This window comes from Meriones unguiculatus, chromosome 2, assembly GCF_030254825.1.
Source record: "Meriones unguiculatus strain TT.TT164.6M chromosome 2, Bangor_MerUng_6.1, whole genome shotgun sequence".
Classification (NCBI taxonomy): Eukaryota; Metazoa; Chordata; class Mammalia; order Rodentia; family Muridae; genus Meriones; species Meriones unguiculatus.
This window is the reverse complement of record NC_083350.1, coordinates 185,623,384-185,738,599: the sequence shown is the minus strand read 5'-3', so window position 1 is coordinate 185,738,599 and position 115,216 is coordinate 185,623,384. Positions and strand designations below refer to the sequence as shown.

At 39.7% G+C, this 115,216-nt stretch overlaps 1 long non-coding RNA gene across 4 annotated transcripts; it reads right to left on the bottom strand.

Annotated features, from left to right (window-relative positions):
• Nucleotides 1–24,192: 24,192 nt before the first annotated feature.
• On the bottom strand, nucleotides 24,193–113,036 carry LOC132652486 (uncharacterized). Of its 4 annotated transcripts, none has more exons than XR_009590128.1 (6): nucleotides 112,586–113,036; nucleotides 46,722–46,816; nucleotides 35,495–35,607; nucleotides 34,168–34,296; nucleotides 26,215–26,311; nucleotides 24,193–25,401 (listed from the first exon to the last, which is right to left on the bottom strand). It is a non-coding gene; the product is annotated as an uncharacterized LOC132652486 (long non-coding RNA). The 4 variants fall into 4 exon arrangements; XR_009590129.1 differs by having other exon boundaries at nucleotides 24,193–25,390; XR_009590126.1 differs by lacking the exons at nucleotides 34,168–34,296; nucleotides 35,495–35,607.
• Nucleotides 113,037–115,216: the final 2,180 nt, after the last annotated feature.

The window sequence follows — 115,216 nt, the reverse complement described above, 5'->3', positions numbered from 1 at the left end:
CTATTCTGATACTGTTCCATTGCATTTGAACATCTATGTCATTTGGTCCATGGCACTTTTCTGTAATGCTAGCTTTGTGAGGACAAAGATATCATGTCTTATGTACCTTTTATGCACCAACATTTACTGGTTATCCAATCAATAAATATTTGTTGATATAAACTTATTAAATTTAGTTTGAATAAACTTTCTTTTGATCACAGCAATTATCCTGAGCTTGACCACCTAAACTTAAAGGCCCTAACTCAAAGGACTGTCAAAGAGAAACATGAATTATCGTAAGAAAACTAACTTTAGTTTAATAATAGCAGAAGGGAATGCACAGAGATGAGTAAGCTACAAGGACAGGGAGTTTGCAAAAGGAGTGCTGAGGTCAGAGGCAGCAGCAGTCTGTGGGCTTGTTATCACAGTTACATCTGCTAAACTTTCCAAGGGAGATCCTCTTATTGTGGAGTGTGTGAAAGACCTCCACGTCTCTCTTCATGCCCAAATCATACTTTTTATCATTGCATTTGCATCAGAGAACACAGTTACTCCCTGTACCTAATAAAAGCTAAAGATATAAATCAGATGTGGGTTCTGTAGATGTAAGAGGTTCATGACATCCACTGTGAAGACATCTGGAAACCTCATTTAAGTGCATTCTAATGGACCCCAGAGGACCAGGTTCATGCAGTGTGACAGTGCTAAAGTAGTGCTGAAGTCACTGTTACTTGAGTTAAAATTCACAAAACTTGATGAGCAAAGAGGCCTCTATTTTCACTTTACAGCGACAGCTTCTGGAGCCATCTCTGTGGCTCTGAGAAGAGAGCATTCTTCCTAGGCTACCATTCATAGAACAACGATATAAACAGAGATGAAATGTGCAGAAAAGCAGACAGAATTTCCTCTGAGACTGATAACCCAGCCATATCAAGCAGCTTCCTATTACTATAACAAAGTACCTGACACAACCAATATATTAAGAAAAATGACTTAGTTTAGCTCTTCTTTATGGAGGTTTCAGCCTGCGATCAGGCAGTCAGTCTCATTTCTTTTGGTATTTGTCATAGAGAAAAGATCAAGGCAGATGGGATCTTGAGCAAAAGCACGAGCCTGAAGGCAGGAAGTAACTTCAAGGGTGTTCATTGTCTTCCGGTAACATCGGCCAGAGACCAAGCCTTAACTAGGGGTCCCTCAGTGGACCTCTATGCCCAGACTACAGGATGAGCTCTGATTCACCCGTGCATAGAGGGATCTGAAGAGTGATACTGAAGACCACTCCTTGCTGCTCACACCCTCGTCTGTGTGACCAGCATCACACGCAAAAGCCTGAAGGTAGGAAAGTGTTCAGTGTGTTCCATAGACCTAAAGGAAGGAAATGCAGATGTATGGCAAGTTAAATAAAGTAAATAAGGCTGAGTCACAAAAAGGTAAATAACAGAGATAATTTGGCTTTCCGTAGGCCACGTATGAATGGAATTAGAATTATTTGCTATATAGTGTGTAACAATGGAATTAGAATTGTTTGCTATATAATGAATATACAATTGTTTTAAGTGCCCCGAGAAGGCTTTTATCTGGGAAAAGTTGGGGCAAAAACCTACTAATTTTTAGAGTAAGTGTCCGCATAGAGGGGAGTGGCTTGTGTGGGGGGGTCTGCAGTGGTGGGGGTGTGAGGTTTCTTTAAGGATATAGCCACTGGTAGATGACCCAGGATCTCATCAATACTTTCATATCCATGAGTGTATGGGCTCTACACCTGAACTCCTTCAGTTTTACAATTTTAGAATCAACCAAAAAAGAGAGGATGAAGAATTTGGGATGACGTGGCAGTGAGTCTTCAAGGAAAGGGAGGTGAATATGACAAAAACACACTGTAAACATATATGACATCAAATAACTAATAAAAATATTACATATATAAAATACAGAGGCTAGCAATACACAGGAGGAGGAAATTTCATTGAATTTACAAAATAATGCTTGGAAGTTCCTTCAACCTTGTATTAGTCTTCTATACCACTTACAAAAATAATCTCTGCACATAGGAACTCTCAATATTGTGTCCTGTGCACTCATTTCTGTGGACTGAGCACCAGGCCCAGCAGGCATGTGGTAGCTCAGGGTCACTACTGAGGTTTCAGACACTAGGGAAATGTGGCTGAGGTTTTCTGAAGTCCATAGGACTTGATTTGGATCTGTAGACAAGACTTCTCAGTTGTCCTCAGTTTTGGGTAAAGCCCTTAAAACTCTAACTTCTCCTCTCCTGAGTCTGTGTGGGCGTGATATCTGCCTTCCCCCAGAGCTGCTGAGGGCAGATACAGAGGACAGGCGAAGGAATGAGAGTGACTGCAGCAGAGGCATTAGTTAATCCATCCTGAGCATGTCAGCCCTTCTGTCTATCAGAGACCAGCCAGAAACAACAGGGAGCAGGGAGGACACAGGCATACCTGGAGTGTGGAGGGGACCACCTTCTGCTGCCATCTTGAAGGCCAATTGACCTACTTCTATTTTATGCCTGTGTGAGTGTGTGTGTGTGCTCACGTGTGTGTGAATCTGTGTATGTATGTGTGTGCTCGCACACATGTGAGAGTGTGTATAATGCCTCTAGAACATTAGTTATCTCCTTAATGCTTCCACAACCTTTATAATATTCAAATCCTCATTCACTATGTTTTGATTTTCTCTGGTATCTTAAGTTTTCTTCAGTTATTAATCATTCTACTTCAATCTTACATGTCTTTTCTGAGACGTTATCTTATCTGTTTCTGTTTTTACTTAATAAGTCCTGGGATTTATGGTTTACCAATCACTGGGCCTTATAAACATTTAACAAATTCTAACTTTTCTCATAAGAAAATGGTGAGAATTTCTCACCTCCCCTGAGGGAGGAGTAGCTTTGCTAGGCCAAAGAGGAAGATAATGCAGCCAGTCCTGATGAGACCTGATCAGTTAGGGTGAGATGAAGGGGGAGGAGGACCTCCCCTATCTGTGTACTTGGGGAAGGGCATGGGAAGAGAGGAGGGAGGAAGGGTGGGATTGGGAGGGGTTTCGGGAGGGGGGAGGGCTACAGCTGGGATACAAAGTGAATAAACTGTAATTAATAAAAAGTAATTTAAAAATTACAGAAAAATTTCTTATATTAGAAATCTTATAATAAATTCCTAATATAGTCAGCATCGGTGTTTCCATTTGCAGGTGAGAAAAAATGAAGCGGTGAGAATTTAGGCAACTTGTTCAAGGTTGTGTAAGATTGGCATCTGTGGACCTGACACTGGATTTTCTCACATCACCAGTCAGCTCCTCGCTGTCACTTTACACACCTCACAGATGCCCCATGTCTTCTCAGGTCACACATTACCCTTCATTATTAATGGCCACTGAAACTGCATGACATAGTATGAACATTAACCTAACAAAACTAAACTAAATGTGGCGAAACACTTGGAAGCGGAGATTGATTCAGGGTGGATCTGGGGGCATTGCCTGCCCTGTTGCTAGCATGACTTTGTGCCGTATTTTCTCCATCGGTCATACCTCTGCAGAGTTCCATGAGCTTTCTGTGTTTGCACATAACTTAGAGAAAAGGCTGGCATTTGAGGATGTACGTGAATAATTGTATTCTCCATGCGTTGAATTGTTTTCTTCCTGTTTAATTTGTCACCCTGTACTATGGGGAAGGTGTCCTTTCTGTAAGGAATTAATTATTGAGGGTCTGGGTGAAAGACTTCATTTTTATATTTTGTTCCACTAATTTGTTGCATTGTCAGGCCCAGTTTCATGTTGCAGCCTAATGCTGTCCTGGAATTCACTATGTAGTTCAAACTGGTTTAAAACTCATGACCTTCTGTATTCATCTTTTAGAGTGTTGAGATTATATGCTAGCCCAATGCACAGGTGATATTTTTTTTTTAATTTTGATTTTGCATCTGCATTTTTAAGAGTGCCAGGTATCTTAGTTCCTTTTCCAGGGGCTTGAGAAAATAGCTCAAAAAAAGGCAACCTAAAGGAGAAAGGGTTTAGCCTGGCACTGTGGTGCATGCTTATAATCCCAGCACTTTGGAAGGCAGAGGCAGGCAGATCTCTGTGAATTTGAGGCCAGCCTGGACTACAGAGGGCAGCCAAGGCTAAACAGAGAAACTCTGTGAAAATCCAAGAGAATAAGAAGAAGCATAAGAAAAAAAGGGGGGGAGGAGAGGGAAGAAGAGGAAGCAGAAACAGAGGAAGATGAAGAAGAAGAAAAGGAAGAAGAAGAAGGAGGAGGAGGAGGAGGAGGAGGAAGAAGAGGAGAAGAAGAAGAAGAAGAAGAAGAAGAAGAAGAAGAAGAAGAAGAAGAAGAAGAAGGAGAAGAAGGAGAAGAAGGAGAAGAAGGAGAAGAAGGAGAAGAAGGAGAAGAAGGAGAAGAAGGAGAAGAAGGAGAAGAAGGAGAAGAAGAAGAAAGGGTTTACATTGGCTCACAGTTCAAGGCAGAAACTTTTTGCATCTGGTAGCATCACATTTAGTTGGGAACAATGATGTTGTTGAGAGAATAATGATGTTGATTGCTCTTCAGCTCCTTTTCTCCATTTGTACAGTCCAGTATCTTGGTCAGGAAATGACCTACAGAGAGCAGGTCTTTCCAGATCCAATAAATTAGTCAAGACAGTCCTCCATAGACATGTTCACAGCACACGGGAGATTCTAGATTCTGCCCAGTTGACAGTTAACACTAACATCACAGCATGACACACCCCTTTAATATGTTTGCTGTTAGTGGTATTAGTTAGGTTTCCAAAGTCATTGCAATTGTCTTTAATATCTTGTATTGATAACATTTCAGAGGGATAATATAAAGGCTGAATAAGAAAACATGTCATAAATTTCTGTGAAAGTGGCATTCAGATTTTCTTGTTGATTAGAACGGAAGAAATGCTATGGGATGGGCACCAGGAATGGGCAGAAGTTGCCAACCTTCAAAAGTGTCTCTGTGCAGTTTCTCAGGCATAGTGAAAGGCAGCAAGACAGGTTGCCAGAAATGCAGGCCAAGCCAGGAGCACGTGGGAGTCCTGTAGCCAACCTCTAACAAAGAGGGAGAATAGCATTAATGAAAGGCCACAATGCATACCTTCTTCTTCAAACAGCTAATGGAACAAAATGCCGCCCCAACACCTGAAATGATGAGCAGTTTCTATGGAAACCTCAGTCTGTTTTCATTCTGAAGGCGTTTGAGTAAATGTGAACAGATGAAAGCATTAGGCCTGCTGCTTGTTTGTGGGGTGGGGATGGTATTCGAAAGGCCTGATCTTAGCTTCATCATCTACTACAGCAGTGTCAGCTCTGCCTGTCTCTGTCTCTCTCGTTCTTTCCTTCTATTCCTCTCTGTCTCTCCCTCTCTCCTTCCCTCCCTCCCTCTCTCTTAATTTAAAGTAGCCAACAATGGCATTTTCATTATCTAAGAAAATAATTCTGGTACCTCTGATTTGTCTTTTATCTCTGATTTGTCACTTACATTTCTGTTGTGCTCTGATTTGCAGGTGTGTGTTTCCCACAGGTGAAATAGACCTTGCAAGTCTCACATGCTTTTGGCCTCCATTTCCTGTGCAAATATATTATTCAGAAGGATAAATGTGATAAAGGTGGGCTCACACAAAGAGAGGACATATGAAGGGGGAAAACAATCTAAGGTGGAACTTTCTATGCTCATATGAGAGCTGTCTATCAGTAACATGAGAGGAATTTGATTTTTTTGATGTCTTTATCTTTTCTAAGTATAATGATTCTTCCTTAATCTTGAATATTTTCACTGATCCGGCAAATACTGAGAAATTTTGTTCTTTATTAACTTTTATAGTCACAAATAAAGGGACATAATGTTTGGGCATTTAGAATAGAAAAAGAAATAATGAGGTGGTGGGAATGACAGTCCTGTGATTTAGTCCTGGAATCTGGGGAGAGAGAATGTGACATTAAATTGCCTGTGTGCTGTTTTAGAAGGTCTGATGGTATGTGCAGACACACACATTTTGGTGGGAAAGATAAAATCATTATTCTGGCTCCCAATCTAAGTAGGTTCAATAGCTTCAGGAAACACACAGCTTCTGACCCACCAGCATGAGTCTCTGAATCCTGCCTGCTTTCAGGGAATGGTTGTGATGTGATTAAACAAAGTCAGGAAAGAGAGGAATGTGGTTCCGAACCTAAGACTTTTATAATCCCTGGGAAACAGGAGCTGGGAACAGCAGAGCACCTAAAAGCCCCCTGTGGAGGTCTGTGCTTGTCAGATGATCATTTCCCTGGAAGACAAAGAACATCTCAGGCAACCTGGCAGTGCGTGGGCCAGCAGAGGCATCCTGGCATCTGATTCCTAGGTTCTTTAAGAAATTAAGTTTTAAGACTAACATGTATTCTATCTATCTATCTATCTATCTGTCTGTCTGTCTGTCTGTCTGTCTGTCTGTCCGTCTGTCTATCATCTATCAATCTATCTATCTATCTATCTATTATTATTATTATTATTATGATTGCCCGCTCTTTGATTACTTGCTCCTGGCAATGCGGCCTTCCCAGGACACAGAGGGAGAGGATCTGAGCAGTCCTGATGAGACTTGATAAACTATGGGCAGATGGTAAGAAAGGAGAACTCCACCTTTCAGTGGACTAGGGGAAGGGGATAAGAGAAAAGAGGAAGGGAGGGTGGAACTAGGAGGAGTTGAGGGAGAGGGCTTCAATCGGGATATATAATGAATAAATTATAAAAAAATTAAAAAGAACTAAAACCTCAGCTACTGTTCACCTGCTCCATGAAGTCAGCCAATGTAATTTCTTGCTGATAGGTTTACCCTTCTGAGATAAACGAATTGATGAGAAAACTGTCATTGACTGAGAGCTTTGACCTCTATTGATTCTTGTCTCCTTAAGTCATGAATATGGCTTACAACTTGATAAATAAAAAAATTAACAGCCTTTGCATATTAATAACAGGATTGTGTTAAAAGAGTTTTCACATAGTATCTGGCCAGGTCTGTACATTGTGTGACCATTTCCTCAGAAATGTCTCCTAGATATAAGGAGGATATTGGAGAATAAGTTGTTGCAATTTTAAGGTGTTGGGGGATAGCACAATGTTGAAATATTTTGAGGTACGGGATCACACAACACAAACTTGATGTTGCCTTATATCTCATCCATCTATCATGGCCTCTCAGAACATGTGCAACTGTTTTAATTTTATCACCTTAATGCTACAGATATGAAGAAAAATCATATGGCATGTATTTACATTACCTAATGGATTACTTTTAAACAATATTGATGAATTCACATTGTTTTGCTGTGTGAAAATTTATATCTCTATTGTTTGTTAAAGTATTAGAATTCTGTGGGTATATGTTACAAATTAATTTGTTGATGATTCATGAACTCAAAGATTAAACTGGCCCAAGATACTTAACTGACTTGAGTGATCATTTGTGTGCTACTTCTTGTCTGACCACATGAGGGCAGCATAGTATAGCCTAACAGCACGGGTGGGGGAGTAAAATCTGATATAAAAGCCATGCAAAAATCATGAATATAAAATTAAACCTAGAGGACTCAATAATGGTCTTTTTATCCTAACTTTCTCTTTTCAGCTGAAGGAAATGAGGTCCACGGAGACCAATTAACAAGTCCCTTCGTACAGCTGATGTCTTTGAAGGTAGACTGAAGAACCATTTGACATTAAGAGTGGCCATAATAATTACATTAACTAAGCACCTAGATATTTAAAGAGGGTTCTTATTATATGCTGATAGTATGTGCGAAAACATTTTGGCTGAAATGGAATCTTTCTAATAAGGAATTAACCTCAGAAATGTTCCTTCCCGGAGAACTAGACAAAGAGAAGGATAGAGCCACCTTTCCGAAAGACTTCAGAGTATACTTGAAGGCAGAAGCATGATGCTTGTGATTCTTAGGATGTTCATGAGCATTTTCTTCAGCACCGTGCTCCTGTGAGTGCTCCCAGCGTGGCAGCACTGTCTCCGAGGAACAGCAGAGCTCAGGAGCAGGGCGTGGCAGCTGTGGACCCTTCTCAGTTTTACTTCCTCTCACCCACAGCTTGCTGTGTAACACACAAACGCATGCTCATACAGTGAGAACAGTGGGAAGGCTGCTCTCCCCCGTGGCCTCGTGGCTGGAAGGCCAGGGGAAGGGAGCTCTTCCGTCTGTCTCAGAAACCGCCGCTTTTCCAAATTTCTCAGGTAAATTAAAGATGGACTGGAAAATGTAGCTAGATAGAAAATCCTTCCTACTCAGCTGAGATCCTGCCACCGCTGTCTCCCATCTTCCCAGCTCTTTCCTTCACTGCTGCCACTATTACCACGGCGTCACTCAACAGCCTTCTACAAAGGACCTTGCCAAGCTAGAGAGGGTGTGGGTATCTGATCAAACCTTATCCCAGATGCTTCTGTAAGGCTAGGTGCCTCCAGATGAGGTGCTTGCAGTGACAGAATGGATAAAGACATTTGCTGTTCATAAGTGGAGAGGCGGGGCTGGCATCAGTCAGTGGTCAGTCTGAATAATAACAGGTTGCTCTCTTCGGGCATCGGATTTCTCTCCGCATGGCTGCCTCTCACATCAGACACTGGCTTTCCCTGCCCTCTGACACAAATGGACACATCGGCCTCGTGGTTGCTGGAAAGGGGGCTTGATCTTCGAGCTTCCTGCTTCCTAACTACCCCTGCACACCTTTCGACCTACCATCTTCCATAACTGTATGAAAAAATCTCCTTAATAAGTGTCTTTGTGTATGAATTGTTGGTTGTCTTTTTTGAAGTGCTCTAGTAATGGAAACTCATTTTTTTTTCTTTAACACATTTTAGTTAAATACAGAGAGCAATTTTACAGTAATTTATAAGTTGATATTATGTATTAATTCAATGAACAATGTGTGAAGGGAGAGTCATTTGATCTCACGCTGACACTGACTTGAGTCACCGGGATCTCACTGTGCTTGTCACTTAGTAGTCATTTAACAGGCATGTGCTGAAGGCATGAACACACAGATTCTATATTATTTAAAATTTATTATTATTATAATTTATTACAATTTATTCAATTTGTATCCTAGCTATGGCCCCCTCCCTCTTTCCCTATCCCTTCCTTAGACCACTGATAGGGTTGGATCTTCTCCCCTTCTATTTGACCCTAGCCTATCAGGACTGGCTGCATCGTCTTCTCCTGGCAAGGCTGTACCACCCCAGGGGGAGATGATGAGAGAGCCTGCCATTGAGTTCATGCCAGAGACAGTCCCTGTTCCCCTTGCTAGGGACCACACTAAGACTATGGGCTACATCTGAGCCGGGATTTTAGGAAGAACCTAGGGAAGATGTTCAATCCTCATTCAGAAGGGCAAATGCGATAGACACCGGAAGCAGGAAAAGACCAGGAACAGGACAGGAGCCTATCACAGAGGGCCTCTGAAAGACTCTACTGATCGAGGTATCAAAGCAGAGGGTGAGACTCATAGCCAAACTTTAGGCAGAATGCATGGAATCTTATGAAAGAATGGGGAGATAGAAGACCTGGAGGGGACAGGAGCTCCACAAGGAGACAAGCAGAGCCAAAAAACTGAGCCCTGGAGACCCTGAAGAGAATAATACCCCAACCAAGGACAATGCGTGGAGGAGGCCTAAAACCCTGGCTCAGATTCTATCAATTTTATTGTGAAAGAATTTTCATTTCTATCAGAGCACCAACCCCTTTTTCTTAGCTTCTTGTATGGGAATATTAAAGTATTACCTTATTGCAAAGACAGTGCTTAGCATTTTGTTGCTAGGATACCACTCGTTTCAGCCACAAAACTATGCACCTTGTAATTTCCTATGAAAGGACAATGTGAACCTGGAAAGCCTTGAGTGTGTAAAGTGAGTGTGTAAAGAGCAAATGAAGTCCTGAGTGAAAGTGTTTAGTTTGACATGGGCATGTCAGGGTCAAGGACAAATGTCTCAGACTCATGAATAACCGATAAAACCTTCCACATAAGAGTGAAGTTCAGAAGTGGCAAAGTGTTACACTTGCTTTAAAAGTCTATTTTATTTGGGGTTCCTTTAAACCTCTCCCTTCCAACCCCCCAACTCTAGGTAAGAGAGGTTAGTGGGGAGAGGGGGCACAGGACTGTTTAATTCTCTGGCTGTTTAGAGTCGATGGGTTATTTTGGGGCCATTTCAGTCAACAGCAAAAGCAGCAAGCAGTCTCCTCCAAGCCACTGTGCCACAAAGCGTCTCTCCAAACTGCCACACACACTTCTTCTACAGGCCTCTTCTGTGTGTATCCCTCAGAGTCCTAGACCACACCCCTCTATGTGCTCCATAAGGCAGGCCATTAGTAGCTGGCAAAGTCCACGCCCAGCAGGAGACAATTATGAGCTGTGGACAAACTAAAGCCCAAACTAAAATCCCACACTTGGGATTAAAATAAAAACAGAATCACAAAACATAACTGAGTTTTAAAAGAAGCCAGAATTTCCATTACACCAAAGCCATATTCTGGTCTGAGTGCAGATATTGGCAGTATGTGCAAAAACCAAGGAACTTCAGTTTCCTCCTGCTGCTTGCTTACAGCCTGAGACTGGCTATGCAGACATGTCCTGCCCAGACTAGACAACTCCACTGCCCTGTGCCTGGTGTAATAAGTGAGCTGAGGTTCTGAGTTTCTGCAGAGTTGGTGCGTTCCTTGTGGTACACACACTCCTCCTGACCTCACATTTTCTTTGTCCATGTCTGTTATTTATCATCTCCAATCAGGTCACAGTACCAAACCACACAAGATGTGGAAGGACACAGCAGAACCCATGAGTGTTTAGCTTATGGTGAGAAGTCTTCTTTTGTTTGTTTGTTTGTTTGTTTGAGACAGTGTTTCTCTGTGCAGCCCTGGCTGTCCTGGAATCAATTTGTAGACCAGGCTGGCCTGGAACTCACAGAGATCTGCCTGCCTCTGTGTCCCAAGTGCTGGGATTACAGGCGTGCATCAATGCACCCAGCTCCAGGTGAGGAGTCTTAATAAAAGTTCTAATGTTTACTCAGTATGTTAACTCACGTTTTTTTTTGTTGTTGTTTAAGTCACTCTATTAACATATATAAGTACTTGGACAATCTAGCTTTCTATATGGCACTGCTCAAAGAAAGGAAGCCCACAAGAATGACTTATATTCCAAGTGTGCATGTTGAGCAGAGAGATAATCTTTTTTATTATATGAAAAACTGACTATTTTGGGTAGCCTGCATAAACTATTCCTGAACACCATGATCATCTTCATCCAAACTTCTCAGTGACCTCACACTAGCATCCCCCTTTCCAATCCCCCAAGTGAGTCTTCTGGGTACCATAGTCTCCTTTCCTCACTTAGCATCTCCCTTCCTCACCCAGCCTTTTCCTTCCTGTGAATGTGGAAGGAAGGGCGTATGCTCATTCACAAAGAGATCCAGTGTCTTCTACTATACAACATTGCTGACTTGTTTTACTCTTTTGATCTTTTTCTGATGTCTTCCCAAACCTTCCTTTCTCAAGGACAACACACACACACACACACTAGCTGCTATTCTCTTCATAAAACTTTACAGCAAAGCTACCTGTTCTTTTTAATTGCTTTGGCTCACTTATCTGTGTCCCTACTATATGTAGAATATATGGACCACATCAGGAACCTCATTATGGCATAAACTTGTCAGTACAGTTGGCTAGCATATTTTGTGGAATGTCCAATGCTTTGTCCATAGTAAAGAATCAAGGACTGTCAATTACAATAAAAACTTAAATTTATTTCATGAGAGTTGAAATCATACTCAGACCTAAACCTCTAGTGTAGGACAAAATGTTAAAGCAGAACATCGGATATTGCTTTTTAATTGTCTTCTTTTGGAAACAAGGTTGTATAAAGCTTCTAAACTCTAAAATGTATATAAATTGTGATTAATTTGAATGAAAGTGTTTGTATGTCTTGAATTAAAATTTAAAATAAAAATCTGGGATGGTGTTGCTAGCATTTAGGACCAACCAACCAAGAGTCCACAAAGCTTCAAAGCCCAAAGCTCATGCTTGCGATTGCTTGAATGAGGTTACCAGGAGATCAAAAGCAGGGCATGGATTATGTGTTCAGAATCTATAAATCTTAGTGACAGAGGTCAGGATGAAAGCATGAACTATCTTGCCCTACTGTACTTCATCAGCATGCTTTTACTCAAGTAGGTTTTCTGTTTATTTGTTTAAAATAAAATATAATATATAAAACCTAATGAGGTTTTAAATCTATTAAATAGTCTAAATTCATTGCACAGTTACATTGATTTGTAATTTCTATATCTGAGGAATTATTTAATGATTTTTAACACAGACTCACAATTCAAGCCTGCTGCCAAGCTCTAATGACGACCCTGTGGTCTAATCTATGGTGGGTGACTGAATATTTGAAGTACCTAGCACTGCTTGAATAAATAACAAGAAAGATTTGATTAGATTGAATGTGCAGAGAAGAGAGCGAAATAAAAAAGAAAATGTTCGGCAAGTCATTACCAAAACACTAAGGCAAATGAAAGTCAAGACAGTGTGCAGTACTCAACAGGGAGGTATCTGCGACAAAACTGGAGGAATGACAGGGCAGAGATTCAGCTGCTCCTGGCCTGAGCACGCATGATGTGCAAACCTGTGTTTGTGCCATCGCACCACACACTGGGCTCTTGTGTCATCTTCTACTTGCACGACTGGCTCAGTTGTGTTACTCGGCATCAATCTTTACTTCTCTCCTGTACCTCCATAAATTCTCTATAGGCGATATTTTTTGACCTCACTGACTTTGGGCATTTGTCTCCTGATTGACAGCCAGTTGATGCATTATTCTGTTGATGAAACAATAAGTAGAAATGATGTACTGTGTGTTCCAAGGTGAAGCCTGTAACGCATGTCAAATCAAATCTGGTTATGTTCTTGGAACCTGTGCCATTTGTCATGAGAAAGGCATACCTTAAGGAGCACCCTTTAGCCTGGCCACTGTGATAAAGACCTGAAGTAGCTTAGTCTAGTGCAGGAGAACCTAGGTAAGTGCTGAGGGCATCAGCTAATTCACAGATCACTCACCAACCTAAGCATGAAGAAATGATTGTTTCTGTACTCCATTGAAATTTGACAGGAGTGTTTGTTACATAGCATTACTGTAACAGAAACCCAATTAATGTGTAGAAAATGTCACAGTGATCCTATTAAGTGAAAAGCACTGTTAAAATCATAGCAAATTTATTAAGGAGAAAAAAGTGACAGAAAAATACTTGCCAAAGTTGAAGATAATATCAAAATACTTAAATCAAAATAATAACGTCTGGCTGGAGTACAACTTGGTTTTAAAACCCCCATCTAGCATATTTAGAGCCCTGATTTTGGTTTCTATGATGAAAAGGACAAGATTTATCCAGGTCAATGTCTATGAACAAGTAGTTGGACAGAAGCTGCTCTGGCCTTTGAAGTGTTACATATCATTTCTTCATGCCAGAAAGTGCTTCTGGTGGAAGCCTCTATAAAGAGAGAGTGGTACCTGCCCAGTGGATCATCCCAGTGAGCTTGTGGAAGAGCTTAAACCAACCGTGTGTCATGTTTACAGTGGCACATGCAATTGTTGATTCTTCTAGTGTGCAAGGCCTGTCATTATTTCCCTATATTATTACAGAATAATGTTGTGTTATCAATTGTGCATTCAGTTCTTCCTTATCATAGTGTCCATTCCAAACAAGGGGAGGACTGTGGCAACCTCTCCTCTCTACAGCATGTGTGCTGCAGATTGAAGCACTCTCTGCTCTTTTGCCTAGTTTCATAGGGCTACCAATGCATTGAGTGTGCTGATGTGCTTCTTTGCATTTTCCTCCTCCATTTTCAGTACTAAAGAGAATGGTGCTCTCTTTAAAGTTACTGGCAGGCCATTTCAGAAGTGTTCCTGAAGAGTGAATATTCAGTAATTGTTGCTAATTGCCTCTGCTCTCCACATCGCTACCGCAGACCTGGCAAGAGACTCTTTGTTCCAATGAATCCCATCTTTGTTTTCGGGTGCTAATCACTCATTTGGAAGAATGAGCATTGCTGTCTGAGTCGAGCAGTAGATATGCATCACACAGTGAGGGAAAGTTCTAGTTGGTACCTGCATCGTCATACACACACACACAAGATCTGAATTAAAGGCCAAATTATTTCTCTCTCCAAATATTCAGAAAATCCAAATCTGAGACATTTTCATGTGATAAGCTGAAAATAATCATGACCACATTAATAACTCTTATTTCTATCATGTCGCTTAACTAGCACAAAAAATTTTCGGTAATGTTAAAAATAAATCAATTAAATAAACATAAACATATTTTCAAAGATAATTTGGGATGTAAACACTTTTAACACTATGCTTTGAAGTATTGGTTTTGAGACTATGAAGTTAAATCATTTTATATTCAGTATCACCAAGATGTAGGTCTAGAGTGGTAGATGTATAAAGAAGAGCCTATGTGTTTGGATGAGATATAATAATTGCTTAATAGGATCATCTTCACCTCTACAGTGACATTTTCCTCACATTAAAGATAACTGTGTATTCAAAGATCAGGTAAGAGACACCACACTTCCAATATCTAAATGAAATGAATGTATGATTTCCTACACTGAACAAGCAGCTCCAACAAGGGGGGGAGCATTTGTCTGTCATAACCACTTGATTTACTGCTAACTGCCATTTTTAGTCTTTGTTCAGCAAGATTCCATAGCATCTGCCAACAAAATAGTAAAAAAAAAAAAAAATCAACAGATTCCTAGATATTTGCTATTTTTTTTCTATTTTTCTGTCTTTAATAGGCCAGTACAACCGAACTACAACAAGATTTTGTTTGTATTAAATTGAAGTGATAAATAAAGTTAATTTATCCAAATATTTGTCAAAAACAGCCCTATAACAAGCAGTGGCTCCTTTGGTCTGTCAGTGACTCTGGAGGTGATGATCCCTGGGATGTCTCGTGGAAAAGGCAGTGTTTCAGATTCTAAGTTCACCGGTGATTAACGTTTCCAAAGAAAACTAACAGGTACAGAGAAAGCATGTTTGAACCATTTACAGAGGACAGGAGAGACTGTGTAATATAGTTCTCCGTGATATTTGTATGTCCACACACAATTCCCATGCCTTCCAGAGTCTGTGTGGAGAGCCCATGTGTCTGTCATGGCTCTCTTCAAGGCCGAGGTGGGGTCAAGTTCCCTCAAAGTCTCTAGCTGTCTACATGCCAGGGAAGGGCTTAGTCACGAGGGAGAGGTAGCTGGCCCCAGCACAGTAAGTGCTGTTAAGTGTCCAATTGGCAGCCAACTGCAACTGAGCCGAAGGATTTGTAGGACCTAAGAATTATCAGTTGGTCAGTTAAGATGGCCTGGACCTCAGGTAGCCTGCAGGAACCTGAGACACTTTGAATGATTCTTCCTCAGGTTCTCATGACCTTGAACCTCAAGCACTGATCAGAGAGGATCCCAAAGAAAAGCTGACAGCAGGAAGAGTAGATGAAACCCTCTTTAATCCCTCTATATGAGATTTTGGAGAAAGCCTGCTCTATTACTAAGGCTCAGTCAGATGGGAGTTGCATTGTAAATAAATAAAACTACCTACAGACAAGCATCTGTGCTTTGGAAACTTATTCAACTTTGTTGTTTGATAGGATTTTTGTTCTCTTTCTTCATACTACAATGTTATGACCAAACATGGATGAGGATTTTCCCTTTGACTGTATGTATAGTGGCTGTCTGTATTCATGTCTTAAAACTAACAATAGCATCAAGCCACATTCTAAAGAGCACCATGAATCATTGTGGCCAGACATCCTCAGAACCAGACCCATGAAAATAGTAGCCCTGTGCCTGGGGACTGTCTGGAGGAGGAGTGGGAGGAGAAATTTTAGCCTGCAGGGAAGGCAGAGCTGAGTCATCCCAGCCCCAGAAGAGATTGAGGCACTAAGGCACTAACACTGGCAACGACCAGGGAAAATACAGAGTCTGAACAAGAGGTTGTGTGCAAAACTGAGTGAAAAGGGAAGCCTAGCACTGGGAGGCTTTTGAATTCTGGTTCACCAGCACTGCTGCCTGTCTGCCTCCTGCTTTCCACACAAGGCAGATGCAGGCCAGAGGAAGATGAGGAAATGACAAGCAATCCTGGTCATGAGGGTGTAACAAGAATTAATATCTTCCTGAACATTATGGGAATCTCCAAAGGCAGCTTTACCTACCCTACCTCAGGGCCCTGGGGCAAGGTCTCAGCTGAACTACCGAGGGCGGGAGTTATGGGAGACTGGAGGGTTCAGATGGAGCAACACCCTCCCTGGTATCCACACAGAGAATTCTGAGGAGGACCTCCTACCTGTGCTCATGCTGGTGACAGATGGAGGAGCAGCAGTGACTCCCATGTTCCGAGCATAGCAGGGGACTCTTTTGCACAAGGACATGTGTCCCTGTCCCCTGTCTGTCTGCAGGTCACTGTCAAGTAAGGGCGCAAGGCTTGGGAATGTGGAGGAGACAAGGACTGAGAGCCCTACGCCTTTCATTAGATCATTTCACAGGCATATTAAGCACTGGCAGGAGGAACAGACTGAATTAGGTATGAGACTGCAATTTTAGCTTGCACTGGGATTGAATTTTAATGACAATAAATATTCATGCGTTATGAGCTCTTGCAAGATGACATCCAGTGGTCGGAGAAGAGTATGCAAATGAATGTATCTGAAAATGGTGACTGGAAAAACATAAAATCATTTTGTTTTGTAGTAGCAATATCATAATATATATAGTGAGCAGTATGAAGCTTGATAAAAGCAATATAAACTAATCATAAAGGAAAGCATAAAGTAAACTTGCACTTCCTAATAGGTACATATTAATAGGTAATTTGTCTGGCCTGAGATCTAGTCACACTTAACTCTTTTAATCAATAGGACATTTTTCCCCCTTGTTTATACAGCCTGCGGCACCCAACGGATGTTAAATAAATAACTAATCAACAGCTAATAAGTGATGGATGTGGGAAAACTTCCATGTCCAAGCCAGTTCTTATCTCACTGGGATTCCACTGCCACCAACTGAGGTGGTCAGTCAGACATGCCTCACTCTGAGTGTTTGCTTTGTTTATTGTAACTCAACTGATGCGAAGGCATCCATTCAGTATGGTGATTCTAGACAGACGTGTCAGACGTCTATGATGATTCTTCGCCAGTTCGAACTCTGACTACTTTGAAAATTAAAAAAGATGGTGCAGCCCTGGCTTTTCTGTGTCTCTCCTTTGTTTGGGTGACATGCTTGGGTACCATGGAGACTGTGTCTGCTGACTGATGTTAGCGCACCATGACAAACATTGCGGGTCTTGCTATGCCCAAGATGAAGAGTTGTGTTTGCATTGGGTGGCATCCTGCCATCTGGGCCCACTCAGGCCTTCTTTCTTGACACATGTTCACCAAGTGACTCACTTCCTGTTTGTGAGCTTCTGTTCAGATTTTCCAATGCCACTAGCTTACTTCCACTTGGAGGAGTAAGTGACAAGAGAAGAAAGAGGCAGAATTCAGGATCAAACAGAGAAAGTGATCTTCAATTTTTTTTTTAATTTCTTTTAATCCTGTAGACAGCAGCAGAGCTCTGAAGACAAGCATTGGCTGGGAGCTTTGTTAAGATTTTCTCATCGTTAGCATTCCAGGATCCCAAACCACATGTTATACTTTTTCATGCTTACCTATGTCATTTTCTGATACTATACCTCCAGCCTCCTAAATGTTGAGTCAGTGAGTTCTGAGAATCAATACTTGATCTGTGCTCAGCATTCAGTCGAATCTTCCTGGTCTATTCGTGATTGCCCTGGGTCTTCTTAAAACATAAACTATGACACGCTTGTTTTTGATGTCTCCTGTATATTCTAGACCTTACTATTTACCAGTGAGGCACATGTTTTCTTTCCTAAATGCTACAGCTATCCCGTAGATTAACATCAGAGGACTTATCTGAGTCTTAACTTTTATACTTTTTAGACTTCTTTCTTATGTCCTATATATAATGGCTAAAATGGCTTAGGAGCCAGGTAGTATTTTGTGCTTGTAATTTCAACATCAAGAAGGCTGAGGTAGGAAGATTATCACTGCTGTGAGTATTTGGAAAGCCTGGAATACACGGTGGATTTCAGGAGAGCTTAGACTGCACACTGAGGCCTTTCTAAAAGACGACAAACAAAGAAACAGAAAATGTAAAATAACTTGAGCTTGATTGCTACACTGCCCAGCAGGCGTGAGCACAGGGTGCGCGTTACTCTCTTATCTGCACACTGGAATGTGTTTCTTAACTGAGGAGAAAAAGGTGTTAGAACACAAGGAGGTGTATGCAGAGACTATTAATAATGGTGTAGAAATTGAGAGGTTTATTTCAAGCACATTTTGTTCCCAAGGCCCATTAAAAGGGGAAAAATGTAAACAGAATATCCAGTTCCACTTGAAACTTTAAGGCACGGACTAACGGAGACCAAGTTCATGAGTGTGCTTATTGGTTTTGATGGCCAGCTTAATGTTAACCAATTCTGTTGAGGTCTGGAGGTGAAGCTTCTTATATAAGTTCTGCTGTTGTTTCCCATACAACATTTGGATGTCTTGGATGTCTTAAAAAAAAAGACATTTTATGTCTTCATAAAACATCCAAATGGCAATGCAGACGTTATTTTATTGACAAAGATGATGATAATGTTTTCTGATGAATTTATTAGTCAGAGGTCATCCAAAGAGTTAGCTCAGAATATTTAGCTTCCATATGCTATATGAATGTTTAGATCTAACAAAGGAAAAGTAAGTCATGGTTGGTAATAAATAATATATATGGTGATAACATGCATAAAAGCCAAACTGAAGAAACTTTTTAGGTTTTACACTTACATTTCAGCACAGGTAGCTAATACTGTGATGTGTAGTAATAAAAAAAGTATAAAGCCTGCACCCAGATTATCTTGACTGACAGCGCTGCTTGGCTAAGGGGCCATTTGGTATGGTTTCTGATTTGCTTCCTAAAGAAGAAGGATGGCCAGAGGTCTACAGACAATGGCTGTCATTGGTTTAGTTGCTTGAAGATGGTAGTTACTCATTGCAGAGCGCTGGCTGTGTGGAAGCTACGTAGGCACACATACTCTGCCTTCACGTCACCGGTTAAGTGGGCCCATGAGCAGGCTCATTACCATATGCTTGCTCTTTAGAGGCAGAAGGACAGATGCCGCCTCCCGGATTCATTTTTTTAAATGATGTTGTCTCTCAGTTTCTTTAGTATTCCTCTGAGCCGTCTCTGCAAAGCAATGTATCTATTGCACTGGATGGTTGTTTGAGAAGCTCAGTGGGTGCAAACTCTTTGAACTGAACTTTTCTCTTTAGCGGAATGAGAACACCTGAAAGCCCGTCTCCCATTTTCTTTCATCGACACGAACTCAGTGTGACAGTCCGTACCCGGAGAACGACAAGTCTCCATGTGAACTAGAGTTGGCCAGCCATTCATATGCTCTCCCAGCCCTGAACCTACAAGACAGTTTCTAACTTCTATTTTGTTTGCAGCCTGCTGTGCCAGGAAAACTCACATCTACAGTGACTGCCTTTGTCCTGTGTGGAATCCACATCTACTTACTAGACAGACAACCCATTATTTAGTATTTATTATTTTGAAAGACATTCCAAGAGCTCACACCATCAAAAATATTGTCTTCTTTTCACCTCAATATTCACTCATTTGTAAATTTATAGCTTGCCAGGTGTTTACTATAGCCACCAAAATCAGATATTTATCCATATATATATATATATATATATATATATATATATAAATCATGCATACAAGTATCGGTACAGACTTAGCTGTGCTACATAATGAACATTTGAGACTTGCCTTAGATCAAGATCAATGGAGGACATTGCTTTTTCTAAGATGTTTTTCTGGATGCTTTCAGAAAAACCGTTCCAAAATTAAATCCATCAGTGTGAAATACTATTTATACTACCAATATAAACCATAAAACTCTGACCATGTTTGGGTAACATTTTTGAAAGTAGTGACTGAATGAAACATCGTTGATAGCTTGAAATTTGGTGTCTTCCTTCCCAGTTCAAGTGAAGTTCTGTACCCTGGGAAAAATCGTCTTTGATCTCTCCATGCTTCAGCACCTGACATTTGGGAGTACATTGAGTGGTCTGATTTACTAAAGCAATGGAGCTTTTGTTTTAAAACTAGCTTCTGGTTTGATTGCTCCTAAGAAAATCCAGTTAAGTTCATTAAAAGAAAATGACATTGTGACCTAATGTATAAGATGGTTTGAAGATGGATTCTTCCCTATATTGTCTTGATTTTTTGCATCACATGGCCAGTTGCACAATCTGACATACGTGGCTCTCTGGAGATGTAAGAAACTGGGAGGGCCCAGGAAAGAAGAGAGTCTCAAAGGACTCTGTCAATCTAAGAGAATGTGACACGTCTCAGGATAGTTAAGAATCTGATATGCACAAATGTGGTGGAGGTAGGAAGTAGGCAAGATGCCACCCACCAATGTTCCAATGGTTTGGCTTTTCTCTTAGAATCAAATTCAAACTTGTTCCTTTACCACAGGCCCACAGCAGTGATTTTTCTGTTTGGCCAAATGTCAGAATCTAATGCCTGCCTTTCAGAATCAGATATTCAAGCTTCACTCTGGGGGCTTTTTGCTTTCTCATCCAAAGGTGATCCCCTTGTAGAGCTGAGCCGCCATGTTGAGAGGTTTTTCTTTATAGTCTCACTCTCCAGTGTTTCATTTAGCTTCTTCCACCTGCCCCTGTCCACTCCACTGCCCTTCTCCGCCCACTGCCCTTCTCCGCCCACTCTCCTTCCCCTGCCCAACCTCCTTCCTCTGCCCCTGTGAATTTGGTCTCCCCAAGCAGGTAACTTGACAGCATCCATTCCTGGGTAATTTTCTGCAGAAGGACCCAGTGTTTGCTTCTGACACAGTACTTTCAGGGCCTCAGGTATATTGGGTAACACATGCTTTGTGACCAATGATAACTCAGTTAAAGCTCCTTGTAAGCCTTTGGGTGGTCCTCATTTTACAGAAGGAACCCAAGGCATAAAACAACAGTAACGTACACACATGGCTGGCAGGGCTGGCGTTTGAGCTGATGTCATTGGTCCTCATTACCGTGAAGCCCAATGTTGCCAGCTTTCTCTTTTGTTTGTTTCCTCTTTCACACCTTGATGCCTCTAATATTATGCCTTTATCCAATATTATCTCTTCAGATTAGAAAAACTACTACAACCATGATCCTCTTGGCTCCCCTTCTTCCGAAATCATCATGTTTCCTCACGTTTGAGTAGATATGAAGTGTTTTCTTTAACAGCATAATTACATTTATTTGTCACTGTGTTTCCAGTACTATAATATATCAGAAAGAAAGTTGCAGTAAACATCCTTTAAAGGGAAAACATCAATTTCTCATGTGATAACCATACAAGGGGGTGATGAGACTGCTTAGGGCATTGTTCTTTTCTGATGCAGGTCTGTCATAAAAACTCATGCTTTGAAATGTTGAAGGGAAAGCACAGAGGTTAAAGAATATTTGGGTTTATGCACCCAGTAGACCCCATGGGTTATTAAGCCATGTTTGCTGCACCTTTGTGTGTGTGTGTGTGTGTGTGTGTGTGTGTGTGTGTGTGTGTGTGTGTGGCAGAATATTGACAGTCCTTGTTTCCCTTCTCTCAGATACTTCAGGGCATCCTGGCTGCATATGGAGCATCACAGAGGTCCTGAGCCACTGAACTAAGGACTGATGAGGTCTGAGTGCCAGAGCTCTGCCACAGGAGGTACTGATTGAAGCCGTTGAAGGCCTAATAGCACAGCTCTTCCTCTGTGAGATGAAAACAAGGTGGTGAGTTCCTCTGCCTTAGACACACAAGAAGACAACATTGTGTCCTAAGTCACACAAGAAGGGCATTCTCATCACTGTAGTCCTATCTTGAGACATGGATATTGAATGGCTTAAGAGATAAGAATATGGAGTCAGAGTCAATGGGCTGGTGGTGGTTTTCAAGTTCGCACATCAAACTTGTCAGAACGCTGAACATGTGATCAGTCTCAGGTCTCTTCTTTGTTTCCATTTTGTCCCACCTGGGTAAAAATAATTGATATTTTGCAAAATATCAGAAATAAGATGCATTAATATCTATCCCAATGTCCCTCATCAGTAAGAATGAAATAGTAAGTCATGCTCTTACAGCAGTTTGAGATGCACAAAGCATGTGTCCTAATGCACAGTTGCAGCACTTAGCCAATACTGGCTCACTGCCAGTAAGTGCTAGCCAGAAACCAAATACCATACCAGGAAGGCAGAACCAAGGCAGAATGAGGGCATGAGAACCTGACTGAACCTTGACCCAAGTCAATTTTGAAAGTGTTTTATAATGTTGGCCTCAAAGATGCCACCAAGTTCACAAGTTCTTGGGTCCTTTGGAAAAAGCATTCCTGGGTAACTGTAAAGAGTGGACATGATGGAACTGATGACCACTGCAATGGAGACCCTGGAGTCATGAGTTCCTTTTGTAATAAATTACGATTAGAGCCTGCCTAGCAAGAAGGGAAGGACATTAGGCACTTAGCTGTCACCAGGGTGCATGTGACTATTTGACTTCAATCTTTGACATGCTTATGTTCTTAAATTTCATGACTATTTTAGCCAATAACAAGTACTGGATCTGATTCCACTGGTGGGCATGCCTCGATACCCTAGATTCTTGTATGACACAAAACAACTTCATCACGGGCTAAGGCAAGGGTGAGAGCTTTGTGTTTTATTTTCTCCCAAATCTAGCTCCCATGGTTAAAATTCTAAAGTCCAACAACTACTGGATCTCATTCGAGCAAAATCTGTTTGATCGATAGGTCCAGCTGTGACCATGGTGCAGCTTGAATTTTCTGATGGCTTTAAAGTGTTGGCTGTGCAGCTGTCATGTGGATCTCCATAATGGGCTAGCATTAACACGCCAAAGCTATTTTATAGTTCTGTCTAAATCCAGGAGAGAGGTGGCATTCTTAAGGAAAACCTCAGTGGACAATTTTTTACATATCTGAGGGGTGCTCCAGTCAGTACTAACAGTTCTGTCTCTTACATTCCCATGTTAGCAAGAGAGCAGTTGTGGCTGGAGTTATCCCAAGACAGTTTTTCCCCCTAGGTGAAGGGCTGTTTAAGTGTTGAGATCTCACTGTGCTCCTGTCTGCATAATGTTGCTTATGATGGCTGAGGACACAGAATGGGCTTCTTGCTTTGTTCATTTCCATTTTCAGTTTATCAGAGAGACTCAAGAGTGGAGAATGTAAATTTTAGTATATTTATTTATCTTATATTATGTGGCTAATATCCACCTATGAGTGAGTATATACCATGTGCGTCTTTCTGGGTCTGGGTTACCTCACTCAAGATGATCTTTTCTAGTTCTCATTATTTGCCTGCAAATTTCATGATTTCCTTGTTTTTAATTGCTGAGTAGTATTCTATTATCTAAAAGTACCACAATTTTTCTATCCATTCTTCAGTTGAGGGACATCTAGGTTGTTTCCAGCTTCTGGCTATTATGAATAGATCTGCTACGAACATGGCTGAACGAATGTCCTTGTTGTATACGTGAGCATAGTTTGGATATATGTCCAGGAGTGATATAGCTGGATCTCAAGGTAGCACTATTCCTAATTGTCTGAGAAAGAGCCAGATTGATTTCCAAAGTGGTTGTACAAGTTTACATTCCCACCAGCAATGGAGGAGGGTTCCCCTTTCTCCAAATCCTCTCCAGCTCGTGTTGTCACTTGAGTTTTTGATCTTAGCCATTCTGATGAGTATAAGGTGAAATCTCAGGGTTGTTTTGATTCAACCAGTCTTGATGAGACCTGATAGGCTAGGGTCAGATGGAAGGGGAGGAGGACTTCCCCTGTCAGTGGACTAGGGAAGGGGCATAGGGGGAGAAGAGGAAGGGAGGGTGGGACTGGGAGGAGACAAGAGGGGTGGGATTGGGAGGACACAAGAGAGGGGGCTACAGCCAGGATACAAATTGAATAAATTGTAAAAAATGATAATAATAATAAAAAAGGAATATATATATAAATGAAAATCAATAAAATCTCTCTAGATGTAAAAAAAAGAAAAAGAGTGAGAGAAAGTAGAGAATGAGTTCAGAATTTTTTTTTATTCTCACCAAGGCAGAAAGAATAAATGGGGAAGACAAAGGAAGTTCTGCAAGCAGGAAACCTCACTTTTTAAAGCAAGGCAGTATAGAGGCCTGAGGCAGCAGGTTCCCATTTTGTTTCTGATCTGTCCATGATTACAGGATCGCACTGTAATTGGAATCAGTCCTACCTTCCATGTGATACACTTTCTCATTCATCCATAGACAGTAATGTCTATAACAACATAAGCAAGAAAGAGCTGGGTATGCAGATAATCAGGAAATGAATAACAATGTTTTCTTGCATGGTGACACTGAATGATGTTTACAGCCTTTTCATGAAGCAAAGACATGCTCATTCCCTAAGTCTGCAGAAAAAAATCTAAATGTAAGCTGGGTACCCGATGTCCAATCTTGAGTAAGTAGACCGCTTATTTGCATTCAAGGTCACTTTTCCTTGAAAGTATCTGTTTTCACATCTTAAGAGAGTGCAAAAATTTGGTTCATGCTGTTTCTCATGGAATTTATAAACTGTGGCTCTGTGTGTGTGTGTGTGTGTGTGTGTGTGTGTGTGGTTAGTGATATCTTTTTTCTTTTTCTTTTCATAGGATATTTCTAGTTAATTTCAAAGAATTCTCAGTAAATGCTTATTGGGGTTTTCAGTAACGTTGCAGAAGATAATTAATTGACATGTGGAAGGCTTGCTAATGTGTTTATTACAATATGCATTAAGACAGGAGTCTATCCCACATGAGGTAAAAATTCCTTGCAGCTGTTAACGTTACTTATCCACATAAAATAACTTGACCTCTGTTTGCTTTTACCTGAACTACATTTTTCAAGTTAAACTTCCTTCTGAGCGATGGTTTCCACTGCTCACATTTAGCATTGACCATCAATGTTCTGCATTCCCTTAGTTCAAAGAGGAAAACTCACTCTGGTACTTCTCAGCCCTAAAGATGAAAGGTTGAAATTTGCTCCTGTTCTCTGTTGGTCGTCACCAGGAATCAGTCCTGCTGTAGAGCAGCTCATGCTGTTTTTCTGAGATCTCTGAATAAAATAGGGATGAATGGTTATGGCTGCAGAGACAACACCCGTGGGCCTGTGAGGAAGCTCAGCTGGAATCTCAGCATTTGGAATCATAGTGAGAGGAAGGAGAGTGAGGATGTGTACCTTCAAAACTACCGTTGTCTTCACTTTATTTCATTATTCATGTCTTCAGGGCATCTCACAAAGAGAAGAAAATAACAGAAATTATAAATGTCGTTGTTCCATTTTTAGAATAAGCATCCAAGTTCAGCTCAACCATTACAGATCACACATTTCTGGCTAATCTAATAACAATCATACACAATGTACATTTTAATGTTATTTGTCAAAGAAAGATCTTATTATGTGCCCGGCGTGGCCCCCAACCCTGGTCCTCCTGCTACAGCCTTATGAGTTACTAGGGTTATAGGTGTGTGCTGCTACACCTGGATGATATAAAAGGGAGCCTTATCTGTTTCATACCCAAAGTATTGTAAATATATTTGAGGCATTTACCAGCAGTATAGCCTTCACTAGACTACCCAGCCCCTAGCCTATAAGCCAATCCAGTAACACTAATAAATGCAATCTATTGATTAGATCCTCTCAGAGAATCTTGCCTAATACGAAAAGGCTACAGAAGGACCTTGAAACCATTAGTTAATTTCCAAAAGGGAAAGAAAAGTGATTCATAGGGAAATTATTTGATGATCTATTGAGTGTATACTAAAAATGGCAAAAGACTATAATGTGTAGGCCCAAGAGGTCAGATTCCAAAAGAGCATGTTGACATTTTGTGACTCTGTTCCTTTTCTCAAATACCTGTAGCCCTTTCTTACGGGAGAAAATATTTCTCTACATAAATGGACCTTGGGCAAATCACGTTGTCAAGCTTTTCACCTTAACAACCTCACTTCCTGTATCAGTTTTCTGCATTAGTTATCTTTCTCATATTATGACAAGATATCTGACAAAGACAAGCAAAGGATGGAAGGGCTGGCATTGTCTCACATTTCCAAGGTACCATCCACTGTGGAGGAGGCACGTGGAGAGCTGCAGATGCTGTGGAGTCCAGAGCCAGAAGGTGCTGGTTACATTATATCTGTGGCTAGGAAGACCAGAGGGATAAAGAATCCACAATTAGATTTATCTTTCTCGATTTAAAAAAAACAAACAAAAAACATTCAGTCCTGGGTAACTGTCCATAGGATAATGGCACCCACTTTCAGAGTGACCCTCCTTTTCTACAGCCATCCTCAGACATACGCATAAAGTGTGCCTCCTAGATAATTCTAAGTACTGTTGACAATCAAAACTAACCATTCCACTTGGCTATCACTTATTCCTAGACTCAGTCTGTTGATGCACTTTTCTTTTTTAAACAGTCTTCTGTTTTGCTCAGTGTATTTATATGTGAAATCAGAGACCTATGAAGTACAGGAAGCTGCCACCACATTCATTCACTTCTTTTTATGCAAAATGTAAGTGATTCATAAAAAACTGTAGAAAATAATTGAGTAGTGTAATTGTCCTGTACACTTCTTTACTGTGCAATATTTAAATTGGGTTAAATATAACCATGTTCTCAAATATTCATGCTAAATCTTTCAAAACTATCAATGTTGTGTGATCACCCCATAGCAACAGCCCACAGGAACTTCTTACTCTTGCCTAACCGTGAACTACTACCTAACTCCTCACTGCTTTGCAAAGAACCCAGTGGCTTCCACTTCATTTACAAATTTATTGAGTTCAAGGTGTTTATCTGTTTCTGACTTATTTCATTAAACATAATGGTATCCTGGTACAAATGATAAGATTTCATTTATCTTAATTGCTGGGCAGTATTCCACTGTGCACACGTACTACATTTTCTTTATCATTCATTGGGCTCCAGGCATTTGTGTTATTTCTGTTAATTATTAACTGTGGACAACACTAACATCATCATACACATGCATGGTTCCCTTCCGCACACCGATTTTATTTGCTTCCAATAAGTTTTCTCTGTAATATATTGGTTTATTATATGCTAGTTTTATTTATAATTTTTGTTTTGTTTTGTTTTTTATGTCTATTTTTTGCAGAGCACCTTACTGATGTCCGTGATGGCAATACTGTAATGCGCATTAACAGCAGCAGTGTGCAAATATTCCTTCTTTATCCTCCATTCCGTCACTGGTTGTTATCTATGATCATTTGGGCACCGTTTTCTCTCTGGGGTCAGATGATACCTCCCTGTGGTTTTGATTTTTATTGTCGTGCTGATTAGTTCTGGTTTTTATCTATCTGTTGACCATTTACTATTTTCTTTTGAGAAATTTGACCTATTTTAAGTTGTCACCGGATGGTCTATGGGCATTTTGGTCAAGAGAGACTAAGAGAGTGGTGTCTGGACAGATGGCTTTGCAGTTAAGAGCATGCACTGTTCTTGCGTGCTCCCAGAATCCACGTCAGGAGGCTCCCAGGTCCCCGTGGCTCTAGCTCCAGTGTATTGTACATCTTCTTCTGGTTGCTGTGTGCATATACATACATGTACATACACACACACATATAGATAAAAGTAAATCTGGAATAAGAGAATGGACCACAGTTCTGCAGCCATTGCTGTAGTCTAACTCAGAGACAGAGATAGTTTGGCCAGTTTGAAAGTTTAGTCAGAGACAGACTTTCACAGAAGCGAGTGTTTTATACAGAATTAGAAGGATGATGCCAGGCTCAGAGCCAGTCAGGAAAAAGGACCTCCAGATAAACATAGGTAAGAACTATAAGAACTATTGTGGCAAGTTGGGGTGTAAGACCCAGAGTTATTGATTTAAGGGAAGGTGAGAGATCACCTTATAAACTCTAAACTGTTGAAATGTACCCAATGCCATTTCAAATGATGGCTCAACACAGAAAGAAAGTGGAGTATGGGGTAGAAGGAAAGGAAGGCAAACAGAGGGGCAATAATCTCGTTTTCTTTTTCTATTTTTTAAAAAAAATTTATTTAAATATTTCTCCAATTTATTCATTATATATCCTGATTGTAGCCTCCCTCTCTCAACTTCTCCCAGACCCACCCTCCCTCTCCCTTTCCCCTTATCCCCTTCCCTAGTCCACTGAAAGGGGGGAGTTTTTCATTATAGCCATCTGCTCACAGCTTATCAAGTCTCATCAGGACTGCTTGGATCCTCTTCCTCTGTAGACTGGCAAGACCACATCACCAGGGGCGAGTGATCAAAGAACAGACGATGTAGTTCATAACAGAGGCAGAAAAACAACCTATTTTCATTTTGCATTAACGTAAATCCTTATGAAAGGAATGAACACTCATGTACTAAAGGGCCAGAAGAGTTCCGGTGGATGTGGAGACAGGATTTGAGAGCTTTGCAGACTCAGAATAATTAAGTGTAAAGGGAAGCTAGCTTTTGAAAGCGTATTCAGACACATGCAGGAAATACCTTCTACCTTATGTAAACATTTGTTTATATAAGCACTCTCAAAAAGGTAGATTTAAGCAGTAATAAATTAGTCCCACCCGACTCTATGTCTAGATGATGCATGGGTGCTGGAGGAGACCCGGCAGTGGCAGCCACATTTTTACTTCATTTTCATGATGTATTTGTGCTCAACCACAGGAGGAAGTGGGCCAGGGTTCCTAAACACCAAGTGTACTGTGCTTGCTCATCTACTTTTATTGCATGCTTAATTCAGAATTAATTGGTGATTATTTATTTATTTTTATTGGGCTGTAGTACAATAGTAACAATGGTTAATAAACGTGATAAATGACCTTCATGTGTAAACACTTGACATGTGTCATCATCCATGTCACATAGCAACAGGTCAAATTACTACCTGCATTCTGCAGGTCAACCAACAGAGGCTCTACCATATTGAAGGGACAATTAAGGATGTGAATCTGTGACACTGCTAAACCGGGAGGAAAATGTATTTCTGTTAGTGGACAGTTCTTTGGATGGTGTTCGTAAATGAAGAGCTACCCAGCCTTCCCCGATGTTAAGAGGTCTTTGCATTAGGCTCCCAGGTAAAAAAAAAAAAAATAGAGAATTTAAGGTGACTCTACCAGTTTTTTGAGTATTTGTTTCCTGCTCATGTAACTAATGTTGTAAGAACCTCAAATAATAAATGCCAATTACAAAAGGTTTTATTTTCCCAAGGGTTAATTTGCTCTCATTTGTAACAGGCATTTGTGACTTCATTCTGTGAGCCTGACTCATGCCGGCTGTGCACTTGCTTAAAAGCTAGCCGAGTTCCCGTACACAGAAGACTTTGCGGACCGATGCTTCATTACTTTCAGATTAGTTGATCAACAACCTACAGCAAAACATTAAATTTGGTTCCTGGGAAGTTGTTCAGGCTAATAGGTTTCAAAGGCCGTTGTTCAATTTATCTGCCTATTAGAAGAAGTCATTAAGGAGAAGTAAACAGCTTTTAGAAATAACGAGTTTTTCATTTACTGGTGGGAGTACTTTTCTTTAAGAAGGCACCATGAATCACATACTTAAAGCACTAATTAAAAATGCCTTCCTTTGATTTACCGTATTTTCTCCAACTATATTAAATAATAGTCAGTCATGGGGCTGGTGTAGAAAGATCAAAGAGCCTCGTGCTCACATTTGTCAGTGAGGAATTCATAATGCATCTACTCTGCACCCATTCTTGTGCATGGGAGGCAGGGGGTGGGGGAGGCAATCCATTTAATCATCAGAGTGAGAAAAATACATTTTCCATTAGCAGAAAAATCTACTTAAAAAATACAGATGCTAAGTCAAATACAGAAGTGATACTCTGCATATATGAATATGTTAAAATGATTGGCCTGCTCTTTGATCACCCTCCCCTGAAAGGGGAGCAGCCTTACCAGGCCACAGAAGATGACAATGCAGCCACTCCTGATGAGATCTGATAGACTAAGATCAGAAGGAAGGAGAGGAGGACCTCCCCTACCAGTGGACTTGGGGAGGGGCATGCGTGAAGAAGGGGGTGGGAGGGTAGGATTAGGAGGGGAGGAGAGAGGAGTTTATGGAGGGATACAAAGTGAATAAAGTGTAATTACTAAAAGTTAAAAAAATAAAAATAAATATATACAACCTAACAAAATAAATATATACAAGTATACTTGTATTTATATTGTCTTTTAATTAACTGTTGGAAGTTCGTTTCTCTTTAGACCATTGAGTTTCAAGGTGAACTGACAAGCTCCAGTTTTTGCTTGTGTTTTGTTATTTATTTTAATAGATATAGCAGATTATCCTTTCTGCTATTGGCTTGCTCTAGAACTAGATTATGAATCTATTTGAGTCTCAACTTTCCCAAACTGTAAACCAACAGAGTTGAAGCTCATTCATTCATGTTCCATGATGTTCAGATCCCATTTTGAGACATACTATCAGTAGTCTGTGAGGTATAATCCTGACCTTATGTTAATTCTCGGTTTGGTCTTCACTGATACCAATGAAGAAATATAACTTTGCAGGTGTTGTAGCATACTCCAATAATCCATGCACTTAGGAGGCAGAAACAGGAAAATTTCTGTGAGTTCAAGCTCTCTAGAGAGAGAGTTCCAAGCCAGGTAGTAATGCATAGTGACACTCTCCTAATACATTAAAAATAAAAGAAAGTAAAAATAATATAAAAAGAAATATAACTGGAGGAATAAGTAAATTATCGTCCAGTTACAATTTACTTGAAAACAGTACATACTATTAGCACAGTTGCTAAGTCCATAGCTAGTTTCCTGCTGATGGGTGTGTTGGTAAAAGAAACTATGGCAACATGCCACATACGGGAGGAGTAAGGAGTTGGGTACATAGAACAGCATGACACTTATTCAGAAATCATTTTTTCTTTACTGTCATCTCAAAAGTTACAAAGTTGTTGCAACCGTTCGGGCTTTGGGGAACAAGGCTAGCCCCATTTGGAAATTTAGCTGCATAACTCAAGCTCCGTGAACCTAATTTACGTAATTTATAAAATGAGTCCTACAGTGTCTTGCTCACGGTGTTATATGATGGCTAAGTAAAGTGGGATCGTTCATCCAGGAGACTGAGTACCTGCTGATTTCCCCACTAACAGAATACAGTGAGAAGATGGTGAGGCTCTGTTCCAGGACCCCCCGGGTAGGAGAGTATAAAAATGGTGGCCTCTCTTACGCTTGTAGTTGTCCAACATCTATACAAAGTTTAGTGAGAGTGGTTTGATCTCTTTTGTGTAACACTGGGAGACACAATATAGTCTCCAAGCCCCAGTTGCTTGAGGGGACATGAATATCAACGTCCCCTTACGTTCTATCAGATAAAGGCATGGCCTGCAGCATGGGGGAATGTGGCAGGAAGGAGGCTGCTTTTCCTGGAGAGGACTGTGGGCAGCAGCCTGTCTTTATTCTTTGTAGCTTCCTTCCTGCGGGAAGCTGAGTACCTAGTCTGCTGTACAACTATCTGTTAGGGTGTGTGGCTTTTCCATGGCTTACGGCAACAGGGTCAGCTAATCACAGACTAAGAACTTCCAAACTGAGTTGAAATAAACCTTTTCTTTTATATGACAATTGGTGTCAGGTGTTTGATTTCATGGTGGAGACAGTGCTGTGCCACACTAACTGGGCATTCTTTGGACTTTCTCTGGGTCACAAGACTCAGTTGCCTCTGTCCTTTGAAGGCACTGAAACTTCTTCTGTAGATGTCTAGCAATCAGGTTTCTTCTTCCAACTGGAGATTCGAAAGAGTTTACAGAACTCTCATACAATACTGTAGAATTGCCAGTCTACTTAATTACTGCATAGTTTTATAGTGGCTGCCTAATTTACATAAATCAAGATGATATTCATACTTTTCTTTAGGAATAACAAAAATCATGAGTTAGTGTTGGAGGATCTGCAAGGCTTTGCCCATGGGATCAAGGTTCTCTGTACTTGTGTGGTGGGAGAGGCCATTTTCTGCATTCAACATTCTTAAAGCTTGTCCTTGCTGACGCATTTACCCAATTCATTTAAAATTGTCTGTCAGGAGCACACAGTTCACAGGGAGTTTTCTTTCACCGTCTTGGACTGTCTAATCCCAACTTCAGAATTCTTTACTTCTCTTCTTCCTCTCCCCTGGTTATTCTTCTTCATTTACAAGGAAACAGACACTGGTGAGTCTTGGGGTCTGAGGGCAGCTAAGTTCCATTTATTCACGGTGGGGGAATCACATAGCACTTGATGATACCCTGAGCCACATGGCAGTGAAGCTGAAATGTTTTCGATGAAATATTTCAATATTGAGGCTCAGTTTTGCAATGTCACCTGCTGGAGCTAATTATTAGCATAACATCTCATCTTTTGATAACAAGTGAGGAAATTTCCATACATTAAAAATGCATTTACATCATCCTAAGTGAAGTATTCCAGAAGCAGAGCACACGTGGTGTATGCTCACTTATAAGTGGATATTAGACATATAATGTAGGATAAGCATATTAAAATCTGTATACCCAAAGAAGCTAAGCAAGAAGGAGGACCCTGGTTAAGATGATCAGTCCTCACCCAGAAAGGCAAACAGGATAGACATTGGAAGAGGGAAAAAATAGGTAATAGGACAGGAGCCTACCACAGTGGGCCATTGAAAGACCCTACCCCACAAGATATCAAAGCAGATGCTGAGACTCATAGCCAAAGTTTGGGTAGAGTGCAGGGAATCTTAAGAAAGAAGGAAGAGATAGGAAGACATGGAGGGGACAGGAGCTCACAAAGAGAGCAACAGAACTAAGAAATCTGGGCCCAGGAGGCTTTTCTGAGACTCATACTCCAACCATGGACCGTGAATGGAGATAACTAGAACCCCTGCACAGATGTAGCCCATGGCAGCTAATTGTCCATGTGGGTTCCCTAGTAATGGGAACAGGGAATGTCTCTGACATGAACTTAATGCTGGCTCTATCATCAGCTCCCCCTTACAGGGGAGCAGCCTTAACAGGCCACAGTGGAAGACAATGCAGCCAGTCCTGATGAGACCTGATAGGCTAGGGTCAGAGGGAAGGGGAAAAGGAGTGCCCCTATTGGTGGACTTGAGGGTGGACATGGGAGGAAATGAGGGAGAGAGGGTGGGCTTGAGAGGGCATGAGGGAGGGGACTACAGCAGAGATACAAAGTGATTAAACTGTAATTTATAAAAAAACAAATTTTTAAAAATACAAAATTCATTTACAAAAGTGGCCTTAATTTGCTTCCATTTAAACAATATTTTTGATACTAGGAATCAGAACAAAGCTCTAGTGTATACTGCCTTCACAGCAACACAGAAGAAGCTCAGTTATCATCGGTGTTCATTATGTAATAATTCTATGCTCCTGTTCATATGAAAGTTAGTTGACTGACTTAATGGAGATACTCTATTACATAAGTTCACTGTGGAATTATATACAGAATGCATTTAGTTCCTTGATACTCATTTTGGTATCAGTATTTTTCCTAAATTAATAATTGCTTTTGGAATCGACCTTTTTTGCCAAAATTTGTTGATTCATAGACAATTATATTTTAAAAAACACAAAGATTATATGAATGCTTTGCTCAGTTTTCTCCAAGAGTAAAAAATCCTTAATGCGGTGTCACAATCAAGAAACTGAAAGTGATGATCTAGAATTTCCCCGTATTCTCAAGGATTCCGCTAGGGATTCATCTACAGACACTCTCATCTTTCTCCTCCTCAGTTCTCTGCTGGATATAAGTCTCTGTAACAAACAAACAAGATATTCAACTTATGTAGGAAGTAATGCATTTGACCACATTCTTAGACCACGTTGTCTAGGACTTGCTAAACACAGTAGCTTTGGGTTTGGGTGTCTACAGATAATGTAACTGGGCAGGAGCACATGTAGAGAAAATGAGCCACCTCATGACCAAAACTCAGAGGAAGTGAAGCCTCAGCATCTGCCTCAGGGCATCTTACAGGATGTAACCTATCCTGTGCCACTAGGTCCCACCTCCTAAATATTCAGCATTTGTTGTTTCCAAGAGTTTATGTTTCTTCTAAGGTATCAGGAAAGGGCTGAGAATGAAGCACAGCAACAGTATTTTCCAAAATATGTGAAGTGTTGGCTTCCTCCAAAGCACTGCAAAGAAAACATAGTGAAAGTAAAGAAAAAGAAAAGGACTAGCAGCAGTGAAGAGTCTCCACAAAGAACAACAAAAGCCAATTACGAGAGAAGATATGGAATACAGAGAAATCAAAGGCCTAATTTCAGATGTCGGTTTATAATTTCCAAAGCAGGATCCAGTGATTCTGGTACCCTCCCCACAGGAGGTGCTCCTTCAGTGTTCTGGAAGGCTTAGCTTTGAGCATCTCTCCAGGGCCCGAGGACCAGAAATGTGCACTTGAAATGTGTGCTCCCTCCACCTTCACATGCCCAAGTGGTTCTGTTAAAGATACACAATAAGTGTTCTAGAACATCATCTGTTTCCGTAGTAGCTGAAAATCCTTCTTCAAATAGAGGTAAATCTAGAAATTATGTGCTACAGCCCTATGAACAGTCAAGGGAGTCCTATGTCTTTGTAACTATAAAAGCTGGCAGAATTGGCAGTTTTTTTCCAGGTCCTTCTTCCTGATCCTTTTTCTGGCTCTCATACTTTGTTATTGGCAGCACACCTTTATTTTTTCAGGAAGAACACTTATTTATGTTTTCATTTATTTCCGTTCCTTGTATTTCAGCTTGCTAACAGGAACTTGAAGCCTTACTTGTTTCTTAAGTGCTTAACTCCAGGTTCTGTATTATTTGTTAACAAAAGAATGACTTGGAGCCCATATGATGACTCACATAACCTGTTATCATCACTATTGCTGATTATTGATATGAGAGCCTTGTGTGAACAATGCAATAGTGAGTTTTACAGGATATGTTTATAATAAGCATTTCATATATTCCTAAATTTTTTCATTCAATTTATTTAATTGGAATAGAGAATTATACCAAGCGTGTATACAGATCTATATACTGAAAAATAAAATTAGAGTAACACAACTGAAGCCAAAACTTGCATTAGCATTAAAGTGTAGAAAGACGGTGGCTACTATTTAAGGGCATTGGTAAAGCATGGGATGAGGCTACAAAGGTACCCTGGAGTGTTTTTGCAGATGGGAAGAAGGCAGTGGTTCCTTGAGGATGTTTGTGGAGAAGGCTGTGTCATTTTGTCACATAATATCTTAAGGGCACTCTTTGCCAACATCATGAGTTATGTCATGATGTCAAGCATTCGATAGTCTTCTAAACACCTTGCACAATTAAGGATTGCCCCATTCCTTCTGCTCCTCACCTCCATTGTGAAGCTGCAGGAAGCTGGAAATGCTTCTGGCCACAGATCCTCCCGGCTCTGACTGAATCATTCAGACATGTACAGTACAAATGTTTTTTTGAAGTTGTTTCCCGCTGTGAAGAATGAAATTGCACAGTCCATATTGTGTCTTCATCAGATCTACCTTGTACTTTGTAGGCCAATCACAAGAGAGCAGAACCAGATACTGCATTAAATTTACGCTGTACCGGTCTTGATTGCCTTTGGGAGACAAGGACCCCCTGAGTTTTGTCTCTTGAAGAAGAATTTTGACACATTAGTAGTGAGTTTTCAGTGAAGCTGGAAAAGCTGAAGGAAATTGGAGCTGTGGCCTGACCCCATTTTCAGAAAGCACGACAGGTGCTGAACTGATCTCCTGACAACAAGAATAAAAAATTGAGCAGGAATAAATGATGCTAATTAAATATATAATGATTCTGTGGAAAGTTAATGAAAATGTCTGTTTCAATAGAACAAACAAACAAACAAAAACCTGCTGGTTTCTCCCTCAGGTGAGACAGTGGATAGATGCTAGCCCAACTCCTACAGTACACGTATTGTTACTATGGAAGAGCTAATTTATGGTCTTCCTTCCATGTTAAGTTATTCACATACAAGGACATAGCTGCATGCACCATTTTTAAATAAAGGAAAACCCAATAAAGGGAGAAGAGACATTATAACAAGCCCCATATCAGCAATTCATGCTGAGAATGTTAAATGTAGAGGAACTTCCCTGTGCCCAGGATCAAGGATAGTTTTCTGGATCAGGTATGTCTGAAGAAACTTGTATTTGTTGAAAGTTACTCAAAGCTGGTCCAGAACAGCTAAATATTGTCAGAATTTTAAAAGTTTATCTCTCTTTTTCAATTGAAATTCAGAATATTAATATAAATGACATTTAACCCTCCCAGTTTAACTTCCAGCATGCAAAATTCCTTTTTTAGTGTTCAGCCATGCAATGAGTGATAATTGTGACACCAGGATCATGAAGGATCCATGGAATGCTCCACACAAATGTATAAAAAGCCATAACTTACAGCTCTGCAAACTTGTCATACTGGCAACAAAAGCCATTCTGGTTTTTTGTTTGTTTGTTTGTTTTTGAGTTGTTGTTGTTTAAAGACATCACGTGAAGATGCAATCCTGAGCAAGCTGGCAGAATGCACTTAGCATCCCGCACCTGCACAGCTTGGCTGTTATGAGGACCATTCCCAGGGAAAAGTTGCTTCATAAATGAGGTGAATCGTTTTTTAGCCATCCCATATCTTATTCCTTTTTGACAGTCAGGATGTTTTCTTTTTTCCTTTTTCAGCTGGTAACCATTAATATGTATTTGTTAGAATAAATAACTCCATTCATCCATTAGCCCCATTCTTCTATTGTATATTTGGAATTTTTCATTCCAGTTAAAAGGTGAAATAATATTGTGGTCGCGCTCCGCACTGTTTGTCCCTCCTTCCTTTCCCCTCCCGCTCAATAAATGCGAAATCTGAAGAAAAGCATATCTGGCATGAATCTCCGAGGCAAGGCTGCAGTGTGTCTTATTTTGTTCTATGTTTTAAACATGAACCCCGCATAGAGGGAAAGGTTCTCAGGTCATGCTGAATGCCGGCACTGAGTTTCCCAGTGCTCAATTCCATCCAGTCTAGTGGTCTGTCCTCCTTTTGGTATGTTTCCATATGTTAAGGTATTGAAAAAGAAGGTTACCTTCCTGTGCCTTCATTTTTCATGTGGTTGATGTCTGCGAGGTTCTAATGCTAAAACATAGTTTCAAACAGCTTTGATGTTGAGAGGGTTTTGCCATTTTTTAAATGTGAGAACATCTTAAGGCTTTCTATCTGTAGTTTGGCAGACAGTGAAAATACCCTTTATTTGAAATACAGTATGTTTAAATTATTTTGTGTGCATTATTTTATTGCCCCTTAAACTTATTTAGACTATTTTGTGGTCCCTTTATATAGGCAAGTAAATTGAATTTCAAAAAAAAAAATAATAATCAAGCGCATGAAGCCACCTTCCACTCAATAGTGAAGAGAGATCTCAGAGCTCCATGTCTGTGGCCGTTGGCTATTGGCTCCTGAACTCCAGTGCTACCTGGATTCATTGATGGCACCTGGAATATGCTCTGACAACCGTAATCACTTCGGACTTTTTAAAGATAAGAAGGCCATAGGGTCAGTCAAATTCTCCCCCTTCCCTCCCTCAATCTCTACCTTCCTTCCTCCTTCCCCCTCTCTCTCCCATACTTTTCTTTTTTACCTTTCCATATCTCTTTCCTTCTCTCTCCTTCCCTTTCATCCTCTTCTTTCTGGTCCTTCTCCCTTTCCTTACACTTCTCTTTATTCAAACAGCGAACAGCCATTGACATGTTGTTCTTTCTTATATCTTTTATGTATTTCTCATATGTGAAGATATATATGCTTCATATTTAAAGTAAAAACGAAGACCTTATAAATGATCTCTTTGCTTCACCATCATATTTGAAATTTATTTCAGATTATTACACTGAAGATTGGTTCATAAGACTCTACCAATTGTAACTTCTAAATAGGCAAAGCAGTTTTACCACAGGTCTTTTATGATTCAGTCAAGATTTAATATTTGTGGTTTTTGACACAGAGGTAATAGTTGGCATACATAAAAGTTTGGAAAAACTAGAAATAATGGTATTTCAGATTAATGGGTTTTTCTTATTTTCTGAATAGAAACTGTAATCTTCAAGTTGTCTAACTGGGATTCCTTTGTTACCTCACAGAGGATCATAGAATGCCCTGCTGTCCGGAGCATTACAAAGCTTTGTATGATTGTTTACTGTCTCAATGGTCGTAGGAACTATCCAATGACACAAAGAAGAATTCTATAGATGAATGAGTAGTAGACTTGGCCTCTGGTCAGATTAGGGTGTTTGCAATGAGATTATCTCTGAGAAAGCAGGCTGTGCAGGGCAGACCCCAGCTCTGAGATGTGCAGTAATGGTGTTTACTGTGATGGACTGTCGGTTTGATGTAAAATGGCAAAGATCACCATCTGGGACACATCTTTTGGTTAATAGAGCATTATATTCTATCTCTCCCATCAGGCTGTCATTTACATTTGATGATGACAATTAAACCGTTACTAATTTTTATGACATTAATGCAAACACATTTTTCTCTAGGTATTTGTTGCATCCAAAAAGAATATAAACGTTTAAACTATAAGGCAACTTCCATCATGCTCTTAAATGGTTCATGTTTTAAGTCCAAACAACTTTAACCAGTAACTAAAATCATTGTCTTCTCCCAATCACCCCTGCTTTAACAAAACAAACAAATAAACAAATTCCTGATTTTACTCAGGCTATTGAATAAACATGTGTCTGGTGTTGTAGACACAGGGAGCCTGTTAAGGGTAGTACATGAAATGTGAGAACATCTATACTTACTTGCAATAACACTAGAGCTTTCCATAAAATGTCATGACAGGGCAAAACACTGGGGATAGTAGATATGAATGGCTGTCAACAGCCTCCTATCAAACAGGATGTCTACCAAGCCTGCTATCTAAGATCTCCTTAGGAAAGATCAGTTTTCTTTTAATGAAAGGAAAAATACCCGAACTGTTTGAGTGATGAACTTTTGTTTGAGGGAAATATACAAGTATGGCTTCTAATTACATTGGTGTGTGTCTCCTGTTGTAATGAGACCTGTGCTATATCTTCTGAGTAAACACACACACACACACACACACACCCTCCACCTTAAAAAAATAAAAAAAAATGTAAATATAGTTCCACCTCTACATAATTTCAAGAGAGGCGTACTAGGAGATGTAGCTGAGGCAGGGGACGAGGCGGCCGCTGCTGTGACTCGTACAGCCCATCTCAGATTCTCTGAGGTGTGCTATGTGCTGCTGAATTTTAAAGAATAAATTGTACGATAAAATAGAAATCCACAGTGTGGAAAGTAGTTGCCACTGTCAGTCTTGACCTAGAAAGATTCATTATTTACTGGCTTAGTCTAAAGGAAAAAGTATCTTTGCATATTATTTTTAACTATGTAGTGAAATGTTCTCGAAAGTCTTTGCAATCCTCAGTTTTGGATAGACCCAAGAAAAGACATGGAGGGAAACCAATTATTTTTAGACAGGATGGTGGAAGGAGAGTCACTATCCCGTTGGTGATTGAGGTCAACCTAAGTGTGATCCAGTCCCACAGTTCTGGGGTCAAGGCCCCACTGGCAGCTCATAATGTCCATGAGACTCTCCTCTTGCATTTTCACAGTCATTGCAGATGACTCCATCACTTCCAATACTATGCTGAGGTGTTAAACTTTACATACACTTTAGATCTCACAAATATACTGAGATTTGTGGTAGCAGAGGAATTATCTCATTCTTCAAGTATAGACTCCACAGTCCTGAAAATTCAACTTTCTCACACATTCCAAAAACCTCTTTAGTAACCAAAATGCCTGAGGAAATGTGAACCATTGATCCTGCTAGTCACTCCTAGCAACTGGCCTGGGATTTGGATGAATAACATTTTTCAGGTATCAAATAAATGAATCTGACTGATAAGAGTGAACTTAGTACTCATTTCATGTAAAGGTATTACTATTATAGAGTAAAATCTCTAGTCTTATTAAACTGGCTGAGGTCATGGGGGCAGGGGATTGTCTCTGCTAATCTTAAGAAAGAGCCAAAGTTGCTGGGATACAAGACTGTTTTGACAGCCAGTGGCTCTAGGCAATGTACTGTGGATGAAAAACAGGTTTTCAGAGCAAAGATGAATGAACACCTTTGAAGATGCGGGAGGCACTGACCAGACAGGAACCTCAGAGGAAACTTAAAAGAGAATGCTAACAAGGAAGCACCTTCTCTGGGAGAGAGAGCCAGCAATCACAGGAAGCTAAATATAACTCCTGCTTCAAGATGTTACTATCATAATCTCTTAAAGAAAGGAAAAGAAAACTAAACAAAACTGCAGAAAGGGTCTGGTAACTGAATGATGAGCTTTTCATTCACACAAATAACTAAAATACATAATTAAAATCACTAGCAAATAATTTCAAAGTGCCACAAAATTCCCTCTGCATTTGGAAATGTACCTGTAAGTTCTGACTGGATTTATTCTAATTTAATCTCTCTCTATTTCTTCAAAAGGATATTCCACTATAAAAATATGTTATAAAGAACACAGGAGCAGGGAGAAGATGAGAGAGAGAGAGGGTGGGATTGGGAGGGAATGAGGAAGGGGGCTACGACTGGGATACAAAGCGAATAACCTGTGATTAATATAAAAAAATAAAAATTATTTAAAAAAAGAACACAAAACAAACAAACAAAAAACTTAACCAAACAAAAACAAAAAAGTAAGCAAAAACAAGAACACCCGCTAGTTCTAGTAGAAGAATGGTCATAGGTTGACTTCAGAAAACGAATTCTTTCCTTCTTTTATGGACAGATAGAAGTAGTCCATGTGGATATAAATTTTTGAATTTTACCAAAATTTTCCCACCACTTTTTTCTTATGTCATTCTGTGTTTCATTATTTTTCTCCTAGGAGCCAGTCATTTATTTTTATTAATTTATTTATTTATTCACTTTACATCCTGATTGTAGCCCTCTCTCCTCTTCCTGCAGTTCCCCTACCTGCTTTCTCCCCCTGGGTATCAAACCTTCCTCCCACCTCCCCCCCACATTAAGTCTCTGCAGGATTAGGTGCATCCCTCCCGCTGAGGTGACAAGGCAGCCTAGTTAGGGGAACTGGATCCAAAGGGAGGCATCTAAGTCACAGGTTGCCCCTGATTCAGTTGTTGGGGGATCCACCTGAAGACCAAGCTGTGCATCTGCTTCATACATGTAAGACCTAGGACTAGTCCCTGCATGCTCTTTAGCTGGTGGTTCAGGCTCTGTGAGCCCCGACGGGCCCAGGTTAGTTGGACTCTCTAGGTCTTCTTGTGGCTCTCTCAGTGCCTCCCTGAGCTCTGTCTACTGTTTGACTGTTGGTTTCTGCATCTGTTTCCTTCAGCTGCTGGGTGAAGCCTCTCAGAGGAGTTATGCTAGTCTCCTCTCTACAAGCACAACAGAGAATTTTAATAGTGTCAGAGATTGGTTCTCTCCCATGGGGTGGGTCTCAGGTAGGGCCATTCTTGAGTTAGTTATCCCCTCAATCTTTGCTCCATCTTTGTCCCTACACATTTTGTAGGCAGGACAAATTTAGGTTGTAAGGTTTTATTGGTGTGTTGGTGTCCTTATAGCTCCACATAGCTATAGGAGGTGGTCACATCAGGCTCCATGTCCCACACCACCATACTTAGGGAGGGTGAGCCCCATAGACTTCCTGGGCCTCCTCTAGCTCAGCTCTCTGGCAAGTTCCAGAGATGGCACCCACCTTGGATTTTTATTCTCTCACCCCTGTCCTACTCCTAATTCCCACCCTTGCTCCCTTCCCCATCCCCTTTCCCACCCAGCATCCTCCTTCCTTCCACCTCCAATGACTAATTTTACTTTCCCTTCTGAGTGAGATTCAAATATCTTCACTTGGGACCTCCTTTAACCTAGCTTCTTTGGGTCTATGGATTGTAGCATGGCTATCCCATATTTTATGGCTATTATCCACTTATAAGTGAGACCATACCATATATGTCATTTTGAATTTGGATTATCTCACTCACTTTTCTAATTTTTAAAAAATTATCTATAGAATGTAATTCCCAGATATATTTCTCATTTATTGAATGAAAAATATTGTACCAAAATTGTACCACCTTGTGTTGCAATTAAAAACAAAATACAAACACAAACAAAAAGGTTCAATATTCATTTTCAATTTCCAGTAAAAACAGGTGAGGTCCTCTTTCTAACTTTATTTTTTTTGAGATATGATCTTTCTATGTAGCCTTAGCTAGCCTAGAGTTTGCTATGTAAGTCAATATTGGCTTGACAATACCTAAACATAGTAAAGACAATATACAGCAAGCCTATAGCCAACATCAAATTCAATGGAGAGAAACTTAAATCAAGCCCACTGAAATCAGGGACAAGGAAAGGCTGCCCACTCTCTCTGTATCTCTTCAAAATAGTACTTGAAGTCCTAGCTAGAGCAATAAGACAACTAAAGGAAATCAAGGGGATATAAATCGGAAAGGAAGAAGTCAAAGTATCACTATTTGCAGATTTGATAGTATAGATGAGTGACGCCAAAAATTTAACCCCAGAGAACTCCTTCATCTGGTAAACACCTTCAGCAAAGTGGCTGGATACAAAATTAACTGAAACAAAATAAGTAGCCCTCTTATATATGAAAGACAAAAGGGTAAGAAAGAAATTAGAAAAACTACACCCTTCACAATAGCCACAAATAACATAAAGAACCTTGGGGTGACTCTAACCAAAGCAAGCAAAAGACCTGTTTGTAAAAAAACTTTCAGTCTATGAAGAAAAAAATTGCAAAAGAAATCAGAAGATGGAAATATCTCCCGTGCTCATGGATTGGTAGGATTAACATAGTAAAAATGGCCATCCAGCCAAAAACAATCAACAGATTCAATGCATTTCCCATCAAAATACCAACACAATTCTGTACAGACCTTGAAAGAACAATTCTCAACTTCATATGGAAAAACTAAACCCCCAGAATTACCAAAACCAGTACAACAAGAGATAATCTGGAGGTACCTCCATCCCTGATCTCAAGCTGTACTACAGAGCAATAGTAATAAAAACTGCATGGTACTGGCATGGAAACAGAATGGTGGATCAATGGAATCTAATAGATGGCCCAGAAATAAACCCACACACGTACAGATACTTGATTTTTGACAAAGAAGCCAAAATCATACAATGGAAAAATGACAGCTTCTTCAAAAAATGGTGCTGGTCTAACTGGATATCTATGTGGAGAAAAGTACAAATAGATCCATATTTATCACCCTGAACAAAATTAAAGTCCAAATGGATTGAAGACCATAACATAAAACCAGATACACTAAATCTCTTAGAAGAAAAAGTGGGGAAGAGCCTTGAACTCATTGGCACAGGAGACAATTTCCTGAACAGAACACCAACAGCAGAAGCTCTTAGATCAACAATCAATAAATGGGACCTCATGAAACTGATAAGCTTCTGTAAAGCAAAGGACACTATCATCAGAACAAAATGGCAGCCTACAGATTGGGAAAGGATTTTTGCCAACCCTATATCTGACAGAGGGCTAATATCCAGAACACATAAAGAATGCAAGAAGTTAAACAGCAACAAATCAAGTAGCCCAATTAAAAAATGTGGTACAGAGCTAAACAGAGAATGTTCAATAGAGGAATATAGAATGGCAGAGAAACACTTAAATGAATACTCAATGTCTTTAGTCATCAGGGATATACAAATCAAAACCACTCTGAGATTTCACCTTACACCTATCAGAATGGCTAAGATCAAAAACTCAAGTGACAACACATGCTGGAGAGGATGTGGAGAAAGGGGAACTGTTCTCCATTGCTGGTGGGAATGTAAACTTGTACAACCACTTTGGAAATCAATCTGGCACTTTCTCAGACAATTAGGAATTGTGTTTCCTCAAGATCCAGCTATACCACTCCTAGGGATATACCCAAAAGATGCTGAAGTACTCAACAAGGACATTTGCTCAATAATGTTAGTAGCAGCTTTATTCCTAATAGCTAGAACCTAGAAACAATGCAGAAGTCCCTCAACTGAGGAATGGTGTGGAGAGCCAAGCTCTGCCGCGCCCTAAAGATGGCTCTGGCTTCTGCCTCTGGTAGGTAAAAGCTCTCGGTAATCAACTCCTTAATTGGTTGTGTATGTGCATCGGGCTCGCTTCCACAGTTGTGGAATAATCTGCAGGCCCCATGTAGCTTGTCAGGATTGGCTGGCCATAGGCTATTTAATTGGCAGGCTGGGCTTCCCAAGAGTCAGAAGATTGTTCAAGGTTCCTGAATAAACTGCATTGAGAAGAGTCCAGTGTTGCATCTTCCTTGCTGGTCAAGGCAGTCGCGACAGAATGGATACAGAAATTGTGGTACATTTACACAATGGAGTACTACTCAGCAATTAAAAACAAGGATATCAAGAAATTTGCAGGCAAATGGTAGGATTATCTTGAATGAGGAATCTCAGAAACAGAAAGACACACATGGTTATATACTCATTTATAAGTGGATTTTAGACATATAATACAGAATAAACATACCAAAATCTGTACATCTAAAGAAGCTAAGCAAGAAAGAGGACCCAGGGTAAGATGATAAATCTTTGCTCAGAAAAGTAGAAGGGACAGACATCGGAAGAGGGAGAAATCAGGAAACAGGACAGGAACCTACCAAAGAGGCCCTGATACACCCAGCAGTGTATCAAAGCAAATGCTGAGGCTCATAGCCAAACTTTGGGCAGAGTGCAGCGAATCTTATGAAAAAAGAGGGAGATGGGAAAACCTGGAAGGGACAGGAGCTCCACAAGGAGAGCAACAGAACCAAGAAATCTGGGCCCAGGTGTCTTTTCTGAGATTGATACTCCAACCTAGGACCATGCAAGGAAATAGCCTAGAACCCCTGCACAGATGTAGCCCATGGCAGCTCAGTGTCCATGTGTGTCCTAGTAAGGGGAACAGGGACTATCTCTGAAATGAATTCAGTGGTTGGCTCTTTGATTATCTCCCCCTGAGGGAGGAGCAGCCTTGCCAGGCCACAGAAGAAGACAAGCAGCCAGTCCTGATGAAATCTGATAGGCTAGGGTCAGATGAAAGGGGAGGAGGACCTCCCTTATCAGTGGACTTGGAGAGGGGCATGGGAGGAGATGAGGGAGGGAGAGTGAGGATGGGAGGGAATGAGAGAGAGGGCTACAGCTGGGATACAAAGTGAATAAACTGTAATTGATTTAAAATAATAAAAATTAAAGTACAAAAGTTTGGCTTGACAAACAAAAAATCCTACCTCAGCATCCTAAACATTAGGAAGACAGGTCTTTGCTACCATGCTTTAAAATAGAACTTTCTTTTTTTTTTTTTAATTTTATTTTTCTTTTTAGTTACATTTTGTTAACTCTGTGTCCCAGCTGTATCCCTCTCCCTCATTCCCTCACCAACTCCACACTCCCTCCCTGGTCTCTTCCTGCCCCTTTCCATGTCCACTGATAGGGGAGGACCTCCTCCCCTTTCATTTGATCCTGTTTTATCAGGTATCTTCAGGGCTGGCTGCAAAGTCCTCCTCTGTGGCCTAACAGGACAGCTCCTCCCCTGGGGGGGGGGGTCAAAGAGCCTGCCTTTGAGATCCTGTTAGAAATAGTCCTTGTTCCCCTTACTTTGGAAAACTACTTGGTTACTGAGCTACCAGGAGCCACATCGGAGCAGAAGTTCTAGTTTATGTCCATAGATGGTCCTTGGTTGAGTGTCAGTCTCAGAAAAGATGCTGTGCCCGGATATATTTGGTCCTTGTAGAGCTCATATAAAATAGAACTTTCAACCCAGGAAATGAACCTCGTTTAGTGTTTTAAAAGATATGATTTCTGAATCACTTAAATTCCAGATTCTATGTTTCCTATCACAAGTTTTCTCCATTGCACTTTGTACTGGCTCAATACAAAAAGAATTAATTCTGAAGTCACTTTCAGAATGAGATCCTAATTCTCAGATTGCCAAATTGAAAGTATTCATCTAGGTAAGCATTCATTAAAGATCGGGCAGATGTCACCCAGGGGCTATTAGGAGCAGGAGGAACCAGAGAAACCCTTACTCTTGTCCTGGGATAAAGGCACCTGGAGCAGTTGAGAAGCTGTTCTAGTTTCCTAGTGAGTTAATTTCTTTACTTGGCATCCATCACCCAAGTGGCAAACAGATATATCACTTCACATGAACTCTAAGGCTAATGAAAAGCAACAAGATAGTGGTCCTTAGGTCCTTAACATTAAATGTGTACAAAACTGGGGACTGTAAGTATTCCTTCTGCTTCTGTCTCTTTTGTCCTGGACCTCCCACTTGGCTAGAGCCAGCTTCAAAGAAACTGTAGGCAACTCACAGCACTTTCTGACTCACACTGGGCCTTCTCCATAGGTCACTAATCTAATAAATGATTCAGCTTTGCTGCTGACTTGATGAGTCCCAGGGGTGAGCTGCAGGCAGACTTTTCTGGAAGGTTTACTAAAAACAGCCTTTCATCCACATATAGTCATAGTTTTAGAAGAAATTTCCATTCCTGTGTTGTAGCATACTTACTGCAACTGCTTCATTGGCTGATTACTGGCAGCTTTCTGAGGATGGAAAGACATACACCTTCCTATTCACCTTATTCGTGGAGCTTTTTGTAGACCCTGGAATGTAATATTTTATATTTCAACATCTTGTAAATGTATATAGACTTTTTAAAACTGATGTTCATCCTATGAGGGTTCATCCGATGAGAATAAGTATTACTCTAGGGTAGTCAGAAATTGTCTACCAAAATACATACACATAGTTAGTACAGGGCAAATGGAATCATCTGTGAATTCAAAGACATTTCATACTGACTCATGTACAGTAAGAAAACTTATTTACTCTATTTTTTTTATAAAAGATAGCATTCTAAAGACCTTTTAAAAACAGAAGTATTTTTAAGTAATTTTTTTTAAATGAGTGACAAAGTGAATATAAATGTAACCATGAATAATCACCATTCACCATTTTTACATGTTGGGTTCCCCTTATTCCAATAAATACATTAAAATAATATCATGTGTCTTCATTAACTTTCTATTGCTATGATAAAACACCATGACCTAAAGCAACTTGGAGAGGAAATAGTTTATTTCATTTACACTTCCACATTACAATCTAATCTCAAAGGAAGCTGAACAGGAACGCTAAGCAGGAACCCGGAGGCAGGAACTAAAACAGATGCCATGGAGAAGTGTTGTTTTCTACCTTGCTGCCCAAGGGCTTGCTCACTCTGCTTTCTCATAGGCAACAGGAACTGCCCAGGGATGGATCTTCTGTGAGATATGGGACCTCCTACGTTAATCATTAATGAAGACAAAAATCTACAGACCTTCCTGCAGTCCAGTATTATGGAAGCATATTTTTAATTGTGGTTTCTCTCTTCTCAGATAACTTCAGCTTTTGTCAGGTTGAAATAAAACTAGCCAGCACATGTCATCACAAAATAAAATGGTTGTAGAAATTGATAACATGATAATTCAATACCTTTACAAACCATAAGGAGATATTAGGGAAAAGTTTATAGTATCCAGAAAATTTTCACTTTATTTGTGGTCTGGGATCATAGCTCAGATATTGAGCATGTGGTGACGGCACACGTGTCCACAAACCCTTCACCCCAACACCAGGGACAAAAGTTCAAAGGTTAAGTACTTGTCTACCATTCATGAAGACCGAGAGACCTCTTAGTGCTACAAAAGAGGTTAATAAATGTAAAAAAGCACATTATATTTTAACTCTGCATGTTAGTTTTACATTACAAAGTGGGTCCAAAATGGTAATGCTGCTGATAAAATCCTAGGATGATGGCCCAAACCACCTCAAAGGAACCTAAGGAGTCTGTGTGTCTGTCTCCACACATCATTGCTCTTCTTTTTTTTTATTAATTTTTTATTAATTTTTTAAATTAAATAATTTTATACATTCACTTGTATCCCAGCTGTAGCCCTCTCCCTCTTTCCCTCCCAATCCTCCCCTCCCTCCCTCATCCCCTCCCTACCCCCTTCCGAGTCCACTAAGAGGGGTTGTCCTCCTCTCCTTCCGTCTGGCCCTAGCTTATCAGGTATCTTCAGGATGGTTGCAATGTCCTTATCTGTGGCCTAGCAAGGCTGCTACTCCCTCAGAGGGGAGGGGAAGCTCATGAATTCATGTCAGAAACAGTTCCTGTGCCCCTTACTAGGGAACTCACTTGGATACTGAGCTACCATGCGCTATGTCTGAGCAGGGGTTGTAAGTTATATTCATGCATGGTCCTTGTTTGGATAAACAGTCTCATAGAAGACCCCTGTGCTCAGATATATTTAGACCTTGTGGGGCTCCCTGTCCCCTCTAGGATATACTAATTCCTCCTTTCTTCATATGATTCCCTATACTATACCGAAGGCTTGGTTATGGGTCTCAGCATCTGCTTTGATACATTACTAGGTAGAGTCTTTCAGGTGCCTTCTGTGGTAGGCTACTGTCCTGTTACTTGTTTTCTCCTATTTCTAATGTCTGTCCTATCCCCTTTGTCTTTCTAGATGAGGATTGATCATCTTACCCCTGGACCTCTTTCTTGTCTTCTTTAGTTGTACATATTTTAGTATGTTTATCCTATCTTATAGGGGTATATAAGTGAGTATATACCATGTGTGTCTTTCTGCTTTTGAGATACCTCACTCAGGATGATGTTTTCTAGATCCCACCATTTGCCTGCAAAATTCATGATTTCCTTGTTTTTAATTGCTGGGTAGTATTCCATTGTGTAAAAGTACCACAATTTCTGTATCCATTTCTCCATTGATGGACATCTGGGTTGTTTCCAGGCTCTGGCTATTATGAATAAGGCTGCTACAAACATGGTTGAGCAAATGTCCTTGTTGTGTACTTTTGGATATATGCCTAGGAGTGGTATAGCTGGATCTTGAGGTAGCACTATTCCTAATTGTCTGAGAAAGTGCCAGATTGATTTCCAAAGTTGTTGTACAAGTTTACATTCCCACCAGCAATGGAGGAGGGTTCCCCTTTCTCCACAACCTCTCCAGCATGCGGTATCTCTTGAGTTTTTGATCTTAGCCATTCTGATTGGGTGTAAGGTGAAAAATCAGGGTTGTTTTGATTTGCATCTCTCTGATGACTAAGGATGTTGAACATCTCCTTATGTGTTTCTCTGCCATTCTATATTCTTCTACAGAGAATTCTCTGTTTAGCTCCATACCCCATTTTTTAATTGGGTTACTTGGATTATTGCCTTTTAACTTCTTTAGTTCTTTATATATTCCAGATATCAGCCCTCTGTCAGCTGTTGGGTTGGTGAAGATCCTTTCCCAATCTGTAGGCTGTCGTTTTGTTCTAGTGACAGTGTCTTTTGCTTTACAGAAGCTTTTCGAAAAAAATGACAGCTTACAGATTGGGACAACGACAGCTCTTCTTTTTCAGGAACGCCAAGCTTTAGTTTTTGCTGTGCTGGTCAAGTTATACTCTTCATGCTTTAGAATAATTGTCAGGATTTTGGAACAATACCTGCTTCTGGGTTGCCTAGCAACTTGTGATGTCATCATGTGTTGCCTGCCAGGTGGCTACACCTGGAAGGCATGGTTACCTTGCCCCTTAAAGGGACCAGCGACAAGTGGGTGCTCTCTTGCGCTCTTGCTTTTGCCCTTCTCTTGGTCCTCTCTTCTCTATCGGGGCGCCCCCTCTCTTTTCCCCCTACTTTCTCTTCCCCCCTTCCTCCCCATCATGTCCTGCTCCCCCTCTCTCCATATCTACCTAATAAACCTCTTTCATTGAAAATCTGTGGTCAGCCTCATCATACATTAATTGATTCTAACAATAATAAAACCCCATATTCTTCATCTCCAATGTTTCCTTCCAGAACTGATATCTAAAACATTACCTCTTGGTAAGTAACACTGTGAAGTATATCATGACAATGACCATTTTTGTGCTGATTCTGACCCCTTGCTTGATGGTTAGAGGGTACAGTGCTCTCTATTCATACCACGCTGACCTGTGAAATTCAGAGCAGCACTGCAGGTTTTGTTAATAGTGCTCTGGCATGCCATCAATTACCATGCCCACATAGAAGCTTCCACTTTTGCTTTGCTTTTCCGTAGTGTTGGACCCAATCTTCATTCTCTGTGGGGAAGTTTCTGATTGGTAAGAAAATCTCATAAGTAACTCACCAGCTCCCGGTTAGAAAGCATGGACATGTTTGGTGCCTGCGGTTCAGACACATTTACACCCTGAGAATACTTGTTTCCACAGGCGCTCAGAGTTTTCTTCTCATACACTGAAAGTTTTTAAAATAGTCTTATATATTCACAATGTTTTTTAGGTTGGCAGAGACGGACTTCACACATGCTGCCAATGTCTGATGCATGGGCACTAGGAAGCGTTGGGTATTTGAACTGAAGATTTAACAAACCTAATGAGTAGAAAGAACTTTCTCTCTCCCTCTGCCTCCTTTACATCTCCCACCTCTCTTTGTCTATGTCTATATATATATATATAACTTATAATATACATTAAACATAATATATAATATGCATATTACATAATATGCAACATGTAACATGTGTGCTATGCCTTTTATTTTTCAGTGTCTCTGTATAAAATAGAAACAGAATAAAACAAGTTGATTTCGAGTGTTTTGAATGTGAAAGAGAGCAATCTGATCTCACAGCTGCCGACTGTCTATCTTATATAAGTCTGTTTCACTGTTCCTCCAGAGCTAAGCTAGGTAGTATTCCTTCTTTGTGTCCTCTGTCTGAGATGCTCAAGTATCTGGCACAAAAGAAAAATTCCAGGAAAAATGAAAAACTCTATGAAATATTTTTATAAGCTCTTGTATCTTGGATGAGAAAAAATTTTTTTATTAAGGATTTTTTTTCTTCATGAATTACACTTTATCCACTTTGTATCCCCCCTGTGGTTCCCTCTCTCCTCCCATCCCAATACCTTCCTTCCTCCCCCCTCTGCATGCTTACCTCTCCCCAAGTCCACTGATAGGGGAGGTCTTCCTCTCCTTCCTTCTGATCCTAGTCAATTAGGTCTCATCAGGAGTGGCTGCATTGTCTTCTGTGGCCTGGTAAGCTGCTCCCTCCAAAAGGGGGAGGTAATTAAAGAGCAGGCCAATCAGTTCACGTCAGAGTCAGTCCCTGTTCCTATTAATATGGAACCTACTTGAACACTGAACTGCCATGGGCTACATCTGTGCAGGGGTCCTAGATTATCTCCATGCATGGTCCTTGGCTGGAGTATGAGTCTCAGGAAAGACTCCTGTGCTCAGATTTTTTGGTTCTGTTGCTCTCCTTGTGGAGTTCTTGTCCTGTCCAGATCTTACTGTTTCCCACTTCTTTCATAAAATTCCTTGCACTCTGCCCAAAGGTTGCTCATTAGTCTCAGCATCTGCATTGATAGTCTACAGGGCAGAGCCTTTCAGAGGTCTTTGTAGCTAATTTATAGTTTATAGTATTCTGAGATTTTTACTGACACAGAGCAAAATAATTTATTTCCTTCTTTAGAACCAACTATGTAGTAACACAGTATACTTTAAAATGTGGAATAAGATATGTGAAGTGATTTTTAAAAATTAGTCACTTGTTCATTCAAACTAATGAAAATTAGAGGCTGAAAAGAATAGATCAAAAATACATATACTGAAATGAAAATTTAAAACTCACTGTTGCCCTGGAAGACTTTTTGTACCTGTTTATGAAAAGATCCTACTCAAAATTAACCTGAAAGACATAGACATCTGTGCAGTGTTTTTATCTTCAAAAAGTATATCAAGATACAGACATCTCTGCCCTTGCTCCCAAAGTGAGAAATGTAGAGAGGTAAAGAGAAAGGAACAGAAAAAATAAGAAACATGGGGGCTAACGAGATGCTCAGTGGTTAAGAGCACTGTCTACAATTCCATAGGACCTGGGTTCAATTCCCAGCATCCATATGGCAGCTCACAACTTTCTGTATCTCCAGTTCTGTGGGGTCTGATACCCTCACACAGAGAAACACACAGGTAAAACATCAATACACAACAAATAAAATCAAATTAATAATTTTAAAAGTATGGACTGTTATACCAACCTAACACTATAAAACATCGTGCTATGAAGTGTAATATTGTAAATGTAATGTACATTCCAGCAAAATGTACAATATGTGTAGAGAGGATCCAGAGAGCCTTTCAGAGAGTGTATGCAAAATAGCATATTTTAAAATCACAAATTAGTAGGAATAAGTAAGCTTAATAGGAAGTAGAACACCAGTGAAAGTTCAAGTGAAACCCAACTGCTTTTCTCAAGTGGTTTGGAAAGATAAGTCGAGGGGCTGGCGCTGCACTTCAATGGTAGAAGTTGCCTAGAAAATCTGAGCTCTTACATTCAGGTGCAGTTTCCAGGCCCAAAAAGTAAAAGACAGTGCATTCTGTTTCAGAAAAATCTGCTCACAGAAATATCTTGTTTATATAAAATCTCTTTCAGTACACAGACAGAGAAAGTATTCCTGGTACAATAGAAAACCAATATTTTTTCATTTACAAGCACACATGAACCTATAGGAATAAAACAAAATAAACCCAGAGTCAGCTGTGAACATGATAATATTTCTTTTTGGACAATACCATGGCAAATATGAAAATCAACACTGAATCCACTGTGTCTGACTCTGGAACTCATTATATATGAAAGAGGGGTGAGCAGAACAGGCACGTTGAGAAAATACACAGAGAAGTGACAAGAGAGAAAACACTATATGGATTATGAAAACATTCGAGATTTGTCTGAGGCTATTGGATCATAGCATTGACTAGAGGGAAAATATCAAAAGTATTCAGAGGCGTTGAAAGATGTGAAGGTGTTGCCTCAGATATTTTATTTATTTGTTATTTCCTGGGAAATCAAATAGATTAAAGTGGAAGGGCACTGTTGTGGAGATGTGGTGACAAGGAAGGTATGTGAAAACCAAGAACCACAGAGGAACAAAACAAAACGTCAAAACAGACCAAGCTGTCCTCCACCAGAAAAGTCTCACGTTAAACCGCTACATCTTCTTATACTGATGGAGATGTGTGCTCTGAACATAGGTAGGTTCCTTAAAGCTGATCTGAATTATCACTGTCCAGCAATAGAAAAGAATAAAAAGGAGGAACAATAAGAGAACAAGGGAGATTGGGACAGGGGGAGAACACAAGGGGGAACAAGGCAAAGTAAGGTGTACTCAGAGGACGTTCCTCCAAGAACACAGAGAAAAGCTTCACATAATAACTGAAATTTTATTACTCTTTGGTGTGGGACGCAGAGCAGCATACACCATAGACTGCTGCTTCGCTATGACATGGACCTTGGGCTAATAGAGACATGTGATCATGCCTTTCATATGTGCCCTTCATTTACATTAATTTACACCCCAAAGCACTAACTAACTAATTAACTAACTAACTGAGAGTTAGATTACAAAGACTGAGTAGTAATGACAAAAAACCCAGCTTAATGTGACACCATCAACTCATGTAAATATTTTTTATTACTTTTAAAAGTTTATACAAGATTATAATGATTTTAACATTTTCCCCTTTAAATATCTAAACATTTATGAAGGCACAGTTTTACAAATAACGTGAATTTTCCTGTGAGCTGCAATGCCACTTTTGATCAGGTAATAAAACAGCTCAATCATATTTTAAAAGGGCTGCTGCACAATGAATGAAACACAGTTTTGTTGTGGTCAGAGTCTATTCCTTTCTTAAACATTTAGCTCTTGTGATCTCTGTGGATTGAATGGTGACTTAAAAATCATAGCTCATTGTTAAATATGATCAACAGTCTGTGCGGTCTCTGATATATAATATTAAGTTTGAAAGATACTTTTCTTTTTTAGGTATTTTTTGACCCACCTAAAGGACAATTTAAAAATTCATGTGGTATACTGCAGAAAGACTCATAAAGTTGACATTCAAAATTCATTATAGAGAGTCTCTTGGTATATATTAAATTTCACTTGCAATTTAGCAGGAAAAAATTTCATCACATATTGAGGACCCACAATATGTGACTGGCATGCCAAGTCAGTGTTCTGAAAGTTGCTTTTTACACTGCAAGCATGACAGTGTCACATACAGAGCTGTTTCTATGTCGACTTTCCGGGACAAATGTTTTTGTTTACAGAGTAAAAGACAGACAAAAGATGAAGGTGTTGTTCAAAAGAATATTCACTTGATTTTTCAAGGCCAGAGTTTGATTCCCAGAAAGCAGACAAACAAACGAAGATAATGATCAAAGAGAAACAAAGAAATGAAGGAAAGGAAAGAAGAGAGGAACAGAGAGGAAAGATCGAAGGGCTCATTTCTATGTATACCTGGCACCATGTGTACTAGGGTCTAAAGCAACATGATTCATTGTATTTGACTAAGCACCTTTTATGTAAATTATGCTAAAATAAAACTCATTAAATGTCTAATTAAGGTTTCCAACCTCCATAGAAAGTCGTAAGTTAGGTATTTAAAATTCCTTTTTTTCTTTTTTTTTTTTTACTAGATTTACTAGCTTCTATGCTTACAAATCCTTTTTTTCTTTTTTTTAAATTTTTTATTAATTACACTTTATTCACTTTGTATTTCCCCCATAAACCCCTCCCTCCTCCCCTCCCAACCCCACCTTTCCTCCCTCTTCTCCACGCATGCCCCTCCCCGAGGCCACTGATAGGGGAAGTCTTCCTCTCCTTCCTTCTGATCCTAGTCTATCAGATCTCATGAGGAGTGGCTGCATTGTCTTCTTCTGCAGCCTGGTAAGGCTGCTCCCCATTCAGGAGGAGGTGATCAAAGAGCAGGCCAATCAGTTCATGTCAGAGACAGTCCCTGTTCCTATTACTATGGAACCCACTTGGACACTGAACTGCCATGGGCTACATCTGTGCAAGGGTTCTAGGTTATCTCCATGCATGGTACTTAGTTGGAGTATGAGTCTCAGGAAAGACCCCTGTGCTCAGATATTTTGGTTCTGTTGCTCTCCTTGTGGAGCTCCTGTCCTCTCAGATCTTACTATTATTTCCCACTTCTTTCATAAGATTCCATGCACTCTGTCCAACAGTTGGCCATAAGTCTCAGCATCTGCTTTGATAGTCTGCAGGGCAGAGACTTTCAGAGGCCCCCTGTGGCAGGCTCCTAACTTGTTCCCTGTTTTCTTCTTCTGACGTCTATCCTCTTTGCCTTTCAGGATGGGGATTGAGCATTTTAGTCAATGTCCTCCCTCTTGATTAGTTTCTTTAGGTGTACAGATTTTAGTAGGTTTATCCTACTAAATATGCTATATGAGTGAGTTTATACCATGTGTGTCCTTCTGCTTCTGGTATAGCTCACTCAGGATGATCTTTTCCAGTTCCCACCATTTATCTGAAAATTTCATGATATCCTTGATTTTTATTGCTGAGTAATATCCCATTGTGTAGATGTACCACAATTTCTGTATCTATTCTTCAGTTGAGGGGCATCTGGACTGTTTCCAGCTTCTGGCTATTACAAATAAAGCTGCTATAAACATGGTTGAGCAAGTGTCCTTATTGTGTACTTGAGCCTCTTTTGGATATATGCCTAGGAGCGGTATGGCTGGATCTTGAGGAAGCGCTATTCCTAGTTGTCTGAGAAAGTGCCAGATTGCTTTCCAGAGTGGTTGTACAAGTTTACATTCCCACCAGCAATGGAGGAGGGTTCCCCTTTCTCCACAACGTCTCCAGCATGTGTTGTCACTTGAGTTTTTTATCTTGGCCATTCTGATGGGTGCTTACAAATACTTTTATCTTGATCTATTAAAAAAAAAATTCTGTCAGAAATAGTCCCTGTTCCCCTTACTATGGGAAACCAATTGGTTACTGAGCTACCATGGGCTACATCCAAGCAGAAGTTCTAGGTTATATCCATACATGGTCCTTGGTGGAGTGTCAGTCTCAGAAAAGACCCCTGTGCCCAGATATATTTGGTCCTTGTGGAGTGCCTATTCTTTCCAGGTCATACTAACTCCCCTTCTTTCATATGATTCCCTGCAGTCTGCGGAAGGTTAGGTTATAGGTCTTAGTATCTGCTAGATAGAGTCTTTCAGATGCCTTCTGCAGTAGACTCCTGTCACACATCCAGTGCACTTCCCATTTGTCTTTCTAAGTGAGGATTGATCATCTTACCCCGGGTCCTCTTTTTTTGTTTATCTTCTTTAGGTGTATAGATTTCATTATGTTTATCATATCTTACAGGTCTATATATGTGAGTATATACCATGTGTGTCTTTCTCCTTCTGGGATACTTCACTCAGAATGATCTTTTCTAGATCTCACCATTTGCCTGCAAATTTCATGATTTCCTCCTTTTTGATTGCTGAGTAGTCCCCACCACCCAAGGGAGGAGCAGTCCTGCTAGGCCATAGAGGAGGACTTTGCAGCCAGCCCTGAAGACACCGGATAAAACAGGGTCAGAAAAAGTGAGGAGGTCCTCCCCAATCTGTGGACTTGGAAAGGGGCAGGGAGGAGATGAGGGAGGGAGGATGGGATTGCGAGGGAATGAGGGAGTGGGATATAGCTGGGATACAGAGTTAATAAAATGTAACTAATAACAAAAATAAAAAGTAAAATAAAAACCTCAAAAAAAATCCTGTAACGAAAACATTCCTGTTGTCTTTCTTTTACTTCTTTCTCTGATGTGTCTTTCTATACGTCCTGAGAGAACATGGAATCCTGTGGAGCCTCAGTCTTATCCCAGCACTTCACAGACCATTGGAAAAACATTGTATTTTCTAGGTTCTTTCTTTTTACAAAGTATTAGTAACTACATCAAATACAGTGACATGCAGTTTTTCTAAGAGTTCACATGTCTTGGAAACTCAAAAATGCTTAAGAAAACATTTTTCTTAAAGCAAGTGTGTGACTCTGGAGCCCAGAAGTGTCAGATCTCCTGGAGCTGCAATTGTAGGTGATTGTGAGCCCCACCAAAGCAGGCTCTGGAAACTGAATTCAGTTCTTCTGCAAGAGGAATAAACGCTCTGTGTTGGGCCAACTCTCCAGTTCTTGTTTTCTACTATTCTGAGAGTCACAATTAAGTTTTCTGTTCAAATTGATTTATTATTAACTTTTCATCACCTGTCATTTATCATGACAACTGAAAATTCCTACATCATTTATTTTCCTTAACTTGGGCTTTAGCCTGAAAGCTTCATGGAAGAGATGGCCAGTGTGATGGTAAATTCCAGGTTGTCTAGGATCGTTGCCTTTGCCCATTATGCTGGAAGGGTTATTAACAGAACCCCCTTCAGTTTCCAAGTGGCTGGTTTATGAAAACAAATTACATGATAGACATTCTCAAGGTTAATTTTTTGTAACTTAACTGAAAAATTCTCAAGATGACATCTAGATAGATGACGAAAAGACTTCTGTTTTGGATAATTATAAATATTTGTTGTCCACAGATGTGCGGACTACAGGATGAGTAATTGACTTTGGTCATTCGAAACCTGGGAAGAGTGTTATTGGCAGCAAATTAAGCCCTTTAATTGTGATATTATCATTAATCATGGGATTTCTGGTAATGAAGTTAACCTCTGAAAATTTATTACTCATCAAAGTCATTTATTCTTTAGAAAGACACTTTGTTAATTAAGAAGATAAATTGAACCCCCCCCACCACCACCACCAAGAGAAGACTTCACAGTCAGACCGCTGCTCATGGATGTGGCTAGTACATGATAAATATGAAGAAATTCTATGATCAATTAGGAGAAAGTTCTTCAAATGTAATTTAATTAATTCATTTAAGTGTAGTTTCAAAAGAATGATCCAGACCAGAGATTTTCTACTGTTGGTCACTTAATCCTTGAGGATAAGTATGACTTCTAAGGTGATTTTATTAATTGCACATCTCTTTCTCAGCAGTCTGTTGCCTGATGTGAAAAGGATAACATAATCTTGTGTAGTTAGATGTATTGAACACAGATGTTCTGTGTACATACTTGAGCATTTTTTATTTGAAACTCATCTAAGGTAATTGGTTGAACATTTAATTGCTTTGACCCTGTAAATCAATAAATTCATTTTACCGAACCTGTTTCTGGTGTGAATTCAAATAATTGTGCTAAAAGTAACTGGTGTGACTTGTTAGAGATTAACAGTAAGTGATAGACAGTAGCTCCCTTTCGGTGTATGGAGGCTCAGCCTTCAAGCCTCTCTGCTTTGAATGATGGGGTTTTTCTTGAATTTTCTCCTCTTTAGTACAAACTGAATGTGTAAAAGAGATAAGACTCCAGGCTTGTGACAAAAGCTCCTTTAGGGTTCCGTTGCTGCATGTTAGGATTCCTGAAAGTGAAATTACTCAAAGTTGCAACAGGAATAAACTGCTTTTGCTCAGACCTCAGGTTAGCTACAGGCAAAGCCCTAGAAAGAAGACAAAGGTATTTCCTTTCATGAGGACTAAGATGTGCCCTTAAACTCAACAAAATTCCACATGATGTAGTTTCTATCACCTTGTTTGTTGATCTTGTAAGGTTCATGGAATAAACAGGGAAACACTACATTGCCCTCATAGAAAAGATGAAATGGTGAGAGGAAAAAAAAGGAGAAAATTGCTCATAGTTCTAGAGGGAGCCACATCAGTGATCAGGCTGGCATAAAGACTGTTGAAAGCATGATGACACACACATGTTCTATTAACAGTGTGTTTCATGTGTCAAGATGGAGAAAATACTCATCGGAAAATTCAGAAGTTTGCAAAGACTGACATTAAGTCTATTATAATTTCTCAAGCTAATTACTAGTGTAACATCCATTTTGAATAGAGATTAGAATACATAAGAGCAAAGCATATCATCTTTTTAATTTAAATTTATTTTTTTATAATTCATTCACTTTACAGCCTGATTGTAGCCCCCTTCCTCGCCTCTTCTCAGTCCTACCCTCTCTCCCTCTTCCCCCTATCCACCCTCTCTATTCCTCAGAAAGGGGGAAACATCCTCATCTACCATCTGACCCTATCCTATCAAGTCTCATTAGGACTGCTTGCATCCTCTTCCTCTGTGGCCCGCCAGGGACCCCTGCCCCCACCATGGGGAAGTGATCAAAGAGAGGGCAACAGAGTTCATGTCAGAGAGACCCCCTGGTCCCCTGACTAGGGAATTCACATGGAGACTGAGCGGCCTATGGGCTGCATCTGAGCAGAGTTTCTAGGTTCTCTCAGTGCATGGTTCTTGATTGGTCTCTGCAGGTCCCATGGGGCCCAGATTTGTTGCCTCTTTTGGTCTTCTTGGAGCTCCTATCCCCTCTAGGTCCTTCTATTCCCTGCCTCTTTCCTAAGGCTCACTGCACTCTGCCCAAAGTTTGGCTGTGTTCTTTTTTAAAATTTGTTTATGTATTTATTACAGTTTATTCACTTTGTATCCCCTGTAGCCTCCACTCCCTCCACTCCCAATCCCACCCTCCCTGTTCTTCTCCTATGTCCCTCCCCCAGTCCACTGATACAGGAAGTACTTATCTCCTTCCATCAGACCCTAGCCAATAAGGTCTCATTAGGACTCGGTGTATTGTCTTCCTCTATGGTCTGGTAAGGCTGCCCTCCTCTCAGGGGGAAGTGATCAAAGAGCCAGCCACTGAGTTCATGTCAGAGACAGCCCCTCCTTCCCTTACTAGGGAACTCACTTGGACAGTGAGCTGCCATGGGCTACATCTGTGCAGGGGATTCTAGGCCATTTCCATGAATGGTTCTTGATTGGAGTATCAGTCTCAGAAAAGACTTGTGGACCCAGATTTTTTTCGGTTCTGTTACTCTTCTTGTAGAGTTTCTGTCCTCTCCAGGTCTTTCTATCTCCCCCTTCTTTCATAAGATTCCCTGCCCTCTGCCCAAAGTTTGGTTATGAGTGTCAGCATCTGCTTTAATACCCTCCTAGGTAGTCTTTCAGAGGCACTTTGTGGTAGGCTCCTGTTCTGTTCACTGCTTTCTCCATCTCCAGAGGTCTAACCTGTTTGCCTTTCTGAATGAGGATTGAGCATTTTCGCCAGGGTCCTCCTTTTTGCTTAGCATTTGCTTCAATCCCATGCTGGGTAAGGTTCTTTGGAGGACATATATAGAAGGCTCCCATTCTATTCCCTCTGTGGATTTTGTCAAATGCTTTTGTGGCATCTAAGAAGATGATCATGTGTTTTTTTCTTCTTTCAGTTTCTTTATATGGTGGATTACATTGAACCACCCCTGCATGCCTGGGATGAAGCCTACTTGGTAATGATAGATGGTATCTTTGATAGATTCTTGGATTCATTTTGTATTTTATTGCATATTTTTTCATCAATATTTGTAAGAGAGATGGGTTTGAAATTCTCTTTCTTTGTTGGGTCTTTATGTGGTTTAGGTATCAAGGTAACAATGGCCTCATAGAATGAGTTTGGTAATGTTCTTTCTGTTTCTATTTTGTGGAATAGTTTAAAGAGTATTGTTATTAGCTTTTCTTTGAAGGTCTAGTAGTATTCTGCACTGAAACCATCTGGCCTTGGCCTTTTTTTGGGGGGGGTGGAGTGGGTGAAGACTTTTGGTGACTGCTTCTATTTCCTTAGGGGATATAGGACTATTTAATTTGTTTACCTGGTCTTGATTCAAATTTGGTAAGTGGAATCTATCAAGAAAATTGTCCATTTCATTTACATTTTCAAATTTTGTGGCATATAGACTTTTAAAGTAAGACCTAGAATTTCCTCAGTGTCTGTCATTATGTTCCCCTTTTAATTTCTGATTTGGATAGTGTCTCTCTGCCATTTACTTAGTTTGGCTAAGGTTTTGTCTATCTTGTTGATTTCCTCAAAGAAACAGCTCTTGGCTTTGTTGATTCTTTGAATTGTACTTTTTGTTTCTAATTTAATGATTTCAGACCTGACTTCTTGCTGTCTATCCCTCCTGGTTGTGTTTGTTTCTTTATTTTTATAGTGCTTTCAGGTATTCAGAGCTTTGCTTGTATGGGACATCTCCAATTTCTTCATGAAAGCACTTAGTGAAATGAATTTTGCCTTTATCACTGTGTTCATTGTGACCCATAAGCCCAAGGGTATGTTGTACCTTCATTTTCACTGAATTTTAGGGAATCCTTAATTTCTTTATTTCTTCCCTGATCCAGTTGTCACTGAGCAGAGGGTTGTTCAGTTTCCATGTGTTTGTAGGCTTTTTGTTATTTCTGTTGTTGGTAAAGTCCTGCTTTAGACCATCATGTTCTGATAGAATACAAAGTATTGTTTCAATCTTTTTGTATCTGTTGGAGCTTGCTTTGTGCCTGACTATATGGTCAGTTTTAAGGAAGGTTCTGTGAGGTGCTGAGAAGAAGTTATATTCTTTTGTGTTTAGGTAAAAAGTTTTGTAGAGGAATGTCAGGTCCATTTGGTTCATGTCCTCTGTTAGTGCCATTATGTCTCAGCTTAGCTTCTGTTTTGTTGATCTGTCCTTTCATGAGAGTAGGGTGTTGAAGTCTCTCACTATTAATGTGTAGGGTCGATGTGTGGTTTAAACTCTATTTATGTTTCTTTTACAAATGTGGGTGCTCTTGTATTTGGAGCGTAGATGTTAAAAAATGAAAGATCATCTTGGTAAAATTTTCCTTTGATGAGTATGAAGTGTCCTTCCTTATCTCTTTTGATTATTTTTGGTTGAAAGTTCATTTTATTAGAATTTATTCAATTTATCAGAATTGCTACTCCAGCTTGCTTCTTGGGTTTGTTTGCTTGGAAAGGCTTCCTCCAGTCCTCTCAGGTAATGTCTATCTTTTTGGCTGAGGTGAATTTCTTGTATGCAGCAGAATACCTGTTTATGTATCCATTCTGTTAGTCTATGTCTTTTTATTGGAGAGTTGAGTTCATTGATATTGAGAGAGATTAATGACCAGTGACCCTTATTTCCTTTTATTTTGATGTTGGTTGTGGTAGTGTGTTTGTATGCTTGTCTACTTTTAGTTTTCTGTAGTGTATTTTCTGTGTTTTTCTGGGTGCTTAAATTTGATTTTACTATGGAGTATCTTGTTTTCTCCATCTATGATGATTGAGAGTTTTGCTGGGTATAGTAGTCTGGGCTGACATGTATGTTCTTTTAGGGTCTGTGTAATATCCATCCAAGTCCTTCTGGCTTTCATGGTCTCTGTTGATTAGTCAGGTGAGATTCTGATGGGTTTGCCTTTATAGGTTACTTGGCCTTTTTCCCTTTCAGCTTTTAATATTTTTTTTCTTTGTTCTGTACATTTAATGTTTTGCTTATTATGGGGCAGGAGGATTTTCTTTTCTGGTCTAATCTACTAGGCATTCTGTAGGCCTCTTGTATGCTTATAGGCATCTTTTTCTTTAAATTGATTGGTGAAATTTTCTTCTATGATTTTGTTGAAAATATTTCCTTGGCTTTGGAGATGGGAATCTTCTTTTTCCTCTATTCCTATTATTCTTAGGTTTTGTCTTTTAATGGTGTCCTTGATTTCATGGATGTTTTATGTTAAGAATTTTTAAGATTTCACATTTTCTTTGATGGATGGATCAATTTCTTCCATTGTATCTTTTATACCTGTGATTCTTTCCTCAATCTCTTGTATTCTGTTGGAGATGCTTACTTCTGGACTTCCTGTCATTCTTTCTGAAGATGGCTGTCTAGAGAGAAACTACAAGTGATAATTTAAGTGACCAGACTATATAACCTGAAAATATGCTCTTCTTGGCATACAGCTAATTTTGAAGTGATTATTTTGAGAGAAAACAAGGCACAGGATGAAGATAAGAATTTCATGTTTTCTAGGAGAAATCTACATCTATACCTTTTGTGAAGATGTGGCCCTTTTAGAAGGATGCTAACTGTCTGACAGTCTTATCACTGACCACTAGCTTATTTACAAGCTTGGTCCTGCTTGCCAAGCCCTATTCTTTTTCCTGTACTTTTCTTGATTACCTAGTAACTGATCTCCTGTACAACCACAAATCTTTTTTTAACTCAAAACCATTTTAAAGCTTAAAATCTTATCCTTATCTGAGATCTGCTCATTTTGCTTCCTACATACACACAAGAAATAGGTGTGAGATGGCTAATCTTGGTTGTCAACTTGACTGCATCTGTAATCAAATTCAAGCAGTGGAGAACATCTGTGGAGGTTTATCTACCCTCTTGATGAGGCATAACTTGACTGGTATTAGAACCAACTTCCTTGGGATTCCAATGTAGACTGAAGACCATCTGCTCTTTAGGTCTTCCCTGGGACTCCATCCCCAGATTAGGACAGTTGAGAATTTATTCTTGTACAGTAAATATTTCTCAAATCTTCTTTCAATCAGAGACAGCCTTGCCTATTCAGACCATAGCCTATAAGTTGCTACTCTAATTACTCTAGTAAACCACACATACACACACACACACACACACACACACACACAAGCACACATGTGATGTGCGCATGACTTATTAGAATACAGATCATAACTATTATAGAATATATATGTGTATATATACATATATATATACACATTTATATATACTTTCAGTTCTGTTCTTTTAGAGAAACTTGACTATTACAAGGTGTTAAGACATTTCTGTTTGTTTTACTCTTGCTGTTCTGTAATTACAGCCTCTAAGGGAAGAGCTATGAAGGATAAAGGCAAAATAACTTTTCCTCTTCTACATTTCTGTATTAGGATAAAATATTAGAGGTTCACTCAAACTAGGTCATTTTTACATCTTAGAATTTTAGAACAAATTTTAAGACTGGTCATCTTGAGAGATGAAGGAGGCTTTTATTCTTGGACAAGAGTAGGAAAAGTGTGAGGAAAACTCTCAAATCAATTTCTTAACCCTTTGTGGTATGAACATTATAGATAAAGGCTCTAAGAACCTAGGAGGAATATTCACAACTTTGTGTGGAGTAGAAGAGATTTTTCAGAAACTCGGGCCTTATTTCTTTTGTTCTTTCTAGTTGTTCTTTGAGAGTTGTCATCTTTCACTGTACTTGAGTGCTGGGCTGATATCCGGCAGGTGGAGCTGAGAGGAGGGTGGCCAGTCCACCTGGATGCTCTCCATGGCTGAGTGGGATGGTGATGGCCCGAACCTCCCTGGATGCCCCAGGTAATAAAACACCACCGAGCTGGGAGAGCTGTAGAAGCAGGAACTCGGTTTATTAAATTAAGCAGCCCCTTTCATAGGTTTGAGTCAAGGGGCAGGATTAAGGAAGTGAGGTAAGACAACAAAGAGGGGTGAGGTTAAGTGGTTCAAGGAGAGGTGGGCCAGTGACAAAACTCAGTAACAGTTACCAGGCAGGGGTGGTTTTAAGGCAGATATGCTGAATCACTTTTGCTCAGAAGTGGCGCCTCTTAAATCAGAAGCTACAGACATGTCTCCAAACTCGAGCCAGGTTCAGGTAGATGCAGCAGGCCTTGTAAGGTCCAACATTTCCCCCTTTTTTCTTTTATTTGACAGCGGACATGGCCCCTGTCTTAGGTTGTCCCCCCACATGGAGATCTTACCCGTCATTGAGTACCATGTAGCCAGCTTGTCAGCTCCTCCAGGACCTGCCTTAGGTTGCCCCAGCAGTCTGGGGTCTCATACATCATTGGTCAAATGGAGGGCAGAGGAGGGTCTTTTCTAGGAAGATGCCTGGGCCTAGGCTGAGTTGGATTCCTGAGTAGCTAACCGGTGATAAAATATTTCTACTCGATGTAGCTTAATTGCCTCTAACCTCTGCTGTATAAACTGTATGAGCTTGTTAAGAACGAATGACCCAAGGGTAAGTAGAAAAAGGAGGAGAAGTAAGGGTCCAAGTAGAGGAAGAATATAGGGCAGGAGGCCATGAAAGCCAGTCCACAGAGGGTTTTCTTGATGTTCTCTTGGAGTCTTCTCCAAGTCTTCTTGGAGGATTTTTATTTTATCTTTGACAATGCCTGATTTGTTGGTGTAGAAGCAGCATTTTTCCTGCAAAAACAAGCAGATGCTGCCTTTTCCTGCAGTCAATAGGTCCAAACTCCTTCTATTTTGAAGAACTATCTCTGCCAGGGAGTCTAACTGATCTTGGGGGTCATTTATGGAAAGGCCATTCCTACCCCACAAAGGAACACCATTCTGGGGGTGGGGCAAAGAAGGGATTTCTCCAGAGTGGAGTTGGTGTGACAGAGGGAGAGGTGGACACCGCCAACATCACTGCTGCTACTATCAGGACAAGGTAATGCCCAAAAGCAGTCCTCTGTAGAAAGGTCAGGAAGAAGTTGAGCAGGGAACTGGGGAGTGATTTAAGATAGTTAAAGTACTTAAAATATTTAAAATTAATATTAAATATTCAAATATTTAAAATAAATAGTTCCTTTTTCAATTAATCATGAGGGGGTAATGATTCCCTTTTGTTTTTGTCATTGTATCTTTAAAGTTTGGCTAAATCTTTCTGCTATGGCTTGGCCCTTTGGATTATAAGGAATGCCAGTAGTATGAGAAATTTTCCATGTCTGCAAGAATTCCCGAAATGGTTTGCTTATAAAGCCTAGACCGTTGTCTGTCTTAATACTGTCAGGTAGACCCAAGGTGGCAAAGCACTGAGCATTTGACTAATAGCATGTTAGGACTTCTCTCCAGAATGAGCAGAGGTCCAACATGCATTGGAGAACATATCCACTGAAAGTAAAATGTCTGCTGAGTGTTTAGTTCAGATGTTTCAGATGCTGCTGTATGTCTTGTGAGGAATTTGAGGGGAAGATTTCATGGCGGAAGGTGTTAACGTGGCCTGGATGGACTTGAGTGGAACTGCGGGGTGCCAATGGATTCTAGCTGCTTGCTCAGGAGGAACTCCCCACTGCTGCTCAGAAGGTCTGCCTCCTGTCCTCTCTCCCCACGCTTCCCTTCCTCAACCGGCTCAGTTTCTAGCATTTCAGAATCTTCCTTCCTGCTAAAGAACTTGTCCAAATAGCTGGTGTATGTGCTCTCCTTCTCCACGTGTTCATCCTTCCTGACCTCACAACAGAACTGACTGATGAGGAAACACTCCTCCCCGGTGCTCACAAACTAGCTGTCCCAAGAGGACTGGTACAAGGCTTCCAGGTGAGCCAAATTAGAGGCCCCTCATCTAGCTTTATCCAGGTTGCCAAGCGTGCTGCTCTAACCTGCTCCTGATAAGGGGCTGGGAGAGCAGCCTGCTGGAGGCCTGTGGACTATTGGTCAGCTGTGCCCGAAAGCATTCCATAAGTTACAGGCACCTGGGGGTTAGCTCGTTGGTTGCGTTTCCCCTGGATCCTGCATTCCTCCTTGTCCAGTCTCCCATAGTGCATGACTAATGTGCCAGCCCCTTAAGGATGGTCTCAGCCCAAGGCAAATTGTGCCCATCCTCCGCCACTGCCTTACATAGTTCCTTGAGGTCTAGAGCCCCCCCCCCCAAGTCACCCAGCCAGGGAGCGATGGTGACTGGGAGAAGTTCCACGGGTCTCTCTAAATACGGAGGAGTCATAGAGGGGCCAGTAAGAGGTTAGTAAGCGAGCCCTGTTTTGGTGGCACAGCCGGAGGGGTAGGAGCTGGCCAGGGGGCATTCTCAAATGGATCTAAAGAAGGATATGTATTCTGTCTCCGGGGAAGGGGCTCATCATCTGGCTTAATGCTGGTTTTGGCCCCAGCACCTTTTTTTGGGGGGAGGGGCAGCTCCTCCTCCGGTCCACTTTCCTGTCTCCTACCCTTATCTTTATGTTCTTTGGGCAGGTTCGGAGGGAAGCAGCCCTTAAGGGCTGTGACGAGGGGAATGGCTCCCAGAGGGGGATATCCCCATCCCAAACCTGTGCTCTGTTGACCAGGGTTTCTACTTGGTCCCAGGTGTCCAGTCAAACAGGGCGCCCTCGTCCTGCAGCCATGGAGCAACCTTTATACTTCCATACTTGCAGGGCTTGATATCAGGCAGATTGAAACCCCTACTTTTAAGCAAAATTTGTAGGGATTCCAGACCTGGGCTGGATTTCTGAGATGGAGGACTGCCCCGTATTTAACGGGGGTTAGCTCACCCGCAGACCAGTTGGCCCGTCAGTGTTCTTCCACCTAGCAGGATCCTCACATGGGGCACCAGTTTGCCAGGTCGATCGATATCCAGGAGGTGGAGCTGAGAGGGGGGTGGCCAGTCCAGCTGAATGGCCCTAACCTCCCCGGATGCCCCAGGGAATAAAACACCACCGAGCCAGGAGAGCTGTCGAAGCAGGAACTCGGTTTATTAAATTAAGCAGCCCCTTTTATAGGTTTGAGTCAAGGGGCAGGATTAAGGAAGTGAGGTAAGACAACACAGAGGGCGAGGTTAAGTGGTACAAGGAGAGGTGGGCCAGCGACAAAACTCCACGTAACAGTTACCAGGCAGGGTTGATTTTAAGGAGGATATGCTGAATCGTTTTTGCCCGGAAGTGGCGCCTCTTAAGTCGGAAGCTAAAGACAGGTCTCCAAACTCGAGCCAGGCTCAGGTAGATGCAGCAGGCCTTATCAGGCCCAACACTCGAGTGATGCCACTTTGCAGACAGATGGGTTTATAAGAAAGGTTGGCTAGTACATCCCATTGGTTTTACCAGGCCATACAAAGAAGGACTTCTGGTCAACATTGATCCTCCTCAAAAAGGTAAATAAGATAAAAAGGCAGTTTCAGCTAGACGGAACTTAGGGTAGCAACTGCTTGTGTTATAGCTAACGAGTAGGGTCAGGGCTCAGATTAATTTAAAGAGTGAATTTACCTGTTGGAAATACTTTATACAAGAGGTTGAGAGTGGAAATGAGTTACACTAAAAGAACTTGAATAAGATTTGGGGAATGACAGGACACACAAGAGAGAAGAAATGCTTTAGCGGTATCCTAAAGCCAGGCATCAGAATAACCATTAATAAGACATAAAGACTAGAGTAATTTTAAATAAATTATGTTAATTTGTAAATATTCTTGTGTTAGGTTAAGTATACAAATGCAAATACACATCAGAGGAGCTATAATTCTGTGGTTTTTAGATAAAATCAGTATGAAAAAGAGAAGTGACTTAAGAGGGAGGCGTGTAGGTGAATTGCCTTTCAAGAGACAGTCTCCAGTACAATTAGCTAAAGTTGGGTTTCTGAGGGAGCAACTGGGTCCCACACAAGGCAAATGACATACTTATCAAGTGGCCCATGCTACTTGCCTGCAGTTATGTTGCCTCTGACAGCAAGAGCATAGCAAAGGTCACAACAGATGCCAGGCCATCTCTCTTTAGCAGACCTCAGAGGAAGAATAATTTCAGGTTGGTGTGGCCTGATCTGAGGCCATTTTCTCCTAGGAAAACACTGACCTAACACTGATATTGATTACAACAGCTCCCGAACTATCAATTACTATCAATGAGTCCTTCCCAATCGGTGGCTAGTATTGAGTATATCCTTCCAATATAATGTCACCAAACCAGGCTCATTTCCACTTGGTACGGAGAAAGCCAGTCCCTCTCCCTGAAGAGTTTTGCAAAAGACATCATAATTCACAATTCAGATAAACCTTAGGACAGATGTGCCCCCAAGACTGTCTTTAAAGATACAGATGAAAGAGAAGGAAAGGTAGCCCGAAGTATTGGTTCAGGATAGGTGGTGCTACAGATGGTCTGCGTGTACCCCGACAGAAATCATGACTTTTTGTAGTGAAGAATGGACTGGAAAGGTCAATCTTTTTTTTCGTCCAAGATTTTGGTATTATAGATGAAAGAATTTGTGGATGGGCAAAGTTTCATTTAAAAGAAGTGGAAATGTGTGTTCTGGGAAGCAAACTAGGCCATGTCTCAAGTGAGGACCATTTTGGGGGAAGGAAGGTTGGGGTCACCACATGAAGTTTAGATGTGATGGCGAGTGAGTAGGATTATTTGGTGGGGATTGCTTGGCCAGTGCTAAATTTTGCAATACTAAGTTATATGACAAGTTATAGGCTCTTGACCTGGGCACATGTTTACTCTCTGTGAAAATGCAATGTCAATCCCACCTCTGTGCTGGCCATAATATCCATAGCAACCTGCGGACAGGCAGGCTGTGGAGAAGATAGTGTCCCTAACTGACAGACCGTCCAGGGGCCTGGGTTCCTTATTTGGCAATAGAGGAACATTAAAGGGATTGCTGGGTCAAATTCTATTCCTGTCTTTTTCCTTCTTTCTATGTGAGGGTAAGAGAGCATGGCAGCAAGATCTGCCTGTGAAACCTGTCACATCGTCAGAAAGCTGTGAGAATAGAGCCTTCCTCCAGAGGCCCCACCACGCTGTCAGTCTCCCGGGCTGACTCTGAGCTTCCCATGCTGTTGCCTTTCTGTCTATTCATGGCATTAATAACTGTGCAGGTACATTTTGTGAAAACACCTCTTATGTCTAAGGGACTAGAACTTTTGCTGGACCTCACTGACTAATGGCACAGTTTGATATATCCTAAGACCTAGCCTGACATCCTGCTGTACACTCAGCCCTCTCTTTAAGCTGTCTTGAAGAGAATAGTGTAACAGCCACACTTACTTGCCTTAGTTTTCACATGTAATCAGCTTTTTTCCAAACTAAATTAATGCATAGCTTTAATCTTATCTTGTGTAGTATTCCATACCCCTCACCTAGAGAGCAATGCATGTGCATGTATGCATGTATGTATGTATTTATGTATATCATGGCAATCATTTTTAAAATAGTACTTAGGTAAAAAACAGCCTCATACAAATATCTACCATAAATGCTGAAACAGCATTTATAGATATTATTTGATAATGGTGTGCTTGCAACACTGACTCCTTTGGAGTCAGCTAAGGTCGGTTGAAATAAACAACTTATTCCCTTATATCACTCTATGAAAGGTTTCTAGAAAGTATCCTATTCCTTACCCATGTGATGCTTTTTGTGCTGTTTCATAAATACAGAGCAAAGCTCCTTCTTAGTGATGACACAGAGATAGGAATAGGGACACAGATATCAGGTGGACATAAGAACAAACGCATAGGGAACAGGGACAGGACGGACAGATACAAGAGACAGACTGTGAACAAGCAGGAGACCACACACCATATGGAGAAGAGAGACACGGAGGAACGTGGAGGATTCGAACGCGGGCTGACTCCAGGGGGAAGCGCTGAATATCCTTTCCCTGATGTGATACCAGCACATTTTAGTGACTATGAGGCTATCTGTAATGCATTTGACTGACACATGATAATGCTCTGTGTGAGAAATCACTAATGAGTTCAATCTATATGAATAAATCTTCTAATAAATCATTGATTGCTAGTAATCCATCTCAGTGTCCTCTTTATAACCCCCAACCCCATAAAAACCAACACTATTCGACTGAAGCTGCCAGACATTCTTGGCGATGCCAATTTCCTCTTAAATTGCCCTTATTCATAGCAATCCCCCAGTGGAAGGTCATTTGCTAGCTGCTTTGCTGTGTGCCCTGTGAAGTTTTATAATTGACAATGTTTTTAAAGATCCTGCAGAGATTAACACACTTTTTTTTTTTATTAGATGAAAAGAATGGGTGGTTTGTCTGATCATATGAAAATAAAGGAGGGGATACTTCAGTGGCAGAGTTGGCCATTGTCTGATGCCTGACTTGCTGTCTGCAGCCCTTTCACACTTTGGTAGAAGGCACTTTCAGAATGTCATGTTAGCATGGCCTGGGGGTAGCGTCTTCAGCCCTCTACCATAAAAACCTCCTTAGTGTAAGCATATGTGACCCAGCTGAACATCTTCCCCATTCCCACCCCATTCCCACCTGGTTTAGTCCTCAGGATAGAATGATCAGCTGGGCTAGGCTGTAACAGTAACTCAACAGTGAAACTGTCTGAATGTTTGTTAGCACAGGTAGTAAAGGGCCATTAAGGCAAGAACCCTTCTGGTCAAGAGAAATGAATCTCTGGCTTGGGTGGAAAGCTAATACACTAGTTGGGCCTGGTCAGTCGCCTGTTCTAGGGACTACTTTTACAAAGTGAGCCCCATCTCCAATTATTCCACTAGTGAGATAGTTTACTTTTCCTTTCCAGAAGTTCTATTCTCCCAAAGTAGTGCTTAGGAGCCACCATGGGTTTGGCTTGAGTCTGCCCGACTTTTCCTTTCTATTTATTATTCTTTTTCCAAGAGCCTTGCCAGAATCTAAGTGTGCTTTTTTCTGGTGCTCTGTGCTTCCTTACTCTTTCTCTAATCTCCCCCCTCTGCCAAGAGTCTGCCTAACACCATACCTCTTACTTCCATGCTGGCAATTCAGCTGCCACAGCTGTCCCCCTCTTCTCCAGGCAGTGGCTAAGATTGGCCACTTGCCTGCCTTGGGTGGTTTTCTTTTCTCTTACAGAATAGAACTCTCTTCAGAACCCCGACAGGGGACCTATGTTTTCTCATTATCACCTCATGACTACAAAGGGACTCACTGAATTTTGGTAGCAATATGACCAAAAGCTAATTCAAAGTCAAATGTATGATGGTTCAGTATATTCCCGAAAGAGCGTGCTCACATTCTATCTCATGCCTTCACTGAGGTCTTGGTTCTCAGCAATGGAGTGAATAGTGGAATAGGCCAAGCTGAGAACAAGATCTGGCAGCTCTTTTAATCTAGAATTAAGGCACATCTAAATTTAGTTTGATACAAACGGCAGCTACACGAGATGATGAAGCCTATTTTTCTGACAGCAGAAGCGTTTACAACTAAGACTTGTTACTGTCCTTAGCACAGCATGTTTATAAGCTTTGCATTACTGCAGTGCCTACTTCAGAGAATCAACTTAGAAAGCGTGACAGTTTAGTTTCGTTCAGATTGAAGTGTCTCAGCCCATCATCAGGCAGTGCAGGAAGGTCTGGAATGTATAGTAGAGTTACCTGCTCACCTCAGGTCAGCCAGGAAATTCAGGAGAGAAAAGCCTACATTCCCATAACTCCCCTGAAGGCATACTGCTTCATAAAGGCTCCACTAATTCTCAGCAGGATTGGGGAACTGTAACTTCAACACAAAGAACCTTAGGGGACATTCACATTCTGAATTATAGTGCCAGGGAGAGAGAGGGAGAGAGAGGGCGTGACGGGGGAGGTGGTGGTGATATTTTTAACACTGCAGTATCGATAAAAGCAGCCCAGACAGAAGTAATAGATCCAGACATAACTGCCCTTAGCTGAAGCAACTCGTACATTTTTGCCTCGCATGGTATTCTCTGCCCGGAGTTTGAGTAGCCTGAAGGCAGGCAGCACGTTTTAGCTCCCCATCCCATGTTCCATGTGAACTTAGCGTCAGGCAGGGTATCCTGAGCAGGGCACAGATGAGAATAGCACTTAGTGCCTGAATGAAGACATGAGGTCTTTGTTGCCTGCTACCATTCCCCCTAGTAGCTTTGAAGCAATAGGATTATAGATACTTGTATATATTTATTTCTTCACTTTAATTTCCTATTTTGTAGCTGAGGATATATAGATCAGTGGTAGGCGGCTTGCATACTGCGGGACACTAGATTCAATTCCAGTCCCCAAACAATAATAATAACCCCCACTCCTACTTTGTACAGTTAATTGCTTAACATTTTCAATACGAAAAATTTTCAAATAGGAACAGTAAGACTGCAAAGATGAAATACAATGTACTGTAGCTGTGGGGACACAAAATGTGAGAGACTCTTAAGAGGACCGCCCTGTGACAGTCATGTGACAACAAGCATGTGACAGCAGGCATGTGCCATGGCAGGGGCAAGCCAGGCCCCAGGCCCCACTGTGTTCTCTCTGGCATGTGTACAGGTTCAGGGAGTGACATACACATGCTGCTGTGCAGAAGCAAGCAAAAGACTTACAGCACAGTTTGCAGAGAGCAGAAAACAAGAAAGATAGGAAGGGCAGGGAGCTGCTAAGCAGGTCCTTGGGAAGATGAAGAGCAAGTGGTCTGGCGATAGTTCTCAGGCTATTAATCCACAAAAAAAAAAAAAAAAAAAAAAAACTGTTGTCTAAAGCAACCACTCCATTTCCCAATCAAATGGGATGGTAGTTCATGAATGTGTCAAGAACTCTTTCCCCGCTGAGATAACTTTAGCCTTGACAGAATATCATCGCAATTGGTTTTGTAAGGTTGAATTGATGCAGATCGAGTGCATTTGAGATCCCTCAGTGAGGGGAGCCATCAAGCTGCCGAGGGCAGACCTCCATGAGCCTTACTTGCAGACTCTTGGATCTGTTGGAAGGTAATTGCCTTGGCTAAATCTGCATAATTGATGGGTTATGATATGTTACTGTACATTTTCGCTTTACCAAACTGGCAAAACACACCCTTAGTTATTTTGTAATTTAAAAGTTATTACAAAAACATGCTTGTTGGAAGCCTGAAGAGAGGCAGTGAAGGCTATGGTCTTGCTCTGTTTAGAAAACTGAAGTGAAGTTGTGCTAGCCTAAGAAAGAGCAATAACAAGGAACAACCGACACTTTGAACATTGGAAGCTAATGTTTGCCTTCCTGGGGATCTTTTCAGTGAATTCATTAAGCCTCACATAAAGCTAGAGCGAAGTGGAACAAAGCAAGAGCTCCTAGAACTTTAGTATATGAATTTTTGCCAAGCTTATTGTTGGCTACAGACAAACAAAATGAAAACAGAATTGAGTTTAAAACCCCACAAACACAAAAGAATAGATCTTAGGGAGAAAACACATTTTCTTTTGGACATACTTATGCAAAAGAAAGCGATGGTTTGTTGTGACTGTAATTATAAGGCAGAACCTCTGAGCTTGGGCTCAGTTCATGGGTAAGTGAATTCTCTCTTATAGTTTAATGAAGTCATTCCCACTACAAGTTTTATAGTTTATACCTAGGTAAATACACTTAAATATACTGTTCATCAGAACAATAACATGCATCCTCTGCATGCTTTGATATTATTGCACATTTTGTACACACATCATACTGAGTTTGTCACTTGGTATAGCCATTACATTCTTTGGTCTCTTACTGATTCTGAATAGTTATCATGAATAGTTCCATTTTATTAATTAATTACATAATTAATTTAGATCCACATATATAAATGTATATTGTGTTTGTATTACTATTAAATTGTTTTTTTTTGTAGAGCAAAAAACATTTTTCACCTTGTTATTAGCATATGAGAGATTTAATTCATTCTGCATTGTTGTTGTCTTGTTATTATCTATTTAATTTTAGGCTTGTTGGAGTTATAAATAGTATCTTAAAGTAGTTTTGATGTACATCTACAAGATGTCTAATGCTGGTAAATCTCTTGGTGTGTTTCATGGTCATGTGTGTATCTTCTAAGAAAATCATGTATCTGAATCGTGGGACCATTTGAAATAAGCTAGTGGTGTTTTTCCTGTTGAGTTGTAAAAGAACAGTATATATTCTTAATACCAGACACACCTTTATCAGATAAATAGGTTTTCAATGTTTTTTTTTTTCTTTTTGTAAGCTTTTGTCTGTATTGGCAACATCTTCTGCATACCATGGTTCTTAATTTTGATGAAGTCCAATTTACTTGCCTTTTCTTGCTCCTGCTTTTATTGTCCTGTATAAACATTCATTCATGGTTATGAAAAAGCACTTCATTGTTTTCTTTTAAAAGATTTATGGCTTTTATTCTTATGGTAAAGTCATTGGCCTTACTTTGTATGCATGTCTAATCTTAGAACATGTCAGCTGGCCTCAAACTCAGAAATATTTTTGCCTTTGTATATGCCATGGCTTGAATGTTAAGGTTTCTTGAAAGTTCCTATACCAAAACAACCCAGTCTGTAATTTTTCAGTTTAACCTAATTCAAATTATCAGGACACATACATAGCACCACATACACAGAAATCATTCCAGAGCATAACACAAATGGTCTTTTCCAATCCTTGTAGGAATCCTCATTCCCCTCTGAAATCTCATGAAGACAGTCTTCATTGTCTGCCAGTCAACATTCTGATTTTTCACATTCTCAACCCATTAAAATCTACTTATTGCAGCCCACAGTTTCTACATCACACAACACCAACCTTTCCATAAGCCAGCTCTGAAGGCCTATGAATGACATCATCAGGTTTACTCCACTTCGTGACACTATAATCTTCTCCATTAATTCTTTTGTGTTATTGTAACCAAACACATGATGAGGGATAGTGCAGGGCAAAGACATATTTTAGCTCAGAATTCCAGGAGATTGTGATTTATGAGGTATGGGAATTTGTGGGTGGTCGCTTCAAAATACAGAGCTACATAAAGTAGAATGAAGGCTATAACCTCATGCCACTTCCCAGTGACCGACATTTTTAATTTGGGTAATACCTCCTAAAGGCTCTATCATTTTCCAAGAAGATGGCCCCAAATGGAGACCAAGTGATCAAACACAAGCTTCAGATCCCAGCGTGTCCTAACTCCTGCTTTGCTATGTGAGCACTCATGTATGTTAGTACTGACTGTTGGATGATAACTCTCCTCAACCTGCAATCCTTTTCTGAAGTCTGTTACTGCGGACTATATGTGCTTGCATTGGTTTTCCTTTATTTGTTTGTTTGTTTTGGCACAACTTTTTAATTTCATTTTCATTTTGTTTTTTAAATCAGCAAAAGAATCTTAGAACCTAGAAACTGCAGTGATCTAAACTGCAGTGGCAGTTTTGTGTTTTGTCCATTTGTCTCTCATTTAAATGCATTTAAATCATCACAGTGCTGGCTCACTTCATTTTTATCAAATTCTGATCCATACATACTAACTCTAGTGAAATTATTTACTTCCTCCACCCCAATCCCAGGGAGAAAAAACAAACTACTCTGGAAGATAGTTTTTCCTGAAATCTAATCCAACTACATTAAGTAAATTGGCAAGATTATAAAAGATAAGAGACATTTTACCCTTCACCATCAGCTTAAGAAAATCGATTGCCATGTACATTTTTGCATTTTTAAAAAGGTAATATATATATATATATATATATATATTACCCTTCTATGACCCTCAGACTTAAAGCACAATGAACAGGAAAGAGAAAGAAAAGAATGTGGCTGAGTTCTCAGGAACAAAGGTAGAGTATACCCTGAGTAGAGTGCAGAATTTCATAGCGCCAGTAAGGCAGCAGTCTGCATTGTTCACTTACACAGGCCAAGAGGAATTTGCAATTATCAGTTGCTTTAAATGCACCAAATAAAGCTCCTAATTTGATTCTCTAAGGCGCCACCTTAAGTTTCCCAGTCTGCAACAATGAGTAATTTTAAAAGTTTCTTGAGTGCATTTAGTTTTTTTAGAAGCATAAAACAAGGGCAGTGTTAACACTGGCACAGCAGCTCAACAGAATAATTATTCCAGATTTGCAGAAGAATGAAGATGAGGAAATAAACAGGCCACTGGAATTTTGGTCAAAATTAAACTGACTCCAGATTACATGAATGAGATATTGTCATCTCAAAAAGAAAAAAAAATCACAATTTCAACGCATTAACACTGCATGTTTTTCCATATTGTGGGGAATTCTTTAATGTTTCTGCAACAGTTTGTAATTTTAACTCTACTCTTATTTATCTTATTTGATTATTCCTTAGATGTTTTGGTCTTTTGGATGTGATTGATGGAGGCAGTGTGGAAAAAAAAGAGCAGAGAGGTGTCTGCAGAAGCAGAATTATTCTTTTAATAAGAACACTGAACGGACTCCAGTCTCCCTCAAGGAGTAGAAACTGTGCGCCCATGGTGCAGAGGTTTGGGCATGTAACAGGACCAAAAGGGGGACTTCAGGGATAGAAGATACCAAATGAAAGCCAGGTTCTCTGACATCTCAGAGGGGTAGAGAGCACATAAAGAGGTAAGTTGACCTTTATCAAAAGCAACCTGGAAACCACACAGCCCACAGGTGTCCTTCCTGTCTCAGGTCTCAGTCCACCTGAGGCCTTTAGGTCATTAACTTTCTTGTGTCTTGGATATCAGAATAAGAAGGGCTACTAGAACAAACTGGTAACCCTTAGGAAGACTTTCGGAAAGATCTTGGTTGTTCCATCTCTGTTTGGGAGAGTTCACTAGACAAGGCCAAGCTGCCTTTCCTTTGATGTAAATACGTCTAACTCAGTACACTGCCCTGCTCTTCTTGCCTGGGGGATTTTCTTTCTTTTTTATCTCACCATGGCATTTGGTGGGTTTCTAGGTATTTATTTCAGTGAGGCCACCCTCTTACTGGGTATGCAAAGTGATTCCCTCGTTGTCTTTTATATCACTTTAATCTCAGTAGTGATATTCCTATTTTCATTTCCACTCCCAGCTACTTCTGTTGACTCATTTATTTTCTTTGGCTAGTTCCAGATGTATTAACTTGTCCTTTCTAAGACCATTGATTACACTGATTCCCTCTCACATTTTTCTTTTCTTCTTTATCTCTACTGCAATGTTTTTCTTTCCTTCTATTAAATCTGAGTTTAGTTGTCACCTCTTTTGCTTAGTTTCTTATGTATAAATCCATCATTCAGTTGAGATGGCCTATTTCTTAACCTAAAGTTTTGCTACTATCATTTTTTTCAACTCCTTTTCAATATATTTCAAGAATTTTGTTTCCTTGTTTATATTTCAATTCATTTGCAAATATTCCTTCATTTTTCCTGCAGTTTCGGCTTTGACATACAGATTGTTGAAGAATGTGCTGTTTAATTTCTATGTATCTATAGAATGTAATTTTTCTTCTGTTACCACCTTGAAATTTCATGTCATTATGGCAAATAAATCTTTGATATGATCTAAGTCCTGCTCCCCCAGGCTTCCTTTCTGGTTGATGGGCTGTTTTAGGCAATGACGCATGTGAGTTATTTAGTGAAATCTTTGACATGGATTTGCTTTCATTGCCTTACAACATTAGAACATTGTTAAGTACCATTTTTATTTATAAATATCTGTTTGGATAGTCTGTTCATGGGTGAGAGTGGTGTGATGATGACTCAAAGTTGTTATTCTAGAGTTCATCACACCACCTTTACTTTTGCTCCTATTCTCATAACATATTTGAAAGCTCCATGTAATTTTAGATTATATACCCTATGGTTTAGAACGTTGTTTAATGCATAGCACAGTTTTATACTACAGCATTTAGAACAGAGTTTTTCTGGTTTTGTATAAGGACATTCATGTCTTTTCATTACTACTGCCTGTGCCTGTGAGGAGAGAATTGCATCATGTTTTACTGTTATTGATACCTCCTAGTTTTGTTTTTTTACTGGAAAATTTAGTCATTTCCAGGAAAAGTTAACAGTGATAATGATATCATTAATCTTGTACTGTGCTTTTTTTTTTTTGTATGTCTTAGGGCTGTCTGTTTATAAGTCATTATATCTGTCTTCATGTTTGTTAAAATGATTGTTTTGGTAGGGTTATAGTTAGGTATTGTGAGTATGTACCTGTGTGTGTATGTGTGCATGTGTATATGTATTTTCTTTTATGTCTATTTTAATAGTTTTCTTAGTGATTATAACAACAATTATAATGAGTACCCTAAATTTATAAAACTGGTTTAAGTAGAATAGTATAAAAATAGCTGATCTTGTATAAATCCACTATTCATGTATTACAAATTTTATAATTGCATATTCATAAATATAATTCCTCTGTACTTATTTTATACCTATCTTTTAAGTCATTGATGGAATATAAAAATGAGTTATAAACAAACAAAAAAACCAAATCCATGATAATGAGCTTTATGCTTCTGTATCCGGCTGAATTCACTCTCTCTTTACGTGTGTGGCTTTGAATCACTACTGTCTTTGCCTCTGTCCTGGATTCTGGAGATAGACCTTTGGTGTTTCCTGTAGAGCATGTCCACTAGCAATATCTCTCAGTTTTTCATTCTTTTTCTTTTATTTTCATCTTGGGAGATCTTAATTTCATTCTTGAAGGATTTTCTTTTTCTTTTTGGTTTATCAAGACAGTGTTTTTCTGTGTAGCCTTGGCTATCGAAGACTCACTTTGTAGACCAGGCTGGCCTCGAAATCACAGAGATCAGCCTGTTTCTGCCTCCCAGAGTGATGGGATTAAAGGTGTGCACCACTGCTCCAGGCGAGATTCTTTTTTATTTTGTTTTATTTTTGATTGTATTTTTTTCTATCTAAACAATTCTTGCTTGGGATTTTAATTGTTCTTCCAGTATTTTTAAAACGCCATTTGGTACTGTTTTGTTCTTTATGGTTTCTGGTGACAGCCAGCTGTTAATCTTGCTGTCATCAATTTGTCTCAGGAAGAGCTCTTTAAGTTCATCATTCTTAGACTTTGGTATTTTCTAATGAGTAAACTTATTATTTTCATAAAAGAATATCATGGCATCTGTAGAGATGATATGGTCATTAAGACAATGTTGGTACATATGGTAACCCAATATGTGTATGGGTTTTTTTGGACTTTGTTTATTAGTTTTTATTATTTTCCCTTCCTTAAACTCAACCATTTCATTTAACTTACCTTCGTAGCTGCTGACTTGTTCTTCCACATGCTGACATGTGCTACTGAAATCCTCAATTGAGTTTAAAGGTACTGATGTTAGTGGAATTATTAGTCTCAGAGCCTATCCACTAACTGATGACTAGGCAAAAAGCAAGTAAAGAAACAAAAAATCAAAAGCAAAAACAAAATGTGACAAACAGTGAAATACTCTTCTGGCATGAACTCAGTGGCAGGCTCTCTGATCAAATCCCCGCTGGGGGATGTTAGGGTTAGGGTTAGGGTTAGGGTTAGGGTTAGGGTTAGGGTTAGGGGGTTAGGGTTAGGGTTAGGGTTAGGGTTAGGGTTAGGGTTAGGGTTAGGGGTTAGTGTAGCCTGGCCAGGCTGCAGAAGAAAACAATGCAAAGAGTCCTGATGAGGCTAGGGTTAGATAGACCAGACAGGGTGGAGGACTTCCCCATCAGTGGACTAGGGGAGGGGCATGGACTAGGGAGGGGACCACAATTGGGATACAAATTGAATAAATTGTTATAAATGATAATAATAAAAAGAAATAAGAAGATGGGATCTTGTTGCTCTCAATAAAGTGGATGGACATGGAAGACCCTAAAGTTCACAGACTAGTAGGTACCAGACAGTACAAGCAGAGGAAAGCAGAATAGGAGGAGATTTGTCAGCTGGGACAATGCTATAGTTTGACATGTCAAGTGACTTCTGATGTTCTAGAGTGTGGCATTGCAAATTTAATTAACAATAATTACATATATTAATAAGTATACATATAACTATTTTAAAGAAAGTACTTAATTAAGCATACTTGCCTGAAGAAATGATGTATGTTTGAGGAGAGAGATGTTTAACATGATTTAAATATCACTCAAAATGTGCATGTACTTAAATGTCACAAATTCTCCTCTAATACCTGCAATTTTAATGTTTTTATGTAATTTGCTTTTAAAAAGTAATTTAGTTGTACTAACTCTGTGTTGTTTGTTTCCTCACACTTGTGAAAACTTTCCACTGTATTAAATAGTATAGAAAGGAATGAATTCCACATTACTACCTTAAGGAACCTGTTTGTGTATGAAATGTTTCCATGACAACTTAAATGAGCTGACTAATTTGCCTCCCCCTTGACATTGTTCACTTTGAAATAATTCACTTGAAACTTATTGAGCAGTATGGAAGATCATAGCCACATATGGTGAAATTAAAAGATCAAACTTAAAAGTCAAGTTTTCTGTCAAACTCACCACATTGCAGTGGTCTCAAATGCTGCTGCAACACAGAGTGTAGGAAAGTGTTTCCTGTGTTGTTGACTATTTGTTTAAGCTTTCAGTCACCAAAACAATACACAAGGGAGAAAAAGCTTAGCAGAAGAAGGTGGTTCTTTTTGGCTCCCCATCTCTGAGGTTTCAGATCTTTATCTCTGGGTCCTCTTCTTTGGACCTGTGTTGCAGCACAGCGTAGTGGCAGTGCATGGTGAAGAAGCTGCTCATTTCACAGCAGCCAGGGAGCAGAGAGAGAGAGAGAGAGAGAGAGGGGCCAGCATCTCAATATTCACCTCAAGAGGACCCAGCTTGGTGCTTAAAAATCTTTCCACTAGACTCCACTGCATTTTGGCATCCCTCATATCTGTAGGCTTTTGAGGGACATTTGGGCTATAAATTTCAGCAAAGTTCTTTCAGCAACTGTAGCAGTGAGAACATGTCAATATTCATCCATTTTCCAGGAGAACTTTGACTAATCACGGAAGTATAGCAGTGTGGTTTGTGATAGCACGTTATCATGACAGTAATGAATTAAAGAGAATGCATACTTTTTAATTCCTTTTATTATTTGCTCACATCATTTAATTCCTTTCAAAACCAAACATTTTTTTCTATTTTTCTTCACTTTCATGTATGTATAGACATTATTAATATTGAGAGAGTGACTTATGGGTACTTTTTATTAGAAGAAATGGTTTATGTTGAGCTATATTCCTTGGCAACAATGATTAATTTATTCAATTAGGGCAAGAAAAATTTAGTTATTTTTTGAGTTTTTGTTTATCCTGAGATAGAGAAGAACCAAGGCAGGGGCCACTGTTTCATGTGCTGATCATGGTGTAGTCACATGGCTTCCTCATGTATATAAAATTGTGTCATATGTGTGTATATAAAAATTGCCTTTAATATGTACCTGTCCTCAGGATGGCACTATCAGTACCCTTATTTAACAATCGACAAGCTGCAGCTGAGAGAATAGAATGCCACATTCGTTTGTTCTTGAGTCTATGATATATAATACTGCTTCTCAGAGGAGTCCTCGGAAAGTAACTACAATTGATTAAGCTATTATATTCTATATACCATGAAACTGTAAGAGCTTACTGAAAATGCACAGCTTTTATCCAATAGAGGGTATGCACAAGCTTTGAATAATTCAGCAAGCTTTTCTTGGTTCCTAACAGTTGCAAAACTCTCTTTATAGCAACAGATTTTGAATAAAATGAGGTCACTGATCATGGTCATGCATCTTGATGCAAGTAATTGCTAAAATATTTCCTCTGAAGGGATTGGACCTTGACAATTCTCAATGACTGATTAAAAAATTCCTTCACTTGTAGTTTATGCCCTTGCACATCAAAAAGAGAAAGAATGTAAATACATGAATTTGGTTGAATAATAAATATCTTGCACTATAAACCAAATAATATATTATGTTTTAAATAAATATTTGCTTATACATATATACACATATACAAATGTGTATACACTTATATCTAATGCATTATATGTACTTGTTGTCTGTTCTTGTGTGCAGTATTTAGTGAAAGAACATATTACCATTGTATGTCCAGGAACAACGAAGATTTGTTCCTGTGATTGGAGAACCTTTCATTTTCCAGTCCATTTTCACAAACCCACGAGGAAGGAAGATTTATGCAAGTAAAGTGGGGAACATCATGTTTTCAGGAGAGGACAAAAGCTAGAAAGAAACTTTCTCAGATTTCACTTGTTCTCTGAAATACACAAAGTCTCTTTTCAGAAAATGTTATATTTTCTTAACTTGTACTGAAGTAGCTATAAAACTTCATTTTCTTTTGATCAACAGAGATAAGGCAAATGTAATTAGCCAGTGCATAGCAAACCTCAGCTTTCATTTTTATTAAAGCCAGAAGTTATCTAATATTCTATGTGATTGAAAGGAAATTAAAGAGAATGACCCTTAGTGAGTCAATGTTTAAAAAGAAGGCATAATATTCAGCCTACTATTTAGCTTTGGTCGAAATATTTTTTGAAGAATTGGTTAAAGTGTCTTAGTCATTGTTCTATTGTTGTGTAGAGAGACCTTGACCAAGGCCACTCTTGTGAAAGAAAGCATTTATTTGGAGGCTTGCTTACAATTTCAGAGGTTTAGTCTATTATTATGGGAGAAGGCATGGCAGCATGCAGACAGACTCTGGAGCAGTAGAAGACAGACAGACAGAGGGACAGACAGAGGGAAAGAGACACAGAGAGAGAGAGGCAGAGAAAGAAAGAGAGAGAGAGATTTCTCACACAAAGGTCTAGCATGGGCTTTTGACACCTCAAAGCCCACCTTCAGTGACACAGTTCTTCCAATAAGGCCACACCTACTCCAGTAAGGCTACACATTCTAATCCTCTTAATCCTTTCAAATGGTGCCACTTCCTGGTGACTAAGCATTCAGATAGATAAGTACATAGGCTTTGGTTTTTGTTATGCAAATCACCAAGCAGGAAACAGGAATACCCACCAGGAAAACCAAGGAAGACGAAATAGAAAGAGGAAAGATAAAGGCCTGCATGTTGATTAACTTTTATTAACCGATCCAACCATAAAGATAACTGTCATTGAGCTGGTACAAGGGATTACAGAGCTATTTTAAAAACCCTTCAGTCCTATTTTAAAAAAACATAGATGTTCATCATAAGTCTGAATTATTGTACATCCTGATGAATTTTCCTTGATTAAAACATAGGAAAATCATTAAATGTCCCAACACATAATGAATACATACTTTATTTACATACATTGCAAGGAGGGTTGCTCCTGATATAACTCAGTAACAGTCCACTTACTTGGCATGCAAGAGGCCCTTGATTGTGTCTGCTGTCGAAACTAAAATCTTTATATAAATAAAAATATCTTACAAAGTTCAACCACCAAAACAATTCTGCAGCATGCTCCAACATAAATAGCCTTTGGTAGGTTAGTCCACTTCCCATTACTATAACAAAAACCCTGAGAAAATCAGAAAAGAGGAAGGGTTTATTCTATCTATAGTAGGTTGTCTTTCTGTTTATCAAGCAAACATAGAACTTTGTAAATGCAAGTTAGAGAAAAGTGCTTACATCGTGGTGTAGCTAGGGAGAAAATGAAGGATAAAGGAAGGGTAAGATCCCTGTTGTTTGAAAGAAGGAAATTCCCAACCATTCTATTTCACCAATAAAGACTCAGGGTGAAAACCTGTTAGCTCAGAGAGGCAGAGAAAGCACCCAGCTGACCTTCCTTCTGAGCTCAGGTTTGGATGGAAAACAACCAAAAGGCTCACTAGCTCAGCAGATAGCCCAGAACAAAATGCCAAAACAAACAACAAACAAGGTAAAAGGATTGCTAGCTCAAAGCCAGGGAGCTGAGGATGAATCCGAAGCTAAAATCAGAGTTTGTGTTAAAAGCCCTTTACTCTTCCCCACGCTGCCTTAAACACCCCCAAACTCAAAGTCCCTCCTACTCTTTAATCCCTGTTGGCTGGTTTCTTGCTCCACCTCTTGACCTAGGGTTAACTTTATTAAGTCCTGTGAAGAGAAAGCTTTTGGATTAAACATGTGTGCAAGGGATGGGTGAACCACACCGTAATCACTGGTTTGCAATAAACAGAAAGTTCTCCGATTAGAACTGTAGAGAGCTGCGTAATGCCGCACCTGAAAGATGGAGCTGGTTTCCGCCTTCCACCTTCCCGATGGTGAGTGCTCTCTGTCACAAACAACTCCACATTTGGCTAAGGCTGAGGATCTGGCTTGCTTCCATGTATGTGGACCTATCTGCATTGCCCACGTGACATGCTGAGGTTGGCTACCCAGAGGTTATTTAAAGTGGGCTGGCTTTACCCAGGGTCAGATGATTGTTCAAGGTTCCTGAATAAACTGCATTGAAAAAAAAAAAAAGGTGTGTGATAGATCTCAACCACATCAAAGACACAGGGTTTTACAGTTCACAATTTTGGGGTTCACAATGGGATCAAATATCTTGCAACAGATCCCATCATCTTCTGCTCATTCACATCCACAATGACTTAACTTCCTCTTTGTAGGTCTCACCACTTGAGGAATTCATCAACCCTTAGTAGAGCTATGGGATGGGGGACATGTACTTACTATGTGGATCTGTAGTGGGCATTATAAAACAAAGTACAACACATGGTGAAAATATGTTGGGGAAAATAAATGAGACACCAAGACACGTCCTGTATGAATCTATTTAAATGTGTTACATAGAATAGAGGAACTCAGAGAAGTCAAAAGGGTGCTAAAGACGACTAGGGGCTAAGGGATTAGTGAGTCATTTGCTGTGTAGTTGGAATAAAGTTTGTATTTAGCATGATGAAAAAATTCTAGAACTGGATGGCAATATGATCCTTTAACTCCAGAGCATTCTACCAAAAATGATGACTATGGTAAAGTTTGTGTTACCTTTGCTTACTACCATTTATAAAAATGTTTCCAGGGGAAGAAAAGATTAAACAGCATGGAATGACTAAATAAAACATTTTTTATGTAGATGTTTTAGAATTCTATTGTATTATCTTCTGCAGATCAGAGTATTCAATTTGCTCCTTTCTGGTGTTGAAATTTCAGTTGAGTTTTGTGAAAACTGCATAAATTTTGTCTTCAAATATTATATGAGAACAGGCAAAGTTTCACTCTATTTCCTCACAAAATATAGCTGACAAAGGTGTGTACTTTGAAGTGAGACTGAGTTAGGAAGGCAGCTCAGCTGATAAAACGCTTGCTTTGTAAGTATAAGGACAAGAGTCTAGATTCCCACATCTCCTCTAAAATGCCATACAGCAGCAAATACCTGTCATCCTAGAAATGACAATTTGAGAAGTGGATCCCTAGAAACTCTTGTAACCTGCTTGGCAAATTTGTAGGACAACGAGAGACCTTTCTCAAATAAAAAGTGGGCAGTGCCTCAGGAATTGACAGCAGTGCTGCCTCCTGATTGCCACACACATGTACATACATGGACACACATGTCTCTACACATGTACACACATCATTGACATAAACACATCCAAACATAACATAAAATCAACCGTGTGGTCCTCAATAGTCTGAAGATGTCCCCCAGGGTCCTTTGTGAGCTTTGGTCTGCAGTTTCTGGAATTTGGTAGAGATTTGTACAAAATAATTGGAAGACAGTAAGCCATGAACTCCATATGCAAGCCAGGTATGAGACAGAGACAAGAACCATCCCTGAGACACTGTGAAATCACATCCTGTTCTGGCTTGAAATGAGAAGAGCATTTGTCTGGAGAGTGAGTGCAGAGGGTGAGTTTATGAATCTGGGTTCAAAGTTAGCATGATTATCAGCACTGGTGACATAGCTCCTTCCCAGGTCCAGCTGGACACTGGCTCCTTATCTCCCGTTCTTGCATCCTCACTTGTGTGTTGGCTTGTTGGCTTGGCATGATGCCTTTGTTCATGGTTCCTAGGATTATCTTCATATTTATTAGCCTAAAGTCTTGAAGATGCACAGGCTTTTCTTTGAATCAGATAATGGTATTTCTGGACAAACAGTTTAACATATTTCATCATGTTGAAAGATTTTAATGAAGATTCATGGCAACCTGGAAGGTCCTTTGAAAACTTAGTTTTGAAACGTTCACCTAAGGGACTTCCTCTGCTGTGGTTCAGCTTACAGAAACAAAAGCCTTACAAGCTGCTGAGTTGCTTATGGTGTATTCTCTTACTGATTTGTTTGTTTGCTTTTAGCTTGCCTACACCTGACCAAAAAAATATACACCTTGCTGTGTATGTGATCCTGCAATGAGCATTTGTGTACAAGAGTTCAGAGAATGTATTTATATTTAGGATTGGAATTGGCAGACCATGTAGGATCTTAATTTCAACACTTTAAGAACTACCCTTTTCCTCGAGTGGCAAAATAACATCTGTGCCCATATGGACTAGACCAGGATTCTGTTTTATTTGTAGCTTACTAATAACTGTTGCAGTGTCTATCATGTTTATTCCAGCTACATTTCTGACTATGTGTGGTATCACCTTGTGTTTTTTGATCTATTCTTTTTTAAAGAAACAAATGTATATTAATTGGCCATTTCTATTAATTCCTTGAAGAAATTTTTAATATCTTTCATCATACATATAGTTTACAAAACTTTCTCCCATTCTGGAGGCTGGTGTCCATTGTGGTATAGAACTTTTAACTTTATATGAAGTCAATTTATTAACGTTTTTTGTTGTCACTTGGGAAAACTCTTGCTTAATCATCATAAGTATTTTCTCATGGTTTCTTCAGTATATTTTACTGTTTTACTTCTTACACTTATGTCTATGATTTTCTGGATTCAAGTGTGCATGGGAAAAAAGGTGGTGATATAATTTAATTATCTTGGTTACTTATAGACAGTTTCCTGCATCACTTGTTGAAAATACTGAATTCTCTTGGCACCTTTACTGAAAATCAATTTACTGTGATGATTAGTTGACATTTAGACTTTTAACGCTACTCAATTAATATGGATATATTTATGTCAGTATCAAACTAAGATAAGATGAAATTTACATAAGCATAGTTGGGCACATAATCAGTCAACTGAAGAAAATAATAAATTGCTGAAGTCTCTTTGCACTGCGCAGTAGGGGCAGCTGACTTCCCTGTAATTGCTTCCTTTTAATTCATCTCACGGTAGTTTCAATTTAAACTAATATATCAATGAAATTCCAAAATAATGAACACTTCTGGACACAATCAATTACCTGTAAGTAGTTTGATTTGGTCTTTTTCTTAGTAATAGAATGTCTAGCTATATTATTCAAAGAGAACTGGATTGACTAGAATAAAAAAAAAAAGCTAGAAAATTACTATGTGCAAGAAATCTCCTAAGAAAGCAGTTGCCATGGCAACTGTAGCCTCATAGACTGTGCTAGATGATAGAAAGTATGTCAGCACAAAGAAATCTTTGGATGGGCATCCTTCCCAAGAGAGACTGAACCCATGCAACAAGGATATATAAAGGAAATTATTTTCATTGGAAAAAGATCTCTTTAATATATGTTGATTTAATTTTTAATATTGGTATTTGAAATGTGCTTTTTTAGTAGTTATCCTTTCACAGAGACATCTGGATAAACAGCCACATGAAAAGTCTAAATATAGTCCGAATGCAATTTAAAAGAATGTAACTGTATGAAATGCCACTGCTACAGGATCATAAATTATTGCCCGTGGCTTTTAAAATAAATTAGCTTCTGTTGCTGCTACTAATTGAATTGGCGTTAGGCTCTCCTTTCCCTTTCCAGCCTGTGCCTTCCTTAGAGAATTTCAAATTCATGAGTTAAGCACAGGCGGTTACAGTGCTTTTGCACTAATTAGGTCATTAGAAGCAAACCTGACTGTTTCTGAAGTGCACCTTCCTCCCTAACCATTTTCAGTTGAAGAAAGGGTTTCTGTCTTCCCTGAACGAGCACTCAAAGCCTCGCTTCTCGTCAGCAAGTGTCCATCGTTCTCAACTGGCCCTATGGAGCACAGCCTCATAACTGTTCTGTTGAAAGACACTTTTGTCACTTGCTAACAGCAAAGCAGGTCAGGAGCACAGCTGCCTGGGCTGCTTGATTCCTGTCATCCTGCAGCACCTCCTGCGGTCAGAAGGAGCTTTGCAGAGGGCCATGGCACTTTCCTTCCTAGTGTAACCCAACGGAGATAAACCCCTTCGATCTGGTTTAGGACATCCATGAAATGATCACCACCCTGCCATAGACAACGACAATAAAGAAGGCATGAGTGTTATCACATAGTGAATTCTATCTATATCTTAAAAAAAAAACACATCTTTTTTCTTTTTTCTCTCTATGCTAGAAAGTAAGATTTCTGCCTCATGAAATGGATTACCTATTAAGTTTCAGCAGCATATTAGGCTGTAATATTATCTCTTAGTTCTATTATCATGAGATCCTTGCAAGAACTGTAAAAGGAGCTCTGTAATTCTGAAGCTATTTAAAACAGTAAACAGTCAGCTCAGCATTATTTTTGCTGTATCATCCCAGCCAAGAAATCTGGATGATGAGTTGTTTTTTTTTTTTGTTTTTTTTTTTTTTTTTCAAAAACTAATAGATACAGATTCTGTATTGGAAAGTGGGTTAAATCTTAATGTTTAAAGCACTGCAGATAAGGATGGGTCATCTCTGCCCCCAACAACTTACTGGAATGAAAAATAAAGCCACAGTGAACAGAGAGTTTGCTTGCATCCAGGCAGGACATCTGCTTCCGTATCCCTCATCAAGCACATCCCTCATCAAGCCCATCCCCTAGCCCCTCAAGCTGTGTCTCCTAGAGACAAAGAGAAGCTGTGTGACCATCAGGGCCTCCTCTGCTTTTGCCTGTATGTCATTAGTCTGCGTCAATATCACACTTAGATCTGCATGTTGTCCCCATCAAGCTACTTCTGTGCACTGCCAGCCTTTATGAGAGTTATGTAGGGGCTTCCAGGTGGCTGGGGAAGGGCTGCAGGTGAGCTTAGGGGTTTTAAACATGTCTGTCTCTCTTCACAGTCTCATTTTGGGTTTCGATTTTAAGCCTTCTGTAATTTTCCATCTGTTGTCAAGATTTCATTTGAGATGAAGCCACAGAGCCCTACAGTTCTCTATGTGGCTAGCTGGAGGTAAATTAAGGCTCTGCCATCTCTCCCTAAATCCCTGCAATGACAGGTTTGTGAACAGAACAGGGACTGGAAGGAATCCATCCAGCCCTGAATGCCACAACCTGGTAAGCCAACCTCTTCTCTGAAACAGTTCTTCTTATCATCATTCTAACTGTCCCTTAAAAGCACTAGGGATAAAATAAAGACCAATATATGCAGAGCATCAAGGAAAGGAGAGCTAGAATTATTTTTGCTTTATTTATACATGTAATAATGGAAATACAAAATTTGAGGTTATTCCTCAATTTTTCCTTTCCAAAACTGAGGGTCTGAGAGCCTCCCAACCCCGCAGTCATTAACATAGGTGTGTTGTTTTTCTGGACCCTGATCTCCTTCTTTCTACATCTATACTTGTGTGGGAGCCCACCTGTATTCATTCCTAGCTCTACAGTATTTTAAAATGCAGCCAAATCTGTTTACCTTGTACTCAAACTTCTCTATTCTATCTTTGGGATTCCCACTATATTTTAAGTATCTTAGCTTGTGTAACCATAGTTTTTTAATAACCAAAAGAGATTTAGCTTCTTATTTATTTATAGTATACAAAGATGTAAATATATAAGCATACATTTGGGTTAGCCAGCTTTTATTTACAGTGACAAAATAATGAGGAATTGTTGAGTATAAAAATCAGTATGCTAGGTCATATTGCCATACTTATTCTAGGTGACATGGGTGTGATAGACACAGTACATTTTATTAAGCTAGCCTTGGCTACAATACTGATACTTTCAAACAAACAAAACAGTAAGTTCTAGTAATAGAATATGGCTTCAATTTTAAATATACTTAGGCGTAATGCCTCTGTGTGCAGGCAGGTGGTACACTCAGAGACGTTAGAATCTACATTTACTTCTTCTTATGAGCCCTTAAATAAAGGTGTACAGGCTGAACAGGCATTTGATTTTGCGAGTTCTCAGAACACTGATGTTGACGGGCATACATTGAAGGTCAGGTTGAGCTCTTTGAGGCCTAAGGTTGTTTCCCCCAGGCTCAGGACAGGCATGCTACCAAACCCGTACTCAGCGAATGGTCATTCACCCTAAAGTCAGCATCGTTTTCATGACCAATTTTAAATTTGCTATAAATATAATGTAAGAAATAAGAGAAAATGCAAAGAGACTCATGCAAGTATCTACCTACAGAATAGGAATGCAGTTTCAGAATCATCCAGTATACAGCCTTGAGGCTGGAGCCACATCTGGTGAGAAGCACAGATGAGGTGGGAGGGAAATCTCAGGTGTTGAATGGAATCTGTGAGGAGGGCAGGTGACCTGCATGGCGCCTTACACTTCTATAGGAATCTGGCTCATAATGCTGCTCTGAATTTTCAGCTCAAACACAGCACGGCGTACTTGGTTTAAGGTACGGTAATGGTTCCTTTTCTTAGGAGCAGTGAGGCCAAGCTATGGAGAAAGTGCTCAAGATTGACAATCACCCTCTTGAGTGTCTACATTGCTACGTGCTGTGCTAACTAAACTACAGTGTTGTGATTGTTTATTTATTTATCTCAAGTTGTCTGCATAATGGATGACAATTTTGGCCAAGGAGACTGGAGATCTTTTTGCTTGTTTGCTTTGTATTTGACTTGTTCTATTATTTCTGGTGTGCTTTTGGCATATCAAGGTTAAGTTTATTTTCAGGTACTTCCTGTCTGTGGTGTTGCTATTAGTAATGGAGTCTTCTGGATCCAGCAGACTCTGTGTGTGTCTCATCTGTGTGTGTGTGTGTGTGTGTGTGTGTGTATGTGTGTGTGTGTAACAATCATTAAAAGTAGAGGTCAGGAATTGTAGAGGGATTCTGAAGAATATCAGAGCAATTAGAGCAGAGATAAGGAGGGATAGAACTCATGAAAATACAGAATAAATGTGGGAAAATGCTAAAAAAACTGTAATTATATTTTTTCTCTTCAAATATACAAAAACATGTAAGAATTCATTAATAGAATTGGAAAAGCTTGACAAAAACATTTTTATATAAGTAATTTTGATAGATTTTCCTTAATTTCAAACAGTGCTAAATACAGTTGCTCATAATATGAAGTCTTCATCAGCTCTCCTGCCCTGCTATGAATGGGTAACTTCAGTGTTTTCCTCTCTGCACATTTCAGTGTTTTGAGACAACAGAATAGAAAACTTTGGAGAAACAGAGGTCTATCTATGACTTAACATAGGACAAGAATACTTTTGTCTGATTATAAAGCTGCATGTATGTTTATGTTATGTGTACAGTGAGGGGATACTAGTCTCATCTCATGTTTTAAAATAATAACATACTTATGAATTATGTCTGATGACTTGAGCATGCGTCAGAATGATCCATTGATTTTTGTTCATCTCAGAGAAATGAAGCATAGGTGGATTTTATTACTTAATAATATTCTGAATTTTAGTGAGCTATCTTCTGACACTATGCATTTGACATAAATATCAGGTGAATGGAATTTCACCTAGGACTTTGTTGAAGAGCTTGTTTTATATTCTCTGTGTGTTTGTCCACTTACCCCTTTTGTATTCACAAGATTGACATTGGAATTATCCTCAACATGAAGAGCTTGATGTGGCTGTCTGTATCTCTAAGTGCTACAATAATTCAAGCAGCATTAAAATTATCAGACTTTATGACATTTCGAAGCTCTGGCTTTGAATTAATCTGTGTCAGGTACTTGGGAGATTACAGGTGGATTATAATTTTTTTCTCTTTCATGGAAAAAATCAATTATCAGTTTAGATTTGTCTGTTTTCAGGTCAGTTTCAGAAGCTTTGCAACATTAGTTCTTTTACGGCTTTTCAGAAGTCTGTGAGTGCACCTGAAATTTACAATCTCCACCGTTGTGTTTAGTAGTCAGCTAGGGTTTCCAGTTAACACATGCTCTACTTGGTTTTCATATTTTCTGAAGTTATTGTAAAATATTCATGACTCATATTTGTCTATGGCTATATTTGTAATGATTTTGACCTATCACATATTTGGATACTTTTTGGATTATTGCACTTTTTGTTAACTTTCAGTCAGTTGATTAAATACTACATGCTCCCTCTTTTTTAAAAAAAAATTATTCTGTTTATGTGGTTTGTATGTTTGTGTGCATGCGTGCAAGTGTGTGTTTGCTTGTGTGTATGTATGTGCATGTGTGTTCTGAGTCTGAGCACATGTGTGGCACAGAGCATGTGTAAAAGTTCAAAGACAAACTCCGGTGTTCACATTTTCTTTTTACCTTTTGGAACAGAGTCTTTTGTTTTTGGCTGTGTATCCCAGGCACTTTGGCCCAGGAAGTTCCAGAGATTTTCCAGCCTGGCCTGGCAATCTCAGAGAAGTGCTGCAATTACTTTTGTACACCGCTGAGTCCAGCTTTACATGGTTCAGGATTTGAATTCACGTCCTCATGCTTGAGGACAGTTACACAGGAGCAGAGCCAGCCTGGAGTGTGGTCCTTTTGGGGCTGCCTCTGACTGAAAACTAACCCTCTGCTAAGAATGGGATTTCAGGAGCCCCTCTCCTCTCTGTGCTGGAATGTCCATGCTGAAGCCAACTCACAAGTTTATATATATATATATATATATATATAAATGTATAAAACTACAAACATTTCATAAAAAATACTATATTATTTATATTTCAATGTGTTATATATTTTATTATCATCTTAAATTTAAGTACATAGTTACTTCTTAAATTGAATCTAGAAAACTTTCAATTCATGCTGGAAATTACTATGGTTTTGTGGATCTTTGTTCTTGATGACATACTGATAGGAATGTATTTTCTCTGTACTTTTGAGCTCTTTAATTTGTTTTCTTTGAGCTCAGTGAGCAATAGATTCTTAGATAAAAAGAAGATAGTGTTTTGTTTTGTGCCTTCTCAGAAAAAAATACCTTTTGTGTAAATAAGAATGTTCAATGATTCATATTTACTAATACGGATTTTTGGTCTTTGTGTTCTAAATGCTCTTTACAGTTATGAGAAGGATTCTGTTTTGTAGTCTGGGTCTTTTCACTTTATTTTTGTATGTGTTTTCTTTTGTTCTGGGGTGCTTTGATTCTGTTTTGAAAGATTATGATTCTTTTGGGATTTTTTGTTAACACATCATTTCTTTCTTGGTAGAAAGGCTTTAAGGATAATATCTACTAGCCCATGCCTCAAATAACATTGAAGTGGCACATCGCCCTTTCATCATTCCTCTGTTCTTTCTTTTTTTTTTTTTCCTCTGTTGCTGCTAAGCTTTGGTAAATAATGTTTCTTTGAGTCTTTAGCTATTTGTTTGTTTGTTTTCCTATTGCTCTTTTTTGCTTTGGGAGCTTATTTATATTTATGATAGTTTAAGAAACCTATCTTTCATAGACTCATTTTATTTCAGATTAAAAAAATTATCTTATTTTTTTAACCAATGACCTTCACAGTATTTTCCATAAATTATACATATATTTACAATGTGTTCTAACAATATTTTTATATATTACCAACAACCTGAAGGTTTTGATTTCTTAGTAGATTATGACACACAGTAAAGGAATTATCCACACACACATTCAATGTAACTCTTTCAACTCACTTAATATGTATATACAAATATATTTTAGGAAACTTCTACTAGGTTTCCTTATGGCCTCTTCAGATCTTTAATGTTCATTTTTTTTCTCCCATTTCCCATTTTCTACCATGCCCTGCCTTCTCCTGCTCACTGAACCCTCTCTGCTTCATCATTCAGCTCACCACATTCTTACCACACACGCCCTGCTACCCTCCCTGAAGCTATGTACACCCTGCTCCTATTTCCCCTCTCCTGACCTTTGTGGGTCCTCTAAACACCCCCACACATGCTCAAAGCTATGATCCATATTTCAGAAAGCACATGTAATATTTCTGTTTCTGAGTATAGGTTACCTTACTCTGAATGATTATTTCCTACTGTCCACCCTGCTTGCCTGCAAATTTCAGAATTTTACTTTTCTTTACAACTGAATAAAAATCTATCTATCTATCTATCTATCTATCTATCTATCTATCTATCTATCTATCTATCTATCTATCATTTATCTCCCTACCTCAGTTGATGGTCAATAATAGAATAGAATTGAGACTGCGAACATAAGCCTTACAGCCAGCAGATTTTTGTTGAAAGGAAAGCACCTTCCACAAGTGAGTCTGAACAAACTGAGTCTGCATCAGATGAATGAAATGAGACCCTGCCTTTCACCCTGAACAAAATTGAAGCCTAGATGGAACAAAGGACTTCAGCCGAAAACCTATCTTAAACCCAATAGAGGAGAAAGTATGGAACACACTGAAATTCTGAGTCACAGGCAAAGACTTTCTGAATAAGATTCAAGTGGATCAGAAAGCAATAATTGAGTGAGAGGCTTCTGTGCAGAGATGGATACCAGCACTTAGTGAAGAGCCAGCGCACACAAGAGAAATAATCTTTACCAACTGTACAACTGATGGAATATTGGTGTTTAGATATACAACTAACTAACTAACTAACTAACTAACTAACTAACTAAAGTAAAATAAAATAAAAACCTAAGACCCAAGAAAACAAGCAACCAAGTCATAAAATGGGCCATGGAACTGAACAGAGGTCTCAAAAGAAGTGAGGCAAATGGCTATGGAATATTTTTTTAATGTTCAACATCCTTAGTAATAAGCGGAATGAAATTCAAAACTATGTTTAGATATCATCTTACTTCACTAATAATGGCTTAAATGAAAAACAAACAAACAAATGAAAGTAAATTCTGATTCATATTCGGGAGAGAGGAGCACTTATCCATTATTTGTGGGAACTTCTACTATAAAAATAAGTGTGCTTGATCAACCTTTAACCTCTAAAGGCTAAACAGGTCAGTCATATGACACAGCGCTATCATCCCTGGACAAGTCCTCAGAGGACTCTGTCTTACTACAGAGACACTTGGTCATCCTTCTTCACTTTTATTCTACTCACAATAGCCAGAAACACGCACAGGCACATGCCTGTGCCTGCACACATGTACACATGTGTACATGCAAACACACAAATACATACACACACAAGCAGGTGTGTGCATCATATACAGGAACACATACCCACGGACATTTGCACATGCATTTACACACACATGCAGGTGTGTGCATCATATACAGGAACACACACCCACGGACATTTGCACATGCATATACACACACATGCAAGTGTGCACATGCATGCAAACACACACACACACACACACACACTCACACACACACAGCTCTTTTTGTCATGAGATTCTTTCAGGGAAGCAGAAAGTTCTTGCTCTAAGCCATGCTCCATAGCTCCTTCCAGCTTCTTCGTTCATGAGCATACACTGACAGTGAGTTGTCTTTCCACAGAGAACAGATATGAAAATATAAAATGACTTGCTCCAGGCCACAAAATAACAATCTGATTCTATCAGCTGCCAGCATTTCCAGTCCTCAGTAGAACACTCTGTATGACTTTCTCACCCTGCCTTCCTGGGAACCTGATTGCTCAGGAGTTCCTAATTCAGTCCGGATTTGATTGAAGCAGCAATGCGCCAGATTCTACAGAATTGGCATGCTTGGAAAAGCAAAGTTTAAACTATAAAATCCAAACTGAAAGGATTGTATGCTTTCTTAATTAAAAGAAAGACTTCTCATAATATATATATATATATATATATGTGTGTGTGTGTGTGTATAAACTATTAATCATCACAAAATTACAGATCTTTGTTATTTTGACATACTAAGGTCTTTAAGTTAATAATATGTATTCCACATGAATAAATTTTAAATATTCAATTCATCGAATCATAAAGAAACTAACAAAATGTGCTGCCAACAAAAGAAGATATATATATATTTAATTTTAATGATCATATATATTATATATCATGTATATGATATACATCATATATACACATACTATATATAATCATTCATATTATATATAATATACATACATATATATGATCATTCAAATTCACTCAAATCCTCTGCTGCATATGTGTGTGTGTGTGATTCTCTCATCAAAACTCCAAATTGTACCTAGGCGATGCTGGCCTAAGAAACTGGATGAGGATTCTGGGAGCTTGGTAACATAAATGAAGAACAGTATCTCACACTGGTCTTTGTGCTCATAAATCACATTACTTTCCAATACACTAGATGGATCTTGAAAGGTCTCTGTATTTTATGTAACTGTTCAAAATTCAAGCCTAATATTTAACATGGAGAGCTGGAGGGATTGCTCAGTGGTTAGGGGGCCTTTGCAGCTCCTTCAGGGGACCTATGTTCAGTTCTCAGAATCTCCATGTGGCTTTACAGGCAGCTGTGACTTCAGTTCCAGGGAATCTGACCTGTTTTTTGGCCTCATATACAACAAAATTGAAAAAAATGCAAAATCTTAGGGGAAAAAACCCTAACATTGAGATACTCTAAAATTAGGGAAATGTTGGAATTTGTTTTTATATTTCCTATTTCCTAATTTGTTAAGACTAATCAGAAAGCATTCTGAACATGGTGCCCTTGCCTTTCCCCTTATCTACACTGCATCATTGCATTTTTTTGAGGATTAATAAAAGACTGGGGTCTCAATGTTCCACTTAAAAAAATGACAAGTATTTATATTGTTAGGGCTTCCCATTGTTTGTTTTTTTTTTTTTTTTTTTTTCTGTCATGGTCAAGAATGTCACCACGAGGTAAGTTCACACTGCTCTGTTTTTGAGCTGTGTCTCAGAATGCTGAGTGCTAAGTTGAGACTCTGGACACAGTTTCCATGCTGGCTTCACATATTTTTAAAGTTGTCTGAAAATCGTCCCTGGAAACACAAGTCTGGCTTGTCATCTGTTTTTTGTTTCTGTGATTTGCAGACACGGATGGTCTGGGATGCAAGAAGAATGTCTGCATCTTCCCAAATCAAGGAGTGGATAAAGATGTGAGGACAACATGAAAAGACAAAGCTTATGGCTGAGTGGCTGAGGCAGCAGTGATGTTTAAATGGCTTATACTTATGGAAAGCTACCAGTAAGATCTCAGAGAAGAGTGAGCATTTATAGTCATAGCACCTATTGTCAGGGCCACAACTGGTTGTAAAATTAAAGGTCTCAACTTTCTTTTGTTTCTTTTAAATTTAAGAAGTGTTATTCTCAGAAGGAAGTTGCCTTTTTTTTTTTTTTTCCCGGTGGATTTCCCTGTTTTGGGTCCCTACTCTTGGCCTCATTCTTCAGTGGATAATTAAGAAAGAAGCAGACTGCTGAAGAGACACTGTGTTATCCAACACACTAAAGGTCACAGTGGCTCTGGACTCTCAACTCTCAACACTAATGTTTTTGGACAGAAAAAGCCAAGACACAGGTTTGTAAAGTTAGAACACATATGTATCAGAGAGTAGTTAAAATGCACTCTTAGTTTATCTGAGAAATGTATTTTAGTACTCATTTTGAATTTTTTGAATTCTCAAATTTCATGTTTTCTGAAGTAAGACAAATTTTATCCTGAAAGTACAGCTTACATCTCCTAAAGGTACAATATGGTGACTCAGTAATTATGCCACAGGCACAAATCATGGTCTAGAAAAGCATTGACTTCATCACTTCAAGATATCCTGTTTGAGGCTTGAGAAGTCACTTAAAATATTATGGAGCATCAAAGCCATTTATAACTACAGCTGTACTGCGATTCTGTTTAAGGAATCCCTTGTCATGGAGACTGCAACTCATCAGCAGAGAAACACTAAATAAAGGCTTCGGAAGAAACAGCTGCTCAGCCTATAAATTCATGTGAGACAAATTGACTGTGTGGAATTAAAGTTTTCATTACTATCTCCTAATAAACTGAAAAAGGGATTATACCACAAAATTGTTCTATTGAAATAAGCATAGAGACTTGCTTTCAGTTCAACATTGTATTTAAATGTATTATATCCTTTCAATCTTTCAATAATTAGAAGATAGTTTATACAGAGTCTCAGCGGCTTTATTGTCAAATTAAACACAATGCAGGCTTTATTAAAAGGCTTAGACACAGCGGAGCAGGTAGCCTGGGAAAGGTTGGCTAAAGGAAGATTCCTGACCAAGGCTGATGCAATCTTCGGTCTCCTGAGGCTGAGAGTAGGCTGGCACCCTGTAACATTGTGGGCTGCTGTAATTACAAAATTAAGAGCTAAGCTCATTTTAGGAGCTTTTGGTCAAAATAACACAAGACACATGTTTGGTGTGCAATAAAGCTGAAAATAAATCCATGCTGAAAAGATTAAGCTTGCCACTGAAAAATCTTTTTCCAATAAAAATAAGGCTTTGTAATGTCCATTCCTATTCCTGATCAGGACTTAAGAAGTAACGTAAGTATTAATCTGCAGCCGGTAGACAAACGTAGCCACTCACAAGTACGATGGTGATTGCCTTTTAGCATTGTCATGATTCAAATATTAACTGACTACAATTCAAGATTTTGTTGTGAACACCATTTTGTCAGTTGTGATTTTCTTCCTTTTATAGTAATGGGACAAAGTTAGAGTTTTCTAGGCTCCCGGGATAACCAGTAGCACAGCGTATCTACAGAGTTTCATTAGATTGCTGGCTAAGTGTATTTTCAATTATGATACAGAACTGTTTCTTTAATAAAGATGTCTTTATAATGGATCTAAGGAATCCTAGACAAGCTGAGGTCTTTCTAGAAGACTCTCAGGACAGCCAAGCCACTGAGCTACCTGAAAAAGATAGAGACTAGCCAAATTGCCCAAGGAGACAAACTCCAACCTGCTGAGCTGCCTGCCAGTGGTATGAGTGTGCTGTGGATTACCAGCCTTCAGGAGCTGGCACCCATGCTGGGGTGGGCTTTGGATGGTGCAGCTGTCATTTCTTTCCTGTAAGTAAGTAAGTAAGCCAAACAAACTCATTAATTCAGTAGTTGGACTTTGTTGCTATCTGTATTTTAGTTAGACCTGTTCCCTACCTGGAGTGAGTGGATAGCCGTTCATGTCTCCTCAGAAAGTGTTAAGCAATACCGTTTTACAATCTAGTTTTGGAAGTAGAATACGTAAACTAGACATTATACGGTGCAGTGAGCAACTTGCAAATGAACTGATGGTATAATGGATTTAAAATAGATTTTCTTTTCAGTGAAGGAGGTAAAGAAAGCCCTTATTAATTAAAAAAATCAATGTACCCAGTAAATATTCATTGGCCATTATTAATAACAAAAAATATTTGGATGCTAGAAACACTGGAATTAAGAAACAATGATTTTAGAGTAAAATGCTCTAAGAAAGTAAACAATTAGAATGTAAGTTGCAAAAGAAAATTCTGCAAGTCCCAGAGATGTCAGGAATGGTTTTAATGCACTGTTGATGAGTCTGTGGTTTAGAAAAAGTGGCAAGCACAAAAGTTGATTTTTAAAAAGAAGTTCAATGTTCTCATCACAAGATGTGTATGGAGAACAAAGACAGAGGAGGTAGGGGTGAGTTGCTTAAAATTGCAGGTTTTGTTATTATTATTCAGGAATAATAAAGGCAACGTATTAGATGCCTAGGAGGATGGGGCACCTCAAACCTCACAACCACTCATGGCAACATAAGGCAACCCCAGGAAAGGATGAGGAGGATTGAAGAGTCATGTACATTAAGCCAGCTTAGTGGTTTCAGGATGGGCTACTGAAAATATGTTCTGGCAGCCTGAGAACAGACTTGCAGGCCTCCTAAGCATCTCCTTCAGTTCTGTCCATATGCATGTGATAGTATTCCTCCTCACTCTCCCCGTGCCCTCTTCCTCACTGATGCAAGTTCTCTTAACTAGAAGAAAGGTTAGTGGGGCAAGCTTGGCCTAGGCTTTGTTCTGACACAGTCTCTCCCTCCTCAGTATTTACCAAGATAGCATTTGCCAGAGAATGAGATGTGCTGTAAGTCATACATAGTACCAACCTTGTATGCAAAATGCAAAACACAATTTTCTCCTTTATTCTACAAATACCACCCAAATAACAACGAAATTTCAGGCTAGAGTTTTCAAAATCTGTTTATTCTGAAACTAAAAGCACAAAATCTCTGTAGGAATTTTTGCTTAAAGGCAAATTAATTTCAAGTTTCATGAAACATATTAACTTGGCATTAAGCAAATGGATGAAATGTATGTATTTCCGGCACATACTTTGTTGGCATCTCAGGTTGGCACATGCTGTCCTTAATGGCATCTTTCAGCTTTGTGACATTAATCACTTTGCAGATATTGTCACCTGGCAGGTGGACTTGGTATCATTCTTTTCATCTGAAAGACTGGGGACATACAGGTTTCTTCCCCGGAGCTGCATTAATTTTTCATCTGTAAAAACAGCTAGCTTACACAGGCTTCCTTACATTTTTATGTCTATAAAAGCTAATAATTATAGACTTGTGCATCACTTCTAAAACTCAAATTTTTATTTTGTTCCATTTCCAAATATTCCAGGCATTATGACGTGGCCTTTAAGTATCGTTAGGGAGAGAACTTCTAAAATATTTTCAAGTACATATTTAGATGCAGTGCATTATTTTGAGGTGCATTTCATATCCTAGGCAATGCTTGGATCTTATGATACAGGAATGGGGATTCCACTACCAAGGAAATCTGTGCTATTAATTTTTGCGACATATTAATCATGATTATTTAAACGTTTCCATTTCTCCTAAATTGGGAATATATGTAAATGATATCATGTTTTTTTGCATACAATATACTCCCTCACTCACCTCAGCTCCAGTAGGGCACCTGCAGCTGTCAAGAGAAAAGTGATCGAGATGGGGCACGGATGGGGGGGCGTTTTAATGGAGTGTAACAGCTGGAGAGCAGGCGCTTTACAAGGGACAGTTGTCCCCACGCGCTTTGCCTCCTTGGCTTGCAGCTGCTTTGCTTAGACTGTAGTTGGTGGATACAAAAGCCCGATCCCCTCTTCAAAACTCATTCTTCTTCCCTCAGCCTTCTTCCCCTTTTCTCTCTCAAATTCACCCAACAACACCCACAAACTCCTGAAAGTGAGTTTGTGGAAATTTTGCACTACATAGCTAATGAAAGAACCAGTGATAAAGTAAATTCAAAAGATTAGTATTTAAGAGAAATATTAAAATGATCAAGAAATTAGGAGATTAAACCTGACCTCTAGTAGGTGAATGGTTTACTAGGAAATCAACAATATCTATCCAAGAGGAATAGTCCATTGATAGATAATTTAGTCATCTGTTTTGTTCAAACTCTGTAAGAATTATTGAAAAAAATCCAACCAAATTAAAAGGAATCAGTAACATATTATCAATATAAACAATCATTACTTTGCCCACAAACTTTTAAGGATCAAATTAAGCACCTGGGAACACGGGCTTCATCTAGAAAATTCTCCTGGAGTGCTATCATGAATGCCTGAAGCAAAATCCTAAGCAGATGACACAAACCAATAATCCCTATAAAATAATATAAAATCAGAGGAATCCATGTAGTTGTGTGTAGATAAAGCTACATTTTTGATACTAATGGGGAAGCCAATTAAACATACTCTACTCCTTGTTTGGGGGCTGATTTCACTGGTTTGGTATTTATTTTCACACTTGACCCTGATTTGTGTGAATCTTAAGGAATAGCAATCAGGCTAACAATGAGCACCTGCCAGCATTTGCTGCAGGATGTGGTATGTGGTATGTGGTAAAACACGAAATATTTGTTCTTCATTTTCACCATTTCCTTCACACAAAGCAGCACTACTTTGCCAAACTCAAGGTATAAACAATAGAAGATGCTCTATTTGGTTATTTTCTTGGCTGGTCACCAGAGAAACACATATATTTTTAAGGCTCTAGTCTGTCCTTCGACAGTTTCATAAAAAATGTCACCCACACAGGTTTAACCCACAAACTCTCAGTCTGAGAGTGACTCCCACTAATGCTTTTTTTTTTTTTTTTGTGATCCGAAAACAGGACATAAAGTGGCCTTCTACATGCCTGGCTTTTGGGTTTCTTTTTTTTTTTTTTAACTTTTTTCTTTTAATTTTTATTAATTACACTTTATTCACTTTGTATCCCCCATAAACCCCTCCCTCTTCTCCCAATCCCACCTTCCCTCCCCCTTCTCCACAAATGCCTCTCCCCAAGTCTGCTGATAGGGGAAGTCTTCCTCTCCTTCCTTCTCATCCTAGTGTATGAGATCACATCAGGAGTGGCTGCATTGTCATCTTCTGTGGCCTGCTAAGGCTGCTCCCCTGTAAGGGGGAGGTGATCAAAGAGCAGGCCAATCAGTTCATGTCAGAGGCAGTCCTGTTCCCATTACTATGGAACCCACTTGGACACTGAACTGCCATGGGCTATGTATGTGCAGGGGTTCTAGGTTATCTCTATGCATAGTACTTGTTTGGAGCATGAGTCTCAGGAAAGACCACTGTGCTCAAATTTTTTGGTTCTGTTGCTTTCCTTTTGGAGCTCCTGTCCTCTCCAGCTCTTACTATTTCCCACTTTTTTCATAAGATTCCCTGCTCTCTGCCCAACAGTTGGTCATAAGTCTCAACATCTGCTTTGATAGTCTGCAGGGCAGAGCTTTTCAGAGGCCCTCCGTAGCAGGCTCCTAACTTGTTTCCTCTTTTCTTCTTCTTCTGATGTCCTTCCTCTTTGCCTTTTGGAATGGGGATTAAGCATTTTAGCCAGAGTCCTCCCTCTTGATTAGTTTCTTTAAGTGTACAGATTTTAGTAGGTTTATCCTATATTATATGTCTATATGAGTGAGTATATACCGTATATGTCTTTCTGCTTCTGGGATAGCTCACTCAGGATGATCTTTTCCAGTTCCCACCATTTACCTGCAAATTTCCTGATTTCCTTGTTTTTCATTGCTGAGTAATATCCACCATCTTCAAAACAAAATGACAGCCTACAGATTGGGAAAGAATCTTCACTAACCCTCTATCTGACAGAGGACTAATATCCAGTATATATAAAGAATTAAAGAAGTTGAAAAGCAACAAATCAAGTAATCCAATTAAAAAATGGGGAACAGAGCTAAACAGAGAATTCTCAATAGAGGAATATTGAATGGCAGAAAAACACTTAAAGAAATGCTCAACATCATTAGCCACCAGGGAAATGCAAATCAAAACAACCCTGAGATTTCACCTTATACCCATCAAATTGGCCAAGATAAAAAACTCAAGTGACAACACATGCTGGAGAGGTTGTGGAAAAAGGGTAACCCTCCTCCACTGCTGGTGGGAATGTAAACTTGTATAACCACTCTGGAAATCAATCTGGCACTTTCTCAAACAACTAGGTATCGTGCTTCCTCAAGATCCAGCTATACCACTCCTAGGCATATATCCAAAAGAGGCTCAAGTACACAATAAGGACATTTGCTCAACCATGTTTATAGCAGCTTTATTTATAACAGCCAGAACCTGGAAACAACCCAGATGACCCTCAACAGAGGAATGGATACAGAAATTGTGGTACATCTACACAATTGGATTTCTTTTGTTTCTTTCTCTGTGAATTGCTGGTCACCAGACATCACAAATGATAGCTTTTTCAAATCACATCTAGTGAAGTTAGATAAAATAAATTTGCCTCAAGGAAGAGTTCTTAGGTTTTCATAGAGGACTTGGAGCAGTTTTACTTTATTTTAGAACTTCCTTAGAACAGAGGGGGGTTTCTGGCATTTTTTAATAGAAACTGACCGAAGAGCACCACCTCTCTTCTGTGAAAGCTCTCTCTAATTTTAAGGCAGTGACAGATGCTAAGTTACAGTTCAGCAGTGCTCCATGGGACTGTGTGCCTTCTCCGCTAGTTCTGGGCTCCTCCTGGCTTACTCCACAAGGAACAGCACTTACATGCACAGCAGCACATAGGCATGTACACAACATCATCCTGAGAACCATAATTGGCCTTTTGTAGGCGTCTGAAAAACCTGGGTGTTTTATAAGTAGTATATGTGTGTCCTCTGTTGGACTAATTAGTGAACCTTTTGGTACAATGTCAAATTTTCATATTAGTGTGATGCTGAGTCTGTTGCAAGTTAATATCATGGCATTTATGTATTTATTTAGTTCAGCCAAAGTCAGGCACAGTGACTATTTACAACAGAGGAGACAAAATATACTTATCAAGGAGTCTGGCAAGATGACTCAGTGAGTGATCAAGCCATTTACACTTCCATATCATGTCATTGAGGGAATTCAGAACAGGAACTCTAACAGGGCAGGAACCTGGAGGCAGGAGCTGATGGAGAGGCCATGAGGGGTGCTGCTCACTGGCTTGCTCAGCCTGCTGTCTTATGGAACCCAGGACCATGTAAGGCTTGCCAGGAGTTGAATCCCAGGAACCCACATGGTAGAAGGTGAGAACTGATGCTTGCAGGTTGATCTCTGACTTAAAAATATATATCAGTGGCCTTGGAGAGGGGCAGCAAGAAGTTGAGAGAGGGAGGGTGGGGTTGGGAGGGAATGAGGAAGGGGGCTACAGGTGGGATACAATGTGAATAAACTGTAATTAATATAAAAAATAAAATGAGTAAATATTTTTTTAAAAATGTGTTTATCAGCGTGAAACCAGAGCATGATAAACTTAATGTATGGCTCATACATATTTTTAATGAAGGTTTGGTGTTTGTACTGGCTGCTTTTATGTCAACCTGAACAAGCTAGAGTCATCAGAGAGGAAGGAGCCTCAGTTGAGGAAGTGCCTCCACGAGATCCAGCTGTAAGGCATTTTCTCAATTAGTGATCAGTGGGGGAGGACCCAGCCCATGGTGGATGTTACCACCCCTGGGCTGGCGGTCCTGGTTTCTATATGAAAGCAGGCTGAGCAAGCCATGATGAGCAAGCCAGTAAGCAGCACCCATCCATGGCCTCTGCATCAGCTCCTGCCTCCAGTATCCTACCTGTTTGAGTTTCTGCCCTGGCTTCCTTAAGTGATGTGATGTGGAAATTTAATCCAAATAAACCCTTTCCTCTGTAACTTGCTTTTTGGTCAAGGTGTTTCATCACACACTAAGACAGTCTATCTCAGTCGTACAGCAATTGCCCAGCAAGAATGCATACAGCTATAGTTTGGGTCTCTGGTACCACATAAACAAACAGATACAAACAAGTTGAAATGTAGTTTCATAGTTCTCCAACACCAGAAGATTCTCAGCAAGTGCCGGGTGGACTGAGGTTCTTGGGAGCATGGAGCAAGCCAAGGTCAGAACAGAGTGGAAGTCTATGAGCATGGATCCTCATTCTCTCCCCTGCTGTAGCCAGGCTCTTACCCAGGATTTCCAAATAGAACATGTTTTCCTCTAAATTTAATCTGATTCAAAGTGAATTTACTGAACTCTTACTCCTCCCAAAGTTGTGTTTTAACTGGATTACCAAATGAGTGTTTGTAAAAAAAAATTAGGTTTCTATTTTTTTTCTATTCCACTAATGAGATTATATCAGGATACCCCAGTTATCTTCACAGGAACAAAAGACATAAATCAAACCCCAGGAATATAGGTGGGTGGCATAGGGCTGCTTCTTCCCTCTAGAATGCCTACTCACTCTTAATGATGGGTGCAATAAATATGTATGGACAGAGTCTGCTTTGTTTCTGTTTCTTTTTTCTTTTGCCGGAAGCCCTGCAAGCATTTTTTGTGAAGCTGAACATGTCGTGAGTTTCCTGGCAAAGAAAGATCTGCTGACACATGCAGAGAATTGAATCCCACAATGATCTGATGCATGTTATTTTGAAAGCATTCTTATCCTTATCCAATAGTGTTATATGTAGTGGAAGGTTTGGTTTCCTTAAAAACTCAGTTATGTAAACATGTTTTTTGTTATAATCCCAAGTTTGTGGTATGGAGATGCTTTTAGTTTATCCACAGCTGATAATAGGCTCATGCAGAGTGTGTGCTCTGTGCCAGCTAGAACCTGCCTCATATGGGAGTGTGGTCTGGGCCAGCTGTAGAGAGCTTAACTCTGAGGACTCAGAGAGGGTGTAAATATGAGAGCCCAGAGAGAGCACAGGTGAAGACTTTGAGAAAATGGACACAGGAGAAAGAAGGCTGCTTGTTCATCCTGCTGTGTTTGCTCTTTATTGTTGCTGGACTGTTAGATAGTCTGACAACTGAGATCGGTATTGTCCATAAGACCTTGATGACCCCAATCAGCCAGAAATAAGTCTAAAGAAGTCTAAGTCTCCTTTCCCTTCTAACCTTCTTTCTCTCCTACCTAGGGTTGGGGGTTGGAAGGGAGGTAAAGGCTTAAGGAACTCCAGATAAAGTAGAGTTTACAAAATAGTGCCTACAGTTGTATGTCCAGGTTATACCACTGGAACTACACATCGCTTTCTTAAATGATATCAAAACTGCATTCAGCGGCCAGAGAGATGACTCAGTGGTAGAGTACGTGCTGCCTTTCTGGTCCTCTTATCAGGTCCTATCTCATCAGGTGACTCACAACTGCTACAACTGAAGCTCCAGAGGATCAGACACACACACACACACCAAAGAAACAAACACATCCATCCATCCATCCATACATACATCCACACATGAAAATCTTAAAACACAAAAAGTATGTGTCATTCAATGTACCAAAGTTTGAGTAACTGTAAAGAGTATATGGCTCAATGGAGAAATCTGAAGACAGATTTAAAAATATTCTGCAATCAGAATGACGGAGTTTATAAATAACTAGAGGCTTAGAACAAGATGAATGCTCTGGGGAAACTTAAGGCATTAATACTTATATTAAAACATTTCTAAAATCAGTCAGTAATCTTCCACATTCAATAGCTATAAAGAAGGCCAAATGAAATCCAAAATAATGAAAGAAAAGCAATGATAGAAGTTAAGGCAGACACCTGTAAAGCTGAAAACTAAGCCCATTCTATGGAAAGATTAATAAAAGCCCATAAACTCCCTGGAGTGTGCACGACTTAAGCACCTTTCAAGTTATCAAAGTTAGACGGAAAACAGGATATCACTTAAGGGAAGAGTGGAGATGCGTGATAATGCAGGAATGTTCTGAACAGTGCTGTCCCCACAGTCTGATATTTTAGATGGAATGTGCCAGTCAGGGTACGTGAGGAGTTTGGTAATGCGAACTGGAGGCTGTGCAAGCACACCGCCTGCTCATAGGCCTTAGAAATTGGTTTATGAGAGGGTGGCGCTGTGGAGCAGTGATTCTCAATCTGTGGGTTGCAGCCCCTTTGGGTGGTCAAACAACCCTTTCACAGAGGTTGCCCAAGGCCAGCAGAAGACATAGAGATCTACATTATGATTCATAACAGCAGCAACATTACCGTTTGTGGTTGGGGGATGTCACCACAGCCTGACGAACTGTATTAAAGGTCCACAGCATTAGGAAGGTTGAGAGCACTGCTGCAGAGTCTAGACAAAAACTCTCCCCAACCCCAACCCCTTGCACACCACTGCCCAGCGTTTTTCCTAACAGATGCTAAGGTAAAGATCCAGAGATGTTAGACTCTAGAAGCTTTAGTTTCAAGCTTTGGAGGTATTGCTCAGCTCACCACACTTTCCTGGCTCAGTACCTTCAAGGGGCTAGGTCAGTGAAGTGCATGCTTGCTCACTGAGCACCATCTGCAGATACAAAGCATCATTTTTACTGGTCTTCAACTTACCAGCTTGATCATGTTTCTCTTTAGCCTCTTTTTTTTTTTAATTTTGAAGTGACCATTCCTACAGAGAATAACAATAATAAAGCTAATATTCTACCATTTCTTGAGTTTTTTGAGCTGTTTGTACTGGGACAGCATGCCGGAAACTGTTTGGAGGCATGCAGCTTAAAATAATGAGAAAGGAGACTGCAGCAGCTGGGTGAGCTGAGCAGAGAGCAGGGAACATCCCACCTGTCTCTCCCTCCTCTGGTCCTTCTGGTCTTTTTTTTTTTTTTTTTTTCCTCAGGAGCCAGGAGTGGGGTTCCTTGTTTCAGAGCATGCCTAGCAGCAAGGATGGGAAGATCCTCCCAGGAGCAGCATTCTGTACCAGTTAAGAATGAAGGAATTAATTATGGAGTATGGCTATTCACTGTTGCTATGGAGATCTGTGAGACCAATGCTAAATCTCTCTCTCTCTCTCTCTCTCTCTCTCTCTCTCTCTCTCTCTCTCTCACACACACACACACACACAATCCCAGAGAGAGATGGTGGCATCTCACTCCCTAGCACTAGTATATTTGAATCATATCTGTCATAAACCGAGAATGTACACACACACCTTCTTTTAATTTTTAGTTTAAAATTTCCTGCCTAAAATCTTTATAACCTTAAAAAACAAACAAAGAAAGCAGTCGAGGTCAAAGCCTCCAACTTCTAAAACAAACAAACAAACAAACAAACAAACAAACAAAAAAAGAGCCTTCTGGTGTTGGTCACCTTGGTTTGCCTGTGGTATATATGCAAGATTAGAGTCTCACAACAGCGTAATGCAGCCATGACCATTCAGGCCTTTACAGCCATTGAAGCAGGACAGTCTCCCCAAGCATGGTTGGCTACCATAAAAAGCCAAAATGTTATGCTCAGGATGCGAGGCTAAGCACTGCACTCAGGGTCAGCCGCTTTGGACCCAGAGAAGAGCATGTCTGATTGCATGCGGGTTGATGCCCCAGGTCCCGCTTCTGAGAAAAAGGTATCGGATGGGTCTGATGCTCTTTGGGTGGATGACACCTAAATGAACATCAGTACAAAGTCCCAATTTATTTCTAATATCAGAGATCAGACCTCTACTCTTGCCTGATGCGTCCAAAACAAAAAGGGGGAACTGTAGAGAGCTGCGTAATGCCGCGCCTGAAAGATGGAGCTGGTTTCCGCCTTCCACCTTCCTGATGGTGAGTGCTCTCTGTCACAAACAACTCCACATTTGGCTAAGGCTGAGGATCTGGCTTGCTTCCATGTATATGGACCTATCTGCATTGCCCACGTGGCATGCTGAGGTTGGCTACCCAGAGGCTATTTAAAGTGGGCTGGCTTTCCCCAGGGTCAGATGATTGTTCAAGGTTCCTGAATAAATTGCATTGAAAAAAAAAAAAAAAAAACCAAAACAGTTAAGAGAAATAACTCCTTGTGCAACAACATTTCCATTTCAAGTTTCACAGAGTTCTATGGCTTCTGCCATTTCTTGGGGCATGTCAGCTCCCGACATGCTGTTTCACCCATAACTTACAAAGAAATACTTTATAAATTTTCTTTGCACGTGGAGTCTGGCAGAAATAAAATTCAGAAATATTGGCGTTTCCATCATTATCGAGCTGAACAGAATTATCCAGCAATGGAGAAAAATGGGTCTACAACAAGAAAGAAATGTAATGAGGGATGTTCCTCACGGTGGCCACAGCACATGGGTGCTAGGATATTTATTCTCATGCGCAGTCCAAATGCGGCAATGATAACTTTCATACAAGTATAAGATGAAAACTTGTCAAATTTTGTCAAACTACTGAACTTTTGGGCAAGTAAAGGGATAAGGTAGTAACGTTGGCTTAAAAAAACATTGTGATAAAAATAAGTCTCAGAATATACATAGATGGTAGATTTTGAAAATAGGTAAAACACTTTATAAGATGTTAAAATAGTTTATAATACTATGTAGGGAGTCCAACAATACTGCTGGCTGTTGTTTTCTTCAATAGACAGAAATACACCCATTAACACATAGCTCCGTCCTGTCTAGACTCTAAGTTAGAAAAGGAAGGAATGACAGAACACAGGCAGTGCATTCTAAATGTGCATTCAGTCTGACCTTACCTGGTCACCGCCACGCTGTAGTTTTCATTTACACTTTTGGGAATAATGAATAATTCGCAGAAACATTTCTTGATTTTTAAAGAGTCTTCCTGTGCTCTGTTCTGCTTAATACGTTACTTATATATAGGAAAAGTTAAGATTTAACTCTGTGAGTACTGAACAAATACTGAAGCTAGAAAATCAACATTTGTGAGGAAATTTTACTGTGTGAATTAAATGTTTCAAAGGCCCCTGATATTTGCTTTTCCCTCCCAAATATAAAGAGTCAAGTTTAAATATATTCTTTCCAACATTTTGATTTTTGAAAACTTGTTTTCTCTTTTCTTAAGGCTTCCATGTTTATTAGGGTGCTTGGCTTCTAGAAGTTTTGAATGTAACAGGTACAAGGTCAGTTTTCCTGGCTGAAGATTTTGCACCTTGGTTGCATATGTCCTAACCTTGTTCTTTAATGATAGATGAGGTTTCATCTCTGATTATGGGCTATTTTATAAGAAGACTGACTGTCCAAAGTTCTGCATAAAATAATTCACATAATGTAATGAAAGACCCCGGCCCCCCTCCCCCAGGTGCTTGCTGCATCTGGAGACAACCATGGAGAAGGCCTCATAACACACACATAAGAAAACAGACGCCCCGGTAATACACCAGCAGTAACGTGAAGAGCTCATGCCAGCACTCTCCTGAGGCCTGTACTGTTTTCTTTCTTTACTGAACCTTGGGCTGACATTCTAGTTTCTAGAAGTTTTCTGCTAATGAACTGAAACGATTCCTTTTAATGCTGCTACTAAGTGAGCTACTTGAATCTTTAGCTTAATGAGCTGGAGGTGTTAACAGAATGGTAAGATATGTTCTTAGCCGAGGTGAGCCTCTGGATAGACTCCCAAGATCTACCTTCATTACCAACCCCCTGCAAAAAACAACAGCACAAACAATACAAACAAAAGCAATCCTGTTATGGCGGCCTGTAAAGTTGTTTCCATGGTGACCACACAAGGTAGCTATATCTGCTCTCCAAGCCTTCAGGCAAACATGAAAGAGAAGCAGAAAGAACCACTGATTAAGACTGAATAGTTGTGATGAATTTATTCCAGTAAGCAACAGTATCCGATAGAGGAAAGAAAAGCTCTCAGTGTCTTTGTTTCATTTCCTTTTGCCCTGATAAAATACCCTGACCAAGGCAGTCTCTAATTAAATGATAAATACCAAAGTAAAAAAGAACTTCGAAAAGAGACCAACAACTGTGCGTTATCTCTTGTAGCAATGTCTCAGTGTGATATACCCCTGATTTTCAAATTTTATTTTCCTATGGAATCCTAAAAACTTTAGTATATATTGTGAGCTAATATTTGAAGAGGTATAAGTTATAATAAAAAAATCTTGAAAATAAATGTAGGCCTTATTAACCTTGTTGATATGAACTAAATAAAGTATTCTTTAGAGATGCATCCTCAACTAAGTGCATGGAGAAAAATAATATGTAAATTTCTTTTACATTTAAAGTAACTCATATTTAAGTATGATGTTCATAGTGTAAGTCAATATGCTTGCTGGTTCAATCTTTTACCAAAAAGTTTATAACATTTTTATTTTCTAAAGAAGATGAGTTCCTTAGGCTTGACCAAAAATATAATATAATTTTCTATTAGCCATCAATAAATTATATTTCTTATCATACCCTTTCTGGGAAATCTTTGCACCTCATATCATCAAATAGTTGTTATTCCTCTCATTGTTTTAGAGCTGTACACAATTTATATAGGGAGGCTAAGATGTTCATACCTTCTTGCCAATATTTGAGATTATATTAGCAACATTAGGGGTATGATTATATAAATGCATTAAAGTATTTTGTAATACTGTTTTTCACTGTTGTTTATTCATTATATGATCAACGAAGTCTGCATTTTAACAGTGTCTCTAGGTGATTTACAAGTTCATTAGGATCTGGGAAGCGCTGCTGTAGAGAGCCGGATTCTATCCTGCCCATACTCTGAAGCAGCTTCATCATCTAGGCACATGTTACTTAAGCTTCCACAGGCTGTTTCATCATCTAATCATCTAGAAAGTATGGCAGTAATGCCAACTGCTTAGGTTCTGAGGAGCACAAAATACTCTGTGTCCCTAAGTGGTCAGGTAAATGTAACCATTGCAAGTGATAATATATATTAAGAACAAATTAAAGTTCAAGTGTCCATTGGCAATCTTAAGAGCTCATTTACAGCAAGTAACTAATAGCTTATAAAACTCAAATTCCCCAGTAAATAGAATCTAATTAATTGAGTATACAGATGTATTCCAGCATAATTACATTTAGGTTAGTTGTTCCGAAAAGTATTTTCTCATTCAGTACCCTTAGAATGCCCTGTGCCTCTACAGATGTCAAATATCTTACCTCAACCCTTCCTGGGTGATTCAGATCCCTGGAGAGGTTCCCAGCAGTTTTCTGGGCGATCCTCACACATGCTGTAACTTAAATGATTGATTCAGATCTTCAGGGATAGTGAATCACAGCCCTTCCATATGCTTATCCAGCCCAGGAGGAGAAAGCTCGTCCACAAGGACACAGCTAAATCTGCCCGATGTGTGTCATTAGCTTAGTGATGACTGATTCATGGTAGTGTTCAAACATTCAAATGCTTCTTCTAAGTGGCTAGTATTTATCTCTATGATGAATTCCAGTAATGATTTGTCTGTGAGAGAGAAAGATTTCTAATTGCTGGCAGGCTCCAAACAGCTGTGCCCCGAGTTGAGTTAATCCTGAAGGGCTTCCGAGCACTGTAACCTCATAGCGAGCTCTGAGTGCCCAGCACCAGCGCCTAGTCAGATTCAAAGTATTTGCGCTGCTACAGAATATTCTTTCCGGTAACTTTCTTGTCTTTGTTCTGTTTATAGCAATTTTCATCTCCAGCCTCACAGCTGAAGTCATTGCCAGACTTAGAACAGAAAGAAGAAAGAAAGAACAGATATATTTTCTAAAATGGGAATCTAGGTTTGTTTTCTGGCCTAAAATGAACTAAAAGGTGCTGGTCATTAAAACATATCTTTTAATGAGCTTAAGACTGAACAAGGTGGTTTGGCTTATAAATCATGATTTCTGTGTACCTGTTCTAGGCCTTGTATTTAGTACCACGGTGATAACCATCGGCCAGAGATGCCCTAACAGATCGTCCTTGGTCAGCTGGTCTCTAAGAAACGGATATTTATTTCCTATACCCAGCTTAGAAGTAAGAGCATGCCCACTTAGTCTGGTTAACTAGCCTGCTGAGGGCTCATTCCTTGTAGCTACATTGACTGGGGACTGGTGTTCATGAATTGGCATTTGTTGCTGGAAGAGAACCTCCTTTTACTGCATCAATAAAATCTTGTTAGCGTTGTAGCGCTCAGAGAGGCAGAGACAGGAGGATCTCTGTGTCAGCCTAATCTACAAAGTGAGTTCAGGGCTACACGGAGAATTCCTGTCTCAAAACAAAACAAAACAAATCAAATTGTTACTGTAAAAAGTGCAAGTGCTTTAAGACTCTAGAATCAGAAAATCAAACTGGCTCCCCGCCTACTGCGCTTTCACTGGCTCCTTTTGCTCTTTTTATGACCAGATCCAGCCCACTCCAGTGTCTGAAGACTGCTCTTTTCCCACTCAGTACATGACAGATACACTGTTACCATTCAGACCAGAGTCCTTGTGGTCTCATCAACACGATGCTCCTTTGATTCTTGCTCCTTCTCTATAGTATTCTGGTGCTTCCAATGTTTCTTTCTTATTCATTTCCATGTCACCTGTTTTAGGACCCATTCTATTTTTACATCTCTTTCCCTCTAAAATAGAATCACTGAGAGGGCTAGCAATATTTTTGTTATTCATCACGGCTTCAAGGCTTCAAAGAGTCTGATATAGATTGTAAAGATGACAAAATGTATTAAGTGAATTAAAGAATGAAAAAACTTACTTAAGATGCATGCAGTCTTACTGTGATAAGCATGTTTACTATCCTGACAGGAAATCAATTCTAACCCTCAACAATTCTCATTGTCCAAATGTTCTTCAAAAAAACCGTCAAAAATCTGTTTATCGGTAAGTTTTTCTACTTATTCCATCTCAGAAAAATAGTCTTCTACATTGATTGACTTACACTATGTTCTGAACTCTAAGAAAATTGTATTATTCCATTTTGTAGGCACAATGTGATTGTGCAGTGTGTAAAGATTGTGCCCTCATATCTGGTTGTAATCCTTGTTCTGAGAATCTCCTGTCTCATGTTGTGTAAACACGGCTTCCAATTTGTTCCTTGATATGTCATTAAAGAGGCTTGACAGAAGCTGGGCTGGTGGTGGGTGGTGCATGCCCGTAATCCCAGAATTCGTAAAGTGCACGTATCTCAGAGATTTTGGTGAAGAGGGACTCAGACTACCATAGGGGGTTAAAAATAGATTAATACTGCTCAGTTCTTGTGCTGTAAAGCATGTGAAACAAATATAATAATCTATTCTCAATTGTTTATTGTGATAGCTGAATTAAAAAAGAAACTGAAACACACATTTTAAAAACATCCATTAACACTATTTAATCATTAAATTATAGGACTTCAAGTCTTCATTATCCTCAACATTGGAAGAGCTCAGTGAAACTTACAGATGTACAGAATTTTTAAAAACTAGCTATTTCTCTCATGTTAGAGTTCTTCTAAATTTGAAGATTGCTTTCATAAACTTCTAGGTCTTTTTTCTTTTTTCAAATGCTTTTGGTTTTTAATAAGACTTCTGTGGGTCATTGAGATGTACTTCACTAGAGTTCCTTGTAGACAAGTAGTTTATAAAGCATCTTGAGATGGATTACAACACCTGAGCAGTAGCCTAACACATAGAGATCAGGCAAGGTAAGGAAGAAATGATCCTATGGTGACCTCTTTTAGAATGACAAATTCCCCTTCAGTTTTAAGCATTGTGTCTTTGTAGATACCATCATCAACAGATTAGTGCTCCCTCTAACTTAAGTTACTCTTCACAGATCAACCTTCAGCAGGGCTGG